This window comes from Nycticebus coucang, chromosome 5 (genome assembly GCF_027406575.1).
Source record: "Nycticebus coucang isolate mNycCou1 chromosome 5, mNycCou1.pri, whole genome shotgun sequence".
In the NCBI taxonomy this organism is placed as follows: domain Eukaryota; kingdom Metazoa; phylum Chordata; class Mammalia; order Primates; family Lorisidae; genus Nycticebus; species Nycticebus coucang.
The window spans coordinates 113,777,182-113,921,360 of NC_069784.1; the positions used below are offsets into that span (position 1 = coordinate 113,777,182).

Here is a 144,179-nt window from a genome sequence, read left to right on the forward strand (position 1 = left end):
CAATCTTCAGGTAAAATTTGTCATAACTTGTCTCATTTTGCAATCATCAGGTAAAATTTCCTGATGCTGATCTTTCAAAAGCTAATAAAAACTAGATGGTCCCGAAGAGAAGGCTGAGATGCAGTAACAAGTCAGAATCACCGCCTATCGTAGATCATTTCCCTATTAAGAAGTCGCCTTTGTTTTGCCCGAAACAACAATGGCCTCTCGTGGAGTCAATGCCCTTTACTTCGCGGACCAATCAGAATGTACAATTCAGGACACCGGGCTCTCACTTCCGCCTGGTTTTCTTGGGTGTCTCTAACTTCTTTCTCCGAGTCACGAGCACACGCTTCAGACTCGGAACTGCTTCCGCTGCCCGGGCGGCGAGGCCCGGCGGTGGTGGGCGGGATGACCGCGGCACGGACGCTGCGGGTGCCGGGCCGCCACGGCTACGCCGTGGAGTTCTCTCCGTACCTCATGGGCCGCCTAGCCTGCGCCGCCTCGCAGCACTACGGCATCGCGGGTGAGGCCGGGCGACGCCGCGCCGCGCTGCCGGGGCGGGGGCGGGGACCCGCTGAGCTCCAGCTTCTCACGCTCGTGGGAAAGCACTTCCGAGAGGAGACGGTGCCACGAGTCAACGCCAGGGGGAAGCAGAGGCACCGGCCACCTGCGCTGTCCTTTGCCTAGCGTGGGGAGTTGGCCTGGAGATGCTGTCATTGTCATTTCCAGTTACAGCGTGGGAGTAGCTTGTGGATGTAGCCTAGTAGCCCATGTCCTTGTTCCCGAGACCGCACGGTCTCCACCGTAGCCTGCCTCTTAGCTACCCCCAGGTACACGCCCCGGTGCGGATAACGGGGGGAGCCTCTGTGGCCGGTCTGACGGGCCCAACAGCACTTGGAGGACTGTCTGCAGGGTCACTCCATGTCTTGCTAACTGGCCCATGTGTGTCCCACAGTCTGCATTTGAGCTCTGAGCGAAAACATCTAGGCCGAGCCTCCTAAGAAGGATGTGGCTGAGAGACGGACGCTTGGAGATTCTCCCCAGTACGGTCGCGAAGTGTGTCAAGTTCTGTCCTCACGTTTTGTTGTCTCTTGGAAAATACACATTCACAAGCACTTGTTAGAGGCTCAAGTTAATTGTCTCTGGTGGTGGACTGGGTGGAAAGGCATGCGTCCATTCTAGATTTTGCTTTTTTGAATTTTATATCCTAGCTATTTACACACTGAATCAATATGCAAGTCACTGCATAATGTCTGTGCTCTGTTATATTCGGGCCAATAGCAGAAAAAAAAAATAGGATTTCTAAACTCGGAGGGAAATACTTGGCTTTCTTGTATTTTCATCATTGGCACTTAGCGCTTGCACGTTCCTATTTACGACACTTGAGACTCCTGAGTCGAATGACACTGCGGGTTAAAACAGTCATGTTTGGATAGAAAAGAATTTTCCCCTGGGTCTCTATAAAAATAAATATAACTTTTAAAAAGCATTGGTCCTTTAGTAAAATTCATCTTTGATAAATAACTGATACTAATACTATTTTCAGTACTTCACCACCAGATATGTGGTAAATTCTACCAGGTACTTCCACATTCATACTATGTTTTAAAATGCTGTGTTAGATGTATTCTAGATTTATTGGGGAGGCAAGATGTTTTAGTAGAAGGAGCACTATTCCTGGTGTCTGTAAGCCTCAGGTCTCTCGTCTGTCAATGGGGATGATAACACCCTTGGAAGGTTTGTGTCCCTGTTACCTTGCTTGGCCACAGAGCAGGCCCTTAAATGTGTCTCCCCTCTATTAGGTCTGCATCTGGATTCCAGTCATAGGTGAGATGGTAAGTTGAATATTTAATGATTGAAGCACAATTTGGAAAAAACAAAAAAGAGAACACAATCCTGGTCATTTTGTTTACATGCTCCCAGTGACTTTTGTGGTAGTAAAATCGAGTACTCAGTTCTTGATACCTCTTTGACCTTAGATGTTACCCTGGAAGGTTCAACTGTATGATCTTGATTAATTTTTTCTCTTTAGGCTGTGGAACCCTGCTAATATTGGATCAAAATGAATCTGGGCTTAGACTTTTTAGAAGGTAAAGTGTCTCTGATTATTAATCATATATATTTTCTGTTGGTATTAAAGCCTTAGTAGAATTAGGTTTTGACTCCTTGATCTATAAGTTATTTTAATTTGCAATATAAAAGGATCTTCAGCATTTGCATAATACAGAATTTTTTTTTGCCATTATGATTAGGCTATTTCTAAACCTTACCTCTTAGTGTCCATTCATAAATTATAAAACTTAAACATAAAAAATGCAAACTGGTATACTGTGTGGTATTGCCTCTCTTTGCTTTCTTCTTAATGTAGTAGTTTAGCTTTACTCATGCAGAAGCTTATTATCCATTTTGTGAATTATCCTGTACCTCTTGTCCTTTCCTTCCATTCTTGTCTTGCCTATGGGACTGTTGGACTCATTAACACTTCCATCAGGGTTAGTCAAAGGTGAAAAAAATTTGGACAGAAAATAACTACCTGCTCATAGCTCAGGTAAAAGATGTGTAGGACAAGCTGAAATTATTGATCTAAATTGGGCCCATCTTATAAATCACAAAAAGTCAGTTAGCACCCAGGTATGACAGCATGCCTTTATGTAAATAGTTCTATATTTATCATTGGGACACCTAATTTTAATCCAGGTGGGCAGTTTTCTATCTCTATGACAGAAGCTATTCTCTTAATCTTTCTGAATTTGTTTCTGTATCTGTCAATTACTTGGTCTCCTTATCTCCCATAATAGTGAAGATTATACCAGATAATGTGTCAGAAAAAAACTCTATACCTGTAAAATTGTGATGGTTATTCATTTTTGTTTAGCTGCCTAAGTGTTTTTGTTTTTTGTTTTCTTGGTTTAGTTTTGACTGGAATGACGGTTTGTTCGATGTGACCTGGAGTGAGAATAATGAACATGTCCTTGTCACCTGTAGTGGTGATGGCTCACTGCAGCTCTGGGATACTGCCAAAGCCACGGGGCCGCTGCAGGTCTATAAAGAACACACTCAGGAGGTAGGAGGGGGATGTTTCTGGGCTGATCATTTTTCTTTTTTGGAGTTGGTTGAAATCCATATGCAGATGGACACATGGAGAAATGTCTTCAGGGGACAAGTTTAAACTTTAGTGTTCTTTATACATATTAGATGTCACTTATTATTTGATTCTTCAAATATAAAGTACTTCTTGGCCTAAGGAGCTTGGAAAGAAAGGAAAAGGTCAGAATTCTCATTAGACAGAAAAAACGCCTCCAGTAGTGTATCGTGGCATTATTTCTTCCAGAGAGGCCCACCACTTTCTTTATGCTGTGAGAATATGCCTGCCATGCTAGTGCCTTAAGATAGAAGAGGTGGACTTTTCTCAGAGACTACACAAGATTGCCCTTAGGGTTTCTGGAAGATTCATGAGGGTTTTCAAAATATATTGGAGCAAGGGCATCACATACTCAGTGTGAGGCAGAGTTTACTAAAGGAATTTTATATCTAAATCTGGTTTGTATGTCCAGATTTTGTGTGTATGTGTAGTGTAGAAAATAGTTTGGGTTTCATTTGTACTAAAATACATATATATTTTTTAATGAACATGATGGTAAAGACTTTTGCTTTTGGTGTTTTACCTTAAATGTTTTAATATTTTCCTCTCCTTACTTTTAAATTTGTATCTATTGGGCCAGGTGAGGTGGCTCACGCCTGTAATCCTAGCACTCTGGGAGGCTGAGGAGAGTGGATTGCTTGAGCTCACGAGACTAACCTGAGCAAAAGTGAGACCCGTCTCTACTAAAAATAGAAAACAACTGAGGCAAAAGTATTGCTTGAGCCTGAGTTGGAGGTTGCTGTGAGCTATGATGCTACAGCACTCTAGCCAGGGCCACAGCTTGAGACTCGGTCTCAAAAAAAAAAAAAAAAAAAATCTGTATCCACCACAGCGTCTGGCCCATAGGAGGCCCTCAATGAGTGTTTATTAGCTGTAAGATTAGTCTTTATAACTAATAAAGATTAGTTATGTGAGGGGTCCAGACATTTTATAGCTATAGCTATTAACGTTTCTAAGATTGTTACTGAAATAATGAAAAATTTTAGTTTTCATTTTATTGTGACAGCCATCTGAATAAATGTAGTTGTAAATTACTATGTTTTCAGATAATCACTGAACGCTAAGACAATTTTGGTAAAGGAACCACTTAATTTTAAGTTATTAAATACACAAATGTCCAGAATTCCAACATTTTTAGGGTACTTCTATGATTTTTGGTGTCTTCTTACACTACCTGTACCACAATTAACTTAATGTTTTTTTTTTTCCTTTCTTTGTTTAAAAATAATTTTCTTAGAAGTTTTTTTACCCCCCCTTGAATCTTTGGTGGCTTTTATTGCTTATTTTTATAAATTCTAGGACAGTAACCAACATCATAATATATCTAGTTAAGTTGGATATATTGATTTAATATTTTTCTTTAAATCAACTTTAAATTGTTACTTCATTTATCCCCAAACAGTAATATTCATGAAACAATGAGATTGATGGCTGGTTTAGAATGTACATTTTATATTATTTTTAATGTATGTTAAATACATAATGAATAAAATAAATGTATGAATCAGTTAAAATCATCTCTTGTACAACCAGTGGTGTGTGTACTACTCTCTGAGAAATATTCTTCTGGAGTTTCTCTGATGGATGGTCACTTAGTGTTCATCTCAGTGAAAGTGAATTTCCTATCTCACAAGATATAACTTACCTGAGTTTTAGATCTCTAATGGTTAGAAATTGCTCTTCTTAAGCCCAAGTCTTACCTTCTGTAGCAACCAGCTATTACTGTAATGCTTTTCTCTGAAGTGGTGAGAACCCTTCTTTTCTTGGAGAACTCTTGAAAGTAGCCATCATGTCCTATTTAGTCGTCCTTTTGAGAGTGTGCACCTGTCATTTCTTCACCCTGTTTTCAGATTACACCGTCTCTCCATCTTTCACTCTCATGGAAACCCTCTTTCGACACTCTCCTGGTTTTCAGTGTCTCCTATAATGTAGTATACCTAATGCATTCCAGAAATGTGATGATCAGTTCGGAACTTTATAAGATTTTGCCACCATAATCTTGAGCCTCTAGTTCCAATAAAATTAGCTATAATGTCTTTACACTGTCTTTAGCCATGTTGTGTTAGGTTGCTTTGAGTCCTCTAGTGAAACACTTAGATCTTTGTTTTTTGAATTGCTGTAGAATCAGGTTTATGTCATTCTGTAATTCTGTGACTAGTTTTTTGAAGTGAAGACACACTGTGATTTTTTTTTTTATATATTTTTTTTGTAGAGACAGAGTTTCACTTTATTGCCCTCGGTAGAGTGCCGTGGCGTCACACAGCTCACAGCAACCTCCAACTCCTGGGCTTAGGCGATTCTCCTGCCTCAGCCTCCCGAGTAGCTGGGACCACAGGCGCCCGCCACAACGCCCGGCTAGTGATTTTTTTTTTAATGTTTTTTGTTTACTTGTTTGTTTGCAGACTATTATTCTAGGTTGTCCTTTCTCATTTTATTTTGAATTGCAGTTTTTGGTAAGCATTTTAATCAATCAGGATGCCTGGGATGTTAGTGTAATAGAAAATCCAACTAAAAGTAGCATGAATGATCAGTTTATTATTTCACATATTCCGTTTGGTTACATGAAATAACAAATGAAGATAGCCTTTTTTAGGTATTTGTTCACCCCCACTTTTGGGCACCAATTTCTTTGTCTGTTCTGGCTACTATAACAAAGTATCATAGACTTGGTGGCTTATAAAAAACAGAAATTTACTTTTCATATTTCTAGAGGCTAAAAGTCTAAGATTAGTGTGCCAGGATGTTTGGTTTAGGTGAGGGCCCTTTTTCAGGTCAAAGACTACTGGTTTCTTATTGTATCTCCACATGGTAGAAAGAGAGCAAGAAAGCTTTAGGAAGTCCCTGTTACAAGGGCACTAATCCCTTTTATGGTGGCTCCCTCTTCATGACCTAATTAGCCAGAGGCCTTCCCTCCTAATACCACAATATTGGGAGTTAGGATTTCAGCATGTGAATCTGAGGAGTCACTTTAGTCTGTATGTACCAAATACTCAGAAATACTTGAAAAGATTTAAGGTCAAATGAGTTTTGAGGAGCTAGTAAATATTTGTTGAATAAATTAATAAGTAAATGAACATGGCCAGTTCCTATCTTTTTCTAATGTGTTCAGGGAAATTATGTCAGGAAATAGAATAGCAAATAATGGGCTGTTTCTCCCATAAAAAAGAGTATATAATTAGGGTGAACAGCATGGCTTCAGTCACCTTGGATTTGAATCCAGCTTTGTAACTTACATTTGTTGTAAGACCGTGGATAAGTCATTTATTTTTCCTAAACCTTAGTTTTTCATTTGCAAACTGAGTCTGTGTCATAGGGTTGTTGTAAGGGTTTGGATCAGAATCAGCACTAAATGAATTTGAGCTACTGGATGGCGCCTGTGGCTCAACGGAGTAAGGCGCCGGTCCCATATGCTGGAGGTGGAGGGTTCAAACCCAGCTCCGGCCAAAAACTGCAAAAAAAATAAAAAGAAAATAAATAATAAATAAATATGAGCTATTTTGTTATTTGATCTTTGTATAATAGGGTTAGGAAAACATAAAACAAGTTAGAACTCTCTAGTTAACCCTTTTACCATGCAGAGAAATGTGATAAATATGTGAGAAATGTCCAACAGTCAATTTTCAGATCGTTAGGTGAATTAGAAATCCAACATTTAGATATATTTTAGGCCTTGAGAAATGAAGGCCTTGGTGAAATGAAAAGACATAAAAACATGGACATTGTCTCTGTGCCTGGCAGCTAAACTTAGCATCAAAGCACGAATCTTCTTTATGTTGTTTAACTGGTGTCTGCAGAGGTCATTATGTCTTCCAAGCCCCATAGAAATGCCATTGGCTTAGCTTACAGTTGAATAGGAATGGAAGAATATAAACATTTTTAAAAGTTCAGTGAGAAGGATAAAAAGAGAGGGTGAGTTGACAATTTTGTCTCTCTACTTTGTGATTATAGCACTCTAGCACTAACGGTGAGTTACAGTGACTTCAAAGATGACACAAATCAATTTAATGTTTTAATTTATAATTATCAGTTTGCTCATCACAATTTGTAAAAATAGTTAAAATAGCAAGGCTTATTAATGTCTGCCATGACTTTTCACTCTTTATATTTTTAAAAACATTGACTTTTGCTGGGCATGGTGGCTCATGCCTGTAATCCGAGCACTTTGGGAGACTGGGGTGGGAGAATCACTTGAGATCAGGAGTTTTGAGACCATCCTAAGTAAGAACCAGACCCATCTCTATGAAAAAAATAGAAAAATTAGCTGGGCATGGTGGCACATGCTTGTAGTCCCAGCTACTTGGGAGGCTGAGGCAGGATTGATCACCTGAACCCAGGAATTTGAAGTTGCAGTGAGCTGTGATGATGACACTGCATTCTAGTACCCTGAGCAGTAGAGTGAGACCCTGTCTTAAAAAAATAAAATAATAAAAAAAGGTCATTGACTGTTTTGGGGCTTTGTTTAGTATTTTAAAGTTGAAACTTACATTGAAAGAGCTAGACCTGTCTCTACAGGTAGCACAAACTGTGTGCCAGGCATGTGCTGGTCCTTGAACATGCAGATATAAATAAGACCCATGGTCTGTTCTCTGGTTCTAGTTCTGGACATTTAAACAAATCATTTGATACAGTGTGAGAAATGTTAAAAAGAGGCGTCTAGCAGGAACAGAGAGAAAATTAGGGGCTGTCGCAGAAGAGGTGTTATTTGAGTTGCATCTTTGGCAGTTAGTAGTTTGCTAGGCAGCCCAAAGGGGAAAGGATATTTCTGATAGAGAAGAACGTCGGCAAGGCCATGATGGTGAAAGAGCATGACATGTTCAGACACCACAAGCCCTTTGGTGGGTCTGGAGCATGGAGTGTGTGTAGTGGAATTGTAGAAGATGGGGTAGGGGAGATGGGTAAGGGTCAGATCTTGATGGCTTTGAATGCCTGGCTAGGGGAGATTGAACTTTAAGTTTTTAAAATTCAGGAGAAAGATGGATTCCGTAGATTTTGAGGTACACACTGTGGCCAGAAAACAGGACATACTTGGATGGATAAGTATTACTCAGTTTCCACTTAATTCACTTTTCAGGTATTAGCTTTTAGGTAGAACTAGACTTATAAATACGACTTTTGAAATTTTGGTATTTAAAATTTTTTAAATGTATGCAAATGCTTGTTTTAACTCAGGGTTTGTTAAACTTTATAATACTTTAGAATCACCCAAGAAGCTTTTAAGACTCTTCATGCCCAGGTCATGCTGTCTGGGGGTTATAGCCAGGCATCAGTATTATTTAAATAGGGAGTATTATTTAAAGATTCCCAGATGATTGCAGTGCGCAACAATATTTGGAACCAACTGTCTTTCCTTAAGCATTCAGTTCTAATAACCTTGTCAATGTGTGCTTCGTAATATTCTGGGTATTTTAAGGGAGTGATTTGATTTACCTTGCAAAGTCATTCACAGTCCATTTATCTATCCCTTAAAGATTTCAAAAATTTTTGAAAGAAGGGAAAATGATAGTTTTAAATAGATGGAAATTGTAATAGAATGTGTTTTGATAGAGAAGGACTTTGACACACAGCTATTGCTGCTCCCTCTGTAGCCTAATACACTTAGTGTAGATGTCAACACTGCCTATCTCCAAAGCAAGTTAGTAAGCAAATTGTACATAGGAGCTAGAACTTCATATCACCTATTTTAGAATCTATTAGGAAACAAGTAGGAGAATTATGCAATCTTATTTGATAATTTTAAATTGTATAAAACTAGAAATTATTTTTAGTTTTGGTGCAAGCTAATATGAAATGGAATTACTGGCAGACCTGTTTAAACATGTAAAATTTACATTTTTACATAGATGAATACAAGTGTATGTGTGTATATTTAAATGTCTTTCACTAAAAACAGAAAAAAATTAGCCAGGCATGGTGGCCCATGCCTGTAGCATCAGCTACTCCGGAGGCTGATGCAGGAGGATCACTTAAGCCAGGAGTTTGAGGTTGCTGTGACCTGTGATCACACCACTGTACTCTATAGCCAGGGTGACAAAGCAGCAAGACTCTGTCTCCAAAAAGAAAAAACCAGAAAAACCAAAAAACAAACCAAACAAATTTGAACAGTGAAACAGTACTGCATGGTATATTTTTATTTCCTACATGGAATTGTGATAATTAGAAAAACATTGGAGATTATCAGACCCACCAACTCATTATTCTGAAAATTGATAAAGGTAAAGAATCAAGGCATTTATCCTGGTCTTTCCTGTATGCATTTTATTATGGAGTAATGAAACAGTTGATAAGAAAAATTCTTTATAATAGAATTATAGCTCATAAATGCAGAAGGAATAACAGAATTAGAAAATCACCATTTAGTACCCCTTAATGAAATAATGACTCTTGACGAGGATCATCTGCGGATGCTAAAACCATTAATTTAAAATTGAAACTTTCTCTTAATAATCTTAGGATCACTAAAAGTGGGTCAACCAAAAATTATATGCCTCCTAATGCAATAGGAAGTTAAAAAATTGAATTGAATCAGATTAAGCCTCCAGATCTAACTTCCAATTTAAAGGAAATAGGAAGGGTAGAGGAAAAAGTTAAATACCACCATGAGAAAACAATTAGCCTAATGAAGAATGTAGGCCATTCTACAGGGCCAATAACTTAGTTTCTTTAGTAAGTAAATGTTTTGGGAAGGGGGGTGGGAAAAAGGTGGGGGCAGGAGGATGGTCCAAGATTAGAAGAGATTTAAGAGCCATAGCGGCTAAATGTAATATGTGGATCTTATTTGGATACTTCTTCCAATTGTAAGAAGACATTTTTGTGACAGGAAATATGAATATGGACTGAATAGTAGATACTATTAAGTAGCTGTTGTTTATCATATTGGGGCTGAAAATAGCCTTGTGCTTATGTAAAAAACACTAACCTTCCATATCTGATGTATTTATGAGTGATATGGACTGATGTTAAAATACTCCAGCAGTGAGTTATTCAGTCAGTATCGGGACAGGTGAAACAAGATGGGCAAATGTTGATAATTACAGAAGATGTGTTATGGTGCCTGGAGGGTTATTATACTATTCTCTCTACTTTTATGCATGTTTTAAATTTTCTTTAATGAAAAACATTTTGAAAATTTAAGTTTCATCTTAAAAGAAATATGTAGCCCTTTCTAATCGCTCAGTAATTAAAAGTCACTGTCCCTTTCTTTTGTATTGATACAGATAAGTAGAATTCTGAACATAGTTTTTATTTCACAATTTTTAATTAAATAGACTAACTTAAAAAGGGCAATACTTTACTGTAGATTAAGAGTGAGCTCTTTGGGAATTGGTTTTAGTAATAAAAATCTATCCTCTCAAACTGTGGTTATGATGATGAGGTTTGAATTTCATAAAGCAGCACAAAACATTGTTCAGTCGGTTTTTTTTCTTTTTCCTTTTCCCCAATTAATTTTCTTCACTACTGCCAAGAGTTATTTCATACGATAAAGCCTTTAGAGGATTCTGCTTGTAAAGCATAAAGTCAGGTATTGCATCTCTCTCTTACTTTTTAAAAATTTTTTCAGTTGACCATTTGCCCTGTCCACTGCTTGAATGGGAATGGAGGGGGAAATAGGGAATAGGGAAGGAATGGAGGGGCAGAAATAGGGAATAGGGAAGGAATGGAGGGGGAAATAGGGAATAGGGAAGGAATGGAGGGGGAAATAGGGAATAGGGAAGGAATGGAGGGGCAGACTAATACAAGACATGCTTTTCATTCAGATTTGTTTCTCTGTCCCTTCACACATTCCAAAAACTTTTACTAACTCTACTGTGTTCAAGGCACTCTACTGACCTCACTGGAAAGATGAACACATCAGCCATGTCCTTGCCCTTCTGGAGTCCCTGCCTTCTCTAGGGAGAGAGGCTTAGGCTGCTGGTTATCTAATTAATAATGTGGTAAGTGCAGTGAATGTACAGAGTGCTATGAGAGCTGAAGTCTTGTCTGGGGAAGGAACAGGGAGGCAATCCTTGAGTCAAGGAAGAGTCAGAATGAACCATCAGGTAGAGAGGCCAGGGAAGTAGTGTGAGAGGCAAAGGGAAGAGCACACTGGAATGGGAAGGAGTGGGCAGGTGGGCCTGGAGCAGTGAGCATTTTGGCCATTGTGCTTAAGATCAGTGGAAAGACATTGCAGATTTTTAAGAAATCTGTGAAATATTTCATACACATAAAATATACACAGATATAAAAATGATGTATTAAACACTTACACATTCACCATCTAGCTTAATAAATGAAATATTACCTGGTACCATTGGATTCCTCTGTTTGTGCCTTTCCAGGTCTAGCCTTCCTTTTCCTCCTTTTTTCTTCCTCCCTTCTTCCTGGGAGTAATCACTATCCTGAATTTTCTGTTCATGGATTTTTTGCTTTTATTTCTGTTTTTACTACTACATAGGTGTGCATCCCTAAATCATGAGGAGTTTGTTTTTTTCTTTTTTTTTTTTTTATTGTTGGGGATTCATTGAGGGTACAATAAGCCAGGTTACACTGATTGCAATTGTTAGGTAAAGTCCCTCTTGCAATCATGTCTTGCCCCCATAAAGTGTGACACACACCAAGGCCCCACCCCACTCCCTCCGTCCCTCTTTCTGTTTCCCCCCCCATAACCATAATTGTCATTAATTGTCCTCATGTCAAAATTGAGTACATAGGATTCATGCTTCTCCATTCTTGTGATGCTTTACTAAGAATAATGTCTTCCACGTCCATCCAGGTTAATACGAAGGATGTAAAGTCTCCATTTTTTTTAATGGCTGAATAGTATTCCATGGTATACATATACCACAGCTTGTTAATCCATTCCTGGGTTGGTGGGCACTTAGGCTGTTTCAACATTTTGGCAATTGTAAATTGAGCTGCAATAAACAGTCTAGTACAAGTGTCCTTATGATAAAAGGATTTCTTTCCTTCTGGGTAGAAGCCCAGTAATGGGATTGCAGGATCAAATGGGAGGTCTAGCTTGAGTGCTTTGAGGTTTCTCCATACTTCCTTCCAGAAAGGTTGTACTAGTTTGCAGTCCCACCAGCAGTGTGAAAGTGTTCCCTTCTCTCCACATCCACGCCAGCATCTGCAGTTTTGAGATTTTGTGATGTGGGCCATTCTCACTGGGGTTAGATGATATCTCAGGGTTGTTTTGATTTGCATTTCTCTAATATATAGAGATGATGAACATTTTTTCATGTGTTTGTTAGCCATTCGTCTGTCGTCCTTAGGGAAAGTTCTATTCATGTCTCTTGCCCATTGATATATGGGATTGTTGGCTTTTTTCATGTGGATGAATTTGAGTTCTCTATAGATCCTAGTTCTCAAGCTTTTGTCTGATTGAAAATATGCAAATATCCTTTCCCATTGTGTAGGTTGTCTCTTTGCTTTGGTTATTGTCTCCTTAGCTGTACAGAAGCTTTTCAGTTTAATGAAGTCCCATTTGTTTATTTCTGTTGTTGTTGCAATTGCCATGGCAGTCTTCTTCATGAAGTCTTTCCCCAGGCCAATATCTTCCAGTGTTTTTCCTATGCTTTCTTTGAGGATTTTTATTGTTTCATGCCTTAAATGTAAGTCCTTTATCCATCTTGAATCAATTTTTGTGAGCGGGGAAAGGTGTGGGTCCAGTTTCAGTCTTTTACATGTAGACATCCAGTTCTCCCAACACCATTTATTGAATAGGGAGTCTTTTCCCCAAGGTATGTTCTTGTTTGGTTTATCAAAGATTAGGTGGTTGTAAGATGTTAGTTTCATTTCTTGGTTTTCAATTCGGTTCCAAGTGTCTGTGTCTCTGTTTTTGTGCCAGTACCATGCTGTCTTGAGCACTATGGCTTTGTAGTACAGACTAAAATCTGGTATGCTGATGCCCCCAGCTTTATTTTTGTTACAGAGAACTGCCTTAGCTATACGGGGTTTTTTCCGGTTCCATACAAAATGCAGAATCATTTTTTCCAAATCTTGAAAGTACAATGTTGGTATTTTGATAGGAATGGCATTGAATAGGTAGATTGCTTTGGGAAGTATAGACATTTTAACAATGTTGATTCTTCCCATCCATGAGCATGGTATGCTCTTCCATTTGTTAATATCCTCTGCTATTTCCTTTCTGAGGATTTCATAGTTTTCTTTATAGAATCATGAAGAGTTTTGCATGGTTTTGACCTTGGGGTGATATGAATCAACATGGGTGAATCACACATAATGTTTAGTGAAGATGGTTAAATTGTAGGAGCCACACAGCATGAAACCATTGAGAAAGACTGCAGAGGAATGACATTTCATGTGTGTCTTATAAAGATTATTTTTTATGGAGTGTGGATAATGGATTGGAGGTGAACAAGAATGAATGGGGAGATCAGTTAAAAAGATGTTATAATCTAAGAGCAGCTTATGGCTGATGGTTGTAACTTCTTGAGAGAAAGTACATGCAGACTCTTAGCCATGGCCCTCTAGGATCTTATCTCCCCGACTCTTTGACCTTGCTGTTCCTCAGATATGGCCAGATTGTTCCCTCTTTCAGGGTCTTTCCCTGTTCCCTCTGATGTGTACTCTTCCTCTCAGACCTGCAGAGTTCGCTTTTCTACTGCACTCAGGTCTCTGCTCAGAGAGGTCTGTCCTGACCATTCTACTGAGAAGTGATCCCTTCCATTGTCATTGTTTTCTCATCCCATTTCTCTGCCTCGTTTTTCTTTGTATTGTTTTATCACAACCTGGAATTACACCTCTGTTACTTTGTTAATAGCCGTCTTCCCCTGCTAAAATACACAATCTGTGGGAGCTGGTCTTGTCTGACGTTGTAACCCCCTGCCCCCCAAAGCCTTGTATATAGTAGTATTTGTTGACTAGGTGAGGGAATTGACTTGAGGTTGGGATAATGAAATCCAGTCTTCTCTTTTCAGTTGTCTCCCAAACGTCTTTGGCTGTGAGCTTTCTTCAGAGCTTGAGGTTAATGTCCAAGTCCTGTTCATACTAGACGTTTCCACTTGACTGTCTTACTATCACCGCAGACTCAGTATGTATACAATTATGCATCATCTTCCTTCCTCCAGTCTTCCACTTTGTTAATGCCACCATTACTGACAGTCCTCAGCCACAGTGGTCACTGGGGTGCTGTATGTCCCCATTTATGTCTTTGGAGAAGTTTCTGGTCACTGTTTCACCTCTGCTTTCTGTCTATTGACATTTTAGCTGACCCTCAAAGCCAGGGCCAAAGCTTGAATTTTTCTCTTTTTCTCTTCTGGACATCAAGCTGAATCTTTCATCCCAGCACCCCTTAGTATTTATATCTATCTATATATATTTTTTTAATTTAACGCTTCACCCCATGTGGGTGAGACTCCTCTCTGGCAGCACTCATCGTTGCGGGGATCCCAATGGGAAAATGCTGAACCCACTTGTCATTCTCAGCCACAAAACCAGCAGCCTGCAGTCAGCCACCGGCACGAGCAGCGCTACTCTATGTCTATAGTTGTTATCTATTTATTTTTTTTGTAGAGACAGAGTCTCACTTTACCACCTTCGGTAGAGCGCCGTGACGCACAGGACTCACAGAAACCTACAGCTCTTGGGCTTTCGCAATTCTCCTGCCTCAGCCTCCCGAGCAGCTGGGACTATAGGCGCCCGCCACAACGCCCGGCTATTTTTTGGTTGCAGTTCAGCCGGGGCTGGATTTGAACCCATCACCCTCAGTATATGGGGCCGGCGCCCTACTCACTGAGCCACAGGCACCGCCCTATAGTTGTTATTTTTCAAAAACACAATCTTCTGGCTTGTTCTTTTCCCATGTCCTAATATTTTAAATACAGTAAAATTGAGGTGCCTTTATTTCCTTCTTCATCATTCCATTTTTTAGCCTCACAACATACATGCTTTTGTCCTTAGCTTTGTCCTAGAGACTTAACACTTGCCACTTTCTTGTACAACTGAGAAGACAGCTGGCAGCAATATTTTCTCATCTAGTTTTCTTACCTCCTATCTTTTGTTTTCAGTAGGGCTGGATTCTCTTTAAGCCCAGGGAGGCTCCTGCTGTTTTATTAACAGAAGGTGAGAAGCCGTGAGGTTTCACCTTCTGCAGCACTCTGTGTTTGGAGGCTGTGGAGTTTGAGCCGATGGTGTTAGTCTTTAGCTAGTAGTTCTCCTTACCTACTTAGCAATGATGCAGATTGTGAAGATAAATTTGGTTATTTTAGTATTTCGAGTGCCTATCATATTGTGATGAGCATAGATGTACAAGATGAGGGTTCTGCAAAATCTAGCAGGTATGGCAGTTATTTAACATTAATTTTAGTAAAATATGGTAAATGCTGAGTTATAAGTAGTTCTGAGCTGCTGTTAGAGTACACAGAAGGCAGCATATGATTCATGGCGGGGCCTGTCAGAGGAGGCTTATTTTATAAGGATGTAACAGGGCCACATCTTGAGGGTAAGTGGAAATTCACAAGTGGCCAGGGGCTTTAAGTTCTTAGATATAGATAATTCATGAAAACAAATGGAATCAGTCTGAGCCCAAATGTAGCTCCAATGAAGGGTGATACCAGCAAGGTCAGGGCTTTATATCCTTGTTATCCCAGCTCAAGTAACTGAGAAGTTTTGATTCAACAGTGACCTGAAGCAGCATGCTGTACAGACAGCCTAGCACAGTGAGTAAGAGTGGGCCATGAGATGCACCTGCCCAGGTTCAGGTTACGGCTCTGCAACTTACTAGCTTTGGGAATGTGGATAAATTGCTTAACCTCTCTGGTCCTTGGCATAGTATCGCCTGTAAAATGCACAAAGTGCTTATGACAAAATCTGGCACTCAGAGCATTCAGTTGTTTCCTATTGTTATATTTGACTCTTTATGAACATCCTAGAGCAGGTGTTTGCAAATTACAACTTGTGGGCCAGGGCCAAATCTGGTCTGCTGTTTGATTTTGTAAATAAAGTTTTATTAGAACACCTCCATGCTTATTCATTTAAGTATTGACAGTGACTACTTTTGTATGCTAAAAGGGCTGAGTTTGGTAGATGTGACACTAAGAGAATGACCCAGAGTCTAAAATATTTACTATGGCCTTTTGTAGGAGAAACTCTTTTTTTTTTGAGACCGAGTCTCACTATGTTGTCCTCCGTAGAGTGCTGTGGCATCACAGCTCACAGCAACCTTTAACTCTTGGGCTTAAGTGATTCTCTTGCCTCAGCCTCCCAAGTTGCTAGGACTACAGGCGCCTGCCACGACACCTGGCTATTTTTTTGTTGTAGTTGTCATTGTTGTTTAGCAGGCCTGGGTTGGGTTTGAACCTGCCTGCGTTGGTGTATGTGGCTGGCGCCCTAACCACTGAGCTACGGGCGCCAAGCCTGCAGGAGAAATTTAAAGGATGAAGTTAGAGTCTTTAGCTTTCAAGATCTTCAGTGGTTGCTTCCAAATCTTTTTCCATCTATAACTAACATGGCCACGGCAACTCTTTGGTGTTGGCTACCCCTTCTCTGTAGGTCTTTGCTGCTTTCTGTTGCTGGATTGTGGTTCCTTTAGTGTTCCAACTGCTGTTCTCTCGTTTGAATGAACATGGGCAGCCCCAGGGCCAGGACTGGATGTGTGTGTGTGTATGAGGCACTTGCTTTAGGTACACAACTTAAGGGGGCCTCTCAAAGCTCAGTGATCAAGATAAATAATCTTGTTAATACATTATTATTTATTTTTTTTTTTTTTTGTAGAGACAGAGTCTCACTGTACCGCCCTCGGGTAGAGTGCCGTGGCGTCACACGGCTCACAGCAACCTCTTAACTCTTGGGCTTACGCGATTCTCTTGCCTCAGCCTCCCGAGCAGCTGGGACTACAGGCGCCCGCCACAACGCCCGGCTATTTTTTGGTTGCAGTTTGGCCGGGGCTGGGTTGGAACCCACCACCCTTGGCATATGGGGCTGGCGCCCTACTCACTGAGCCACAGGCGCCGCCCAATACATTATTTTTTAAAATAAAAATTAAAGCATAAAATCCAAGATGAACAAAATATTTTATTTTGTTTTCTTTCTATTTTGGGGAGCTTAAAAATAGGTATGAGTGACAAAAAATTACATGTATATGCTATATATACATATAGTATGTGTGTATACACACACGGGTGCCAACCACATGTGGAAAAAACTGTATTAAAATTGTAATACTCAATATATACTGATCACAAAAGATGAATACAAGTCACGTTGGACACCTCTTTATTTGCAGAAGTCAAACATGACTTGAGTATTACATATTTAGTACAGTTTTTTCCTTTCTTAAAATGTGTGTACATTTTTTTGTCTCTCTCTCATACATAGCACAGTGTTTTTTTAAGCCTATAGCACTGTAGTGTTTTGATGCAAGTTTACCTTGAGTAATGATTTTCAGTCAAACTAATTAACATATCCATCACCATAGTTACTGTTTTTTATGTATAAGATTTGAACATTGAATATCTACTCTCAGCACATTTCAAGCATATGATGCATTATTATTAATTATAGTTACTGTGCTGTATATTGCATTGCTGGAATGTATTAATCTTATAATTGAAAGTTTGTATCCTTTGACCAACATCTTCTCCCAGCCCCTGGCAACCATGATTCTACTCTGTGTTTCTCCTAGTTAAACTTATTTAGATTCCTGGGCAGCACCTGTGGCTCAGTGAGCAGGGCACCGGCCCCATATACTGAGGGTGGTGGGTTCAAACCCAGCCCCGGCCAAACTGCAACAAAAAAATAGCCGGGCATTGTGGCGGGCGCCTGTAGTCCCGGCTACTCGGGAGACTGAGGCAGGAGAATCGCCTAAGCCCAGGAGTTGGAGGTTGCTGTGAGCTGTGTGACGCCACGGCACTCTACCGAGGGCCATAAAGTGAAACTCTGTCTACAAAAAAGAAAAAAAACTTATTTAGATTCCACTTATAAGTGACAAAACATCAAAATTTAAATAAAGACAAGACCACTATTACTGATTCTTTTTTTTTTGTGGTTTTTGGCCAGGGCTGGGTTTGAACCTGCCACCTCCGGCATATGGGACCAGCACCCTATTCCTTTGAGCCACAGGCGCCAACCTGCTGATTCTTGTTCCCTCAGGTTCCACCAAGGCTCAGCATAGTACAGGGCAGCAGAGAACATGCATTAGTTACAGTAAACCTCGGACACTCATGCTTCCTACATATATGTAGGGGTTCGAGTTCCAAGATTCAGAATAACTTGCTAGCTGATTACATTTAATGGTATACACTAAGGAACATGTCAGGGTTACTCTCAGAAGGCATAATTATGCACGTATTTTGTTGAAGTTAGCTTACAGTAGTATGTGTATAATCTGTTATATAAAATGACAATGAAAAATATTTCCATAAAGTTTCAAATGGTTCACTTGAAATGGTTCACTGAGAGCAATGAAGCATAAATTAGATTAGCAGCATTGGATAACTAAGGCTGTTTACCGAGAGATCTGAAAGGATCACTTGGTTCCTGTAAGCTTTTTCTAAGAAAGGCCAGATAGGAATATTAATTGAATTTTAATGCTTTGTGATAAACACTGGCCCAGCAAGCCTTTTTAGATGACTAACTTTCTAATCTGCTTTGACATTTCTTCATGGTGCTGCAAACAGTGATTTGTTGGTAGTTTTAAGAATATGTATAATTTGTTTTAGTGAAGAAGGTTTGGAAATATTCTGTAGAATTCTTTTAAACTAGAATGGAATAAGTAAGGAATAAGTCTGGAGGAATGGACAAGATCACTTCTCCATTTCTCAGATACCTTGTTGAGATGAGTTGGACTTTATTTGATGTTTTGATGCAGTAAATTACTATAGTTGTTCCAACTGGCTATCACTGTTATAAAGAGATAAAATATAATATTGAACCTGATAACTCTTTTGCTTTCTAAACACTTTAAAATATTTTTAGGTGTATAGTGTTGATTGGAGCCAAACCAGAGGTGAACAGCTTGTGGTGTCTGGCTCATGGGATCAGACTGTCAAATTGGTATGTCAGCATTACTGTACTCAAAAACAAAACAGATGCTTCATTCTCTAAAGCAGGGGTCCTTAAACTGCGGCCCACTGGCCACATGAGGCGGTCTGATTGTATTTGTTCCCGTTTTGTTTTTTTACTTCAAAATAACGTATGTGCAGTGTGCATAGGAAATTTGTTCATAGTTTTTTTTTAAACTATAGTCTGGCCCTCCAACGGTCTGTGGGACAGTAAATTGGCCCCCTGTTTAAAAAGTTTGAGGACGCCTGCTCTAGAGTTTCCACTCAATTTTGTTTTCTTTTTTAAAATATACTTCTGTAGCTTTACAATCAAACAGTTAATTTTCTTTTTGAAAAATATATTAAAACATTTATAGGATTTAAAAATTTCTAATCTGGCAATGAACTAATAATTAGCTAAGCATTGATTATTTGGGCTCTTTAAATACCATCTTGCTCTATATAAAAACAGATCTTAAGAAATCCTTGATATGTTTGTACATTATGTATTATACATATTTGACATATTTATTGGTGTATATGTAGTGTATATAAAAGCATATATTTAAATATACCTATTTTAAGTAATTGATCTATTCATTTATTTGTAGTGGGATCCAACTGTTGGAAAGTCTCTGTGCACCTTTACAGGCCATGAAAGTGTTATTTATAGCACAATCTGGTCTCCCCACATCCCTGGTTGTTTTGCTTCAGCCTCAGGTAAATAATTCTGTAGTATTTATCAAAAGCCTTACTTGTAGTGAGTGAATGGTGGCCTTGTTTTCCCCATTAGGTGGCACTATGTACTCTGTCTTCAGAGAGAAAATGGGAGTATGTTAGTTACCATTTTTTTGTGCTCTTAAGACTATTTCATTCTTTATCAACCTCTTGGCAAGAATTAGCTGGGCCCAGATTACTTTTCAATGACTCCCTAACAGTGGAGAGTGCTCTGTAGCGAGCTAAAAAATAACTTCTAGGCTCAAATATCTATGTGTAGAGGTATAGAGAGCTAAAAAAATAACTTCTACGTTCCTGGCAAGTACAAATTCATAGACCATAATGTCATAACTGAGATATGAAATATTTTTGAAACAGAAGGTCTTGCGTTTTGCTTTAGAATATTGTGGGCTTGTCAGTGATCTGGTTGAGTTTAGAGCTGAGAAGTGGCCTTGTGAATTAAAACTGTATCATTGGCTCATAATTGGAAGCCACTGCAGTAAATAAGAGCACCCAAGGAAGATTAAATATAAAAAGCTTTAGGATAGGCCGGGCGCTGTGTCTCACGCCTGGAATCCTAGCACTCTGGGCCGAGGCGGGTGGATAGCTTGAGCTCACGGGTTCGAGACCAGCCTGATGAAAAAGCGAGACCCCGTCTCTACTAAAAATAGAAAAACTGAGGCAAGAGGATTGCTTAAGCCCAAGAATGGGAGGTTGCTGTGAGCTATGACGGCGCAGCACTGTATCCAGGGCGACAGCTTGAGACTCTTGTCTCTAAAAAAAAAAAGAAAGCCTTAGAATAGAACACTAGTTGGCAAACTCAGATCAGAATGACTGTTTTTTATAAAGTTTTATTGGAACACAACAACCACATCCATTCATTTACTTACTGTCTATGGGTACTTTCCCACCATAGTGGGAAGTTGTGACAGAGATAGAATGGCCCTTTACTGAAAATGTGCTGACTTCTTGTATAGAGCCTTGAGGGGAGATGAAGAAAAAGAAGGTCTTTTGCATGGCTGGGGAGGAGAGAAGACAATAGCTCAAGAAGGTTGTGTGCTTCTAGTATTGTCTCCTCATCTAATTATCCAGCATCCAAAGATAGGCAATGGGTAGGATAATTGTTCCTTTCTTGCTAATAAACTGTATTAATGCCCTGAGTTTCTGAGTGGTTGAATTACATTTAGTGGCTTCCATAGGAAATTTAACATCACAGAAATCCTTTCCATTAATTTCCTTTCTTTTCATGTTTTAATTCTTTTAGTGGTTGTTCTTTTGTTTGGCTTTTATTTTTGTTTTTTTTTATTTTTGAGACAGAGTCTCACTGTGTTGCTCTAGGTAGGGTGTAGTGGCATCTTCAGAGCTCACTGCACCCTCAAATTCCTGGGCTCAAGCTATCTTCTTGTCTCATCCTTCCGAGTAGCTGGGACTACAGGTGCACATTGCCGTACCCAGATAATTTTTTCTATTTTTTGTAGAGCTGGAGTCTTCCTCTTGTTCAAGCTGGTGTGGAACTCCTGACCTAAAGTGATCCTCCTGCCTTGGCCTCCCAAAGTGCTAGGATTACAGGCATGCACCACCACACCCAGCAGCTATCCTGTGTTTTAATTCTAAAAATTAAAAATGACCAAATCTCCCTGAATTCTGTATTATTTGGTTGAAAACACTCAGAAATTGGACAGCACCTGTGACTCAGTGAGTAGGGCACCGGCCCCAAATACTGAGGGTGGCGGGTTCAAACCCAGCCCTGGCCAAACTGCAACAAAAAAAATAGCCAGGTGTTGTGGCGGGTGCCTGTAGTCCCAGCTACTTGGGAGGCTGAAGCAAGAGAATCCCCTAAGCCCAGGAGTTGGAGGTTGCTGTGAACTGTGTGATGCCATGGTACTCTTCCAAGGGCAATAGAGTGAGACTGTCTCTCCAAAAACAAAAAACAAAACACTCAGAAATGGAAATCTTCAGGTAACTTGTATATACACAGATATATCCATTGGATCTTACATCTTTTTGACACCTTAATAGTGAATAATAATATCTATGTGTAGAGGCATTGTTAATTTAAGAAAAAAATGTAGTGTTTATGTTCTCTAAGAAAAATTTATAGCATTTTCTATAATGAAGAATAGTATACTCTTGTGAGTTTATAAAATCATTACTATTGGTTTGGCATAGTGGCTCAGCCCTGTAATCCCAGCACTTTGGGAGGCTGAGGAAAGAGGACTGCTTGAGGCCTGTAGTTCAGAACCAGCCTTTACAATATAGCAAGAGAGTCCATTTCTACAAAAATAAAAATATTAGCTGGGTGTAGTAGTGCACAGCTGTAATCTCAGAGACTGAGGAAGGAAGATTGCTTGAGCCTAGGAGTTGAAAGTGGTAGTTGTGATTGCACCACTGCATTCCAGCCTAGGGCTAAGAGTGAGTGTACCTGTCTCTAAAATAAATAAATAAGATAAATACTATTATTTTTTAAATTTCTAAGTTGTCTAAGCTTTTTCTGTCTATAGTCGCACTTAAATCTTTTTCAGTATATCAAGTAATGAGGTATATTGAAATGAGATGAGACCAGTAAAATATTTTTCCTTGTTAGATTTCCTTTTCCAGGCCTGAATTTCTTCTTTGATCTTTATCTTTCTGTGACACAGCTAACCATGAAACCAAGTATATATTAAGTATAGGCAGCAATATTAATACATTTAATGTGAATTAACTCTTTAATGTATGTGTATATATATATATATAGACTTGAGTTAATCATCCTTTATGTTTTTAATTTTGTATAAATGCTGATGAGTTTCATGTTTATAGTAATCATAAGATGACTAGAGTTTGGTTTAATGGTTATGAATTTACCATTTTGCAATTTTACCATTGGTGAAAGGCCCTAACACAGAAAGGATTAGCCCAAAATTTTTGTAAGAGTGTGAATTAGGGTGACATTAGTGTTCTTTTCTTAGGGGAGGGATGCCCTTTGGCCTTATGTGCTACAGTTTCAAAGGAGTCATTTTAAACTCTGGATTGAATTAGTAGTTTAGATCTACCTCAGAAATGAACTGAAACACACTTCTCTTCCAGTGAAACAGGGGAGACCTCTCTGTAGGGAGTATTTATAGTAAATTTGAATATAGCGTATTTGGAAAAGTATTAATCTTAGTAATTAAAATTGCTTGAACAACTGATAGGTTTTTAAAAATCCTTTACCCTACTATTGTATACAGTCTTCTTAACCTACGTTATTGTTCAAGGTTCTAAAAGGTTCTAAAATGGCCTTCATTTGTTTGTTTATTTGTTTATTTACTTATTAAAGCAAAATCTTACTCTGTTGCCCTGGAGTGCTATGAGCTTACTGTAACCTCAAACTCCTGGACTCTAGGCACCCACCACAACACCTGGCTAGTTTTTTCTATTTTTAGTAGAGACGAGGTCTCACTCTTGCTCAGGCTGGTCTCGAACTCCTGAGCTCAAGCAATCCACCTGCCTTAGCCACCCAGAGTGCTAGGATGACAGGTGTGGGCCACTGCTTCTGGCCCCTTCATTTGTTTTTAATCATTGTGTTCTTTTTATGCCTGTGCCCAAATATAGATCTGATAGTGACACAACCATGAACTAATACAGCTGCATTTGTTTAGACATCAGTCAGAATTGTGTGTAATTAGCACTTCATTTGGGCTGAGTCACACACACATCTTCCTTTTACATTGGTCTTTGTATAGCATTGCGCGTGTGTGTGTGTGTGTGTGTGTGTGTGTGTGTATACTCTGGATATTGCATGTAGAATATTCAGTGTATGAGTCAATAGCAGACAGAAATTATTTATAGAGCATTAATAGTATAATTGCAGTACTTTTTAAGCTATGTGTACAATGTAAATGGGTTGTACTGTATACAAAACAGTCTTTTATCAGCCCAAGGACTATTTACTTTCATGGAAAAGAAGACCATCTGTTTAATTACAGTACCCTCGTGTGTTTGTTAGAAATTAATGTAAATTGTGGTGATATAAGTCAGAACTTCTTTGGTTAAAAGTGAAAAAAATTCTGCCCCAGCCTGCCTTAAGGAAGAAGATAATTTATTTAAGCTCCCATGGATGAAAAGTCCAGACTTAGATTTGGTTTTATAGGCGTGCCCGGATGCAGCGCTCTGTCTTTTGTTGTGCTCGTTTCAGTATCAGGTACTGCATGATGGAAAGATGGCAGGAGCTCCAACCCCCACATTCTGTCCGGTTTCTGTCTAGTAGGAAAAATAAAAAGATTCCTATTCAGACATCCTGGAAGTTTCCTTTTCTGTCATTGGTTCTGATGGATCCATTTGGATATTTCTGAACTAATAGCTGTGCCTGAGATGGGGGACCTAATGTGTCGCTTAGCCCTGGTTTATCCCCTGCTATTGGGGATGGACAATGGGAGAGGCTGGTGCCAGAACTACATATGCTGAGAATGGAGAGAATGAATCCAGGTTATGTGGAAATAGGTGGATAAATTCTGAGGAGCCAATATTCACTAAATTGGCTGCACATCTAAGGTTTAATGTAAATGAGAGGGGATTTGATGAAAATCAGATACTGTTCTATAAGCTATAAAATATGTTCCTGAAAAGTACGTTTGAAAACTTCTGGGAAATGGGTACAGTAAAGCCAATTTCTGCCAGCTTTTATGATTGTGCCAACTCACTGGAAGGTTGAATTGTCACACTTTTGCCATTTTTCTGAAAGAATCTTTTCTGATGATTTACACATATTAGCCTCCCTACTGAATTTTAAAAGATTTAAGGTTTCTTTTCCACTCTGCTTATGTGCTTCTGAAATATTGGAAGATGTTGTGGTCTAGTAAAAAGTTAGGACAGGCTGTGAAGCCCAAATTGCGCCTTAGCTGTTTTAGGGGGAACGAGACGATTTGTGCGTACGGTGGCAAGCCAGTGAAGTGCTCAGCATGTTTTCCTTGCTTTACTTGTTTTCATGCATTTCCTATAGCACATGTTCATTCTTTTACATAGCCGGATGCCTTACATGAGCAAACGCTAAAATATTTTGTGATCGTTACTATATAAGATATGAGAGTAACCATCTCGTTAGAATTTTTAAAATGTGTCTAAGATTCATTTTGGTTGTTGAAAGAGACCTTGCCAGTAAGTCAGATATTTATTGAATGTCCACCATTTGCTGGGCACTGAGGAAGCGACAGGGTTCCTGCCCTCCCAGGGCAGGTAGTCAGGTGGGGATGGGACGCGGTAGTGACACAGCACTGGGTGCACTGAGGAAGCGACAGGGTTCCTGCCCTCCCAGAGCAGGTAGTCAGGTGGGGATGGGACGCGGTAGTGACACAGCACTGGGTGCACTGAGGAAGCGACAGGGTTCCTGCCCTCCCAGAGCAGGTAGTCAGGTGGGGATGGGACGCGGTAGTGACACAGACTGTAAAGTTCTTTGAGGTAGAGATGAGGCAGCACACTAGTAGAAACGTGGGTCCTGGAGTCAAGACTACCTGGGACCACGTTCCTCTTTGCCTGCTGTTAGGAGACTTCCGTTGCGCTGTTTATCCTGTCTCCTCTTTCCTTGTTTCTAAACTAAGGGTGACAGTAGCAGCCACAGCATGGAGTTCTGAAGAGGACTGAGTTAGAGCACACAAAAGGCTTAGTTAGAGCAGTGCTCAGCACAGAGTAAGAGCTCTGTAAATGTTAGCTCTTGTTAACTAACCTGTGTGCCCAGAACTTAGTGGGAACATATATTAAATGGATTTCTGAGCTTGTCAGGGTTGGCTGGACAGGGATACTTCTCTGAGATAATTGTGTCTACGCTGCTAGCTTATCAACAAGTAAGAGTTGGGGGATGAGAAGTAGGGAGCGAGGTATGGGATGTGGAGAGAGCAGAGCATATTTGAGGAATGGCCTTTGCAGTGCATATGTGCTACAAGAATGAACAGCCTGTACTTACCTGAGAACTAAGACCCAGAGCAAGTGGAGCAGAGTTCCAAAGTAACTTGCTCTGGGTAGAATCTGGAATGCCTGTTATGTTGTGACATACTAGCCCAGGGAGTCTAAAGCCTGGCTAATCATCAGACTGATTGGGGGAGCACTGAGACAGAATTCTGGGCTCCATCTTAGTCCTACTGAATCAAAATACTTCTGGGAGGTATATTTTTAAATCTCAGCTAAATTTAGTGATCAGCCCAATTTGGGAAGCACAGTACTAGTCTGTGGAATAGTTCTATTTGAAATAACAGATTAATAGCTTATTTCTGTTGTGGTAGTGGGAATTTCACATTTGTTTTGAAAACTACACATGCAGCTCTTTTTTAAAGAAGTCTGTAGGATGTTTTAGTGGTGAATTCATAGAGAAAGGGGTTCTTTTAGTTGGGGAACTCCTTAGTTTTTTCTCTGTTTTGTTAGTGCTTGCTTTACTTTCTTGCTTACAGCCAAGTACTTGCTATAAAACAGTTATCGTTCCATAAAAATAACTCAACTGCAAAGTTTGTGGTATGAAATGCAAAGTTGTAAAATACTTGTTTTTTATGGTGTAAGTTTATGTTGTAGGCAATCAAAATGTATTTTTATGTCTAATTGTGTCACACAATTGTATCATTCAACTGTTTGTAACAATTTTAACATGATATTTGATAATACAGCTTTTAGGTTACCCCCCAAATTTAGTCGCCTTCAAGTTTGTATAGTATTATAAATCGGGAATCAAATTTGTTGTCATTAGCTAAACTAAGACAGGCCAAAAAGGAGGGAGCTTTCTGAGCCCTGGGTCTGTAGTTATCTTCCATAGCAGAGTGCTCACAGGACATTGCATTTTACCTAGTTCATAATAGTTGTATTAGTACAGAACTCGTGTTTCTAAATTATGTGAGAAAGAAGGGAAGAATATTTGAGCTCTGTATATGAAGAGGATTAATATGAAGTAAACTTTCTTTGAATCATGAAAACTAAATTATTGCTGTTACAGACTGTATATAATTGCATAAGTCATAGCTGTGCCTAAATGTGTGGGGTCTAGTTGTTAAACGAACCTCATTCTCCTGCAAGAAAAAGTCATATGACATCTGAAAGGCATCTGGCATGTCAGTTGAATTATGTGGGCCCCAAATTACCCTTTTGCTATTCAGTTCTCTTTATAGTTTTAGGCTGTATGTTTACACTCATTCTCCTTGCCCAACTTCCTCTTACCTGCTGCAGTTTGAAACTAGGCATAGTAATGGCCAGCACTTTCTATTCCAAATTGTTCATTTAAACTTACTGGTTCTGCTGCCAGTGACAGGTCTGCAACTGATAAAGAGAAGCTGTTAATTCAGGTGGGTCTATGGCACCGTCACAGGGACGTGACAAATGTCTGGCTGACAGTGAAAGCCAGTTGTCTGGGAAATTTGATTTAAAAAACAACAACATAAATTCAGATGTTCTCAGGGCTGTAGAGTTGAGTGAGTCATTGCACCATTTGTACTAAAAGCAAAGTAACAAGGACAAAATGCCAGATGTATCCAGCAGGAGAATGTCAAGGATTTGGGGTTCTTGGCTCCTGCATAGCAGTCTTTATGTTTTTGTGCCCCTTAAGTTAACTGCAAGGCAGAACCATCTAAGCCATGGTTTAAAAAAAAAAAAACAAGAAAAACCGTTGTGCCAGAGGAACAGAAAATAACCATCTATTCAACCTTTGATGTTGTCGTTGTGTTGTTTAGTATTTTATTGACATATGATACACATAAGAACAGTATATAGTCTTAAGTGTACAATTTGATGAATTTTCACAATGAACACATATGTGTAACCACCGCTCAGATTAAGAAGTAAATTGTTACCAGATTGTTACATCCTTCTTGTCACTCCTCAACTTACCCCACTTTCCCATCCCCTGTACCCAGGGTGACCATTGTTTTTACCTTCTAACACCATAGATTAATGTTGCCTATTTTTATACCTTGTGTATGGTTTCTTTTCTAAACATTACGTTTTGTGAAACTCATTCATATTATTGCTAAAATAACAATTACTTCTTGATCTCTTAGTCTACATTAGTTGTAGTGTTTTATGTTTTATTTATTTATTTATTCTGAGACAAAGTCTCACTGTGTTGCCCTGGGTAGAGTGCTGTGGCGTTATACCTCACAGCAACCTCAAACTCAGGCTTGAGTGGTCCTTGCCTCAGCCTCCTGAGTAGCTGGGACTACCAGAGTGCATCATTATGCCTGGTTAGTTTTTCTACTTTTAGTAGTGATGAGGTCTCACTGTTGGTCAGGCTGGTCTCAAACTCCTGGGCTCAAGCATTCCACCCACCTTGGCCTCTCAGAGTGCTAGGATTACAGGTGTGAGCCACCACGGGCCTGCATTTTGGTATTTTAAGTCAGTTTACACACTTACATAATTATTAGGGTGAACACAAGCTCATTGAACTTCACACAATGCTCTAGTCATGACTATAGTTTCAGACCTACTAGTAAATATAAAGTTTTGAAAGGTAGTATGTATCATTTAGGCATTTCATATGTTTTAATGGAAGCCTTGTGCTAAGTCAAATGTTTTTCTTTGGGTCCAGGCTTTTTTTATGGGACTATAGCTCTGGGAGAATAGCATTCAAACCCTCTGTGATGGTAAGTGATCTCCTTTACCTGCAGGTGATAGAAATGGATCTTAGGTCTTTGTGAAAGTTAATGAAATGTGTACCCTGGAAAGAGAAAGGGTACAGGAATGGGCCCAGGGTACGTTCTCTCTCATCTGGACTTTGCCTTATTGACTTGACTTTGCAGGCTGGCTTTCAGAGTCATATGAGACACATGGTCACCAGTAGCTCCTGATTTTTATAACTTATAAATTCTACTATGAGAGAGGACTGATCATTTTTTCATTTATAGTTCAGAAAAATCCCAAGTACCCACCTTTTACCTGTCAGCTTTAGTCAGAGCAGGGAAGGAGGTGTGGTGGCTGGCCTTGCTTGGACATGCCTCTTGTTGGTCAACGGTGTTGAGCCACAGGTCTTTTTAGAATCATTTGGTGAGAAGGTGATGTATTGTTCCTGGAAGAAGGGTGTTGTTGCCGTGTAGTGGAAATACTAGACATCCACATCTCTCTGTTCTATACAGTGGAGGCTGGGAACTCATGAAAGATTGTTTCATTGAAGCTATTTAGAATTCTGGAAACAAATTCTGCTGACCAGTGGCTAGAACACAGTCAGTAATTATAATTAGGGTCCTGGAAGATATTCGAAGCTCTAACCTGTATCAATTCTGAATAATTTTCATTTGGTACTTTTAATCTTATCATTGTTTTTATCCCTACCCATCCTTAGCCAGATCCAAAAATGTTATTTTTGTTGATCAAAGTGATTTTCAACCTTTAAAAAAATAGGACAATGTTTTTAAATTAAAAAAGAAAACAATCCATGCCCAAAGCAATAGTTCATATTTATGGTTCTGTAAAAAAGTAGTAAAAATATTAGCAAAACCCAAACTAAAGGGCCACATACCAAATTCATGCTTGTGGTGGTCTCTGACCAGAAAGGTGGGAAATAGATTGGAAATACAATAGAGATTTCAACTTTATCTGTAGTGTTTTGTTCCTTTTATTTCTAAAATAAGTAGGGCAGAAATGATTGTCTGCATGCATGTGTGAGTGTATGTGTGTGTGTTTAAGAGAAAATTTATAGAAAAATAACAGAAATTAAAAGAATAATTCCTTAAGAATCAGCCAACATTGGTCGTGTGGCATTTGTCCTCCAGCACGATTAGGAGGCAGCAGCATAGTGTAGCTGTAAAGTACACTCAGTGGGGACCCAGACCACTAGGGGTCGGGCTTCATCACTTACTACGCTGGGCAAGTTATTTCATCCCCATATGCTTGAGTTTCCTCACTTGCAAAGGACTGCAAAAATTACTTTTTATATCATCAAAATTCCTCCTTTATAATGTGGTTGTGGTGTGCGTTTTAATTAATACATGTAAATGCTTAGAATAGCATCTGGCACATTGGACTCAGTAAATATTAGCTATTGTTCCTGTTAGTAGTAGTAGGGACAGGAATAACTTCTTATCATGGGTATTTTTTTCTCATTTTAGTTTTTAAACATTTTTAAAGGGCTCGTTTCTCATCTGGCACCATACAAAGCCTCACTACCTTATTTCATTTCAACCTTATAAGATGGTTTTTTATTATAGGTAAGGAAACTGAGGCTCAGTAACTTGATTTAATCTTTACAGCTACAGAATTATTGAGCTGGTTTAGAAAGAAGCTTTGGAAATACAAAGTCCCTATTTTTTTTTTTGAGACGGAGTCTCACTTATATTGCCCTTGGTAGAGTGCTGTGGCATCCCAGCTCACAGCAACCTCAAACTCTTGGGCTCAAGCGATTCTCCTGCCTCAGTCTCCCAAGTAGGTGAGACTACAGATGCCCACCACAACCCCCAGCTATTTTTTTTGTTGTTGCAGCTGTTTAGCTGGCCCGGGCCGGGTTCGAACCCGCCACCCTTAGTGTATGTGGCTGGCGCTGCAACCACCGTGCTACGGTTGCTGAGCCCGAAGTCCCTATTCTTAAACTTTACATTTTATTACTGCAACACATTTAGTTCTTATTTTTCTTAAGCAACTTTCAAAGAAGTTAGGAGAAAATGTTAGCTAAATTTAGCTCAGTGACCTGTGATTTAGAATTGCGAATATAGGAAAGTTTATGTAGGTTAGTGTCTTAATCCATTTTTGTGTTACTGTAAAGCAATACTCTGGAGGCTGGTTAGTTATAAAGAAAATAGGTTTATTTAGTTCACAATTCTGCAAGCTATATCAGAAGCATGGTGCTGGCATTTGCTTCTGGTGAGGGCTTCAGGCTTGGGTTAGTGTCTTGGCAGGTGCAGACCACATAATGAGAGTAAGCGAGAGAGATGCCAGGCTCTTTTTAACAACCAGCTCTCACTATCATGAGGACAGTACCAAGCTGTTGAGGGATCTGCCCTCATGACCCAAACACCTCCCATCAGGGCTGACCTCCAACTTCAAGGATCAGTATCAGCATAACATTTGGAAGGTCAAACATTCAAACTATATTTTAGTTAGCATTTTAAGATACTCTATGTATCTAAATAGTGTCTACTTTGTGCTAGAGACTATGCCTAGCACATATATTTTTTAATAATAAATAAAAAAAACTTTATTTATTATATTGAATTCTTAGACAGCCCTGCATGGTAGGCATTATATTCTTTTTTAGAAATGAAACCTCAACCCCAGAGAGATTACACATCCAGTGCAGGGTTAAACAATAACAAAATTGGATTCAGGACTCTGCCTGCCATCACACAAAGAGAGCACATACTTTTCATCTCAGGCAACTAGCTTTCTCTTACCATCAGTTATTTGTATTTTCCTTTTTTTTTTTACTTAAAAAATTATTACAGGTACATAATACTTGTATATCTTTTTTTTGTTTTTTAAGGGACAGACTCTCACTTCATTGCCCTTGGTAGAGAGCCGTGGCATCACAGCTCACAGCAACTTCCAACTCCTGGGCTTAGGTGATTCTTTTGCCTCAGCCTCCTGGGTAGCTGGGACTACAGGTGCCCGCCAGAACACCCAGCTATTTTTTTTTAATTTTATTTTTTTAATTAAGTCTTTTGTACATAGATCATAAATACATTTAGGCCCTTTTCATGTGTTGATTATTTGTACACATTGGAGTGCTTAAATTATACTAATCAGCATAGCTGTCATCTCATTTATCCATTTATAGTATTAGGACATTTGTGTTCTACACATGATAGAACCAACTTGTGCTTGCAATGTGCTCCATAGTCGTGGTCCCCCTACTGTCCCCTACTATCCATCCCACCCCCTCCCCATTCCTCCTCCTCCCCTTCCCTCCTTCATCATAGCCTAAAGTTGTGTTTCATTTTTCATATGCAAGTGTGAGTTGTTATAAATTGGTTTCACAGTAGTGCTGAATACATTGGATACTTTTTTTCCCCATTCCTGAGATACTTTACTAAGAATAACATTTTCTAGCTCCATCCATGTAAACATAAAAGAGGTAAAGTCTCCATTTTTTTTTTTACTGCTGCATAATATTCCATGGTATACATATACCACAATTTATTAATCCATTCATGGGTCGGTGGGCACTTGGGCTTCTTCCATGACTTGGCAATTATGAATTGAGCTGCAGTGAACAGTCTGGTGCAAATATCTTTATTGCCAAATGATTTTTTGGTCCTTTGGGTATGCACTTAGTAGAGGAATTGCAGGATCGAATGGCAGGTCTACATTTAGATCCCTGAGTGTTCTCCAAACTTCCTTCCAGAAGGAACGTACTAGCTTGCATTCCCACCAGCAGTGTAGAAGTGTTCCCTTTTCTCTACATCCACACCAACATCTGTTGTTTTGAGATTTTGTGATGTGGGCTACTCTTACTGGAGTTAGATGGTATCGCAGGGTAGTTTTGGTTTGCATTTCTCTGATGATTAAAGATGATGAGCATTTTTTCATGTGTCTGTAGATCATGCGCCTGTCTTCTTCAGAGAAGCTGAAATGGGATCACTTGTTTTTTGCTTAGTAATAAGTTTGAGTTCTCTGTGGATTCTGGTTATTAGACCTTCGTCCATAGCATAACTTGCAAAAATCCTCTCCCATTCTGGGGGCTGTCTATTTGCTTTACTTAGTGTGTTCTTGGCAGTGCAGAAGCTTTTTAATTTGATCAGATCCCAGTAATGTATTTTTGATGATGCTTCAATTGCCCAGGGTGTCTTCCTCATGAAGTATTCTCCCAGGCCAATTTTCTCAAGTGTTTCCTCTGCACTCTCTGTAAGAATATTTATAGTTTCATGTTTTAAGTTTAAGTCCTTTAACCAGTGAGAGGCAATTTTTGTTAGAGGAGAAAGGTGTGGATCCAGTTTCAGTCTTCTACAACTTGCCAACCAATTCATCTAGCACCATTTATTGAATAGGGAATCTTTCTCCCAGTTTATATTTTTAATAGGCTTATCGAAAATCAAATGATGATAAGTGTCTGGGTTCACCACTTGGTCATCAGTTCTGTTCCATACATCTACCTCTCTGTTTTTGTGCCAGTACCATGCTGTTTGGATCACTATCGCTCTTCTTTTTTTTTTTATTGTTAAATCATGGCTGTGTACAATCAAGGGGTACAATGTGCTGGTTTCATATACAATCTTAAATATTCTCATCAAACTGTTCAACATAGCCTTCATGGCATTTTAGTTATTGTATGTACACATTTGTATTCTGCCTTTAGTAAGTTTCGCCTGTACCCATTCTAAGATGCATCATAGGTGTGGCCCCACCCATCACCCTCCCTCCACGCCAACCTCCTCCCTCCCTTCCCCTTCCTTGGCCCTTTCCTCATAGTCTTGTGCTATAGTTGGGTTATAGCCTTCATGTGAAAGCTCTAATTTAGCTTAATAGTAGGGCTAAGTACATTGGATACTTTTTCTTCCATTCCTGAGATACTTTGCTAAGAAGAATATGTTCCAGCTCCATCCATGTAAACATGAAAGAGGTAAAGTCTCCATCTTTCTTTAAGGCTGCATAATATTCCATGGTATACGTGTACCACAATTTGCTAGTCCATTTGTGTGTCAATGGGCACTTGGGCTTCTTCCATGACTTAGCAATTATGAATTGGGCTGCAATAAACATTCTGGTACAGATGTCTTTGTTATATTGTGATTTTTGGTCTTCTGGGTATAAACCTAGTAAAGGAATTATAGGATCGAATGGCAGGTCTATTTTTAGGTCTCTAAGTATTCTCCAAACATCCTACCGGAAGGGACATACTAGTGTGCATTCCCACCAGCAGTGTAGAAGTGTGCCCTTTTCTCTACATCCATGCCAACATCTCTGGTTTTGGGATTTTGTTATGTGGGCTACGCTTACTGGGGTTAGGTGATATCTCAAAGTAGTTTTGATTTGCATTTCCCTGATGATTAAGGATGATGAGCTTTTTTTCAAGTGTTTGTAGATCGTGTGTCTGTCTTCTTTAGAGAAGTTTCTCTTCACATTCCTTGCCCACCCTGAGATGGGATCACGTGTTCTTTTCTTGCTAATAGGTTTGAGTTCTCTGTGGATTCTGGTTATTAGACCTTTATTAGAGGTATAACCTGCAAATATTTTCTCCCATTCTGAGGGCTGCCTGCTTGCTTTACTTACTATGTTCTTGGCTGTGCAGAAGCTTTTTATTTGATCAGGTCCCAGTAGTGTATTTTTGATACTGATTCAGTTGCCTGGGGAGTCCTCCTCATAAAATATTCACCCAGGCCGATTCCTTCAAGAGTTTTCCCTGCACTTTCTTCAAGTATTTTTATAGTTTCATGTCTTAAGTTTAAATCTTCTATCCAGTGAGAGTCTATCTTAGTTAACAGTGAAAGGTGTAGGTCCAGTTTCAATCTTCTACAGGTTGCCAGCCGGTTCACCCAGCACCATTTGTTAAATAGGGAATCTTCCCCACTGAATGTTTTTAATTGGCTTGTCAAAGATCAAATAACGGTAAGTAGCTGGATTCATCTCTTGGTTCTCTATTCTGCTCCAGACATCTACTTCTCTGTTTTTGTGCCAATACCATGCTGTTTTGATCACCATCGTTTTACAGTACAGTCTCAGGTCTGATAGCGTGATTCCTCCTGCTATGTTTTTATGGCTGAGTAATGTTTTGGCTATTTGAGGTTTTTTCTGATTCCATATAAAACGAAGTATTATTTTTTCAAGATCTTTAAAATATGACAATGGAGCTTTTTCTTTTCTTTCTTTTTTTTTTTTTTTTATTGTTGGGGATTCATTGAGGGTACAATAAGCCAGTTACACTGATTGCAATTGTTAGGTAAAGTCCCTCTTTTTTTTTTTTTTTATTGTTGGGGATTCATTGAGGGTACAATAAGCCAGTTACACTGACTGCAATTGTTAGGTAAAGTCCCTCTTGCAATCATGTCTTGCCCCCATGAAGTGTGACACACACTAAGGCCCCACCCCCCTCCCTCCATCCCTCTTTCTGCTCCCCCCCCATAACCTTAATTGTCATTAATTGTCCTCATATCAAGATTGAGTATATAGGATTCATGCTTCTCCATTCTTGTGATGCTTTACTAAGAATAATGTCTTCCACTTCCATCCAGGTTAATACGAAGGATGTAAAGTCTCCATTTTTTATTTATTTTTTTATATATATATATTTTTTATTGTTGGGGATTCATTGAGGGTACAATAAGCCAGGTTACACTCATTGCAATTGTTAGGTAAAGTCCCTCTTGCAATCATGTCTTGCCCCCATGAAGTGTGACACGCACTAAGGCCCCATCCCCCTCCCTCCATCCCTCTTTCTGCTTCCCCCCCTATAACCTTAATTGTCATTAATTGTCCTCATATCAAGATTGAGTACATAGGATTCATGCTTCTCCATTCTTGTGATGCTTTACTAAGAATAATGTCTTCCACTTCCATCCAGGTTAATACGAAGGATGTAAAGTCTCCATTTTTTTTAATGGCTGAACAGTATTCCATGGTATACATATACCAGAGCTTGTTAATCCATTCCTGGGTTGGTGGGCATTTAGGCTGTTTCCACATTTTGGCGATTGTAAATTGAGCTGCAATAAACAGTCTAGTACGAGTGTCCTTATGATAAAAGGATTTTTTTCCTTCTGGGTAGATGCCCAGTAATGGGATTGCAGGATCAAATGGGAGGTCTAGCTTGAGTGCTTTGAGGTTTCTCCATACTTCCTTCCAGAAAGGTTGTACTAGTTTGCAGTCCCACCAGCAGTGTAAAAGTGTTCCCTTCTCTCCACATCCACGCCAGCATCTGCAGTTTTGAGATTTTGTGATGTGGGCCATTCTCCCTGGGGTTAGATGATATCTCAGAGTTGTTTTGATTTGCATTTCTCTAATACATAGAGATGATGAACATTTTTTCATGTATTTGTTAGCCATTCGTCTGTCATCTTTAGAGAAAGTTCTATTCATGTCTCTTGCCTATTGATATATGGGATTCTTGGCCTTTTTCATGTGGATTAATTTGAGTTCTCTATAGATCCTAGTTATCAAGCTTTTGTCTGATTGAAAATATGCAGATATCCTTTCCCATTGTGTAGGTTGTCTCTTTGCTTTGGTTATTGTCTCCTTAGCTGTACAGAAGCTTTTCAGTTTAATGAAGTCCCATTTGTTTATTTTTGTTGTTGTTGCAATTGCCATAGCAGTCTTCTTCATGAAGTCTTCCCCCAGGCCAATATCTTCCAGTGTTTTTCCTATGCTTTCTTGGAGGATTTTTATTGTTTCATGCCTTAAATGTAAGTCCTTTATCCATCTTGAATCAATTTTTGTGAGTGGGGAAAGGTGTGGGTCCAGTTTCAGTCTTTTACATGTAGACATCCAGTTCTCCCAACACCATTTATTGAATAGGGAGTCTTTTCCCCAAGGTATGTTCTTGTTTGGTTTATTGAAGATTAGGTGGTTGTAAGATGTTAGTTTCATTTCTTGGTTTTCAATTCGATTCCAAGTGACTATGTCTCTGTTTTTGTGCCAGTACCATGCTGTCTTGAGCACTATGGCTTTGTAGTACAGACTAAAATCTGGTATGCTGATGCACCCAGCTTTATTTTTATTACTAAGACCTGCCTTAACTATGTGGGTTTTTTTTCAGTTCCATACAAAACGCAGAATCATTTTTTCCAAATATTGAAAGTATGATGTTGGTATTTTGATAGGAATGGCATTGAATAGGTAGATTGCTTTGGGAAGTATAGACATTTTAACAATGTTGATTCTTCCCATCCATGAGCATGGTATGTTCTTCCATTTGGTAATATCCTCTGCTATTTCCTTTCTGAGGATTTCATAGTTTTCTTGATAGAGGTCTTTCACTCCTTTGTTAGGTATATTCCTAGGTATTTCATTTTCTTTGAAACTATGGTGAAGGGAGTTGTGTCCTTATTTAGCTTCTCATCTTGACTGTTATTGGTGTATACAAAGGCTACTGACTTGTGGACATTGATTTTATATCCTGAAACATTCCTGTATTTTTTGATGACTTCTAGGAGTCTTGCGGTTGAGTCTTTGGGGTTCTCTAAGTATAAGATCATGTCGTCAGCAAAGAGGGAGAGTTTGACCTCCTCTGCTCCCATTTGGATTCCCTTTATTTCCTTGTCTTGCCTAATTGTATTGGCTAGAACTTCCAGCACTATGTTGAATAGTAAAGGTGACAGAGGACAACCTTGTCTGGTTCCAGTTCTAAGAGGAAAAGCTTTCAGTTTTACTCCATTCAGTAAAATATTGGCTGTGGGTTTGTCATAGATAGCTTCAATCAGTTTTAGAAATGTGCCACCTATGCCTATACTCTTCAGTGTTCTAATTAGAAAAGGATGCTGGATTTTATCAAATGCTTTTTCTGCATCTATTGAGAGGATCGTGTAATCTTTATTTTTGCCTCTGTTAATATGGTGGATAACGTTTATAGACTTGTGTATGTTAAACCAGCCTTGCATCCCTGGGATGAAGCCTACTTGATCATGATGAATGACTTTTTTGATGATAAGCTGTAATCTATTGGCTAGGATTTTGTTGAGAATTTTTGCATCTATATTCATGAGTGAGATTGGTCTGAAATTCTCCTTTTTGTTTGGGTCTTTTCCTGGTTTTGGTATCAGGGTGATGTTTGCTTCATAGAATGTGTTGGGGAAGATTCCTTCTTCCTCAATTTTTTGGAATAATTTCTGCAGTACAGGAATAAGCTCTTCCTTGAAGGTTTGATAGAATTCTGGTGTGAAGCCATCTGGACCAGGGCATTTTTTGGTTGGAAGATTTTTTTATTGTTTCTTTGATCTCAGTGCTTGAAATTGGTCTGTTCAGGAGCTCTATTTCTTCCTGGCTGAGTCTAGGGAGAGGGTGTGATTCCAAATATTGATCCATTTCCTTTAAATTGTCAAATTTCTGGGCGTAGAGTTTCTGGTAGTATTCAGAGATGAACTCTTGTATCTCTGTGGGATCAGTTGTTATTTCCCCTTTATCATTTCTGATTGAGGTTACTAGAGATTTTACTTTTCTATTCCTCGTTAGTCTGGCCAATGGTTTATCTATTTTATTTATTTTTTCAAAAAACCAAGTCCTTGTTTCATTAGTTTTCTGAATGATTCTTTTGTTTTCAATTTCATTGATCTCTGATTTGATTTTGGATATTTCTTTTCTTCTACTGAGTTTAGGCTTAGATTGTTCTTCTTTTTCCAATTCCATAAGATCTCTTGTGAGATTGTTGATGCGCTCTCTTTCTGTTTTTCGAATGTAGGCATCTAAAGCGATGAATTTTCCTCTCAAAACTGCTTTTGCAGTATCCCACACGTTTTGGTAGCTTGTGTCTTCATTGTTGTTATGCTGAAGGAAGTTAATGATTTCCTGTTTTATTTCTTTCTGCACCCATCTGTTATTCAACAGAAGATTGTTTAATTTCCATGCCTTTGGGTGGGGTCGAGCATTTTTGTTAGAGTTGAGTTCCACCTTTAGTGCCTTATGGTCTGAGAAGATACAAGGTAAAATTTCAGTTCTTTTGATTCTGTTGATATTTGTTTTGTGTCCCAGGATATGATCAATTTTGGAGAATGTTTCATGGGGTGATGAGAAGAATGTATATTCTTTGTCTTTGGAGTGGAGTATTCTGTATGCGGCTATCAAGCACAGTTGTTCTAGGGTCTCATTTAAATCTCTTATATCTTTGTTTAATTTCTGTTTAGAGGATCTGTCCAGCTCTGTAAGAGGAGTGTTAAAGTCCCCTGTTATGATGGTATTATCAGATATCATATTGCTCAGACTGAGTAAGGTCTGTTTCAAGAATCTGGGAGCATTTAAATTGGGTGCATAAATATTTAGAATTGAAATGTCTTCTTGTTGTATTTTTCCCTTGACCAATATAAAGTGATCATCTTTGTCTTTTTTGACTTTAGTTGCTTTAAATCCACATGTATCTGAAAATAAGATTGCAACTCCTCTTTTCTTCTGAATGCCATTTGCCTGAAAAATTGTCTTCCAACCCTTGACTCGGAGCTCTAATTTGTCTTTTGAAGCCAGGTGTGTTTCTTGCAGACAGGAAATGGATGGCTTGTGTTTTTTAATCCAGTCAGCCAATCTATGTCTCTTCAGTGGGGAATTCAAGCCATTAATATTTATTGAGATAATTGATGAGTGTGGTAGTATTCTATTCGTCTTATTTTGTGAGAGTCCATTGCTTAGTTTTATCTTTTGCATCAGTGTGGAGGTTAGATTCTGTCCTTTAATTTCTGAGTTTTTACTTTGCTGCTGATCCATTGTGGTGGTCAGTGTGCAGAACAGGTTGAAGTATTTCCTGTAGAGATGGTCTTGTTGTGGCGAATTTCCTCAATGTTTGTATATCTGTAAATGATTTGATTTCTCCGTCAATTTTTAAGCTTAGCTTAGCAGGGTACAGAATTCTGGGCTGGAAATTGTTCTGTTTAAGTAGATTAAAGGTGGATGACCATTGTCTTTTTGCTTGGAAAGTTTCATTAGAGAAGTCTGCAGTCACTCTGATGGATTTGCCCCTGTAGGTCAACTGGTGCTTACTCCTGGCAACTTGCAGAATCTTTTCTTTTTCTTGACTTTGGACAGGTTCATCACAATGTGTCTTGGAGAAGCTCGGTTAGAGTTGAGGCGACCTGGGGTCCGATATCCCTCTGTAAGCAGTGTGTCAGAATCTTTGGTGATATTTGGGAAATTTTCTTTTATAATATTCTCTAGTATGGCTTCCATTCCTCTGGGGCATTCTTCTTCCCTTTGTGGAATTCCTATAACTCGTATGTTGGAACGCTTCATAAAGTCCCATAATTCTGACAGTGAACGTTCTGCTCTCTCTTCTTTTCTGCCTCTTTTACTATCTGAGTTATCTCATGAACTTTGTCTTCTACCTCTGAAATTCTTTCTTCTGCATGGTCTAACCTGTTGCTGATACTTTCCATTGCATCTTTAAGTTCCCTAATTGAGTGTTTCAGTTCCTTCAGCTCTGCTATATCCTTTTTATATTCTTCATATCGTTCATCTCTGATTTGATTCTGTTTTTGGATTTCCTTTTGGTTATTTTCCACTTTATTAGCAGTTTCCTTCATTGTTTCCATCATTTCTTTCATTGTTTTCAACATGTGTATTCTAAATTCCCTTTCTGTCATTCCTAATATTTCTTTATAGGTGGAATCCTCTGCAGTAGCTACCTCATGGTCCCTTGGCGGGGTTGTTCTGGACTGGTTTTTCATGTTGCCTGGAGTTTTCTGCTGATTCTTCCTCATGAGTGATTTCTTTTATATGTTTCCTTGCCCTAATTTTCCTTTCACTTCCTCTTGCTCTTTAAGTTCTCGTGCATGTGGACTAAGGTTTACAGGACCAGAAGGGTGAGAAGGTTGAAGAGCAAAAAAGGGATGAAAGAAAGGAGGACCGAGTGATAAGAAAAAAAAAATTAAAATAGAGAAAGGAGAGGGGGTGGGTAAAAGGAATATTGACAAAAAGAAGAGAGGCACAGAAAGAGGGAGACAGAGCAATATAGGTGTACAGTAGGGTACTTTGACACAACCTTAAAAAAACCCCACCTTCTGGGCTTGCCCAGTTGGGTGGTTCCCTTGAGGTCAGCAGCTCTTTGCTAACCTGATCAGACACAGTACCCTACCTCCACCAAGTAGAGAGGAAAGACAAAAATGGTATAAATCAAACCAAAACAAGCAAACAGAAAACTTTACGGGATAAAATTGGGTGAAAAACCAAACAATAGCGGTAGAAACACTAGCAAAAATGAAGTTCTAGTTATTGAAAAAGGCAGTAATGGGAAATTATAATTAAACTAGAAAAATTGAGAAAGAAAAAGGATCTGTATGGAAACGGTTGAAATTAAAAAACAAAACAACATCAACAACATCAAAATAAAAAAAACAACCAAACCAAAAAAAACGCAACCAAAAACAAAGCAGTATGTATATGTTATTGAATATTGTCTGGGCAACACGTGGTCTTCTGGGGTATGAGATGTTAATCACAGTTCTGATACGACTGGAGGCTCCTGATTTCTCAAACCCCAGCAGGTAGACACCCTAAATCTCTCTTCAGGCCACTTAAAAGGCACTTTGAACTTGTAAACTTGCTGAGCAGAAGCTTTCCCAGGAAAGTGCTTGTCGCTGGAATCACTGCTGAAGTGGCTATCCACTTACTCAGTGTGCCCAAACCGGTCTCACTCTGCCCCTGAGGGTTAGGGCTGCAAGGCGGCTCAGACCCCACCCTTAGGCTACTCGGTCACTGGGTTACCAGCTCCCACCCAGTTCTAGCTCTGTGACCCTGAGGGCGGAGCTTGCCAGGGCAGATGGCTCACAATGGCTCCCTGTGACCCATAGCCAAACACTATTAGCTCCGTCTGGCTCAGTGCCTCAGAGTGGGGCCCTAGACAACGGCCAAAGTTCTCCGCACTCCCGCTCAGGCTCTCCCCAAGGCAGTTCAACTGAGTGCCAAGTCCAAAGACACCAAAACAGTTCACAGGTAAGGCCTTTCCGGTTTGCAGTCTCACTGCTACTGAACTTACAGTTGCGGGCAGGTTTAAATGGATTGAACACACGCGACCACTTGCTGTTTTTCCACTGTTTTAGTCCTCCTCTTGGGGTCCAGAAGTCTCTCACTGACTCGTTGTATCCTCACAGTGGTGATAATAGGCAGATCCCACCAGCCAAAGATGCCTGGAGTCCTATCTCCCCAGACTCATGGTGCCCAGATGCAAGGAAGCTGTTACTTGGCTGCCATCTTGCTCCGCTTCCTGTTTAGCTTCTTTTTTGAGGATCTATCCAGCACTGCTAAAGGGGTGTTAAAATCTCCAACTACTGTGGAACTGGAAGAAATCAAGTTGCTCATGTCCGTTAGAGTTTCTCTTATAAATTGAGGTGCGTTCTGTTTGGGTGCATAAATATTAATAATTGAAATCTCATCATATTGAGTATTGCCTTTAAGAAATATGAAGTGTCCATCCTTATCCTTCCTTATTTTGGTTGGTTTAAAGCCTATTGCGTCTGCGAATAGGATTGCAACGCCTGCTTTTTTCTGCTTTCCATTTGCCTGGAGTATAGATGACCATCCCTTCACCTTGAGTCTATATTTGTCTTCTATTGTAAGATGAGATTCTTGTATGCAGCAGATATCTGGCTTGAGTTTTTGTATCCAGTCAGCCAACCTCTTTGACCAATCCAGTCAGTCAACTGCCTCTTTAAAGGACAGTTTGAACCATTTACATCAATTGAGAATATTGATAAGCCTTTCGAGAGTCCGGTGGACATTTTTAGTACTTTTGCGACTGTGGAAGTTGGAATTTTATGAAAATTTTCTGGTTGTGTTTACTTTTGTGGTGCAGGATTACGCTGGTCTTTATGGAGGATAGGTCTGAGAATATCCTGGAGAGCTGGTTTAGTTGTGGCAAATTTCTTCAACATGTGAATGTCGTTGAAGTATTTAATTTTCTGTCATAAGTGAAACTCAGTTTAGCTGGGTACAGGATCCTGGGTTGAAAGTTATTTTGTTTTAGGAGATTAAAAGTTGATGAGCATCCTGTTCTAGCTTTAAAGGTTTCAGCAGAGAGATCTGCAGTTATTCTAGTATTCTTCCCCTTGTAGGTGATTGTTTTGTTTTGTCTGGCTGCTTTCAGAATTTTCTCTCTCATTTTTCTTTTTTTTTGTAGAGACAGAGTCTCACTTTACTGCCATCGGTAGAGTGCCGTGGCGTCACATGGCTCACAGCAACGTCCAGCTCTTGGGCTTATGTGATTCTCTTGCCTCAGCCTCCCGAGCAGACTACAGGCGCCCGCCAAAACACCCGGCTATTTTGTTGTTGTTGTTGTTGTTGCAGTTTGGCCGGGGCTGGGTTTGAACCCACCACCCTCGGCACATGGGGCCTGCGACCTACTCACTGACCTACAGGTGCCGCCCAGAATTTTCTCTTTCATATTAACTTTAGTGAAGTTTATTATGATGTGTCTGGGGGATGTCTTATTTGCGTTGAGTTGTGCTGGAGTTCTGAAACTGTTTGCTATCTGAATTTCAGGATCTCTTGGTATGTCTGGAAAGTTCACTTTCATAATCTCATGGAGAAGAGACTCTGTGCCTTGTGAAGCCACTTCGTCACTTTCGGGGATCCCTATAAGACCAATATTGGTTTTCTTCGAATTATCCCAGAGCTCTCTGAGAGAGTGATCTGTTTTTGCCCTCCATTTCTCTTGCTCTGTGAGAGTTTGGGAGCGTTCGAAAGCTTTGTATTCAATGCCAGAAATTGTTCTTCTGCTTGCTCTATTGTGTTACTGAGGGATTCTACTGTGTTTCTGAGATCTTTGAGGGCTGCAACTTCTTGTCTCAACGTGTCACAATCTTTGGTCATTTGGTCTTTGAATTCGTTGAATTCTTGAGATATCTTTTGGGTTACTGCTTGGAATTCTAATTCGATCTTATTTGCTATCCAGATTCTGAATTCGATTTCTGACATCTCAACTATTTGTTTGTGCATGGGATCTTGTGCTGTGTCTGCCCCATTGATCCTTGGGGGAGTTGATCTACTCTGATTATTCATATTGCCAGAGTTTTTCTGTTGATTTCGCCTCATGATTGTTTTTCACCATGCCTCTGGCCGTTCTCAGAGTTGGGTAGGTTTCTCTCCAAGATTAGACCCCAGCCGGATGACTCTATTGTTTCTGGATCTTTGTAGGGAGTGACCCTGGGGCTTCCCTAACCTGGGAGTTCTGGTTGTGGAAGCAGCTCTGGAGTGTGACACACCTGAGTCCAGCAACAGGGCAGGAGGTGGTGCACACGGTTCTGAGAGTGCCTGGTGCCCAGTGCCTTTAGCACAGAGAGCCCAAAGCTCCAGCAGTCTCTGGCCAGGAGAAGGGCTCTGTTCAGAGACAGGGAGGGCTCTGGAGGGCACGCTGCTACCAGAGTCCCTGGCCAGACAAGCGGGCGGTATGGAGGCAGGGAGCGTACAGGAGGGAGGACGCAGGGTTCGTGGCTCCCGCAGTTCCTGGTCAGGGCATGCGGAGGCCCGGCTGGTGCAGGTTGCAGGTCGGGTTTTGTGGTGCAGCTCTTATGGTGGTCCTGGCAGAGCCATGCCCATGAATTTGAGGTTGCTATGAGCTGTGACTCCACAGCACTCTACGCAGGGCAACAGCCGGAGGCTCCAGTGTGCCAAAACCGGTCTCAGTCTGCCTCTGAGGGGTAAGGCTGTAAGGCAGCTCAGTCCCTGCCTTTAGGCTGCTTAGTCACTAGGTTACTAGCTACTGCCCGATCTTTGCTGGGCAACCCTGAGGGCGGAGCTTGCCAGGGCAGTTCTCTCACAATGGCTCCCTGCCACCCACAGCTGAACAGTATTAGTTCCGTCTGGCTCAGCGGCTCAGTCTGAGGCCCTAGACAATGCCCAAAGTTCTCCGCACTCCTGCTCAGGCTCTCCCCAAGGTAGTTCAACTGAGTGCCAAGTCCAAAATCACCGGAACAGTTTACAGGTAAGGCCTTTCCGGTTTGCAGTCTCACTGCTGCTTGTACTTACAGCTGCCAGTGGGATTAGGTCAATCGAACACACGCAACCACTTGCCACTTTTCCACTGTTTTTGTCCTCCTCTTGGGGTCCAGAAGTCCCTTGCTGACTCCCTCTATCCTCAAAGGGATGATTATAGGCAGATCCCACCAGCCAGAGATGCCTGGAGTCTTATTTCCCCAGACTCACCGTGCCGTGTTGCAGGGAAGCTGTTACTCGGCCGCCATCTTGGGTTAAGATCTTGACCACTATCGATTTATAATAAAGTCTGAAGTCTGGAAGCGTGATTCCTCCTGATTTGTTTTTATTTCTGAGTAATGTCTTGGCTATTCGAGGTTTTTTCTGTTTCCATATAAAATGAAGTACTATTTTTTCCAGTTCTTTAAAATGTGGGAAAGGTGCTTTAATAGGGATCGCGTTAAATCTGTAAATTGCTTTAGGTAGTAAAGACATTTTGACAATGTTGATTCCTCCCAGGCATGAGCATGGTATATTTTTCCATTTGTTAACATCTTCAGCTGTTTGTTTTGTCAGAGTTTCATAGTTCTCTTTATAGAGATCTTTCACGTCCTTAGTTAGATACACTCCCAGATATTTCATCTTCTTTGGCACTATTGTAAAGGGAATAGAATCTTTGATTGCTTTTTCCCCTTGGCTATTGTTGGTGTATATAAAGGCTTCAGATTTATGAGTGTTAATTTTGTATCCTGAGATGTTACTATATTCCTTGATCAGTTCTAGGAGTTTTGTAGTTGATTCCCTGGGGTTTTCCAGATGTTAGATTTAAGTCTTTAATCCATTTTGATATGATTGTTTTGTATATGACTAGACATAAGAGTCTATTTTCATTCTTCTGCATATGGATAGTCAATTTTCCCAGCACCATTTAATAGAATGGACTGTCCTTTCCCCACTGTATGTTTTTGGCACCTTTGTCAAAGGTAAGTTTAGTATAGATACATGGATTTATTGCCGGGTTCTCCATTCTGTTCCATTAGCCTGTGTGTCTGTTTTTATGCCAGTACCATGCTGTTTTGGTTACTACAGTATGTAGTGTACTTTTGGTGTGCATGTATATATTCTAGATTGTATTTGTGTCATCCGTTGTTTCCTCATAGTATAGAAAAATTGGAGGCAAACAGCATATAAATTATTTATTTAATCAGGGGTGACTTTGTGCAGGTAAGTAACACAGACCATTTTTGTAATAATGCCAAATATAATCCTTAAAAATTTTTAGCTTGTTTTTTTGCAAGGAGACGCATCTGCCTTCTAGCTGGCCCATTGAAATGTAGTATACCTAAAAACTAACAGTAAAAAATTCTCCATTTTGGCTTAGAGTTTAAAACTACTACCACAGTGTTTCTTTTCTTTTTTTTGAGACAGTTTTACTATGTTGCCCTTGGTAGAGTGCAGTGGCATCACAGCTCACAGCAACCTCAGACTCCTGGGCTTAAGTGATTCTCTTGCCTCAGCCTCCCAAGTAGCTAGGACTACAGGCGCCTGCCACAAGCCTGGCTATTTTTTTTTTTTTTTATTGTAGTTGTCATTGTTTGGCAGGTCCAGGCTGGGTTCTAACCCGCCAGCTCCTGTATATGTGGTTGGTGCCCTAGCCACTGAGCTATAGGCACCGAGCACACATTGTTTCTTTCTTATAGAATATCCTGGTGCAGGGCGCTAACTTTGTTACCTAGACGTGAGGATTTTAAGGTCCTTTTCCTGCCCCAAAGAAAAATGCACTGGGTGTGTGTTTAATCATTATTGCCCTTACCTTAGTGTGAGATTCAAATTTTCCTCTTTAAGTAGATACAAAAGCATTGTCATGGTGCAGCATTACTTTTTGTATTCCTTCACTTTTAGTTCTTGTAGATTATTATGATTTTAAAAACATATAAAATGGTAATGAGCTTTCAAGTGATGTGATGAAAACGATCAAGTTTTCATTTTTACCAGGTGATCAGACTCTGAGAATTTGGGATGTGAAGGCAACAGGAGTCAGAATTGTGATTCCAGCCCACCAGGCAGAGATTTTGAGCTGTGACTGGTGTAAATACAATGAGGTATGGTATATGGCTTTACTCTGAGCTGTCTCCTTCCTAAATTTTAAGGTGTTCTAGATTTTATTATCTTTGTTTATTTGGACTTTGGTGGTGTTCCTGGACCATTAAGTTAAATTCAGTCCCTTTCATTTCTAATTAATAATTGTAACTGACCTACATGAGCGTTAATTGGATTTAAGTGGTCATAAAATAGGCAGAAATTCTCAAAGTTCAAAAGTGCGACTTTACTTGTTTGTTTTGGGAAATTGCTTTACAATTTATGTAATTTTTAAAAATTTATTACTTTATTTTTTCTTTTTTTGAGACAGAGTCTCACTGTGTCGCCCTCAGTACAGTGCCGGGAGGTCACAGTTCACAGCAACCTCAAACTCTTGGGCTCAAGTGATTCTCTTGCTTCAGCCTCCCAAGTAGTTGGGACTACAGGCACCCACCACAATGCCTGGCCATTTTTTTGTTGCAGTTGTCATTGTTGGTTAGCTGGTCTGGGCTGGGCTCGAACTCGCCAGCCTTGGTGCATGTGGCCAGCGCTATAACCACTGTGCTACAGGAGCCTAGCCTTTTTCTTTATTACTCTTAACCCTGCCACTTTGTATCATTTTTTGCTTTCATTTCTTTTTCACTTTGCTAATCAGTCTACTGAACTATTTGTAACTTGATCTTTAATTTGACAGGCCATTGGTTTTTTAAAATTTTCTGTTTCATCCTCTTTTTAAGCCTGACTAAATTCATGCTTCTATAAGAAAGCAGTGTACATGTGTAATTTCTTTAAAGCTTCAGTTAACTACATGTGCATACGAATTAGAGGTAAAAATGGATTAAATATGTGTTAATATACTATAGTCAAGCTTCACACAATGTTTTAGTCAGTTATGGGCCAAATATATAAGGGAGTCTTACAAGATTATAATGGAGCTGAAAAAAATCCTATTACCTCTGAAGATCTTCCAGTGGGACAAAATATGAAGATGGAGGATGGCGATATTGGTGATTCTGACCTGTGTAAGCCTAGGCTAATGTGTGTATTTGTGTCTCAATTTTTTTTTTTGCTGGGGCTGGGTCACCACGTCTGTTATATGGGGTCTGTGCCGTACTCCTTTGAGCCACAGGCACTGCCCTGTGTCTCAGTTTTAAAAAAAAAATTTAAAAAGTAAAAAAAAAAATATATATATATTACAAATAGAATAAAGATATAAAGAAAGATATTCTGTACAACTGTACAATGTGTCTGTATTTTAAGCTAAGTGTTACTTACAAGATTTAAAAGTTAAAAGAATTAAAAAGTTAATAAAGAAGAAAATTCACACCAAGGATAATTTATTGTTGTACAAAGAAAAAAATTTTCATAAATTTAGTGTACCCTAAGTGTACAATTTTTATAAAGTCTGCTGTTGGGTATAATAATGTCATAGGCCTTCACATTCATGCACCCCTCACTTACTCACCCAAAGTAATTTTCAGTCCTATAAGCTCCATTCACATATATGTGCCCTATGTAAATAATACCACTTTAAAAAAAAATTTTTTTTTTTTTTGTTGACACAGAATCTCACTGTGTCACCCTCTGTAGCATGCTGTGGCATCACAGCTCACAGCAACTTCAAACTCTTAGACTTAAGTGATTCTCTTGCCTCAGCCCAAGTCCCAAGTAGTTGGGCTACAGGTGCCCACCACAACGCCTGGCTATTTCTTTGTTGCAGTTGTCATTTGTTGTTTAGCAGGCCCGGCTGGGCTCAAACCCGCCAGCCTCGGTGCATGTGACTGGCGCGCTAATCACTGAGCTATGGGTGTCAAGCCCCACTTTTTAAATCTTTATACTGTATTTTTTTCAAGAACTTTTCTATCATTTTAGATGCACTACTACTTATTAACATTGTGTTACAGTGCCTACAGTACTTAGTATAGCAACAGGCTGTGCAGCTTTATAGCCTAGGGGCAGTAGGCTGTACCATGTAGCCTAGATATAGATAGAGTAGGCTGTAGGTTTGTGTCAGGATACTCTGTGATAGCTGCACAGCAGTGAAATCGCCTAAAGCCAGATTTTTCAGAAAATGTCCCCATTGTTAAGTGATGGTGACTGTTTATGTGCCTGAAGTGGCCTGTTAACTGGGACAAATAGGTAAAAATATGTGCCTTCCTCAGTTTTAGATTAATTAATGAAAGTTAGGAGAACATTATATTGGCAGAATTCTTTAAATAAAAAAATGTAGGCTTGGCTCCTGTGGCTTAAGTGGCTAAGGCGCCAGCCACATACACCTGAGCTGGCGGGTTCCAATGCAGCCTGCCGCCGCCAAAGAACAATGATGACTGCAACCAAAAAATAGCCGGGGGTTTGGGCGGGCACCTATAGTCCCAGCTACTTGGGAGGCGGAGGCAGGAGAATCACTTGAGCCCAGGAGTTGGAAGTTGCTGTGAGCTGTGATGTCATAGCGCTCTACCCAGGGCGACAGCTTGAGGCTCATCATAAAATAAAATAAAATAAAATAAAAATTGAGAAATGTAATACATATTCTTGATCTAAATATAAATTCAATGTTGATGACTACAATTTTAAATGAATTTTTGATATGGGAAAATTAAATTGCGGCCTATATGTTTTGCATTTGGGAATTCTAAAAAGAGATGCTGATATACACTTCAGAGTAGTTTAAAAATTATCGAATCATTGAAACTTTTCTACAGAGGAGCTTATACTAGAGTCCAACATATTCAGACAATGAATTGCTGCTGTGGTTGGTGTGGGGTGGACTGAGAGTGGACCTATCACTCAGAAGCTCTGCTTTCACTTAGAGCTCTAGATAGCAGACTCATCACTATTTACATAAATTCTCAGATATGATTAAATATTACATTAAGGCTTGATCCAAGAAAGTTGGGACCAATGATTGATTTGGATTTAGAAAAACTTAAAAATTTAATTTATACCCTTTGCTTTTTCGAATATTCCTAAAAGGCCGCTTGCCTTTTAATGCTTGGTTAAAACTCAGAGCATATTAAAAACCTTTTCAAGAGAAAGCTGGGCTCATTTGTCAGATAAAATTTTTAGTCTCTTATTACCACTACTGAAGGTCGATTGAAAAATCCACAGTGCTCTTTGGAACTATGGCTTTTTCTGTTGTGTGTAGTGTTCCATCATGTACATAAAGCACATTAAGTTCCTTTTCTCTTAAATCATATTTATTTGTGCTATTTAATGTCTATTTTGATTTCTGTCTATACTTATAAAACTTTTCAAGAATGACTCTGGGTTCATATTAAATAATTATCAGAAAATAGATATTATAGTAGGAAAGTCTGCATGCTACTTAATTGCAAAGATGTCACGGTTTACTTTTCTCTGAATTGTTTTTAGAATTTGCTGGTGACAGGGGCAGTTGACTGTAGTTTGAGAGGCTGGGACTTAAGGAATGTGCGACAACCAGTGTTTGAACTTCTTGGTCACACCTATGCTATTAGGAGGGTGAAAGTAAGTTTTCTTGTTTTCTTTTTGTATGTAGAATAAAAATTTACATATAATCATTGAAGCATATATAAAAGAGTATTTTGGTATTTAGAGATTAGAGATACTCTTTTTTATATGTGTTTTTGTTATCCAATTAAAGATAATGAATATTGAAAGCTAAAATTAGGTAAAATATTTGAATAGTTATTGAATGAATTGGGACAATGTAGACATTCAGTGCTTAAGATTATTATTGTTATTATCTATTTGTTTGTTTTTGAGACAAACAAATAGATTTGTTTGTTTTGTCTATTTGTTTTGTTTGTTGCCCTTGGTAGAGGGCTGTGGCATCATAGCTCAGAGCAACCCCAAACTCTTGGGCTCAAGCGATCCTCTTTCCTCAGTTTTTCATTTTTTTTTTGAGTATAATCAGCGTTTCACTTATGCTCAGGCTGGTCTTGAACTCCTGAGCTCAAGCCATTCACTTGCCTTGGCCTCTCAGAGTTCTAGGATTATAGGTATGAGCCACCACACCTGCCCTTAAGTTTAAAAAATATATATTTTTCTCATTCTTTCAACCCCAATCTACTGTTTCTTATAGTGTTTTTTTTTTTAACTATGGTAATTCAATTTTAGTATTACATCCATAATAACTTCCATTTAGTGAGAGTCTCTTTACTTTGTTGAAACTGGTATAAAGAGATGGTTAATTCTTTCTTCTTCCTAACGTGATAGTGTAGGTAAAAGTTCACAAATGTTTGGGATATAGAAAATTTTCTACTCTGTAAACAGCAGGCAGGTTCTGCTAAATTACTATGGAAAACATCTTATTAAGTGCATTTCCCGATTTCATTCTTTGGTTGTTACATTGAGAGTAAAAAAGTACCTATTGATCTTTTTTAAATAAGTAATTACATAGAAATAGATTATTTCTATTTTTTTTTTTTTTTTTGTAGAGACAGAGTCTCACTTTATGGCCCTCGGTAGAGTGCCGTGGCCTCACACAGCTCACAGCAACCTCCAACTCCTGGGCTTAAGCGATTCTCTTGCCTCAGCCTCCCGAGTAGCTGGGACTACAGGCGCCCGCCACAACGCCCGGCTATTTTTTGGTTGTGGTTTGGCTGGGGGCTGGGTTTGAACCCGCCACCCTCAGTATATGGGGCCGGCGCCTTACCGACTGAGCCACAGGCGCCGCCCGATTATTTCTATTTTTAAAATTCTAAATTTTCAGTTAAATTAATATTTTAAACTTTATTGGCTGCAATGTAACATATAAGACACAATGCCCTATTTTATTTTATTTTATTTTATTTTAAGAGACAGAGTCTTGGTTTGTTGCCCTCGGTAGAGTGCCGTGGCATCACATCTTACAGCAACCTCCAGTTTTTGGGCTTAGGTGATTCTCTTGCCTCAGCCTCCCAAGTAGCCGGGACTACAGGTGCCTGCCACAACGTCTGGCTATTTTTTTTGTTGCAGTTTGGCTGGGGCCAGGTTTGAACCTGCCACCCTCGTTATATGGGGCTGGCGCCCTACTTACTGAGCTACAGGTGCCGCCCTATTTTATTTTTTAATAGTGATCTTATGTGAACAGGTTTTAGTATTTGAAAAAAGTTCTCCATGTATATTTCAGGGTGGTTCTGAGCTCAAGGTATTATAATGAAAGTACTTTGCAGAACTAAGTGCTATTCAGTTGTAGTTGTATATGTGTATATAACTATTGAATTGCTGGTATGACGAACACTGAAGAAATACTACAAAGCGCAGCCCATTAAACTGTGTTTGTTACTTATCTAGAAGATACTGTCTTAAATTTGCAGTTTTTATCCTTGATATCATTTTTCATTAGCTTTAATATACAAATAACATAAAAATTATTGTATAGGTATTTTTATTTAATATTTAAATGTTTATTTTGGTACTTGTGATTATAGAAATTATGATATGTACTTATAAAATTAGTAAATCGTGTAATTATGTATTTGTACTATCACCTACTTAAATTCCTTATACATGTATTTTTAAGACTCATTTTTGGATAGCCAATATGGAATTATACTTAATCTTTCTAGAATAGCAACAATTTGGAAATATTTTATGCAAAATAAGCTCTAAAAAGTTTGAGAGATGACTTTCTTTGAAAAATGTAAAAATAAATATTTTTCCTGTAAATGGATATTTAAATGCTAAATTTTTGCCTCAAATTAAAGCATATAAGGTTTGGGAAAGCATAATTTTAAGCATCAGCTTTGGCTAAACTTAAATATATTGTGATATTCATGAATGACCAAGGAAGTAGTTTGCTATAATTACAGCTAACCTCAAAAAGGGTTTTCTCTCTCTCTTTTTTTTTTTTTTTTTCTTTTTATAGTTTTCACCATTTCATGCTTCTGTGCTGGCCTCTTGCTCCTATGATTTTACTGTAAGGTACAGTGGTTTTTAATATGTTTCATTGTAAAATGCCAAGTAGCATTTGCCTCGTTATAATTTTTTATAAAAGATAATGTGTTTTTCTTGCTAATATGAAAATAATCTCAGGTGGGCACATTTAAATATTTACCACTGGGATTAACATTATATTTTATATTTTTCAGCAAGTAATGTTTTCATGATCTAGCTAATATCTGAGTAACTTCTTTCTATTCTGGCTGTTCTATTTAAAAGCCTTTTTTCCCTAAAGGTTGTTCTTTACAGTAACCTTCTTCTATTCTATAGATTGCATAACCAATATCTTTTAAATTTAGATTTAGAAATTAGGAAATTTTTATTTCTTCAGGTTTAATTGTATGACTCTTAAGGTTGAGATTGTTTAGGTGGGAAAACAGCATATGTATGTTTGCAAGAAGAGTGAGACCTCATCTCTAAAAACTTAGCCAGGTGTTGTGGTGGGCACCTGTAGTCCCAGCTACTCAGGGGGCTGAGGCAAAAGGATAGCTTGAGCCCAAAGTTTGAAGTTGCTATAATCTATGACACCATATATTCCCAGCATCTATGAATGTGTCTGTACACATGCGTGTGTATCTAGGTATGAGAGTGTATATTCCACACCACGTAGAGTTCATTCTCCCTTTCCTAATTTGTAACTCCTGACTTACATTATCCTTTATATGTAGAGGGTGCCAAAAAAAATGTTTACACATTTTAGGAAGGCAGGAAACTATTAAAATAGTGATACTCAATATATGCTGATAAAAGGTGAATACAAGTCATGTCGAACACCTCTTGTAATTGTAGAAATCAAATATGACTTGAGTATTACAAATTTAATAAAGTTTTTTCCTTAAAATGTATTTACTTATGTGCTAAACCCTAGAATGTTTAGAAAATAATTTGACAATTTCAAAGCCATGCCTTTGAAAGACTCTTACTAATTAGAGCTCATCATTTGTTTAGGTTGGGTTTTTTTGTCTTTAGTCCAAATAATTCTTCTCTTCTCTGCCCTTCTGTTAGAGTGTGGTTATGTAATTTATTTGAAAGATGGTTTGATTTCTGTTTGTATTCAATTTTAGGATTTTCCTTCCATCTTTGTTGAGTTTTTCTAATTTTCTGAGTAGACAAAACATTAACATGGTTCCAGAAGTCGAGATGTATATATATACAGAATGGAATATATCTTTATATATATATATATATTCTGTACCACACCTATGGGTAACAAGTCTTGGTCAAACACATATTTTATTTCCTCTTTTTCTACACAAAGAATAGAGTACTCTGGATACTGTTTAAAATTTTGCTTAAAATATACCCTGGAAATCAGGTACTCTATACCTGAGAGATCATTCTCATTCCGTGTAACACTCCCTGATAATCTGTAGATTATTTAGCTACTTCCTGTGTATGAGCATTTGATTTCTGATGTTGTGTAAATAAACAGTGCCACAATGGATAATATCTTGTGTGTATATATGTTCACATTACTAGAGAATTAATGTCAGGATATCTTCTTGAAATTGGGATTCCTGGGTTAAAAGGTAAACACATGCAGTTTTGTTAGATATTACCCAGTCCCCATCCATAAAGAATATACCAGTGTCTGCACCAGCAGCAGTATTAAAGAGTTCTTTCTCTGCCATCTAAAAATTATTGTTTTAGGGTTTTCCAGGTTCATGATCACATTATCTGTAAATAAAGATAGTTGTACATCTTTATTCTGATGCCTCTAATTGATTACTCTATAAAACTGCCTTGGCAAATACTTCTAATACAGTGTTAAATAGTTTATAGAGAATGTCTGATTTCTTTTATTAGTGAAAGTGCCTCTAGTGTTCTCTGATAAAAATATGATTCTGGCTGTAAGACAAAATATATATGTTTGTTTGTCATGCTAAGAAAGTATGTGTCAATTTCTATTTTCTTGAGCTTTTTTTTTCCCCTTAATTCAGGAATGGGTTTTAAGTTTTGTTGAAGGTCTTTTCCCATCATTTTTGGAGACATTCATGTTTTTTCTTCCTAGAGCTGTTGTTATGATGTGTTATATTAATGGGTGGAGCCAACCTGGCTTTGCTGGACTAAATCCCACATGCTCTTTGTGTTTCATTTTCTTAATGTGGTGTTGGATTCTGTTTGCTAATATTTTATTTAAAGCTTTTGTGTCACTATTCAAAGGTGTTATTTGTCTGTAGTTTTCTTTCTTTTTATTATGGCTTATGCATCTTAATTCTTAATTAAGAAATTTTCCTTCACTTTCAGGCTCTGGAACAATTTGTACAGCATTGAGGCTATTTGGTCTTTGAAGCCTTTTGAATTGCCTCGTGAAACTATCTAGACATAGTACTTTTTGTAGAGTACTTTCTGATAACTTATTTTCTTTTTTTTTTTTTTTTAGAGACAGAGTCTCACTGTACCGCCCTCGGGTAGAGTGCCGTGGCGTCACACGGCTCACAGCAACCTCTAACTCCTGGGCTTACGTGATTCTCTTGCCTCAGCCTCCCGAGCAGCTGGGACTACAGGCGCCCACCACAACGCCCGGCTATTTTTTTTTTTGTTGCAGTTTGGCCGGGGCTGGGTTTGAACCCACCACCCTCGGCATATGGGGCCGGCGCCCTACTCACTGAGCCACAGGCGCCGCCCAACTTATTTTCTTTTATGGAAATTAGACTATTTAAGCTTTCTATCTCTACTGGGATCAATTTTGGAAATTATCCCTTGCGTGTAGGTTATTATTTATTTATTTATTTTTTTGAAACAGAGTCTCACTTTGTTTCCCCCAATAGAGTGCTGTAACGTCATAGCTCACGGCAACTTCAAACTCTTGTGCTCAAGTGATCCTTTTGCCTCAGCCTCCCGAGTAACTAGAACTACAGGTGCCCACCACAATGCCTGGCTAGTGTTTAGAGATGAGGTCTTGCTCTTCTTGCTTAGGCTGGTCTTGAACTCCTGAGCTCAAGCAGTTTACCTGCCTTAGCCTTCCAGAGTGCTGCCATGCATGTAGATTTTTAAATTTATTTGTGTAAATTTTCATAAAGTAATGTTTTAAAATTGCTTCTGTTTCGGTTGTTATTTCACTCTTGTTATTTCTGATTTTGTATCTTTGTGAGTTCTTCTTTGATTAAATTATCTAGTGGTATGTTTATTTTATTTTTCTTCAGCAAATTGGATTTTCATTTATTAATTAGAACTGTTTTTTCTGCCTTCTACCTGAATAATTGCTGCTTTTACCTTTATTATTTCCTTTTTTTAGTTTGTTGAGGTTTTTTTTCTAGCTTTAAGAAACGTAATTTTATTTATTTTATTCTTTTATCTGTTAATATAGTGAATTTTCTTCTGGTTGCTGTTTCAACTATAGCCCATTGATTCTGATATATATTATTTTAATTGATTCTGATATATAGTGATATCATTATCATTTTGAAAATTTTTGTAATTTTTGTTTGTATTTCCTCTTTCTTCTAAGAGTTATGCACATGTAATAGAAAGTTACCTAGTTTCCAGATGAAAATATCTCTTGATTTAAAACAAATTTTTTTTTTGAGGGCAGCGCCTGTGGCTCAGTGAGTAGGGTGCCAGCCCCATATGCCGAGGGTGGCGGGTTCAAACCTGGCCCTGGCCAAACTGCAACAAAAAAATAGCCGGGCGTTGTGGTGGGCGCCTGTAGTCCCAGCTACTCGGGAGGCTGAGGCAGGAGAATCGCGTAAGCCCAAGAGTTAGAGGTTGCTGTGAGCCGTGTGACGTCATGGTACTCTACCTGAGGGCGGTACAGTGAGACTCTGTCTCTACAAAAAAAAAAAAAATTTTTTTTTGAGACAGAGTTTCACTATGTTGCCCTTCATAGGGTGCTGTGGCATCACAGCTCACAGCAACCTCCAACACTTGGGCTTAAGTGATTCTCTTGCCTCAGCTTCCCAAGTAGCTGGGACTATAGGTGCCCACCACAATGCCCAGCTATTTTTTGTTGCAGTTGTCATTGTTGTTTAGCTGGCCTGGGCCGGGTTTGAACCCACCACACTCGGTGTATGTGGCTGGTGCCGTAACCACTGTGCTATGGGCGCTGAGCCAATGATTTTTAAAGATGTTTTAATAATTTCTAGTTTCATTGCCCTGTGATTGGACAATACTGTTTTAGTCATTCAATTTTATGGAACACATTACTTTTTGGAGGTAGTGGAACTTAATAAATGGTTAATTTTTGTGAATGTTTCATATGCAATTGAGAAGAATAAACATTTTCTACTTTTAGGGTATAAAATTCAATGTGTACCCATAACCTTACTAGTTATGTTGTTTAGATCTTCTGTATCCTTTGTTATTTATTTATTTTTATTCTCAGTCTGTTGTTCAGGCATGTGCAATAAATGAAGGCCTCCCTTCCCTTTATCTCACCTCCCCTCCCCAACACTCCCCTTCCCTTTCCATTTATTTATTTATTTATTTATTTATTTATTTTTTTTTGGTATTTGAAATGGGAAGCCATAACCAACTGAGATGAAGCATTAGTCTTTTTTAACAGTTTTAATTGGGTCTTTCTAACTTTTAGATCCTATTAGTCACAGGACATCTTATATTCATTATAGTGATTTATGTCTGTAAAGGGGGGAGACCTAGTCACTACTGAGAATTTCTTTTTAGAATTGTCATTATGATCTTACTCCTACTGACCAATCACTCCCTGTTTTTCTTTTTTGTAATTAATTTTTTGCCGGGGCTGGGTTTGAAGCCACCACCTCTGGTATATGGGGCCGGCACCCTTCTCCTTTGAGCCAGAGGCACTGCCCACTCCCTGTTTTTTATACGTATTTAAGTAACCCTAAACACCCAGTTAGGAAATGCCTTACTTTATTAGATGTAGATTTGTCTCAGGAATTTTTTTTTTTTTTTTGAGACAGAGTCTTATTATGTTGCCCACAGTAGAGTGCTGTGGCGTCACAGCTCACAGCAACCTCAACTTTTCGGCCCAAGTGATTCTTCTGTCTTAGCCTCCCAAGTAGGTGGGACTACAGGCACCCGCCACAACCCCCGGCTATTTTTTTGTTGCAGTTGTTATTGTTGTTTAGCTGGCCTGGGCTGGATTCCTACTTGCCAGCCTGGGTGCATGTGGCTGGTGCCACAACCACTATGCTGCCGGCGCCAGACCAGGAATATTTTTTAAGTCTGGATGTGAACTGCATTACTTAGAAATCTTGAAGGTACCAAACATGCTCAGAAAATTGTGACAGTACTTGGTTCACGGTCTCACTTTTCTCTCTACTTTTGAGATTTAGGCTTTGCTGAGCCCTTGAACAAGAATAGAGACTGGGAAATAGATGATAGTTCCCCTAGGGAGAAAGATGGCTTAGGTCATGGTTCTAAGACATGCTACAAGATCAGTGGTGTCATATTTGTAAGTACTTGGAAGAATTGAGGTTATAGTTAAATAATAGATCTTGAATATGTAGTTGAAAAAGATATTTGAATAAGTAATTATCCTTTGTAACTTAGAGTATAGGTTTCTTTATATATCTGTAATACGGAAATTAGTAACACTGGTCTTTCAGACACCACAGGTGATTACAAGAATTATATGAGAGAACGTACTTGAAAATATTGATAATTCTTAATTACTCTTCCCAACCTTTGCCTCTCTCCTTAAGCCACCTTCCCAACACTGTTCCCTGCACTTTTTAACAAAAGACCCTACTATTAAAAAAGAAAAAAAATTGTAGGGCCCAAGCCTCAATTTCTCAATTTCCAACCCAAGTGTGCACATTTGATCTAAATCTCAACCACCCCATTCTTCCTTTTATTGGGAACCTGTGGACATGAGCACTCTTGATCTCTTTTACTTGTTTCCTTCAGGACTTTATCCCCTGAAATTATCTCTTCTCCCTTCTGTGCCATCAGTCTCCAGCTCTACCCTCCTTTCTTCTTTTTTTATCCCATATTTTCCTTCTACCCCTCTCTTATATTTCTCTTTCTTAGCCAAGATTTTATTGTTGCCGTAAGCTTCCATTCATAGAGCCATTTTAAGGCCTTCATAGTCCCAGGGTACTCTACTTCCCCATGTCATTGGAACCTAGGAAGAGGGCCATATCATTGGCTAAACAGGATTAATTATATTCAAAAGATTTTTGTGCTTTTGCTTTTGAAGTGATTTGGCAATACATGACTCATTTAATGATTTCCTGGCAATCATTGTGCTTCTTAAGGAACTTGTGTGAAATAAAAAAATCTTACCTAGACATTGTTTCCAAATGGAATGAAATATTTCTGAATACCAGATTTATCAGTTAATAATGTCCATTTATAATTTTAAATGTAGTTAATTTAAAAGATTATTTAAACAGGTAGAGGATTGAAAGCTTATAGGCAGAGGCACGTTTGACTATATGTTTCTTTCTTACTATACCCACAGTTGGCTTCAGCACCTACTTCTTTACTGATAACTTGCTTTTTTTTAAATTAAATCATAGCTATGTACATTAATGCAATCATGGGGTACTGTGCACTGGTTTTATATACAATTTTAAATATTTTCATCACATTGGTTAACATAGCCTTCCTGGCATTTTTTTAGTGATAAATTGCTTTGGCAAAAGCCCTAGCGACCTCTAATACCAAGTCATTTCACTTATCAGTGTGGCACCGCTGCTATAGTTTTACATTGTTGATCAGATCTTCCTTCTGGAAGTTCCTTTTCCAAGGGATTCTATGGTCTTTTTTGTTTTTCTTACTCTCCTCTGACCCTTGTTTCTTAAGCTTCATCATGGAATCTACTTCTCTCCTTAAACTTAGTAGTGTACCTTTGGCTCTTTTTTACATATCCATTCTACTTTTTAAGTTATTTTTTTCTTTTTTATCAGATTCTAGCTTTGAATAAACATATCCATACTAAAAAATAATTCCCAACCCCCTTTTTCCGGGTCTGGCCTCTATCGAGAGTGTTCAGCCTACATGTTCTGCTGTTACCTGGACACGGACACCTGAGTGTCCAAACGGGCCTCTCACACTGAGCTCTTCACCTCTTCCTTTCCTTCCCTCTGCTAGTCTTGCTTGTTTATCTACATTGTCTCAGTTAATGGAAACATTTTTCTTAGTCAAACAAACCTGAAATTCCCTTTGTTCTTGAAAAATGGGTAAACGTTTTCCCAGTTAAGAGCGGAGCAAATAATTTAAACGATATTACTTCACAGGCTGTATATAGAAGCAACCTTGGGTTTTTTGGTCAAAAACAGAATTTTAATTTTAACATATATGGTAGGTACTAGATTATAGTTTCACCTCCATACTAAATATACCTTGAGACTAGTAGTTTAATTGTATTAAAAATTATACAATTATTTAATTGTATTCCAATATAGGTTATCAAAGTCTTTCTTAAACAAGGAAAATAAATAGAAAGGGAAAACAAAATCATTGAAAAACTTTCATTTTGAACATATGCATGATGAGGCTGTATGTTTGTAACTCTCAACACAGGTTGAGATTAAGACTTTCACCGTACTAATGCCTTGTGTGAGTCTAGTCTCTCTTTATTTGTGTGTAGTAACCACTCACTGGAAAGGTCAGAAAAGGTGCGTTTTTAGCAGATTTTTACCTCATGTGATATGAGTTAAATTTATCCTCTGAAGAATTTTAAATCTGATGGGATTGATGATATTTGTAGTGCCAAAAAAATAATTTTAACAAGAAGAAAAAGATTTAAGCTAGAAGACTAGCAGTAACCTATTTAATCTTTGGCACTAATAATTATACAGATATGACCTCTATGGATAGCTAATCTTTCTGACACAAATTCTTCAAATATACATTTTTATTAAGTTGCTTATTGTTAGATCTTGTTTAGTTTTTTGAAACCTTCAATGTTTAATTTTAAAATAGTTCCTATATAATAGTAGGTGTTATATTGAAACTGACAATATGGTGGCTATCTTAGTATTATAAAATGCAAGCTTCATATTTTTGTTTTTCTGTTGCTGTATATCATACCTAATAGAAGTTAAGCTTGCTCATTGTTTCACTGAATAACTAATAAAGATCTTAAAAGTAATATATAACATAACATTTTTAATTAATTAGTATGGTTTAGGTTAAGTAGAAACTTTAACCTTTTTATGAAAAATATCAGAACTCCTTTCAGATATTAGGCAATGTACTCTATAAAAATGTACATTGGTTCTTTTTAAACTTCACTCAAGGTAACACTAAATTTAAAATGTTTCATAGTAAATTATTTCTATTCTTCCATGAATGTTATCATCATAGATTTTAGATCATAGACTTTAGCATAATATCTGTCTCCTGATGAATTTTTCCTTAAGTTACCTCTTTTTCCTGCCAAGCCATGTTTCTGTGCCAACCATGGGTAAGCATTATTTGAATTCTGAATGCTTGATTTTGGTTTCATACCAAGTAGATCATTTCTTAAACAGTCTTAATCAGCAGGTAGACATGTGTAACAATAAAAGTAAAAGCTGCTGTAGTTATTTAGATATATGTAACAATAAAAGTAAAAGCTGCTGTTGTTATGTTTTTTCATGAAGAAGAGCAGCACTTTATCTCTTCCATATTATAGCAAAGTCTTCTCAGATATTTGAAGATTCAACTTTCATAAAATCATAAGCCTAAAATGATCAGGTTAGCCTCAGAATAACACTTCCATTTCATAATGCTTTCATAAGTATTACTACCTTTAAAACATTTTTTTCTCAGTGGTTTGGGTAATAATAAACGAAACTGAGCACTTAATTTTTTTTGATTTATGGATTATTTTGGCAAGAAATATTTTAAGTAAATTTTAATTTCTTGTTATCAAACTGTATTTTATTTATGCACAGTTTGCATAATATGAGTCTCTCTCTGCCTGTACCGGCAACATTAATGTTTCTAACTCAGCCATTAAGCTGCTTTTCAGCTGAAAAATTATAAAGCTGTATTCTGATTTAAATTCAAGCATATTTATATTAAATAGAATGTCTGTTATCTGCCAGCCATTGTAATAGTTTGGAATATCTTGCTAAGGAAATGGATAAAAGTTTAAGTTTAGACCTCCAGATGTGTCCAACCTGCCAGGCCCATGGGCCACATGCTAATTACGTGAGTCTTGTTTTGCTCATCTGTGGTGCCGGATATTGAGAAAAGTATGCACAGGCCTTTATTTTGCTTACCTGCTTTCCTTAGTGTTTGTGGATTTACTGTATGGCCCAAGGCAACTTTTACTCTTCCAAATTGCAGCAGAGAAGAAAAAAGGTTGGCCACCTCTGGAAGTAGAAAGACACTTAGGGGAACCTTAGGCTTGTTTTGTTGGTGTAGTGGGAGACACAGGCACATGTATAGACGTGGAATAATGGAAGATGGGTGTTCAGTGGAGTAATTATGAGTCGGCACGTTTCTGGGGAATGTAGAAGTTAGGACCACAGGCCATGGAGACAGACCATCTTCTACTAGGTATATAAACCTGGGCAAGTTATTTTAAAACATTATGGCTCAATTTCCTTATCTGTAACATGAAGATAACAATAGAACCTACCCCACAGGATTGCTGTGATGATTAGATGAGTTAATACACACAAGTGCTGACACATGGTGAATGTCTGCTACTTTTCTCATTATTAATGCCAGAATGGATGGCGACAGAAGTCTGTCTCATTGGGCTTGAGGCCAGTTTCAGCTCCAGGGTAAGGTAATAGTTTTAATTTTGTAGAGCAAAAACAACCAGCCTTAACGTGGTCTTTTGTTGTCCACTGCTCCCTGGAGGTAAAAGAGAAGTACAAAGTGGGGATAGGCTATGTGGAATCAGCTTTGTCCCTCCACATCCATTGCTCTTTGGAGACCTTTAGGACAGTTCTGTGGGATAGACACCTTATTATGTGGCAGCATGAGCATGGGGACGATGAAGTGGAAAGCCAACACCTCTATTTACTATCGATAAAATATGGGAAATGATACTGTATCTACCTTGCTGGGATGTTCAGAGGATTAAATGAGGTTGCATCTATAAATACTATTGACACAATAAGTGCTCAAAAAAATAGCAGATGTTTTTAAATGAGAATACTATGATAATAATAATAACAGTGTTTCCTATTTTAATATGTGAATACCTTAGGGAGAATTAAGATATTAATCATTCATACCTTACCTCCCATTACATTAGTGAGATAATTATATTGCTTACAGTCACAGAGGAGATTGGCGAATAGGGATTTTATTGCACTGTGAAGGTGAGGCAGGAGAAATGAACCTAGTGACTGACTGTGGAGCAGCAGGAACCAAAAGGACGGTTACACTGAACAGAATTGTACAGTACGTGTGGGACATTTGATTCAAATCCATAACCAGATGAGCACTTTTATTTCATTTCAACCTATTAAAATATTTTCCCCTAAATTATTATATATTATTTGTATATTTGTTTTAAAATTATTTCATATGGAGGCAGCATGATAATAACAGAAAAAACTTTAAATCCTATATTGCCATTACTAGCTATATTATATAGTATATAATTTAGTTATATTCCATCTCTTATAAAGTGACTTAACCTTCCTGAGCCTTTGTTTCCTCATTCAAGTATTATTATGAGATATAAATATCAATATATGCAAGGCTGTTTTCATAGTGCCTGGCTTGTATCTGGCACTCAACGAATTCTAGTTTATTTCCCTTTTTCATTCCTATGTATATTCTTCAAACTTTAATACCATGTTATGAATATGTGTTCTTGTATTTCTGATCAAAATTGTTAAAAAAAAGAAAAATCACAAAGACAGTTGTTAAGTCATGATGTCTGCAATTTATTTTTATTTTTATTTATTTATATTTTTTGAGACAGAGTCTCATTATGTCACCCTCAGTAGAGTGCTGTCACAGCTCACAGCAACCTCAAACTCTTGGTCTTAAGCGATTCTCTTGCTTCAGCCTCCCAAGTAGCTGAGACCACAGGCACCTGCCACAACACCTGGCTATTTTTTGTTGCAGTTGTGATTGTGGTTTAGCTGGCTCGGGCTAGGTTCGAGCCCCCCCAGCTTTGGTGTATGTGGCTGGCACCATAACCACCGTGCTATAGGCACCGAGCCTGCAATTTATTTTTAAACAGTTATGTTATATATGTTATGTGTAGAGAAATGTTACCTATATTATGTGTAGAGAAAGATAAAAGAAACATGGCACAATTTTAACATTTGGTAACCATGGGTCTTCATTATATTTTTCTTTGAATCTTTCTATGGGTTAGTAATTTTTTTTTTTTTTTTTTTTATTGTTGGGGATTCATTGAGGGTACAATAAGCCAGGTTACACTGGTTGCAATTGTTAGGTAAAGTCCCTCTTGCAATCATGTCTTGCCCCCATAAAGTGTAACACACACCAAGGCCCCACCCACCTCCCTCCTTCCCTCTTTCTGTTCCCCCCCCCATAACCATAATTGTAATTTTTAAAACAAAAACATTTGAGGAAAAAGTAAATTGTATTTACTCATGCAAAATAAGATGCTGAAAAGCCTTTTGATAAATGTGATTATCAATGAAATTTATCTAATTGTCGGGTAGGATAAATAGCTCTGTTATATTGTGTAAGTAGGAAAATGAGCTTTAATTTGGATTGTAGTAAACTTAGAATCTTAACAAAGCAGCAGATACAGAAATACCTTTTATCTGTATCACATTTACTCTCATGAGATTTGCCTTTATACACGTATAGTAAGTGTCTTAACTTTGGTATGGTTGATGGGCTTTTTTGATCCTTATGTTTATTAGCACAGAGATTTCCACAGGCAGATACTTCTCTTTCTTTTTCCCCATAAAAAAAAGGTCAGGCAAAGTAAATAGATAGTATAGCTGAATATGTACTCTGTCTCACGAACCTTTCCTTTCAACTTTACCTAGTCCCCCTTACCCACAAAAAAGGTCAGTCAAAGCAAACAGATGAGAAAGTGGCTGAATGTGAGCTGCCAAGCAGCGTCCAATGGTCATTTTACTTCATCTTCTAAGATAATTGTGTTTAATTCCTCTTCATTTGTTCATCAAACCACAAGAAATCATGTGGCTAATGATATGATATTAATTGTTCACATTTGCAGGAGCTATGGTTGAATTCTTAGGATGATCTAAGGTTTGTTTATATTCATTGCCTTCTGATATGCCAAATATAAATGTCCTGGTAGCCCTTTCACAGTTTTGGCTTTGTGGCAAAGGTTCACCAGACCTTACCACTGACATTGGAAAGCATCTCAGTGTAGCTGTCTTTGGTGTCCTTTTTAAGAATGGGAACATTTGCATTCTCAGATTTATGTAATTCTTGGAAGGAAATTTTAGTACTGAATGTATGTGTATTTTGTGTTAATAAAGCACATTGCCTGATTATAAGGTAGGACTGGTTTATATTATTGTTATGTCCCTAGCACTTTGGATGTGGATATGCTAAGTAAATGTTTACAAATGTTAAGTTAATTTAAATTATGTGAAAAATTATGGTATCTTTTGGTCAGTCTGACTATAAAAGCTTGCAAATAATTGTATTTTTTTTTTTTTTTATTGTTGGGGATTCATTGAGGGTACAATAAGCCAGGTTACACTGATTGTAATTGTTAGGTAAAGTCCCTCTTGCAATCATGTCTTGCCCCCATAAAGTGTGACACATTGTATTTTAATATGGTTTTCACTGTAATTTTTTTGAAGCAGTCATTAATGTAACTGAATGTAAGGAGGAAAGCCCTGTTTAGATGAGAAATAATTTTCCAAGGAGAAAGCTTGCTATTCTGTTGTCTCATTCAGTTCTGACTAGATTGAGACTGTTAACTATTTAACAAATTGGAACTATCATATTGGTATCCTGAAGTGACAGGGGGGTTGTGGTGTCTTATTCTTGTAATCCCAGTGAGGTGGGATACTTGAGGCCAGGAGTTCGAGACCAGCCTAGGCAACACAGTGAGGCCTGTCTCTACAATCAATCAATAAATAAATAGTGACATACGGACATTTTAATTTTTTTCTACAAGCAATTGTAATGTGCAGTCTACTGGTAAATCTGTGTTCTCATAACCTAAGAATTATGAATGAAGCAACAACTCCCAAGTTTGTTGATATATTGTTTTTTTAATATGTCCCCAAAGAGTTTTTCCATTTGACTTGTTTAAATTAGAAGATCCTTGTGTTAATTATTGTAATACTGAAAAGATCTTTTCATGAAGTGAAATGTGCAAGCTAAACGCCAGGTAAAAGGTGAAAATAATTTACTAGAAAATAAAACAACATACATTAATTAGAAAGGAACTTGTAAGACTTTTGATTTTAAATAGCTTGATTTATAACTGAAACCATTTTCTGAATTATTTATTCCTCACATTTTTCTGTAGGAATCAAACCACATCCATGTCTAATTCATAACCTAATGCAAGCACATGAATAAATAGATGGATCTAAAAGGATTGAGGAATGTTAAGCCTTAGCTTAACGCAGTAAAGTCAGTGCTTTGAACTTTGAATTGTGCTGATTAGTTCCAACAGAAAATTTATGGATTTTGTCAATTTGCGTTATAATTTTTTTTTAAATTTCTATTGTGCAGTTGCAGTTAAACAACTGAGTAGATTTTGTTGCATTTATTTATTCTTTTTAATGTAGATATTGCTTTGCTTAATTTTCCATGGTAAGAAGTCAAAAGATATTATCTGAAAATGAAAAAAACAGTGAATTCTGTGAATATATTATTGAGAAATATAGCGTAAAATATGAGAAGAAACAACTAAAAGAATTTAGAGTGATTGCCTCTGAGGTGAAAGATTGACAGGGTGCAGCAGGAAGCCACTGTCTTTCTGTTATTAACTTTGTAGAATTAGTTGACTCTAACCTGTGCAATTAAGAAAACGATAATCAAGCAGAAAACCTCAGTCTTTCCCATTCTTAGTTGTTTGCACACATGGTAAGCCTGTTTATTTAGATCAGCTAGGTACTGCCAGGCAGCTGGTGGTAGTTTACTCTGCTCCCAAAGAGCTCAGGGATAAATAATTCACCTTTGAGATCTGTTCTGAAACTCTAGAGTGTGGCAGCGCTTAATTTTCTAATACTGAACTCATAGAGATTGGACTTAATGGAGTTTACCATACAGAGAATTAAAAACATTAATTATTAATCTGTTTTCATCTTAAATAAAATGCAGCAGAGTCTCTTATCTTTCTCCAGGGTATACATTTAGGGTGTGTGTGTGTGTGCTTGTATGCATGTGCACATGTGTGTAAAACAGAAACCATCCTACAGACTTAAATGGAAAAGGGAGGAAACATCTCTCAGAATATGGGATCCCTCAGAACCAAGCAGGAGTGCAGCAGGGAAGGTGCTGAACTACTTTATTCTAAGTGCCTATTTTATCGGTGGTCTTCTTGCTGCAAACTGATTTTTTTTCCCTCTTTTTGTTCAGTCACCTGAAAAGAAACAATTAGGCTGTGCATTGTGGCTTATGCCTGTAATACAACATTCGACAGAGCTGGGGGGAATCCCTGGAGCTCAGGAATTTAAAACCAATCAGCCTGAGCAAGAGTGAGACCCTGTCTCTACTAAAATAGAAAAAAAATAGCTGAGTGTGGTGGTGGGCATCTGTAGTCCCAGCTACTGGGGCGTTTGAGGCAGGAGGATCCATTGAACCCAGGAGTTAGAAGTTGCTGTGTGGTAGACTGAGGCCATGACCCTCTAGTCTGGGGGACAGAGTAAGACTCTGTCTCAAAAAAAAAAGAAAGAAAAAAAAAGAAAAATAATTATTTGGGCAGCTCCATCTCTGTATTTCTCTGTCCATCTTCATTATTGTCTGTCTCCTCCCCCACCCACTCATCATCACTCGCTTGGTAGTCCTCTGCTGAGGGAAGAGATGTTAAGTAAAGGTCACTGTAGACATTCCAGAACCTGATAACCTGAGTGGGTTTATTCATAAATGCTTAGCTGCAGAGATAAAGACATTGAGTATTTCATGGCGATATAACTAATAAATGACCAAAACACAGGAAGAAAGCTACTATAAGCTTAACGATTTCCAACATTTAGGTGTGGAGTGACATTCTAATGCAACCTCACCCGATTGCATTATTGGTTTGTACTTCTGTGAAATGAGCCTTTGCTCTGTGTAGCCATGTCTGGGTGCTAACAGGTTACACTTCAGATGTGTATAGACTGTTCTTATCTCTGAGATATAGATACTGTTTCATGAATTCTTGCACTTTTATTTCTTTTTAAGTCAAATATTTATTTGAAACTATATTGCAAAACTTATTTCATGATTCTTCAATTTGTACCAGTAAACAATAAACAAATCCTGTAGGAGTTTTTCTATTTTTCCTTTGTCTCCTTCTATTGAGATGTGGCATCTTCCTGCTTCCCTGTGGGTTTGTACTGTAAATATTCTCAGAGCAAGCCTTCGGTCAGCCTAATGGTTTTCTTTAATTTGTCAAAGTACTCTAGTATTTATGGTATTGGTTCCTGGACTTAATGTTTGTTGTGGTGAAGTGGAGTCTGCCTCTCTATAATACTGATCTAATTAAAGTTTTAATTGAAATGCAATTATTTCATTTTGGTAAGAAAGCTTAAGTCTAGAATTTTATCATTTCTAACCTTGAAAGTTTGTGAATGTGATGTGGTTTCTAGATATTGGTGATTGACTATTCTAAAAATCACCTTTGAAAATTATTCAGTGATTTTTAGAAATTAATCATATATTCTTCATTTACCAGGCAGTTTGTTTTTCTATTTTAAAACTTTTATTACAAGCTTCAAAAGCAAGAACATCTAAACAACTTTACACAGCTTGGTGCCTGTAGCTCAGCAGCTAGGGCGCCAGTCACATACACTGGAGCTGGCGAGTTCGAACCCAGCCTGGGCCTGCCAAACAGCAATGACACTACAAACAAAAAATGACCAGGTGTTGTGGCCGGTGTCTGTAGTCCCAGCTACTTGGGAGGCTGAGGCAAGAGAATCGCTTAAGCCCAGAAGTTTGAGGTTGTTGTAAGCTGTGACGCCATGGCATTCTACTGAGGGCGACATAGCAAGACTCTGTCTCAAACAAACAAACAAAAGCTACACAACTTTCCAATTCAATCTTGCAAATAAATGAATGTTAGCACTCAATATTTGTGAGCTGATGAATGAAAGTTTAGCTTTTTAAGAAATTGTTTTGCGGGCGGCGCCTGTGGCTCAGTCGGTAAGGCGCCGGCCCCATATACCGAGGGTGGCGGGTTCAAACCCAGCCCCGGCCAAACTGCAACCAAAAAATAGCCAGGCATTGTGGCGGGCGCCTGTAGTCCCAGCTACTCTGGAGGCTGAGGCAAGAGAATCGCTTAAGCCCAGGAGTTGGAGGTTGCTGTGAGCTGTGTGAGGCCATGGCACTCTACCGAGGGCCATAAAGTGAGACTCTGACTCTACCAAAAAAAAAAAAAAAAGAAATTGTTTTGCTAACCAACAACTTCTATATTTTAATCCTCTTCAAAAGCAATACAGATAATAAAATAATAAGCCCATGATTCCATGCGTTGTACTTAGGGGAGATTCACTGCAAAAGTATGGGAATCAGTGTGTTACACAAAGGGCTAATCAATCTATTGAGTGATATGTAAATTAGAAAGAGACAGCAAAGTAGATGAGAGGATGCATTAAGTGCATATGAAAAATACTAGAAGAAAGTAAAGAGAATTTCTAAACCCCTTGCCATGGTAGTTCATTGCATACTGGGTTGTAATTTCCTTAGGATCTTGGTTTTGAATGTAAGTTGGCTGACTAATGGATACCTGGTGTAGGCTTTGGCTTAATGGAATTTTTTATGTAGTTTGAGGAGTTTGGGGGAAGCCTGATTTAGTCCAGGCCCATTTGAACTTTCAGGATGTTAATCAAAACTGCCTGAAGAATTCCACATCCTTCCCTGCCACCCCCCATACGGAATTCTCTGACATGGCCTAGGTCTAGAGAAAAAGTGAATGGCCTTTTTTTTTTTAGTACAAGAAGTACTGGATGTGATGTCAGGAGAGTGCTTTCCTTTGGGGCTGCCATGGATTGCCTAACTCTCATCTCTGAAATGAAAATAATTATTTCCATTGTATATTTATTTGTTCATTCATTCATGAATGTCTTTGAGTGTCCATGTGTCGGACACTTTCATTCAAGTAAGAGATACAAAGAAGTATAAGACAGCGTTGAGCTTAGGGCCTGTTAAAGAAAGAGAGATCTATCAATAAATAAATGCATAGAAGTGTTCTAAGTACTATGAAAGCAGCCGCCAGAGACATAGGAATCATTTTTTATTTCTTCTGTTCCTCTTATCACCAAGTCCTAGTAATTATTCTGCTTAAATACATCTCCATTCCATCACACTTTCTTCATCATCACTATTACCACCTTAAGTCCAAGCTGCTGTCATCTCTTTTTGGACCACTGATCTCCCCCACATCCACTGTTGAGCCCTTGAGTCTTTTCTTCTCACGGTGATCAGAGACGTCTCTCAGGCAAAGCTGACCATAATCACCAAGATGGTAAATGTGGGGGAAGCTGGCCCCTCTGTACTACCTTCACAATTTTTTCTGTGAATTTAAAACTTCTAAAAGAAAAAGGTATATTTATTTCAAAAATATAAATAAGTCAAACTAACCATATAAATTTAAATTACTGCTTAAAACCTATCAGTGCTTTGTGCTTTTTTTAACACATAAGAGAAGATTCTACATTCTTCAAATGGCCCACAAGACCTATGTGACCTGGCTCTGCTAACCTCCTGGAACATTATTCCCTCCTGCCCCACCCTCATGGGCCTTCTCAGTCACACTGTCAGGTTCCTTGCTGACAAGAGCAGGCTGCTCTTCTGCTGTCTACTTGGGTAATTCCCCAGCCTTCAGATTGCAGCTCAATGTCCCTTCCTTGGGATGTCCTCTTACATAATCCTGCATTGGCTTTGAGGGCACTAGTCAATTGTAATTTCATTTGTGTTTTGGTGGTTTTTAACAGCTTGTCCATTGATCCCTCTAAACTATGAGCAGAAGGAGTGCCAAGCCCTGTCTCTCTCATTTATTGGCTCATAAATTGTTGGATGAATAATGAAATGAAGAGAAAAGAAATGTTGTGACAGTTTTGCTCATTGCTGTAGAGCTGGGGTCCCCAGTCTCCAAGCCGCATACTGGTACCAGGCCACACAGAGGTGAGCAGTGGGCAAGTGAGGGAAGCTTCATATGTATTGACAGTCGCTTCCCATTGCTCCTGTCACCACCTGAGTTTTGCCTCCTGTCACATAAGCAGTGGCATTAGATTCTCATAGGAGCATGAATCCTACTGTGAACTGTGTGTGAGAGATCCAAGTTGGGCCTTGCCAGCCCCCTGCCCCATCTATGGAAAAATTGTCTACCATGAAGCTGGTCCTTGGTGCCAAAAAGGTTGGGGACCACTGCTCTGTAGACTGCTCCACCCAAGCAGGGCAAATGGAGGAGATTATAATGGTGTAATTTGCTTAAAATTATAAAAACAACTAAAATTAATGTACATGTAAAGCATTGGGAAAAAGCCAAAGCATTATCTCTTTCTTATAATTAGGAAAAACTTATAGGGAATTAATGACTAACTTGTAAATTGAGAACAAGGAAAGGGAAAAAAAAGGACTTTTTTTTTTTTTTTTTTTGCAGTTTCTGGCCGGGGCTGGGTTTGAACCTGCCACCTCCGGCATATGGGGTCGGCACCCCACCCCTTTGAGTCACAGGCGCCGCCCGAAAGAAAGGACTTTTAAAATATTTTAAACCTGCTGAATTCATCTGTTGGCTAAATTTCAAAAGTATTAGTATAGATATTTCAAATTTCATTGCATTAAAGTAGAAAGTCATTTCAACTTAATTTTGACATAGTTTTGGTGTTTTATTTAATGTAGTAGTGCACATTTGTTTGTTACAGAATTGTGGAGTCAGAAGGCAAAAAGTAACTGGAGCAAGATATATTATGATGTACAATTTATATGAAAAATGTTCCTGCAGTTCTTTAATATTTGTAATCATTGGAGGCCTGTCCAGTATATTTACTTCCCATGAGGGAGCTTAAATAGTCAGTGATTTCATCAGCAAAGAGACAAAAAGGCACCAAGTAGTATATATGCTGTGTCAGAACAAACATTTCATTTGGAAATAATGTGCCTTACTCTATCATTTAATGATCTATTATAGTAAAGCCTTACTTCTCCTAGTAAAAAGCTCATTTTATTTGTGTGATAGGTGAAGACCCTCGGATAGATAGCACTTATGGGACCCTTGAATCTAGAAGAAATTTGCATGGAGAGACCTTGCCCATTCCCTTAATTGCACATGTGAAAAAACTATGCTCCTGTCAGCTCCTCCTTAAAACTTACCCCTTCCTGGTGGGACTTAATAGAGTTACACAGAAAAATTCTGGAAGGGTGTGTACTCATCAGACTGTTAATGGTGGTTGCCATTAGAGAGTAGAAATGGAGAAAGAATATATATTTATTTTATTAAAAAGCCATTAGAAATTTAAAAATAAATTATAGTTTATCAACATACTGCTTGCTTTTGGTGTTCTCAGCTTATTTAACTTACACAATTTAGTGCATTTAAATATATTTTGATAATATATTTTAATAAAAATTATTTTTATTTATTTATTTATGTATTGCATTTTTTGGCCAAGGCCAGGTTTGAACCCACCACCTCCAGTATATGGGGCCAGCGCCCTACTCCTTGAGCTACAAGTGCCACCCAATAAAAATTATTTTTAGATTATGCCTATTAATATTGACTTTTTTCCCCTCTGATCCCTAATCCCCTTGAGGTTAAGAAATTTGAAACTTAGATTCTCTCTGTTTAACAAAATCTGTCTTCATTATTCCATTTTCTCCTCTGGGTTCTAGTCTGAGTTTCTACCTTAGTGTTTATCACTTATAAAGTTTTTGTGGTGGTTGTCATTTGTTTTTATGGTTTGTCTAGGATTTTTAATTGTTTAAAAATGTTGGTGTAAGTACCTAGTCAGCTATTCTGTTGGAAGTAAACCTCTCATAATTTTTGTACCATAATGTATATATTTTACTTTGCATATTAGCATAATTTTTATCAGAGCCATGAAATGGTATAATAGCCAGAAGTGCTCTTACGCCATTCACTAGATTAACTTTCCCTGCACCAGAGAATCATTAGAGTTTTAACATGCATTTTTTTTTGATGAATTAAAAAAAAATGCCCATAAATACTTGATAGTTTTTCCCGGTTTAAAATTGTGATCTTTGTTACTGTGTGTGTAGAACTTCTTTATAAGACCTTGACTACCCATTTAGCTGTGTATTAGAGAAAATTCAAATGGACTTTTTGAATAAAATCTGAGTCTTCCTATGTGACTTCCCTTTCCTGCTGAAGTTGAATGGCTTCACACGTGTCTTTGTTAGGGATTTTTTTCTTTTTTGCAAGAAGGGTCTACCTATGTTGCCTAGGCTGAACTCAAACTCCTGGGCTCAAGCATCCTCCTGCCTCGGCCTCCAGAGCAGCTGAGACTATAGGCACACGCCGTTAGGCCTGGCTTGAGCATCTTGATTTTTTCAGGCTCACCTGTCTTCTTCTCAGTGCACCTTTGTGTCTTTAAGTGAACAACAATAATAACAACAGAAACTGTATTCCAGGAACTTGTCAGAAGGGTATAAGTGATTTTTTTGTGTGTGTGTTTGTTATTCTTAAAAAATCCTGAAAGAAATCAATTTTGTGGTTTACCTAAAAAATATTTAGCCTATCCATTCTACTGAGATAAAATTTAAATTTCAAATGAAGACACAGAGTTAAATACCTAAATTATATCACATTGACCTTCCCATAGAAAAACCCTACAAAGCTGGCCTTTAGGGCGATGCCCTAGGTAGTAGCCAGTGAAATATTTCTGTGTTCACGTAAGAGGCATTCAGAGTGTTCTTTATCATATAAGCATAATAGGACTTCTTGTCTGTGAACTCCCAGGGGAGAGTTTCCTTCTGAGTTTTCCAGGAGCAGTTTGGTGTGGACACCCACAGTCTGGTGTCTCCCTTTTTCCTTTGGCTGCTAGACAGGCTTAGTGTCTTGAGGGCCTTCCCTGTCAAGCACATGCTACCTCATGGGATGGATTTTTACTTACCAGTTTCATTGCAGCTTCCAACTTACTTTTCTACCCTTTATTATCCATTAACTCATTTTTTTGGCATATTAAATGCATAATTTTAAAATCATTTTGAATATTTTTTGGAATATAGTGGGTATTTGCAAAATCATTTGATTATTGTTTCAGATAATGCAGATCAGTGAATAACCATGTTTTAGAAATGAAATTACACAATTTTATGGGTTTTTAACTTACATAAATATTATCAAGATCCAGAAAATTAGGTTTTGGGACAATTCACTGTCTCTAAACCCGAAGGAACAAATAGGCAAGGACAGTGGAGACCAGTACTGTATTAGGGTTTCTGGGAAGGTTGTTCCCTCATTTGTTTGAACAGACAAGTTTTCAGAAGTAAAATCATTCTTCCTAAATATGTTGTAGATAGCAGTAACCTGATAAATGAGCTCTTTATTCATTGTCTCTCTAGTACCCACACAGTGGGTTATCCATAGCAACAATCCTTTTCAAAACTTATTAGGACCGACTCTGTATTTATTGGGGAAATAAAACCACCAGGTTAAACAAATAAACTGTTGGATCTGTGTATTTACTCTCTTTCAAAGGGATCTGTTAAGCCTTCAGTGTAGCATGTTGTATAGATCATTAGAGAAGCTTAATTAGAGTATGAGTTTATGATTATGAATGTGCCATTTATATGGTATGTTTAGAGTCAAATAAAAAGATGATGAGCAAATAAAACTTTAGAAATAAAGAACTATTTTGTGTATTGAAGATAGGGCACAGTAGAAATCAAAGCTATATTCCGGTAAATATGACCACTCCCAGTCTATAGAGGGTAAATAGAATACTGGCTCAGTAAAATACATTTCTGATTTGCTTAGCTCTAGAAATTACATTGATGTGGAATCTATAAGAAAAGCTGTGCCTCAAAAAAAAATAGTTTCAGAATTACAGAGATTTTCATAAGAGAACAGGTTTTTCAAAGAATTTGAATTGCTCTTGAAATGTAAATGAAACCTAAGATCTTTTCATGTCATTTGTTGAGAAATTAAGTAGTATTTAAAAATCATAAAATGTTAGAGTTCATCTAACCAAGATTCTTATTTGACAGTCATTAATGCTTTTAGAAATTGCTACAAAATCAGTATCTCTCATCTCAAATGTCCTTGTGCATTACTAAAAAAATTCTTTTGAACTAAAACTTTTTAAGCTTCCATCCTACAAAGTATGCTAATGAGAATACAGTAATTTTTTACAAGGGTAGATTGATGAATAATTCTGTTTTGTTTTTTGATATAATAGGATGAAGTATATTCTTTCCTTATTAGATTTTTTATGTAAATCTATAGTGGGGCTCTGCATTTATGAATTGATTAAGCTGGTTTTGATAAAAGTTTTGCTAAGTCAAATACCAATTTTTTCTCGCTGTAAGTTTTTTTTTTTTTTTTGTAGTTTTAACCCTTAACTTATTTCCTTTTGTTTATCTTCACAGATTCTGGAACTTTTCAAAGCCCAACTCTCTTCTTGAAACAGTGGAGCATCACACAGAGTTTACTTGTGGTTTGGATTTAAGTCTTCAGAGCCCTACTCAGGTAATGAGTGTGACCTCACATTGTTTTATGTAACCCATACAGTTCACAGGTAACTCTGTCTGGCATCTGTTGCTTTTATGAGTAAAGTTGTTGCCTTTAGGCAGAACTAAATACATTTACTTAATTAAAGTGATCACCTTTGCTGTATAAACTTGAGTATTTGAGCATTGAACTACTTGGGAATAAGAAGAAAACTTGGCTCACCTCACTCCACTTGAAAGACTGATTTCTCTTAGAGGAAAAGGAGCCTTTTCAAGAGGTATTGTATATTAACATGTTGAGGGCTTCAGCTAGGCCTCTTCTGATAGAAGGAGTGACAAGAGAAAGACTGGGGTAGGGCAAGCTTGTTTGCAGAGGTTGGCAGAAATCAGAAGCATGTGGTCCTTGACTCAGCTGTCACACTAAGCAGTTGAGACCAGAGGTACGTCATTTCCCACTCAGGACTGTCACCCTTGTCTCTATGCCCCATGTTGAATGGGAGGCTTCAGATGGAGAACAAATTAAAGGAGAATGTCTACTGTTTAATAATTAATGAACATTATGTTTTCCCTTTATTGTTCTCTTGAGGATGTAAGAGGAAGTAAATATTTTGGACTTCATATATTCTTCAGGGTATTTTTTAAGCTATTTCATCAGGTTAGAAACATAACAGTCCATCGAGTGATAAAGCACTTTATAACACAGATCATGACAGAACCAGCGTATCAATAAAACACAAATAATATGGGAAAATTCTAGAATATGACTATGGAATATTACTTATATGGTAAATTTTAGACGTTAAAAAGAAAATTCCACTGTACCGTGAACTTAAATAAATATACAGATTTTATTTTAAGAATTTAAGACATAATTCTGAGTTTTAAATATTCTCATTAACATTATAATAATTTATTTTTAAATGACTTAATGACATGTAAGAAGAGAGGTAATTGAAACAGTAATGTGTGAAATGGCATTATCTTTTGTGTAAATATAATATGCTTCAAATGAACTAGTTCCTTTTCTGAGAAATACATTTATTATGGATGATTTTTAATAAAAATAATTGTACCTATTTTCTTAGTTTAAAAAAGTTGCACTTAAAGTGCAAAACTGAATATTAACTATTCAGTCTTATAAATTTTCATTACCTGTACTCTGTGAGACCCAGACTAGACTTGTGGCTCTTCCATTTCCTTGGTTATGGCAGTTCCTCACCCAAGTCTGAAGAATACCAAATATTTTCTAAATCTTTCGAATATAAGCGCACCTTATTAAAAGGAACTTTGCTATCAGAGGACATACTAATCATGCTTCCCCTTAAATAATAAGAGATTTTATTGCAAGGCCATATAACTTATTTGTAGCCTAGCGACTTATCACCTGTCTCTTCCAGCTAAATAACCAAATTCCATTTGTACTATGGAAATAGTTGCTGTTGAGAGCAAATAAGATTGGAGAAGCAGGGGTCTAAATAAGCAACAGGTTTAATGGCACGAAGTAGAGTTCAGCTGTGCTAGAACTCTCCTGAGTTAATTCATAGTGGGGCAAAATTTTGGAACTAGGGAACCTTAGAATATTTGGCTAGATATTAGATATGTATAGATCATGTCTATAGTACCAGCACTTTGGAAGGTGGAAGCAGGAGAATTACTTGAAGCCAGGAGTTCAAGACCAGCCTCAAGTAAAAAATGAGACTTCATATCTACAAAAAAATAAAAAATAAAAAAGTTAGCTGAGTGTGGTGGCTTGCACTTATAGTCCCAGCTACTCAGGAGGTTAAGGCAGGAAGATACCTTGAGCCTAAGAGTTTGAAGCTATAGTGAGATATGATCATACCACTGTATTGCAGCCTGGGCAACAGATGACCTCAATTCTTAAAAGAAAGAAAGAAGAGTACTCCCTGTCATCCATTTATCCTTTCCACAAATTCTTTCATATGCCTAGACCTTGTGCTAGGTACTGGTGATTCAGTGGGGAACAAAAATAAACATGGCCCCTGTCTTCATAAAGCACTTAGTCCAGCATTACGTTAGATCATCTCACAAATGGCATGTAAGTGGACAGCTGTGACAAGCTTTGTGAGGAAGTGCATTGTGCCCCAAGAGATCATTCTCAGGATAGGTATTGGACCTACTGAAGAGCTCTGTGAGGAAGTGAGGCTTCCTGAAACCTGATGAGTGAGCTGGTGTTACCGCGTGAAGCGAGAGAAGGAAGATCATGAGCAGGCAAAGGTGACAGTGTTTGAGGACCCTGTGACAGAGAAGAGCATGGTCAGTGCTTGAAAAGGAAAGAATTTATTACTTCCTTACTTACAGTTACTCAACATTAGAATTGTTAAAATACAGTAGGACCTCCATAGTTGACCCCCTCCCTGCATTGACTACCTACCTAAGTTGACGTCATGTTTATATAGACTGGACTATATGTACTTATAGTACATATACTTATCAGCACAGTAGGCCTACTTCCTTACGGCTTTTTTTTTTTGTTGTTGTTGTTGTTGTGCTAGAACCTTTTAAATATAATTATACATATCTGCCAAATCCAGGAAGAAAAGGTTTATGCATATATAACTTTTCCAGTTAACATTTGCAAGCATAAACAACAATGATCTCACTTTAATAATTCATCAAGGTCAGAGCAATTGACCAATGTCTCTTTACTGCTAGGCTTACCAACAGTAAATTACAGATGAATTAGTGTCCTTTTGTTTCTCTTCTCTCACTTTTCATGTCCAGAGATATTTTTGTCTAAAGTTTCAGTGCAGTTCCCCTCCAGCCACAGGTAATCATTTTAGATCAGTACTCAGTTGCTCTGAGTTTTACTTATAATTATAACCTATTTAATGACAGAAGAACCCCTGCAGAGATGGAGTTCAAGGTTGTATACCCTAGTTCCTTATGTCGACCACCTCAGTTTGTTATAGTCCTTTGGACAGTCAACTTATAGAGGTTCTACTGTATATTTATTTACTTGTTCTATTTTTTCAAATTGAGTATTGAGATTATTAAGTAAATTTTATATTTATCCCTATATTAATCTGCTTTGGCTAAGCATACCACAGAATTGGTGGCTTAATGACAGAAACTTATTTTCTCACACTTTTGGAAGCTAGAAATCTCAGATCAAGGTCCAACTGGGTTGGTTTCTGGTGAGGGCTCTCTTTGTGGCTTGTAGATGATGGCCTTCTCACCATGTCATAACATGGCAAGTAGAGAGACCTCTAGTGTCTCTTATAAGGACACTCCTCCTATTGGATATGACCTTATTTAATCATAACCATCTCCTTTAGGCCCTGTCGCCAAATACACTCACATTTGGGATTCAACCTAAGAATGTTTAGGGAGACATGATTCATTCCATAGCACTCCCCATCTTTCAATGTTATTTTTTCTCTATGTAATTTTTGCTGTGTGTCACTTAATAAAATATTGAAGAATTTTTATTTAATGTATCTTTTATTATTTACTATATTTTTAATGCTTTTTTTTTAAGAGACAGGGTCTCACTGTGTCACCCTGGTTGGCTAGAGTACAGTGGTACAGTCATAGCTCACTATAACTTTGAACTCCTGGGCTCAAGCAATCCTCCTACCTCAGGCTTCCAAAGTGCCAGGATTATGGGCATGAGCCACCATGCCTGGCCTCAGTGCTCTTTTGACATTCATTGATTCACTCTTTTATTCTTTCAGGTTTATTGAGCATCTACTACAACTGGGTTGGGCAGATAGTTATGGTGTAATGTAATAAATTCTACAGTAGAGGGAAGCAAAGGATGCTTTGGGAAATACTCATTTAACAAATATTTGTCAAGTTCATACTAAGTGTTGAGCATTATTTTAGACACTTAAAGAAAAAACAGTGAGCAAAGCAGACTAGATTCTAGCTTTCATAAGATGATTTCATGTACAGGTATTAGTAAGTGCTATGCAGAACTGGGGCACGTTGTCAGAGAATGATGGAAAGAGGGTACTTTTGCTTGAATGGTCTATCAAAGGCTCTCTGAGAAAGTGAAATTTGAACTGAAAACTGACTAATGAAGTGGATCCAGTATCCAAAAATCTAAGGGAAGAATGTTTTTCACAGAGGTAATAGTACATGTCAGGCCCTTGAGATGATATAAGTTTGGTATGATTAAGGGACAAATCAGTGGGGCTGATTGTCAGTGAAGCCAGAGAATGGGGAGAGAGTGATAGAAACTTGGTCAGGGACAGGTTGTGAAGGGCCTTGTAGATCATACTATGTTTGATTTTCACTGTAATTGTAAAATGAATTATGCAATTAATTAATTGAAAATTTGATTTTTCTCTTTAAAATTTTATTTTGGTAGCTGTGGAAGAGCAGACTATATAAGAGTGGACACTAAGAGGCCAGTTTGGAGTCTCTTGAAATAATCTAGGCAAAGGAAGATAGCAACTTAAAGTAGAGTCCTAGAGATGGAGCCATAGAAAGATTCAGAATATATTAGGTTGAACTATCTGAAATTGCTGGAAATTTCATATAGTTCAACCTAAAATTCTGAAGATCACAATAGTAGAATTTACTGATGGATTGGAAATGGGCTATGAAAAAAGCAAGAGTCAAGTTTTGCTTCTAGTATTTGGACCCAGGAGACAAGGTGGGCAATGGTTTAATTTATTGAGGTAGGGGTAGAGGAGGTTTGGGACAATCAAGAGTTATGTTTGCAGAATCTCCTGTTAAACATGTAAATGGAGATGTCTGTTAGGCAGTTAGATACAGGCTTGTCCACGTTAGGGGATAGTTTATATGCAAAAGTAAAGTATGTAAGTAATAGAAAAAGGGAAGTGAAGGAAAAATTGGAAGTATGGTTGACCCTTAAACAATGCGGAGATAGAGGTGCTAGCCCCCAAACACAGTTGAAAAGCCACACATAACCTTTGATCTCTAAAAGCTTAACTACTAATAGCCTACTGTTGACCAGTAGCCTTACCAGTAACAGTCAATTAACACATATTTAATATATGTATTATATACTCTATTTTTGTAATAAAATAAGCTACAGAAAACAAAGTGTCAAGAAAATCAGGAGGCAGAGAAAATGTATTTACTGTTCATTAACTACAAGAGGGGAGGGTCATCATGAAGGTCTTCATCCTTGTCATGAGTATTCTGAGTCCGAATAGGCTGAGAAGGAAAGGAAGAGGAGGGGTTGGTTATGTTCCAGGTGGCGAAGAGAAGGGGAGGCAGGAGAAGCAAACACACTTGGCTTAACGTGTGTTGAAAAAATTCACACGTAAGTGGACATGAATAGCTCAAACCCATGTCAGTCGTATACTGTTGTAAAGTTCTTATTACGAATATTATATTCAGGGTAGATTGTGATAAATTCAATATGTATATTATAAACTCTGTGGTAACCTTTAAGAAGTTTTAGAAAAAGAGATACAATGAATAAACCAGTAGTGGAGATAAAATAGAATTATAAAAAGTAATTAATTACCTCAACTTATAAAGGCCACATATGAAGAAACCCCAGCCTATATCACATTCAATGGGAAAAGACTGAAAGCTTTTCCTCTAAGATTAGGAACAAGACAAAGATGGATGCCTTTGCTACTTCTATTCAACATAGTATTAGAAATTTTTAAGCAATTTGGCAAGAAAGAGAAATAAGGAATAGAAATTGGAAAGGAAGAAGTAAAATTACCTCTGTTCACAGATGACATGTTCTTTTATGTAGAAATCCTTTAAACCTAGGGTCACTTGGGTAGTTTTAGTCATCTGGTGGCTTAACCTTCTAGATGGGCTTAATTTTAACCTTAACCTTCCAGATGGGCTAGAAGGTCTTAGATGGCCTCTTCACATGCCTGGTGGGTAGGGCTGGTTGTCTTCCATGCTGTGTGTCTCGAAATTAGCTCAGGCCTCTTCACTTAGCAGTTATATGTTTCCAAAAGGGCAAGAGTGAAAGCTTCAAGGCATCCTGAAGACAAGATTTGGAATTCACACATTTCTTCTTTTGCAAAGCAAGTGACAAGGCCAGCCCAGATTCAAAGAGTGGGAAATATACTCTACCTCTTTCTGGGAGGACCTATGATGACTTTGTGGTTGTTTAAACTCTATCACACTAACTTTTGGTCCATTTGGTAGTTTAAGTTATTTTTAACATATAGTAATTATTCTTGATTCTGACAACATGCATCAGTAACTGACTATCAGTTAATCTAATTTTATCTTTTGTTCATATTTCATTCTCTTTGAAAGTATCTTTCTCTTGCCTTAGTATCTTTCCATCTGCTTTTAGAAACCTATTGTCTGTTATGATCTTAGTAGCTATAGGACATTGCTGATGTTAACTTCAGTGCTCTGTGTTTTGATATATTCTCTGTCATGAAAGAGACTTACCTGAGTTCTTATATGTATAATTCTTTTTCTTTTTAGTTTCTCCCTTCTTAGAGATCTGAAAAATGAGGTCCAAAGGCATTCTTATATTATACCACTTTTCTTTTTGACAGATCGTAAGATCTTATCTTTAAAGGTTAAAACTTGACAAACACATGGCTGGGGTCATTCTTTAAGGATAATTGCTGGGACATTCTCCACGCCCTCTCTTGTTAACCAGGCTGAAGTTACTTTCACTTGAGAAAATTTTTTCTTTGATTTTTTTTTTCCCTCTCTGATAATGAATCATATAGTTCTAGCATTTTCTCTCTTCTTTCTTATCCTTATTATTTCTAAATTGGATGCTCCTTTTCTATTTTTACATTTGTGATTCTAGACCTGTAGTATGATTTATATCATTGGAATTTCTGTATCAGTTTATCTTCAGAATTCTTGACTTTATGTTCTTAGTAACAATTCTGCTCTTTTGAATGTTCAATGATCTTTAGTATTTATAAGCCTGGTACAGGTTTCATATCTTTACACATTCCTTTTAGAGCATAATTATTTCTCTCTTTAATATTTTTCTAAGTTGACATTATCCATTTATTCCAAGATGTTACCGCTATATTTTTAATAAAGTTTAACTGTTTTTTCATGATGGAATTTGAAGAAATTTTGTTAGAAGAAAGAGGAAAGATTACCCATAGTCCCCTAGAATCTTTGTTATACCATATTATTATGTTTCTTTCCAGTCCTTTTCTTAAAAAAAAATTATTGAAGCATAATATCCATATTGAAAGATGCACATATCTTAAATGCTCAGTAATAAGAAATACTTACAATAGGTAATAAGCTCTATAAGTAATAAAGAAGCAACAACACCTGTATAACGGCCTTCCCGGTTCAGATGCAGATTATTGCTGGCATTCTAGAAGCTTCCTCCAAAATCTTATTGCCTCCTTCCTTCCTAATGGTAACAACTCTTCCATTCTCTTTATGTGTGCATTTTTTTTCAAAGTTATGGTTATACTATATACAGAGGGTGCCAAAAATATATAAATACACATGTTAAAGAAAAAAATTGTATTGAAATTGCAATACTCAAGTCACATTTGACTTCTGCAATTATAAGAGGTACAAGATACAATATACAAGATAACAAACATTATCAATATATATTGTATATTATAATTTTAATACAGTTTCTTAAAATATATATACTTTTTTGGCATTCTCTGTACTTTTAAATTCTCAATATGAGTTTGGAAAATTGGATTTTAGAAGAGGGCTAGCATTATTGGTAGCTGGGATATCTGTGTCCTGTTCACCTTTTATCTTAGGTGATATTTTCTGCATCTATCACAGACCAGTTTTGGAGCTGAAAATAACATGTGCCGGAAGCATTCAGTGTCCTCAGGCATTAGTCTCTGCTGTTTTCTCTTTGATGCTTTCATAATTATGTAATTTTTTAGCTTACAATGATATAAGAAGGGCTTCTTTTTTTCCCCTGCCATAAAACACTTCCCAGGCCCAACTCTGTAGGGTCTCAGTGCCCTCTGCAGCATGGGGGGTGTTCAGCTGTGTCTGCTGCCTTCTGCACTTGGCAGCCAGCCCTTGCAGAGGGAGCTTCCAGATCATTGACACCTCTGCCTCTGCTGCCTCTGCTGCCTCTGGGTTCCCATTTCTGAGTCATCTGCTTTCTGATTCATTTTCCTTTCTCTACTGAAAACTGAGCAAACATACTGACTTGTCATACTGCAAATTACCTTTTTAAAAGAACTTCATTTGGGCTGTTGGTATTAACTCAACTTACCTTTGAAGTCTTTTTGATTTTTTTTTAGCCCATTCTTGACAGTATCTTTTCTCAAACTTTTTTAAGCGTCAGGATCTAGACATTTGACTTTATGTCCTACTTTACGTTAAAAAAGGGAGCTCCTTGGAATGAGCGTCTTCTTCCGTCTCTATCACTTCCAAGTATCTCTGTCTTTCCCCCTCCCTCCAATGGATTCCTAATTTTCTCACTGGCTCTCATCCCGGTCTTTGCTTTCTCAGTTATCTCCTGGTTTTAGATCTTCAGTCAGTCTCTCCATTTTCAAAGCTCTCTGGGACTTACCATGGCTTGACCCTGCTACTCTGTCTAGCTACCAGGAAGTTCTATTTCTCTTCTGTTATTAAACATCTAGAATTAGTAGATTTACCTGTTGCTTTTAGTTTCTCAAAATCTATACTCTCTTTTTAATCCCTTGGATGGGTCTTTCTTTTACCATTTAATTGAAGTTAAGCCCAACATGGTCACCAGTAAACTCCTGAAAACCAAATTAGCCTTTTCTCAAACTAAACTTCTTAATTTTGAGATTTTAAAAAGTCTTCTGTCCTATTTTCTAAATGCTACCATACTGACCTCTTCTTCCTTACCTCCTTGCTAAATGTCTTCGTTTGCTTTGCCAGCAGTTTCTTCCTTATCATTCTTCCAGAAGCAGATGTTTTCCAGTATTCAATCTCAGCCCTTCTTCTTCTATGCAGCTTCCCCCGAGGCTGCCATTTAATTCTGTTCTATGCTAATGATGCTTGACCCATTTATCCAATTGACTTTTACTGTGTGATCTGAGTGGATGTTTTGCTTTTCCTCTAGTATTCCTAACCCGGCTGTTCAATTGCCTCATGGGACCAGACTAGTGACCTGGGAAATTATACTAGTTTTCTTATCTCTCTGCACCCTCTAAATTCAGCTGGGCATCAAGTTTATGAAATCTTTCCACCTTCACTGCCCATAGATAAGCACTTATTTGTACTCTGCCATGGATTACTATAGTAATCTCATAACTGGTCCCTAACCTTTTTCCATCATCCCATTCATTCTCCATCCTGGTTCCAGGGAGAGGTTTCTATAATGCAAATGTGATTTTGTTAGTCCTTGACCTGATATATATCCATGGTCCTATTCAAGGCAAGAGCAAGATGAGAATTACCGCTGTCACCACTGTTCATCAACACGGTTCTAAAAATTACAGCAAAATATTAGTAGGAGAAGACAAATGGGAATATAAGTATTTTTAGAAGTAGAAAATTTTATCATTGTACCTCATATGACTATCAAATTGAATAATCCAAGTATATCAATTTTAAATCTATTAAAAATAATGAGAGTTCGGCTTGGCACCTGTGGCTCAAGCGGCTAAGGTGCCAGCCACAAACACCTGAGCTGGTGGGTTCGAATCCAGCCTGGGCCCGCCAAACAACAATGATGGCTGCAACCAAAAAATAGCCAGGCGTTGTGGCCGGTGCCTGTAGTCCCAGCTACTTGGGAGGCGGAGGCAGGAGACTCGCTTGAACCCAGGAGTTGGAGGTTGCTGTGAGCTGTGATGCCACGGCACTCTACCCAGGGGGACAGCTTGAGGCTCTGTCTCAAAAAAAAATAAATAAATAAAAATAACAACAGTTCAATAAGAAGGTCAGTTAAAATAAATATACAAACTAAATACCTTATAGATACCAGGAATCATCAGTTAGAATAAAATGGGAAAAATTACTTTTACATGCATGGCATGAACTCCTGTGTGTGTGTAGGGTACATGGAGGAAAGGTGTACAGGATACTAGATGAATAAAATTATATAATTTTATTAAGAGATCTTTTAAAAATGACTGAAATAAGTGAACAGACGTAGCATGTTCCTGCAACAGAATACATTTTTCTTCTTATTTCTCCCATGTTTTTAGGTATCTGTCATCTCATACATGAACCACTTTATTTGCCTCTTAACTGGTCTTTGTTTTGGGAATTCACATTCACTCACTCCTGTGATACTTTTAAGTCACTCTGAGCATACTAGTTATACACTAGTTTTAATTTGCAAATTGACACAGTTATATTTTCATTTTTATCTTGTCATCTTTGCTCAGAAACCTTCAAGAGGAAGCCCATTCCCTTCAGGCTGGAGTCTGAACTTTGAATTGTACTTTCAAGATTCAGAATAATCTCCTTCTTTTTTAATTTTAGTTCTTACCGTCTTATGTAATCCTTGATTGCAGGCCAATTACATTTTATTATTTCTCCATGGTTTTGCGGCCTATACCTCCACCACCCCGGCCTATACAAAGTATTTCCGCCTTTCAAAGTCCCGGACAAGTTCATCTCTTGTCCTCTCTCCTTTTCTCCTCTTCCTCTTTTTATCTTCTTTGCTTCAGTAAATATATATATTTTTTTTTTGGTAGAGACAAAGTTTCACTTTATGGCCCTCGGTAGAGTGCCGTGGCATCACACAGCTCACAGCAACCTCCAACTCCTGGGCTTAAGCAATTCTCTTGCCTCAGCCTCCCGAGTAGCTGGGACTACAAGAGCCCGCCACAACACCCGTCTATTTTTTTTGTTGCAGTTTGGCCGGGGCCAGGTTTGAACCCGCCACCCTCGGCATATGGGGCCGGCGCCTTACCTACTAAGCCACAGGTGCCGCCCTGCTTCAGTAAATATTTTGAATGCAGGACATGCATAGTGGATAAATATAAATTACCTGATATATCTGTGTAAAATAAATATTAAATAAATGAATGAAAAGGATTTTTTTTAGTGTGTTGGTCAGCTTTCTTTACTTTTGCATAAACTCCATAATGATTAACATAATAAATTATATTCTTTCTGCTAGTCACTTCCTAATGGAAGCTGGTTTAGTAAGTAAAACATGTTCCTCTATTTAGCCGAAATTTAATATATTGCAACATAATGGGTAGGCTGCTTTTTTAGAATTTGAAGTTGACTGTTAGTGATTTTTTTCATTCTGTCTGCATCTTTCTGCCCTCTTCTCTTGTTCATTTTTGCTACAGAGGCCATATGTCATACAGATAATTACAGTGGACTGAACAAGTTTCCCAAGGGCAAAAGCAATTGTCCACGAAATTGAGAGGAAGAAATATAATGATAAATAGGAAATGGAAAACTTGCCAATACAGTAAATCTCTTAGTGGTTCAGTTGGAATTCTTGGTTATTATTAACAATCAAATTATTTGAGATAAGTTAACCTTATCAGCGGCATGTGTAAATATTTTAATAAAGTGGAGTGATTGATAAAATTAAAGAATATAAATTCATTTTCTAAATTTTACATGTATTTAAAGTGTGATATTTTCATGAGAACGTTTCTTTCTCTGAAGTCTGCATGTATAGGACAATTATTATTGAGGATGTTGTATAATGTATCTTATTTAGTCCACTAATGATGTATTTTTATTATAAACTCCTTGCTGAATACACATTTCTTTACTATCTGGAGGTCTGTGTGTACCCAGTCTAGTATTTTGCACATAGGAAATGCTGAAATAGTGGGTTAATGCAGTTGCTCTCTGGCATTCTGTGTTGGCATAATGTAGGTGCTGTAGCTGTATTTGTTAATGTATAGGCTATATTGATAATAAATTTCTGTTCAGTTTTCAAGAAAGGTTATGTTTTAAAGAAATTGACATATTATACAAATAGTAAGTCATTCATATTTCTGATTAATGTGCTTATTCTCTTAAATTAGAAGTATATTTTGCTATATTAAAGTGGAAATGGAATAATTAAAAATAGAACTTATGTGGAATCTTTCCCTATCATTTAGTTATTTTTTACTATGCTAAAAAATAGCAGCTTTTAAAAATAATGATGAAGAAGAGCCATTCACTTTTCCAATTTTTTATTAGGTAAAGAAATACAACATTTTGACAAACCATTTTTTTCTGTAATGTTGATAATTTTAATTCTGAGTTTTGATGAAAAGATTTGCATTTTGTTCCCAGGGGAGAGGAAATTCAGAAGGGAATAGGGATGAATTATACCATGGTGAGGGTTTGCAAGTTAAGGAATAAATTTTCCACTTGTATATCCTTGGGCAGAAGCAGTAGGGCCTGGAGGCTCCTACCCTTCAGTGTCCACCTGGCACACTCATGCTGTAAGGGAGGAAGGGGCAAAAAAGATACACTTTGGCAGCCAGCAGTCCAGAAACAGTAGATGGGACTCAGAGAAAAGGCTCCTCTGGAAAGATTAAGGGTTTCATTAGAGGAGTTGTAATGCAATTTAGTTGCCTTAAAACTAGAACTTTTAGTTCTTCATTTATTCTTAACGCATCCCACTGCCTAGAGCATTTTCCTGTGTTCCATCATGCCTTTGTCCTGCAAACAGCAACAAACATTCTCTGGCAGACTCCTCCTTTAAGCCTCAGTTTAGATAATACTTCTTCCTGAAAGCATCCACTTTCCTCAAATTTGGTTATGGTGGCCTCCTGCCTACTTCTCCAGGACCTCATATGCCTCTGTCATGCATATTACTCTGCATTATAGGTGTCTCTTTAAGAACCCATCTCTCCACAGAGACCAGAACTATTGTGTTTATTGTCATAGCCTCTGCATACTTTTAACACAGAAGAGGTTCTTAATAAATCTTTGTTGAATCCTTGGCTGAATATATGCATATACGAATTAAATTTTAGATAGCTTTGTAATGCTGAAAAATATTTGGCTAACAGTTCCTAGGATATAAAGGAAAGCTCCTTGTGAGCCTTCACTCAGTAATATTCATGACAGTCAGTAATTAAATATATCCCCCAAATCCCATAAAACTTAGTGCTTTTACTGAAACCTCTGACCTCACACATTATTAGGTGCTTTTTATCATGTAAGAGGCTCTCAGCAAAATCTGTGGAAAACCATAGCTCATGCAGGGATTCATTTATTCAACAAATGTCTATCAAAGGTTTACTGTATACAACATTCAAAGAATACATATTTACAGATTTGACCTAGATATAGGCCCTGACTCTTAAAAGAAATTCTGTTGAGGTTTAGTTTACATTCATATGTGAATTTTGTTAGAAAACAAACGATAAAACCCAGCATGCTTTTATTTTCTCTCTAGCTGTCATAAAGCATCGAGCCGAAGTTACTGTGCAAGTATCGTGCTATGCCCGGCTCTGACGTCTGAAAGCTTTTGCTCCGTTTGTTCCCTTTAGAACAGGTTTTGTTTTGGGGGCAGTTTTTAAAAATCTTTATTTGGACCTGTGGATTAATCTGTAAACTACCTCAGCCCATTAAGAACTCAACAGAATGTAAATCTCAAGTAAATAAAAATATTGTTACTAGACATAGCTTAAATGGTTAATATCATTTTCCTGCGTCTTTCAGTAGAAATGCTGGACACTGGCTGCTGCGTAGTAGAATAGGACCAGGAAGCTGCATATACTTTGGGTTAGGAATGCTTTGGGGAGGGCTCCGTTTTTTTTTTTGTTTAAAGATAGTTCAGTCATGTTTCCTTTTCCTTAGTCCTCCCATGTCTCTCTTCCTGCCACATATTAACCTACCAGATTTGAAACTTCGATTTTAAATAAGAATGTGAACATATGGCAACAAGGTGTTTTCTGTTATATTAGTGGCATCTTAATCTCTCATTCTTTCTCGTCAGGAAAGTAAGAGAATTCTTCTTCAAGAAGAGTATTTTAACCCTGCCAAATTTTGAATTACTTTTAGTCAACAACAAAACATTTCTGCACATAAAGTACTTCCAAAGAACTCCTTAGTTCACAAGACAAAAACCCGGTTAAGAAAATTGCTATGTATTAAGCCCTGTCTCAGAGGTTCTGTCTTCTCACTGCATATTAAAACGTTCTCTAGGTAATTATAATGCACAGCTGGAGAATACTCCGGATTAGTGTTTTGGGGGTTGGGAACTGAGAATCTGAAGAAAAGTATAGATTCTCTCTCCTTTCCCCCCAAATGCATATGTACATAAAATTGTATTTATGGATTTTCTGAAGCCTATCTGTAGACCTTGGTTTAAAGACCCCAGGGTGTGATTAGTGATGGATATTTTGAAAACTAAGGCTATACGGATGTGGACTACCCAGGTGATTCTAATGCACAGTAAAGCTTGAGAGCCATTGCCTTGGAGCTTTTGGCCTACTGAAGGGTTGAGATTTTCTTTAAAAACCAGCCATATAAAGAAAGATATTATATTTTTTGTAAAACCATTTCTTTGGCATCTAATGATTTTTGTAATGGAGCATGTTGTGTATTTCTCTTACATAATAAGTACTAGGCAAGGCTTTTATATCTCTCCTGATGACCTGGTAATTAATCATGATATCTGCATATCATATTGTTTGTTTCTAATTTTGTGTCCAATTGTAGAATTTTGTGTCCAGTGTTCTCAGCCTCTTTGGTTATTTTGTTTTGTTTTGTTATTTGTTTGTTTTTTTAATATGGAGTCTCTGTTTCCTGGGCTAGGGTGCAGTGGCATTATGATAGCTCACAGATTGCAGCCTTAAGTTCCTGGTACAAGAATCCTTCTGCTTCAGCTTCCCAAGTATCTGGGACTACAGGGACATGCCACCACACTTGGCCAGTTTTTTCATTTTTTGGGGTCTCATTGTTGCTGAGGCTGGTCTTGAACTCCTGGGCTTAATCAATCCTTTCATCTTGGCCTTCAACCTCTTTTTTTTGTATAATTATCTATTCCCTTTCCCCCATTTCATAATGTTTGTTCTTTTAATGAAATGGTTTTTCTGTTACTCGCCATGTACGAAATCAGGGGTTGTGTTTCATTATAATAATATCTACCCAATTGAAGGATATAAACTCATATTCTGTGTATGGCTTGTTAAAGGATAATTTTCATAATGGTAATCATTACTCTCATGTAAACATATTATGAACATGTATTGAGGATTTTATTTGACTCCTTTATGTAACCCATGTAAGATTTTACAAATAACTTAAAGGAACAAAAACCACACACATACAGGCAATCACTGAATGCTGAAATGAAATTATTAGTAGATGCAAAACTGGTTACTGTCCACAGAGCAATAACATGTAAGTTTTGGAATCACCTACTGAGGGAAAGTCATCATCTCCACAGGACAACATTTGCTTGAACAGTTGTTGACAGCCAAGAAATTAATCAAAACTGGAGGTTCCCTGGTGTAAATTTCAGCCTTTGTAGCCATGAAAGGGTAGAGAATAGAGTATCTTTAGTCAAAATATGTCTCTCACTGCTTAATCCTTCATGTTGCTGCCTACATTTTTTCTTTTCTTCTTTTTATTGTGGAAAATTGCCTCATAGACAATCTCAATCAATTGGAAACAGTCCCTGAAGTATATCTTATGAAGAAAAAATAGACCTTTTATCAAAAATATCCCTGTGTTTTTCCTGCTTTAAAAAATATTTACTAGTGGATGATCTACTGTGCTCTAAATTATTAGGATTTCCTGCTAATTTTGAATCTTTGTATTCTAAATATGTTTCTTACTTCATTTTTCTTTTATAGGTGGCTGACTGTTCTTGGGATGAAACGATAAAGATTTATGATCCTGCTTGTCTTACTATTCCTGCTTGAAATACACTGTTCTTGTCAGAAACAGGTTGTTGGCTGGAGAACTACTTCACAGCAAATCACTAAACTATTGAAAACAGACATTATACCTTGATTTCAAAAATTTGAATTTACCTTGGATCATTTATCAGATAGCTGATAAAAACTTTGGCTCTTTAAGCCTCATATATAAGCCATATTTCTTAAAATCCTAAGGAATAATTAATGTTATATATAACTCGTATCTATTAAAATGTAATCTCTATTGTAAAATGTATTAAACTATCAGAGGTCTGTCAATTATATTGATAGTAATATAACTAATTTTTAATTTATTTCATTTTGATGTAAAATATAACACTGCTATTCATAAAAATCAAAATAAACTCCATCTCTTAACCATTTATCATTTATGCATCTCCAGCAAGATTGCTTTTTTCCACTGCATTATATATATGAAAACAATATTATGGAGATATGTCTGTGGTTCAGTAACAGGTATCAGATATATTTCTTTTTTTTTCTTTTTTTTTTTTTTTAATTAAATCATAGCTGTGTACATGAATGCGATCATGGGGCACCATACACTGGTTTCATAGACCATTCGACATATTTTCATCACACTGGTTAAAATAGCCTTCCTGGCATTTTCGTAGTTATTGTGATAAGACATTTATATTCTACATTTACTAAGTTTCAAATGTACCCTTGTAAGATGCACTGCAGGTGTAATCCCAACAATCACCCTTCCTCCCTCCCTCCTCCCTTTTCCCCTTTCCCCTATTCTTGGGTTATAACTGGGTTATAGCTTTCATATGAAAGCCATAAATTAGTTTCATAGTACGGCTGAGTACATTGGATACTTTTTCCTCCATTCTTGAGATACTTTACTAAGAAGAATATGTTCCAGCTCCATCCATGTAAACATGAAAGAGGTAAAGTCTCCATCTTTCTTTAAGGCTGCATAATATTCCGTGGTGTACATATACCACAATTTATTAATCCACTCGTGGATCAGTGGGCACTGGGCTTTTTCCATGACTTAGCAATTATGAATTGGGCTGCAATAAACATTCAGGTACAAATATCTTTGTTATAATGTGATTTTTGGTCTTCTGGGTATATACCTAGTGGAAGAATTATAGGATTGAATAGCAGATCTATTTTTAGACTCTAAGTGTTCTCCAAACATCTTTCTAAAAGGAATGTATTAATTTGCATTCCCACCAGCAGTGTAGAAGTGTGCCCTTTTCTCCACATCCACTCCAACTTCTCTGGTCTTGGGATTTTGTGCAGATATATTTCTAATGTAGATTTAATGCATTCATTCCTTTAGTGGTTATTTATTGAGCATCTGCTATGTGCCTGACATATAGACTAGATGAGATTATCTCAATAACTGGTGCCATGCTTTAAGAACATGTAATGCTACGAGTTAAGAGCTCACAATTTTTTACATCTATTCAAATCATGGATACTCTACCCATTACTATATTCTCTCTTCCTTCTCTCCTATCAAAAAATTTTAAAACTGTCCATTGAGCAGTCTTTGGTCCTACTGTAGATTCTAGTTCTTGCCCTTGAAACTAGCTATTAACTAATGCTATAAATTTTCTTAGCTACCTCCTTAAGTCTCCTTGAAAAATCTCTAGGTGCTGGTGAACTAAAAAAAAAAGAAGAAGAAAAAGATGTGCTGAATGCAGTGGGTCACGTAGCAGAAGGATTGCTTGAGGTCAGAAGTTTTGAGACCAGCCTGGGCAACATACTGAGACCCCATCACTACAAAAAAAAAAAAAAAACATTACCTGGGTGTGGTGGCTCACACCTGTAGTCCTAGGTATTTGGGAGGCTGAGGTAAGCAGATCACTTGAGCTCAGGAGTTTGAGGCTGCAGTGAGCTATGATGGCACCACTGCAACAGAGGGGGACTCTGTCACAAAAAATTAGGTTAAAGGGGGAAAACTAATAACTTTGCATAAAATTTATATTTTATATAATATTAAGTGGCAAAAATCATAAAGTTTTTGAGAATGTTTAAAGAACATTCGCTGCGAAAATAAACTGAAATATATGTATATTGTCTTATATATTTCTTTGTTACTAGTTTCAGAAAAAAAATGAAGACCGCTTAAGACACAAAACAAGAGGGCATAATGAAAAGGTAAAACGGAAGACATAAAGTAGAGCCAGGAATGGGACTTGAAAGTAAATACCTCAAAATCCTACAAAATGTCTGTCTACGGAGTGGGCCTGAAGAGTTTTTTTTGCAGTTTTTGGCCAGGGCTGGGTTTGAACCCGCCACCTCCGGCATATAGGGCTGGCATCCTACTCCTTTGAGCCACAGGCCCTGCCTGAAGATTTTTTTTTTTTTTTTTTTTGAGATAAGAGTCTCACTATGTCACCCTCAGTGAAATGCTGTTGTGTCACAGCTCACAGCAACCTCAAAATCCTGGGCTTAAGCAATTCTCTTGTCTCAGCCTCCCAAGTAGCTAGAACTACAGGCGCCTGCCGCAACGCCCAGCTTTTTTTTTTGTTGTTGTAGTTGTCATTGTTGTTTGCCAGGCCCAGGCAGGTTTGAATCTGCCAGCCCCGGTGTATGTGGCTGGCGCCCTAGCTGCTGAGCTACAGGTACCGACTGAAGGGCTGAAAATTAGCTACTAAGATTTCTAGCCTCATAAATGGGAAAGCTGGTCAGTTACATGATTCAGTGCCTATAGTCTGTTCCAGTGCCAGACTTGGCCCTAGAACCAGACCTGGCATATAGAAAGTGCTCAATAAATATTTGTTAAATGAATGAATGATCTCAGGGAAAGTACAACTCATTTTGGTTCTTAGATCAGCAATACTAATTGTTTTTGAGAGGCACCCTAAAGAGGACACTGCTTAACGTAAGTGCATTATAATGAACAAGGTGCTCAGATAGTTTTAGAGTTGTCATAATGATTAGTTTCATAGAGCTTTTTGTTGTTACTTTCCTCCTATAATCTAATGGCATCACACCAAGATACAAGTCAATAAAAGTGGGTCCACAGTGGGTGTTCTCTGTATCAACAGAAGTTACGATACACCTTTAAAAACCAGGCCACACTTAACAATGAAATGAAATTATTTATTTTCTCTTTAGAATGTAGGAGATTTTATTAACAAAATAATCCACCATGTGTCTTTCAAAACAAAAACTGTGATTTAAGAACTAATATCTCTCCTGATTTATTTTTTCCCCCCATTTCAGGGATGTTTAGAACATTGACTTTGTAATATATAACTCAGGTTTTTGGAATCTGTCTGTGTGAGAATCATCAAGTTGGTTTCTTGGAGCTAGAATTGGAAAACTAATAAGGAGCAAAGCTGGATTCTCTCCTGAAAGAGAATGTGTGCGATGTTTTAGTTCTTGGTAGCTCATAAGCTAAACAGCTTCTGGACTTTGAAGGACATCCAGTTATTCTTTCCAGGCTGGGAAATCAGCATTTGTCCCCTGGCTGCTGAGCTCTTAGCTTTCATCCTGTCTGCCTCCCTAAGCACCTACACTGCAGTGACAACAGCACTAAAGAGTGGGTGAAGGAAGAGGGGACGCAAAATTGCTGATCTGGGATGGAGGCACCATGTGAGTGTCATGGTGTCATAACTCACAGCAACCTCAAACTCTTGGGCTCAAGCAATCCCCTTGCCTCAGCCTCCAAAGTAGCTGGGACTACAGGTGCCCACCATAGTGCTCAGCTAGTTTTTTCTAATTTTAGTAGAGCTGGGTTCTTGCTCTAGCTCAGGATGATCTTGAACTGAGCTCAGGTGATCTACCTGCCTTGACTTCCCAGTCAAGGCCACCATGCCTGGCTAGAAATGTTTATATATATTATCCCTTTTAATCTTTATAACATCTCTGAAAGTGACCCTCCCTGTTTTCCAGAAAAAGAACGTAAGATCCTCAGGAGTCATGACAACCATGAAGGAATGAAACTGGAAATGAAATCTGAAGTGACTGAATCCAAACCCATGGTCTTGCTACACAGCCGCTTTTTCTTAGGAATAACAGAAAGTGGCCCACTGAGAAATAGTAAAGACGTGGATCTCCAGTTATTAGATCCTGATCATTCCTGAGAAAATTACAAAACTGAGTTTCTGAGTCTAAAGAACTAGGAAGCTGACCCTGAGTCTGGGGTGACCAGGCCCAGGGAGAGCCAGGCTGAGAGCCAGCTGTCCCTTCTGCCTTTGGCTGGCACTTCTTAACTGTGTACTTAGCAATAATTTGCCTCTTCCAAAATTGAACTCTCATTAAATTTCTTAACAGGCCTCTCCTTGGATGTGCTAAACCAGTTAAAGCATTTTTACTTTCATATATATATATATATATATACTGAATACTCCCATTTCTGTACCTCCTGTCTTCCCCACCTGGGTTTCCCACAAGTCTTGGCACTGATTTTGTTCCAGGAAGCAGAGGTCACTAGGGAGTATCTTGAAGGCTGATTATCACAATATGCATTTTGAAGTAGAAAAGTATAGATATATGTGCATGATACCCTATTTTATGTTTTAAAGGGGGGGAGTTTATGTATAAATATATACACAAAAAAGACAAAGTTGTTTCTACAGCAAACAATAGCGAGTTCTGTGTAGTATGATTGGAGATGGTGAACATTAAAGGGCGGCACCCGTGGCTCAAAGGGGTAGGGCGCCAGCCCCGTATGCCGGAGGTGGTGGGTTCAAACCCATCCCTGGCCAAAAACTGCAAAAAAAAAAAAAAAAAAAAAAATAGCTTGTTCACTTATATACAATGTTTATTTTCCTTTCATTTACTACAATCACATGTTAAGCCCATAAAACAGTGGTTACAGTGCTGGTCACATGTACTGAGGGTGGCGGGTTCCCGGCCAGGCCAGCTAAACAACAATGACAATTGCAACAAAAAATAGCCGGGTGTTGTGGTAGATGCCTGTAGTCGGAGCTGCTTGGGAGGCTGAGGCAAGAGAATCGCTTAAGCCCCAGAGTTTGAAGTTGCTGTGAGCTGTGACACTACAGTACTCTACTGAGGATGACATAGTGAGACTCTGTCTCAAAAAGAAATAAATAAAAATAATGAAGTAAGTAAAAATTTCAAAAAGACTGTATTTCCTTCTCAGGAAGCCTCTGTTGTCCCCCCGACTTGTTTTACTTGCCCTCTTGGGCACTCCTGTTTTCCTGCCAGAAAACCCTGCAATTGCATTGGCCTTAGCTTCATTGTGTTTCCTCACTTCCACCTGTGAATCCGCTGCGGCTTTAGGGCCTGTGACGGACTATCTAGCACAAAATACTAAGTCTATATGTTTGTGGAATTAATTAACTAAAGGACTTATTTAATGCCAGAGATAATAACCTTGAATACCTTGGTACCTTAGGTCAAATAGCTATTTGATGTTCAGATCTGCATTCTTGTTCAATTAACCTTGCTAAACATAATATTCTTATTTTCCCCCAGTTTTCTGTAGTAACTGATTTTGTGGGAGATGGGGTTAAGCCCTAATAGAAAATAATTATTTACAATTAAGTGAAAATGTGCTGTTTTATGTCACCATGGGTTTCAAATATTAAGCTAAATTATCTTTCCTAAATGAGAAGGTAAGATAGCTGAATCAGCCCCAAATCTTTTACCTAATGTTAGTATCACAAATGGAAGCAATTATAATTTCGGGCAGAAATGAATCATTCCAAAAGTAGGTTTTGCAGCCACTTCACTTAAGATGGCTTGAAGCAGCCATCTTCTAATTGGAATGGTCCCTAGAAGCAGAAATCTATAATTTGCTGATGTCTTTAAAAAGTTAAATTTTCAAAGTTTTTAATCTGAATATATTTGGGGTATACAGGTACACCACAAACACGCACAATTTAAACTGCTGCTCAGACCTCACTATTTCTTAAGGAAATACATCAACTCTTGAAAAAGTAGCCCCTTAAACAGTTCCTAGGGTGTAAACCACAACTTTTAGCAACAAAAAACGAGCTCCCCAGGGAACCGGAAGCACGTGTTTTCAGAGTATTGCTTTCCAGCATCATTCCTGGAAAGTTGGCACAGTGGGCCAATCACCAACATTTTCTTCAGTGCCCACCCATAAGGAGCAGGGAGGTGGCCCTACTAGGCGCTCACACCTAAGCTGGTGACTGGTTCCGACCCACCTCTTTCCCACAAAGTGAGCACTCACAACGTAAAAAGCTGGCCCAAACGAAGTGCTGCAGTGGTACCGTCGATCCCTGCTGTGTTTTTTCTGCTACCGTAATAATAATCACAATCTCAGCACCCGAGATGAAGTGTGTTCAGCACAGAGGTGGAAGTAAGAGGTAAAACCTCAAACGCCAGAGAAGTGGATCCCGCGTGTAAAGGCGATGTGGGGCGGCGCTGAAAGGTAGGAGGCTGCGATGCCGGCGCCTGAACGCAGAGAAGGAAATTCGGGCGTCTGTCCTCCCAGCCAAACCCTGGCCACCGCAGTGAATTTCAAGTAGCGCGAAAACACCTTCGGTGAGCGAATCCCTTTGCTACTGCTGATTAAACTATGGGGCTGGGTGTTATTAATACTTCCCAGAGAACTGAATTCTCATCAGAGAGTCACTGAAGTCTTGTGCATGAAAAAAAAAGTATCTTCTTTTTGTCTTAGCCACAGGGAAGCACACAATTCACAAGTCCCATGGCATGAAGGCATACCCTGGCAAGGGAAGAGGGTACGCCCCGGGTTGTCCTGCTCCCCAGGCAGCCCACGACTGTCCCACGGACTGATGAGGTTCCCGAGATCCACAGAGCGCTACACGGAGCCTCCAGGCTGGGCGAAGGCCCTGAGTTCCTGCTCCGCCGAGCCCTCCCCGTCGCCCCCCTACTCCGGGCTCAGCCTGGCGCTCCCCTCCCGCCGCTCAGAAAGCTTCACCCCTGCGCTCCTCCGGAACTGGTAGTGGCTACTTGCACCAGTGACTTCGTTTCTGGTTCTTTTGCTTTACGTCTCGGCTTCCCTTGGAAAGTGTGTTTCCCCTGCTTCCAGGCTCCGCCGCCCGCGAGGCCTCCTTGCCCCTTGAAATCTCTCTTTGAGCCGCACGCGTAATCCCCGGACCCTACCTGGAGGGCTCGCGGACAGAGGTGCGCTTTGCCCGTAGTCAGAGGGGCAGCTTCTGGGGCCCTGGGTTCCTTCAATGCCGGATCCCAACCATCAGGGGCCCCGCCGCCGCCGGCACCGACGGTTTTCGCCCCCCTAGCGGGCAGCTGGACCAAGGCCCACTGCTTCTCCGGGAGGCACTGTGGGTGGAAAGGAAAAGCCGCGGCCGCGAGGGGGAAACAGGGCTGGGGGCGCCGCCACTTGTTGAGACCAGTAAAGAGTGCTGGATGCTGGAGCGCTGTTGTGTCTAAAATCTTTAGTTGTGCCCGGACCCCCCTCACCCAAGGTCCTCGGCCGAGAGGAAGGAACAAGTAATAGCTGCTGCTGTGTGGTGGGCGACGGGGGTCGCGCCCCGAGAGCCCTCCCGGGTGGGCGCTGCGTGCCCGAGGGACGCGGGCCGGTTCCCCCTGCCGCGCCGCGGGGCTTCCCTCCGCACCGCACGTTCCCGGACGGTGAAACCGCGCGGGACACCACCCGTCACCGCTCCTCGACTACTTATAAATCGCTGTCGCTAGGATTCCCGCCACTCCTCTCACACCGCCCCCCCCGCCACTTTTCGGAGTCCCCCGCCCTCGTCATTGCCACCCGCGAGCTGCGGGGCAGTCGGACGCGGAGTCGCTGAAGCGCGAGGACGCCTGGCTGGAGCTGCCCCCTGCAGCCCAGCCGGCGTCCCCTGCCCTTCGCCGAGGCGCTGGGCCGGCGCCCCCGCCGCCCTCGCAGCGTTCCTCCCGCTCGCCTCCCGCAGGGCGCGGAGCTCAGCCAGCACCTGGTGCTACGCGGCCGGCGCGATGCGGCAGCTGTGCCGGGGCCGCGTGCTGGGCATCTCGGTGGCCATCGCGCACGGGGTCTTCTCCGGCTCCCTCAACATCCTACTCAAGTTCCTCATCAGCCGCTACCAGTTCTCCTTCCTGACCCTGGTGCAGTGCCTGACCAGCTCCACCGCGGCGCTGAGCCTGGAGCTGCTGCGGCGCCTCGGGCTTGTCGCCGTGCCCCCCTTCGGCCTGAGCCTGGCGCGCTCCTTCGCGGGGGTCGCAGTGCTCTCGACGCTGCAGTCCAGCCTCACGCTCTGGTCCCTGCGCGGCCTCAGCCTGCCCATGTACGTGGTCTTCAAGCGCTGCCTGCCCCTGGTCACCATGCTCATCGGAGTCCTGGTGCTCAAGAACGGCGCGCCCTCGCCAGGGGTGCTCGCGGCCGTGCTCATCACCACCTGCGGCGCCGCACTGGCAGGTGAGCGGCCCCGCGCCGACCCCCAGCCCAGCCCAACCCCACCCCACCGGGCAGAGAGCGCGAGGATCACTCAGTGCAGCGCCCTCGCCTTCAGATGGGGAGACTGAGGCAGAGAGAGGCGGAGAGCTTTAAGAGTGGTCGCTCAGCTCGCGAAAGGGACTTCGGAGACACGGCAGAGGCTTCCTCATTGCTCCAGCCTCCTCCCCGAGACTCCCCCATCCTCTGCAGTGTCCTGGCTTCCGACCCCCGCCCCTGCTCCACCTCTTATCGGCCCGCCAGCCGCCCCAACCTCCGTCTTGCCCCCTCACCCCTTCCTCTGGGAGAGGTGGGAGGGCCGCCAGAGCCTGGCAGCTGGAGTCCTCCAACCCTGTGAGCCGGAAGGAGGGGGACCGTGAACTTCCTTGGGTCACCAGGGGCTGGAATGGTGGTGGGGGATGGGGGACGAAGCTCGGGCTCCGGGGGCTATTCCGGGGTCTCTGGCGCCACCCCGGGGGGCGCAGGCGCCAGGCAGACGGACTGGCCTGGGAGCCAGGTACGGGTGGGGCGGAGCAGACTGAAGGAGAAGAGCGCCTGGGCAGCGGGAAACCTTCTTTGGGGCCCTGCCTGAGCCGCTCCGGGTTAGAGGGCCCCAGCTGGGGCTCCCTTTCTCTAACGTAGCTCCAAGGTGCAGAGACAAGGTAGAGGTACCATCAGCTTGGGTGACCTCGGTGCCAACTCGGAGAAACCATAGCACCTATCCCGAGGGCATCTGCGCTCTCCGGAGCTTTTGTGGGTGAAGAAAGATGGGGTGACACGGGGACATAGCAGAAAGGCGCCTTTCCCTATGCATGACACGGGGCATTGACTGGGCTTCGCCGTCTCATTTTACATGGGTAGTCACTCAGGAATTCGGTGGGCAGAGCTGGGCGCAAACCCCCTCTACTTTCCAACTCGACGCTTCGCCCGGGTGAATGCCCACCCGCGCCAACCTTCTCTCTCTTTCCTTCCCGCCCTGGCTCGGCTGTCCTGTTGGTGCGCTGCAGGAGCCGGCGACCTGACCGGCGACCCCATTGGCTACGTGACCGGCGTGCTGGCGGTGCTGGTGCACGCCGCCTACCTGGTGCTCATCCAGAAGGCGAGCGCCGACACCGAGCACGGGCCGCTCACCGCGCAGTACGTCATCGCGGTCTCCGCCACCCCATTGCTGGTCATCTGCTCCTTCGCCAGCACTGACTCCATCCAGGCCTGGACCTTCCCGGGCTGGAAAGATCCAGCCATGGTCTGCATCTTCGTGGCCTGCATCCTGATCGGCTGCGCCATGAACTTCACCACGCTGCACTGCACCTACATCAACTCGGCCGTGACCACCAGCTTCGTGGGCGTGGTGAAGAGCATTGCCACCATCACGGTGGGCATGGTGGCCTTCAGCGACGTGGAGCCCACCTCTCTGTTCGTTGCCGGCGTCGTGGTGAACACTCTGGGCTCCATCATTTACTGTGTGGCCAAATTCATGGAAACCAGAAAGCAAAGTAACTACGAGGACCTGGAGTCACAGCCCGGGGGAGAGGAGGCGCTGCCAAGTGGAGACCAGATGCCATTTGTTATGGAGGAGCTGCCGAGGGAGGGAGGAAATGGCGGGTCAGGTGGCGGCGAGGCAGCAGGTGGCTCCACTCCGCTGCAGAGCGGGCAGGCGGCTCGGGGCAGTCCCGGAGGAGCCCTGCTGGTGGCTAGGAGCTGTGAAGAAGGAAGCAGGAGGTCATTAAGGGAAGCTTACCTGGAGGTGTGGAGGTTAGTTAGGGGAACCAAGTACCTGAAGAAGGATTATTTAATAGAGAATGAAGAGTTACCCAGTCCTTGAAAAGGAAATGCATGTATGTACATATGTACATACGCTTATTTTGTATGTTAGAAGTAACATGTTTTAATGAGAGGCCTTCCAGTTTTATTCTTTGAGGAGTGGGAAAGGGAAGCGCAGAAAGAATCTGAAAGGTACCAATAAGATAGAGCAACAAAATTAGCACCCGTGTGAAGCATTTAGCGTGACTAACTGAGGCATCCTAGAGACAAAAGAAAGTGAGGAGGCTTCATCATTCAGGCAGAGGTTTCAGCTTCAGACTTCTGGCACATGTATTTTTTTGTCATTATAACCACAACCAAATATCTGCATGTACCAAGAGTTCCTAAACCACCCTCTCCAAAGATGGAGTGACAATGATGGCACTTAAGTTCAAAGATACAGGGGTACATTTCTGATAGAAGTACAGTTTTTATCAACAGTTGGTAAAGAGTGCATTGTTGAAATGACAGACATAAATATACTGAATTGATGTTTACTGTTTATAGTTGTCTGAAATGTATAGTCGAATTTTTGTTTTTTAAAATAAGTGCTCTAATAGTTTATTATATATTGGTAGAAAATGTTAAAGCTATTTTGAAAATATGAGTTCTTAGCTTTAATTATGAAATCTAAAGTTTGCTTTTCATAATTATAAAACATATTCTAAAAGTTGTTTGGTTCATTGCTTGGTAATGTTTATTATTGAATGCCATGACACAGCTCAAAGGAGTAGGGCACCAGCCCCATATGCCGGAGGTGGCGGGTTCAAACCCAGCCCCGTTCAAAAACTGCAGAAAAAAACAAACAAACCAGTTTTACTATGTCCAATATTCTTTTAAGCAAGTGTTATGGCTGAAATATAATTCAGGATTAACTAAAGCCCAGTCAGAAGAGGACTCTCCTGTGAAACAATCCTTTGGAAATCACACTGCATATCCCAAACCATGTTACCAAACCATGTTACAGAAAGAGGAACTGCTATATTCACATTATGATATTTTTCTATCTCAAATTTGTCAAAATAAACAGTCTATTAAAAGATACATTGTTACAAATTTATTTTAGACACACTTATGTTCTATGGTTGCTATGTATTAATACAGCAGAACCACCATAGTTGGTCACCTCCCTACATTGACCACCTCCTTAAGTTGACCTAATTTTCATAGACTGGACATGTACCACATGGTGCGTATCAGTACAGTAGGCCTAGTTCCTTATGTTGACCACCTCCATATGTTGACCAGTTTGTTGGAATCCCTTGGTGGTCAACTTACAGAGGTTCTACAGTAGTTTGCTTTTACCTTCAACGTATGATGTATAATATCTAGTATGTAGAGGCCAGATCATTGAGAATTTCCTAAATTAAGAAGACAATTTGATTTGAAACAAAAACATATATTCTGGCTTGGCACCCGTAGCTCAGTGAGTAGGGTGCCGGCCACATACACCAAAGCTGGCGGGTTGGAGCCGAGCCCAGGCCTGCTAAACAATGATGACTGCAACCAAGAAATAGCTGGGCATTGTGGCAGGTGCCTATAGTCCCAGCGTGGGAGGCTGAGGCAAGAGAATCGCCTAAAACCCAAGAGTTGGAGGTTGCTGTGAGCTGTGACGCCATAGCACTCTAGCGAGGGTGACATAATGAGACCTGTCTCAAAAACAAAACAAAACAAAACACATGTTCTAGTGGAGGAAGCTGTTACAAAGAAAGAAAAAAATACCGCATTACACTGAGGTATGGTACAAAAGCCGTCACGCCAGATTTCAGTTAACATGGCGTTTGAGAAGTATTAATAATAAACAGCAGATTCCACCAAAAGGGAAGCCCTCTGTCACCTCCTGGCAGAAGAGTTACTTTGAGAGTGAGGATATGTTTGCCAGCATATTTCTGAGGTTCTTAGATGGTAGCATCTTATATTTTTCTTTCCTTTCCAAAAAGCAAAAGCAATAATGAAGTTTCAGCTCCATCCGTTTAGCTCCACTAGTGGGTGAGCAAGTGTAATTGTGGTTTGTCCCACTTTGCTGGTTTCACTGGCAATTGACTGCTTGCATAGGTAGCTCCACAAGCCGTTTAAAATGTAGGAGCCCTTATATGCTGCAGTTGGAAATGGTTCACCAGGGTTATAATGACTTCTTTAAAGAAGGGTTATAATGACTTCTTTAAAGTGTCTTCTTTAACACACCAGAGGACAATGTCCTGTTGCAACTCTGTGAAGCTGACAATTAATGAAAAGCAGAAAAGATTGAATGAAGTATGTAAGTTTTTTGTTAGTATCACTGCCAGATAAATGGATAGGATGATTGTTTTTTCATTGGGAAAAAAAAAAATCCAACTAAGCGCCTGTAGCTCCGAGAGTAGGGCACAGGCCACCATACACTGAAGCTGGTGGGGTCCAGCCCTGCCGGGCCTGCTACACAACAATGACAACTGCAACCAAAAAATATCCTGGCATTGTGGCAGGTGTCTGTAGTCCCAGCTACTCAGAAGGCTGAGGCAAGAGAATTGCTTAAGCCTAAGAGTTAGAGGTTGCTGTGAGCTGTGATGCTATGGCACTCCAGCAACATAGTGAGACTCTGTCTCAAAAAAAAAAAAGAAAGAAAATCCCCCTTTGGTTAAAAACGTCGGTTTGCTTTTATAGCAAAAAGATTCATTCTTTCCTATCAAAAAACTTAGACTTTGTGAGTTCTTCAGATAAACAGAACCCATGAGAGAGAGCTCTTCATTGCTTGTGGGGTTGCTGGAGGTCAAACCCGTGAGGTGGGTGCCCCCTTCGGATGGTGATCCCCAAGAATTTCTCACTTCTTTGATAGTGCATGTTCAGCCTCCAGACGTTCATCAAAACTGCCATTTGTTTCTGCCAGTTTGCAGCCCCGGTGGCTTCAGTTCCTGGGAAGGAGGTCTTAGCTGTAGGTATCTGGATTCTCAGGGGTGGCCGTTTGCCCTCCAGCCTCTGTTCCCTGATGAATCCAAGAAAAGTCATTGATTTTCCGTTTGTTCATCTTTTTTTCTTGTAAGTATGGAGGTAACAGCTTCCACACTCTTTACATGTTGGAGTTGAAACCAAAAGTTCTAGGTGAAGACTTTTGAAATGTCTGCTCAATTTCTGTCAAAATAGAAGTTGTGAAGGGAAACTAGACTTTCCTAGGGAAGATGCCAAGGGAAACGAAAGTGTCCACAGCTGCTGGCCCTTCTGGTAACCCCTGCTCTCCCACACTCCCTCACTCAGCTGTGGTGATATGTGCACATGGACGTGGGTAACAGGCAAATCCAAGTGTAATGTGAGCAAGAGTGACTGCGTATTAGGACTAGGGTGCTGTGGCAGTTGGAGGTGGTGTCAGTTCCTCCTTCAGCTTGGGGTGCTTCCCTTCTACATGACATAAGTCTCTTCCTCTTTTGGATTTTTTCTTACTATGTTCTAACTACCTGCTATGACACCTGTAATTTTTTTTAATTAATTGGTTTTAGAGACAGAGTTTTGCTATGTTGCTAAGCTGGATTCAACAAACTCAAGTTATCCTCCTGCCTCAGCCTCCCCAGTAGCTGGGATCATAGGCACAGGCCACCTTGCCCAGCTAACCTCTGTAAATTTCATGTTAACCCCCTAGTGATGGCCGCTGGCCTGATCACTCTGTTGCCTTGGTCTCTAGATACCACATTAGCTCCACCAGGCTGGACTTCATGACAGTACCTACTGAAACTGCACCATCTTCCTGGCCGCACCCTCCCCCTTACGTTCATAACAAGTATTTCTAATTCTGGATATAGTTTCACCCTGTCTGCTTTGTCCTGCCATTCTGTGGCATTCTCTTCATGGCAGGGGTCAGAAGAAAGCCTGTGAGAGGAACAGACTATAACAGAATAGCAGGACACACCACCAGCAAAATGGAACCCCAAATTTTCTCCTGGGAAACCACCCCCTTCCCACTCTGAGCTCATGTGGTTCAGATGATGTTGACTCTACCCCTCACCCCTAAGGATACGACTCCAGCCCATTCAAGTCAAAGCCTTTCCACCACTTGGCTACCAAGATTAATTCAGTGGTAGTCGTGGGACCTGGTCAGAGCCAAGGAGATACAAGGATACTTTCAGCAAGATTTAAGTTGCATATTTTATTCTCACTGGATTTGAACCTGGGAGGATGGCGTAAGGTGGGGCAGATGTGCTCTTGCCATCTTGCCACCAGGAAAAGATATAATAGGAAGGAAACAAACCAGAGAGGTGGACCAGGCAAAGATGGGGAGGGAGGAAAGGAAGAGGGAGAGAGGGAGACAGATGGACTGAGTCCTGGCAATCCTGCTGGGCCCTGGTATCAGGCTGACTGTCCCCTTGAGTTTGCCCTATCTCTCAGATCATCAGTTATGTAAGTCTTTTGTTGTTATTGTTTGTTGAAACCACTTTGAGTTGGGATTTCTGCCACTTGCAACGCAAAGACTCCCAAGTGACACAAACACAAACACAGGACTCTCATCTGGCAGGGTGCGGTAGAGGACCAAATGAGGGTTGTTGTTTGTTTATTTCCTTTTGGTTTTGATTTTCACAACACAACCTGGTTCCCTGTTGTCTCTTGCCCCCACCTAGGGATTAGATGTGCCTCCCTGTTTTCTTGCCAATTACCATCTAGCATGTATCACCTATCGTCTTAAAAGAACCCTATGGTTTTACCTACTCCCTTTCTCATCAATTTATAAGTCCACTGATTCCTAAGCTCATGCTTCACAAATGCACTGGAGGTTGGAAAATGTTGTGAATTGAATGCTACTATTAATAAGAACCCCCAATGCTTATTATTATTGTGCGTGCTATCTGGCAAGTGCAGTCTTAAATGTTTTACATGTATTAATTCATTTCACTCTCACAACATTCCTGTAGGTTGCCTTTAGTATTATTTCAATCATACAGTGGGTAAACTGAGGCATGAAGAGACTGAGTAATGTGCCCTAGGTCTCCGAGCTAGTAGTGTGTAGACTTGAGATTTGATGTGAACCCAGACAGTCTCACTCCAGTCTCACCCCAGTCCCCGTACGTCTCCCCAATGAGCTGTTCTGCCTCTTGATGAGAAGCATTCAGTCTGACATCACCAAGCTGGCGATGGTGTCAGTGGTGGAGGGCAGTTCCAGGGCTTGTTGGTCGTGCACTTCCACGAAGACCTAAATGCTATCCTTCACTCCTTCCAGCTGTCCTCAGACAGAATGAGGACACGCATTATTTATGAGTATGTGTGTATTCTTGTGTGTGTAGTTTTTTGTTTGTAAGAGCTAAGGAACTGAAAGAGGGATGCGGTACCATGAAAAGCAGAGTAGAGAAAGGCTCAATTGCTATTAGAGCCAGGCATCCCCAAGCTAGCCAATATTTGGGGTCAAGATCTCTAACGTCAATAATATAATTTACGTCTCACCTTATACGCCCTTGGGAAGTACAGACTTCTGCTAGTATTTCTGTAGCATTTCCAAGGTTTGATTGTGCGTCCCTCCTCATCCCCTGCTGCCACCATTGCTTCGCACCACGAGTTATTTCCTGTTCTAGGCTGAAACAAAACAAAACAAAACAAGTCTGGTAGCCTTTACTGAAATAGAATTTGAATACCATAAAATTATTTCATTTAGGTGTACAATTAACAGTCTTTAACATATCTGCAGAGTTGTGCAACCATCACCACTGTCTAATGTTAGAACATTTTCAGTGCCCCCAAAAGAAATCCTACACCTGTTGGAAGTCACTGCGCAGTTTTCTCCAATGCCCGAGGCCCTGGCGATCACCAGTCCACTTCATCTCCCTGGATTTGCCTGCTGGCACTGATCATTGCACACTATCCTGAAACTGCTTTTTCAGACTGCTCTTTCTTGTGCTTCTTTCTTACTCAAGGTTCTGCTCATCCAAAGCTGGCACTGGGGTGCGGTTGACAAGATTTACCCAACAGTTGAGCCATCTAGTATGAGGACATTTCAATGTAGAAAAAGAAAACTTGAAGGTCAACATCAGAAGTCTTGCTCTTGAAGTTTCTGAGGGGTGCTCTCCCTTTGGGGGCCCTGACTACTGCTGGAAGGGCTATACTAGATGGCTCAGATTTAAACTCTAAATTTACTGTAGCTGGGTCCTCTCCAAATCAGAACAGACTTCTTTCTCCTGATTACCCTGACCCTGAACTTTTAAGCACCCCCACCCCAGTTTCCTCTTTTCTCAATATTTTTCAAAGGAACCAGAAATACCATAACTGTGTTCTCTAATACAAAAAAGCCAACATTTTCCAATATAAGTCTTCACCTCCTAGAATGTGAAGAATCATTGTTATTAAAACATCATCCCTTTTCTTTCCCACTGCACGAAGCTCCTAGGGAAAGTTATCCTGGGAAATTTCACAACTAATACAAAGTTGGTTGTCTGCCCACAAATACCCCTTCCACCACCACCATTTTGTTTTTGCACACAGAACTCTAAATTTACGATGGTACAAGCAGCACATGTGCTCAGGGAAGGTGGGCTGTCCCCCAAGTGGATGAATCATTTTCTAAACCCATCATGGTGGACATATATCTCTTTGCCAGGGAGTAGTTTAGGGTGAGCCATGGGTTCTCCCTATGAGATGAATGGGGGAGTATTCTGGGGAGGGGTTCTGGGAAAGTTCTTTTCTATGAAAAGAAGAGAAGGTTCTATTCATCTCTCTTTCCCAGTGATAAAGGGATTGTTGGATCTTTTTATGTTGATTAATTTGTGTTCTTTGTAGATCCTAGTTATCAAGCTGTTGTCTGATTCAAACTATGCAAATATCCTTTCCCATTGTGTAGGTTGTCTATTTGCATTGGTTGTTGTCTCTAGCTGTGCAGAAGCTTTTCAGTTTAAGTCCCATTGGTTTATTTTTGTTGTTGTTGCAATTGCCATGGAAGTCTTCTTCATAAAGTATTTTCCCAGGCCAATATCTTCAAGTGTTTTTCCTATGCTTTCTTTGAGAATTTTTTTTTATCATTTCATGCCTTAAATTTAGGTCTTTTATCCCTGTTGAATCAATTTTTGTGAGTGGAGAAAGGTGCGGGTCCAGTTTCAGTCTTACATGTGGATATCCAGTTCTCCCAGCACCATTTATTGAATTGAGATTCTTTACGCCAGTGTATGTTCTTCTTTGGTTTATCAAAGATTAGGTGACTGTAAAATGTTAGTTTCATCTCTTGGTTTTCCATTCGGTTCCAGATGTTTATGTCTCTATTTTTGTGCCAATACCATGCTGTTTTGATCACTATGGCCTTACAGTGCAGCCTAAAGTCTGGTAGGCTAATGCCCCGGCTTTGTTTTATTACTAAGAACTGCCTTATCTATATGTTTTTTTTCTGGTTCCATACAAAACAAAGAATTATTTTTTCCAAGTCTTGAAAGTATGGAATGGATTAACAAGCTTTGGTATATGTATGCCATGGAATGCTATTCAGCCATTAAAAAAGATAGAGACTTTACATATTTTGTGTTAACCTGGATGGATGTGGAACACATTATTCTTAGTAAAGAATCACAAGAATAGAGAAGCAAGAATTCTATGTACTCAATTCTGATATAAGAACAATTAAGGACCTCGTACACTGTGGGGGGTGGGAGAAGGGGACAGCAAAGAGAGTGAAAAGGGGAAGACATGGGGGGGTCAAGGTGTGGGGGAGGAAAAAGGGAAAAAGGGGGGGTGGTCACCTTTTGGGGGCAGGACACAATTACAAGAGGGACTACTTTACCTAACACATGCAATCAATGTAACCTGGTTTTGTACCCTCAATGAATCCCAAACAATAAATAATAAATAAATAAAAATAAACAGCCAAGTACAAAGATTTATCTTCTATGTAAATGATAAGAAGAGAATAAATTAAGTTATTCTTTCCCCCTCAAAAAAAGAAAAAAAGAAGAAGAGACTCCTCCCTAAAAGAAACTCTCTATCTGCTGTCTGTGAATGCAGTTAATGAGTCTGTGATGTCTGAAACTGCACTAGTCAGTTTTGCTGCCCTGAAGGAGAATCCCAAGGGTGAAGCCAGAGGGGCAGGGAAAGAGCCCGGCTCCATGGAGCCTTCATTGTGCTGCTGAATGAACAACCCTGCATCTGCCGACTTCCAGACTCCTTATTAAATTAGAGAAATGATTCCTACTTTTAAAGTCATTTTTGATTGGGCATTCTTTTTCTTTCACTTGAAAGTTTCCCTACTGATATCATATGAATTTGATAATTTTGCGTCAAAAAGAAAATATGCCTGAACAGCTACACCAGTTCCATTGCAACACGAGTTTTCATCCTTCCATCCATCGTAGCCATAGTTTATCCAGTGATTCAACAAACATTATTAAGTATATGTTACATACCAATTTCTGCAGTTTGTTTCCGGGGTTTCTTTTTAACATCTCTTTACGGTAAATGTAATTAGTGATTTTATATACCTGAAGGATTACCTCCGCAACGGCTTATCTACTAAAGTTTATCTGAAAGACCAAGCCGGATGATGTTTCCTGTATTCAATGGAGGTTAAAAAAGGAACCAGAAATCCTACCCAAAAAATGGGCAAAAGATATGAATAGAAAGTTTATATCAAAGGAAATCAAATGGCTCTTATACACATGAAAAGATTCCTAACCTCGTTTAAAATAAGAAAAAAGCAAATTAAATACAGTGAAAACTGCCGCGTCACAGCCCACAGGAACTGGGCGCTCTAAAGGATGGCTGATGAAGCCCATGTTACTGTGACCTCTGCAGGAAAAAAATCATTACTAAACATGGCTGGGTGTGGGGCTCACACTTATAGTCCTAGCTACAGCAGAAGCTCAAGTGGGAAGATCCCTGGAGCCCAGGAGTTCAAGGTTACAGCGAGCTATGATCAAGCCACTGCACTCCAGCCTGGGTGACAGAGTGAGACCCTGTCTAAAAAAAAAAAAAAAATTAAAATTTATGATGTAGTGAAACAATAGAATACCTGCAGTCTTTTAAAATGAAAGTTTGGGCTCGGTGCCCATAACTCAGTGGGTAGGGAGCTGGCCACATACACTGGGGCTGGCAGGTTTGACCCTGACCTGGGCCTGCCAAACAACAATGACAACTACAACAAAAAATAGCTGAGTGTTGTGGTGGGTGCCTGTAGTCCCAGCTACTTGGGAGGTTGAGGCAAGAGAATCACTTAAGCCCAAGAGTGTGAGATTACTGTGAGCTGTGACGCCCTGGCACTCTACTGAGGGCGACATAGTGAGACTCTGTCTCAAAAAAGAAAAAAAAAAGATCAAATAAAATGAAAGACTGTTTGGGATGATATTCAAGATATGTTAAGGAAAAGTGTGCATTGTATGTTACCTGCGTCCACAAAAGGGATGGTGTGCTTTTATATGCAAAATATATCCCTGCAAGACTGCACAAGAAATTGGCGATAATGGTTGTCACTGGCAAAGGGCATCTGCTAACTGTAACGCTGGGGTCAGAGAGACACACTGTGTACCCTTTGGTGATTTTTGTATTTTGTGCCCTGTGAATTATCTACTCGAAATCAAAATAATGATTTGAAAAGATGCTTACATTCTGTTATAAGAAGAATAAAGCCTGTTTCTCTCCCAATTTTCTTTTCCGTGGGTCCTTGATAAAATTTTGGTGCTTGTTGGCTGCTGTCAAATGTAAATGACAACCTGGCTGGGCTTGGCAGCTCCTGCCGGTCATTCCTGTGATTTGGGAGACTGAGGTAGGAGGATGACTTCAGTCCAGGAGTTCAAGGTTTCAGTGAGCTATGCTCACAGCCTGTCCTCCAGCCAAGTGACAGAGCAAGACCTTTTTAGCTCTGGAGTGTCCTGTCCTGTGTTTGGGTACCTACCTGGCTGCCCATGGTAGATCACTCTCCTAAGTCTCTGGTTGCAGCCTCGTGACCAATCTCACCAAGGGAGAATGAATGGGACAAACACGGACATCTCCCTAGCACGTGTTTAAAAGAAACTTGCTTTATAAAAATGTTTTGGGAATAGTAGTAATGGTCATACAGCCTTCTGAATGTAATTACTGCCTCGAATTATATGCTTAAAAATGGTTAAAATGGCCAATTTTATGTTACATATATTTTGCTACCATTTGAAATACTAATAATGTGATTTGCCAAAAACCATTGTCTTGTACACTTGAAATGGATGAATTGTATGGTATGTCTTAGATCTTAATAAAGTCCCTTAAAAATAAAAAAGACACCTGCTTATCCTTCCTTTCCAATCCACGACTCAACTGTGGCCCCGGTGGGCCCAGCCATGACATAAGCCCTAGGGGACATCAGGACACAAACAAAAGAAAGCAGGGCCCTGAATAATCCTGCGAGCAAGCCAGGCTTTCTGCCATCCTACAGGCACCAGACCTGCAGGCTATTGAGAGCGAACACACACTTTTGTCTGCTGAGCTTTTGTATTCAGGGTTCTCTTTAGTTCAGCAGTGTAGGCAGTATGTCACAAACCCACTGTCCCCTCCCCCCTCACAGGAGGAGAGACCATGGCTTTGGAAAACAGGAGACAGGAATGGAGGGCTTCTGCCCTTTTGTTCTTCCCTCCCTCATCCTGAGGACCCTCAGCTCTAACAAGGGGCCCCGGGAGGCCCACCCAGGGGCTCACACCTGTAATCCTAGCATTCTGGGAGGCCCAGGCAGGTGGAGTGCTTGAGCTCATGAGTTTGAGACCAGTCTGACAAGGGTGAGACCCCATTTCTAAAAATACCTGGGTGTTGTGGGTGGTGCTTGTAGTCCCAGCTACTCCAGATGCTGAGGCAAGAGAATCACTTGAGCCCAAGAGTTTGAGGTTGCTGTGAGCTGTGATGTCATGGCACTCTACCCAGGGTGACATAGTGAGACTCTGTCTCCCACCCCCAAAAAGGAGGTCCCAGGATTCCACACTCCCAACACCCTCTTACATTGTTTCACTTGTAATTTACTGAGTTGCTGAAGGCACAGTACTGCATATGAGAATTAAGTTACTATTTAATTTTTTCATTGATTTCTTTAAAAGCTTGTAGTTTAGTTGAGTACTGTATACCATATGCTATATGGTAACTCAAATAAGAATTAGTTATGGTTTATGACAACAAAGAGTCAAGTGAACATAGTAAGTATGTTCCAGAAATCCATCGGAGTCACGTCTATCTGTCATTTATTTCTTTTATCTCATCATCCCAAAGAATTCAGAACATGAAAGTGAAAAGATGGAAACCATCACTTTTCTGAAATCGCTGCTTTGTTGCGAACTAATTCATTAGATCTTCAAAGCTTGTAAGAATGTAACAATGAATTAACCTCAGTGATATGTTCTGAAAGTAATCCATAACATGAACTTAATACCACAGAAAGAACAATTACTGTTAGCAAAGAGCATATCTTTGGGTTTAGCCCTTCTCATGATATTATTCCAAATGTGTTCGATCCATTCTGCCTCTGGGTCAACCTTAACTTTGGTGTGATACAAGAGAAAAAATTTGGTTCTAATCATTTGATGCCCCCAAAAAGGGTTGAAAAAATCGTAAAAATCCATTTATCTTGATGTTTTGGGTACTTGAGGCAAAGCACCAAATTTAGGGCTATCTGGGGAGTGAACCAAAGGTGTTGCTTTCAGTTTGGCTGTGGCACCGTGTAGACGCTGAGTGTGTTTGGCTGTGGCGCCGTGTAGACGCTGAGTGTGTGCACCCTCATGCACATGCTGTTGCTCTTGGGGCTGGCTTTCTGTACAATCATGGGGCGACTAGAATGCTAATCTCTTGTCTGATTTAATACACCACCACCAGTTGTAAATCTCTGCAGTGCATCACAGCCTTGTTTTAGGGGGAGTTCATATAGATTGTAACTGAAATACGGAAGTCCTGTCTGTACCTAGAGCGCTTCCACGCTGATTGCCCAACTCTCTGGAGGGCTACTATTCTTTCTCATCAATAATTGCTGTGTCCAGTTACCCTTAAGACAGTTCATAATAAGCAACTCCGTTTAAATGGCTAGTTCCTGTTTTTCCTTAAGGAATAATGCTCAGTTTTCAGATGAATTGGGTAGGCAGATAGGGAAAAGTTTTACATTTTGCAATTCACTTAGTGGCTGTCTTCCAAAATCTGCAATATATTTTATAAACGTTATTACTGACTTGGTAAGCGGCCATTTCTGTAAGCAGTTACAGTCATTGCAATGGTACAAAGGGAAATTCACTTTGCTTAATATCGCCTAAGCCTTCCAGAGCACTGCTGTAGTCACAGGCTGGCACTGCCCTTTTCATTTGCTGAGTGACACTGTAAGCAAATATTGTTCTCTTTAATTCCATGCCCACCAGGAGAGATGATTGCAGAAAGGGAGGCGGAGGCCAGACAGTACACCTCACAAACGTAGGCGTTCCCGCTGTCTTATCTGCTCCAATAATTCTTGGTACCCAACTCTGCACCTGGAACTGGGTTTAGCACTCAATAAGTATTGGTTGACTGACAAAAGAAATCAACGCACAACCTAAGCTTCCTTATTCATTTGGAAACTACAGAGGATTATAAGCTGCTTTTCCGATGGATTGATAGGTATGAATTGCCTGCAGTGCCATTCTTGGACAATGAAACGCTATAAGTTGAATCTACTGGCTAAGAAATGGGCTGGGTAGTGTCTGCATAAAAGGCAGAGGAGCAGGGAGGCTTGGTGCATGTGCTTGGGGGTCTGCTCAGCCAGAAGTGCCCTCACGCTGTACTCATGGCTCCCTGGAGCTCCCTGCAGGCAAGTTTTGGGGTATATGCTCTGACTCACTCCAATAAAAATGTTCATAAAGAGTTTTTTTTTTTTTTTTTTTTGTCTAGGATGCTTGTCTTGAAAAATAATATGGAACATTTTTAACAATTCAGACAGGGAAGGTAGAAATAGGTCAGACAAAAAATGAAGGGTGAAGTTGTCCTGGCCTTTCTCTAATCTTTTGAACAGTGTTTGAAATAGCTCTTGGCAGATGAAATTTGTTCTGTATTTTGGAGTTAATATCTGTGCCAGGATTTCTGTCATTCCTCCGGGGGTGGTGATCGATATAACTAATAAATAGCAAATGACTAGACTTGCCCCCGGGAGGCCAGCAGTCTTCCCACCACAGAAGATACACCAGGAAACCAGTGAGGCACGTCCCGGTTTGGAGAAACGTGGGTCTTAACAGAGCAGTTAGCGACTAAGTTAGTGCTGAGTTATCTTAGCAGAGCTAAATGATGTCTAAGGAGGATAAAACCGATAGCAAGAAAGTAAGCCAAGTGAGTGAGGGAAGTAGAAGCCACACAAGAGGGTGGGTGCGTAGAAAAGCAAGGAGCTCTTTTTTTTTGCAGTTTTTGGCCAGGGCTGGGTTTGAACCTGCCACCTCCAGCTTATGGGGTTGGGGCCCTACTCCTTTGAGCCACAGGCGCCGCCCCCAAGGAGCCTTTTTTTAAGGACAACTGAAAGGTTTTCTGGCAGTGAGTGTGAGCCAGGGATGCTGATGATGGTCTAAGATGTTTTTAGGGGCACCAGAGCTACGGGACACACAGCACCAACACAATCTAAGCTACGCTCAAGAGAACCCCTGATTAAAAAACAATGATAAAGAAAAAAATGTAGTCACTGACTCAAATGCCAAAGAGAAAGGTGCATATTGTCAGAGGTCTTCCTTGAGAATCCAGTAGAAGTTCTGGGTCCAGAGGGATTTTTAAATTTAATGGTGCCATAGGAAAAGTTGAGGAAATCTTCTCCTTTAGGAGACTGCTGACTAATTTCTGCCATAGGAACAAAATCCAACTGTCACCCAAGTCCTGTTTCATAGCAAAAAGCTGTCTGAAGAGGTGGAAGCCAGAAGCATACGCCTTACAGCGGCTGCCCGTTAGTGCTCGGGGTGGCCTCGAGTTTCCTCTTTGAAAATTGAGATGATTGAAGAACTTCAGGAATAGTGTTCTGTTTTAAATGATATGTACACCTTAGGTTTTTTTTTTTTTTTAGAGCTTACTATGTGAAAATCTAACAAGAAGATAAATTATTTGCTTTACAGAAGTTCCCTAAACACAGCTCCTTTAAGGAGCAAGCTACTATATCTGAAGCGCCTAGCAGGCTTCCTCGAGCCTGTCCAGAAGGGTCTATTCAACACCTGTTATAGTGCTGGCCTTCTGTGTTGTATTTTTATTTAAGTTTGTGTATTTGTTTACCCATTAGATGGAACTGCTATGGAGCTTCTGTTTGTTCATCCTTGTATTCTGATTTCCAGCACTTAGTGGGTATTTAGTAGATGCTTACTCAAAGCATGAATTCCTTCTGGTGCCCTGGAAACAGATTTTGACTTATTGAAACTATTTTTCTAAACTAAATTTCCAAAACATATTCATCATAAATATGAACAAGCACTTGCAATTAGTGGATTCACAGGCCTTTCAAGGACAGGCCTTGAAAACAGGCAACTCACTGAACATCCTTCCTAAATTTCCTGCTATTGGATTGTCATCAAAATATTAAAACCAAATTATGGCACAGACATCTAGTTTCTTCTCCTCTTTTTATTAAGTTAACTATTAATCACTTAGTGGCAAATTAGGTTGTCCTCAAACCTGGGAAGACATTGTTATGTAAGCTGGAAAGCTAGGGCCAAAAAAACTTTTTCTGGCTTTGTTTTGTCTTCAGAATCAGTAATGGAAAAAGATCCTTGGGGAGACCAGCAAGGCTGGAGGAGCAGGAAGAGTCTGGTGAAGGAAGGCGAGCCAAGGTGGCATTGGAGAAACGAGAGGCCTATCAATGCAGCTACTTCTTTGTGGCTGAGGATGTGTTCAGATGCTTGCCAGAGAATGGTGTTAGTTCCAGATGAACAGTAAAAGCTCTTATTTTTATTGACTTAACTTTGAGGATTCTCCCAAAGCTGAATAGACTCCATTTAAATCTCCACATCTTTTAATTAACCAATATCTCTAAGCAGGCTAGAGTTTCTCTTGATTGAACACTCTTAATACTCAACGTAAAAGTGCAAGGTACTAGATAATTATTTAAATGAGAAGCAAAATACTTGGTTGAACAGACATCTTAATTAGCCAACCAGATATATTCATAGTTTGCATTTGAAATACTTAATAATACTACCATTCAGGATTTATAAAGACTGTCTTCCCTGAGAAGGTTCATGAAATCCTTGCGTTGTTCACTTACATGTTTCCTGGAATACCTTTCTTATTTCCTTCTATTTATGTCACTCCCCTGGATTGCTTAAGAGGGGTGTTGCACTTTGCTAGGAGAATAATTTGTATTGTCAAATACATAAAAATGATATTTTCTCAAGATTGCACACATTGGTAGAGCTGAGAACAGGAACGCAATCTAAAATGTTTTGTAAGGTGGCACTGATGCTGTTTGTGACGATTTAGTTAGCTGCTCATGGCCAAACTGTCTTGCCTTTTAAATGGTGTATCAAATTGGTTATGAGCCTCATCTGAATCTACGGTTAGAATTATGAAAGGAAAGGTATTGACCTCTCTGATCAACTCTATTGGATGGTTAATTGGTCTATTGTCTGCAATAGTGGTTAAAGTTTGGAAAACTTCAAAATCAATTGGCATACTCTTCAATTTATAAAATGTTAATATGGTCCATTACACCATTTTTTCCTTGACTTACCATCCAATTAGCAAATATTTATTAGCACTATCTTGTGTCTGGCACTTTGGACATACAGAGAATGATAAGGCTTAGTCTCTACCCTCAAGGAGCTACCATTCTCCTTGAGAAGATAAGACACTTACATGACAATGATCTAAGAATACAAAATATGATATGAACCAATACCAAAAGCAAAACCAAACCAAACAATAACAACTATACATTTTTTTAATGCATAGTTTTAATTTGCAAACTCTACATGTTTGCTCCAAGACAGAGAATGAAGTTAGCAACTACCAAAACTGGCCTAACTTTCACTCAGTCTTGGTAAATCTTTGAGCTTGAAAGATGGGAGGAACATGATTTGGGAATGAAAATTATCTGTCTACAGTGAAGACAAGCCTAGATCGTGAGCTAAATCTTTCAGACAGATAGCAAGTGGAAGAACAACTAATTTCCCAGAGATTATGTAAAATGACTAGATTTGTCAAAATAACTATGAAAAGGGAAACTGTTATTCTAGCAGCTCCCAGTCATGCTAGAATAATTGGATACAAACATCATAACTAAATGTTAATCATATTAAGGAGACCCTTTTTCATGTGCCATAAGAAGCATTATTTTTCTTTACATCTATAAGGACAGAAGGAAAGCTTTCTCTCTGTCCTCTAACAGTTTACTGAAAATGAACTTACAGTAGGCAGATTAATGGGACAAAAAGAAAGACAAAATTTATGAAAGCGCATATGGTTAGAAAGAATAAGACTCAAAGAGGGGCCAGCTGGTTGAGGCTTCTTCATAGGACAGAGTTGTTTGAACATGGGAGGAGGCATTGTTTTGTAAATGATTCTCTTTGGAAGCTGGATGAGATGAACAAGTTCTAGAAAGATGGGGACAGAACTGAGCAGGAACAAAGGTGGTCTTATTGTGCAGAAAAAAATCCCCCTAGGTAATCTCTGGCACTGCCCTCAGAAAAGTAGATGTCAGAGAATGGTGACAACTCCCAGTCTCTTCTCTTCTGTGGTGGTTAATATTTCCTGGTTCTTTGATGGGGTTCCTAGGGAAGGGTCTTAAGACAATTGCATTTCTTTTGGAAAGACATTTTCTTAGATAAGGAAATTTCCAGAGAGCGTCCCACCCGGTGTTCTGGAAAGAGTTTTGGATGGACAGGGAGGTGGGGGGATATCAGAGAGAGGCTGCTTCTTTAGTCTGACTTGTCAGAGTGCCATATTTGGGGGTATCATTTTCTGAGCTCCAATAGTTCATATCTTTATCCCACAATGGCTGATATGTTTTTGATTTGGGAGGATGAAAATTATGCAAAGTTTAATGTTCACTTTGGGACTCTCTAGATTTTGCCATCAGAGTCATTGTCACGGAGGGCTCTTCTGCTCTCCCCAGCACTGTCCAGTGAATGAGGTTGTGGAAGCAGAGTCCTCAAAAGAGGCCACTTGGTTCCCTGCTTCCTTCCTCCCACACCAAGAGGAGCCTCCCCAAGCTGTTTTAAATCTTGCTGCTCTAGACACAAAATGACCTAGAATAAGAAAAGAGTCTCAAACATTGTTCATGATCAAGGAAGATTAGAAGCTGAAGGTGGCTTTGTACGAAACACTGTTAACAACACCTGAAAATCAAGAATGAGGCCCAACTGTTCTTGTGGCCAACCATATGACCGACTCCTGATACAGGGAGGTATAGGGGACCACTATTACTTGCAAATGCAGAGTTTTCCATTGCCATAGAAAAGGCTATGTAGGGCGGTGCCTGTGGCTCAGTCGGTAAGGCACCGGCCCCATATGCCGAGGGTGGCGGGTTCAAACCCTGCCCCGGCTGAACTGCAACCAAAAAATAGCTGGGCGTTGTGGCGGGCGCCTGTAGTCCCAGCTACTCGGGAGGCTGAAGCAAGAGAAGCGCTTAAGCCTAGGAGTTGGAGGTTGCTGTGAGCTGTGTGAGGCCACGGCATTCTACCCAGGGCCATAAAGTGAGACTCTGTCTCTACCAAAAAAAAGAAAAAAGAAAAGGCTATGTAGAGAAAGTTATGGGAGGGGAAGGAGGCTGACTCAGAGAACTTAAACAAGAATATTTCAAGTAACAAGCCACCAATAGTTTAAAAAATTCACAAGTCTCCATTAAATTGAATTTCAAACACATTTCTTTTGTGATCTGCTAATGAGGACAGTTTGACATTCTCCCAGGTGAAATAATTTAAGTAGAAACCATGTGACATTATAATCAATTTAGCAGCTCTCTACCTACTTCAAGTTTGTCAAAGTGTTTTACATTTAAAGCTATAATTAGCTAGCCCTTCTAAATGCACTGTGAGGTAGAGAGTTGAATTACCAAGCAAGCTTTATAACTGTAGGAACAAAGAACAAATAATTTTCAACCATTTGGTTGAAAACACTGGTGTGTTCATCTTGTGAAAATTCTTCAATACTTAGGACGTGTTCACTGTGGGAAATGTATGTTATGTATCAATGAAAAGTAAAAAAATGTAAATATATATATTAAGAAACCTGATGGAAAGAGAAAGAAAAAGAGGTTCCCTTACCAGCCAAGCTCTTCTGAAACTGCCTAGGGACTGCATTTATGTTTAGCATAATGGGCCTTCAATATGCTGAGCTAGACATTTAAGGTGCTAAAACCAACTCAATTCCTCCCATACCTAAATTAGAGTTTGAAAGTAATAGAATTCTGTGCTCAGGTGTGTAGATGAAAGTTAGAAGGGCAAGAAGGTAAACAGATGGATTTTCACGTGGTTTGTTTCCCAAATGGTTCACTTCCTCAGAAGAACACGTGGGGTTTGACTGCCCGGTGCACAGAGAGAGAGCAAGCAAGTCCCTCCTGTGACCTCCCGGCCCTCGAGGGGTGAAATTACTAGAGAAGGGTAGTCGTCTCACTCTCAGGACATCAGTGCTGTATCTCAGACAGATCTGGAACCAAATTTCAGCTCTGCTATTTAACGACAGTGGGCCTTGGGCAAGTCAGTGAACGCTTCTGATTCGGTAGTTCAAAGGGAGACAAGATAAAAATGTCCATGTGGTCGAACTGCTGGGATGATAAAAGGGAAAATTACATAAAGCTCCTGACATGCAGTAAACTTGGTCTGCGTATTGGATCCTGGAGCACACACACTGTTCCTTTTTTACTTTTCCTGAGAATTGGCTTAGATTAGTGCCAGAATTCTAACTGGGCAGGACAGAGATGCGGATGGCAAGTCCGTAAAGGGCAGCGCAGATCTTCAGGCTCTCTCTCCCTTTCTTTCTCTTCCTGTCTCTCCACCTCTCTTGACCTGAGTCTCCTGTTTTCTGTCCCTTCCACTTTTGTGAAGCCATCTCAGTCACTCCACCAACACTGCGCTACCAAGAGCCTTCAGGATGTCACGCTCATGAAAGCCAAGTCTTTCTTTAGCTGAATCATAATTACTTTTCTGTGGCCTCCGGTCTTACAGATCACTATTTCTTAAGCACATTTTTCTTCTTGGCTTTTCCATGGCTCTCCTGGTTTTTATTCTGCCCGTCTGCTTACTCCCTCTCAGCTTCCTTCTCAGGGGCCCTTACGTACAAGTGGGCATCACATCTGTCCTTGATCATCTCATCCCCCCATGATGGTCCTGCCCCCTGGATGGCCCCAAATGTGTCTTTCTACCCTGCCTTGTCTGCTGAGTGTAGGTCTCAATATCCAGCTTCCCATGGGATATGCTCATCGATGAAGCTCATCTCATCTAACCACGCCTGTCATGGCGTCACTCTACGTCTTCTTTCTCTCTGAAGCCCCTGCTTCCGAGCCCGGAGCTGTACGAACGTCCATGCTGTCGCCTTCGCTCTCATTTTCCACACCCAGCCTGTCATATGCTCTGTACGCCCCTTTCTTATAAATGTCACTTGAATCATGTGTGTGTCTTTGCCCTCACACTCACTGCACCAGCCCTGCCTTTCGCCCTGGTTGGTTTCCCCGAATCCAGTCATTTTGAATGAGATGACAGTTTATGTGTAACACTGATGCTGTTAATGCAAATCAGATGATTCCCTCCTTAAATATCTTAGTCACCGCTTCCCATCTACTTGGGAATGAAGTCCAGACTTTTCGGATAACCTCCAAGAGTGCAGCTGGGAGCTCCAGGAATGTCTTCGCTTTCTTAAACAACTCCTGTCCATCTTTCAAAACCCTGTCAGCTGTCACCTCCTTTGGGAAGGCTGTCCTCACCCTCTGCGTACCCACCTCTCGTGAAATTATGATCTGGGTAGGTGCTCGGCCTCCAACTTCCAGCTGCTATCCATAGACTTTCCACTCTGTGTGTCACTTTTTATCTACTGGTTTGTCTTTCTCATTGGAAGCAGAAATGTCTTCTGTCTTCCCCAGGCAGAAACTCGATGCCCACAGTCCCCCCATAAGCAGAAGCTGAGTGAGCTGGTGGAAGCGAGTTTGCGGGGGAGGAGGGAGGCGTGAGTGCGTGTGAACTGGGTGGTTGATCAACTCCTCCGCAGTCTAGAACTAGCTCAAAAGTCATTTAAATAAAAAATCAGAAGTTCATTTTTTTTTCTGATCCACCCACATCCTAATTTCACTGTTACCTGGAAGACTAAAAACCATATAACTTTCTGTTGCTTGCATGACCGTGTCAAAAGATCTGCAACATGTCACATATGAGCAGTGTCTCTTGAGGGGCTGCCACCCACAGAAGCAGGTTCCTGCCAACCTTTGCTTCTTCCTCCTTGATACTTCTGAAAACACTTTACATATTCCCAGAAGCTTTTTCATCTTGGAACAATTCTCTGATGAAAACATCCCTTTTCATCTTGCTCCAACCTCCCTCTTCCCCCAAAAACCTCCCAGATAGAATGGAGTTGATGACTTTTTAAAAATTGTAATAAGGGGCCTAGAGGAGTGGCATAGAGTGAGGTTTGAACATTACACTTAAAAGAAGAAAACACAATTTGTCTGAACTTTCCTTTGGAAATGCATCAAAGTAAAATACGTAAAATTCAAACAAATGTAAATTGTAAAGCATTAAACATTAGAATGGACCTGATGCCAAACAGGGATCCAATCATCCTACAGAAACAAGCAATTTTTATTCCTTTCAAATAAAGTAAATGCTAGTTATAATAGGTTTTTGACCTCATCTGTTTTCCCTTAGAAATACTAATACAGTACAGAGAAGGTAAAAATACAAAGGCAAGTGATTAAGCTTAATCTGGTCTTTATTAATACGTCTCCTCATTGTTATTCTACATCAAAGTTAGGATCCACTTAATTTATAAGGAAAATAAATATTTATTGCATGACCGTGTGAAGAGGGAAAATCACTAAATTAAACAACAGTTACAGGGCAGGGGAAATGTGCAAAGCGGAGGAAATTCTGTACCTCCTGTGGAAATCAGCTTCTGTAAGAAGTTGCCTTACAATTATAAAAATTCCTTTTGCCCAGGTGAGAGAAAGACTGTTACAGTCCCTTCCTCCGTTTTTGGTTGGTGTTTTACTAATAAACAGGACTAAAAGGATGATTAATTATTTAAGCAAACTCTATTTCAGTGTTGATCACCAAAGGCCTCGTGTTTTCCTGCCAAGTTCAGATCTCTTCAAATTCTCTCTCTCTCTTTTTATCAGAAAACACAGTTATTAATAACTCAGCTACTGTGACCAGGCCCCTAGCTACCTGCCACTGTTGCCACTGTTATTGAGATAAGTTCAAAGGAAACTAATAACGTAGAGGGGAAAATCGAAAGTGGCAATTGTAGGAGAGTCTCTTAGGGATATACATTTTCGCTGTCAGTTCCTACCCCACATTTATTCAAGTCCCACCCTTTGAAAGAGAGCTACCCTGCCTCTTTTTTTTTTTTTAATCACAGCTGTGTACATTAATGCAATCATGGGGCATCATGCACTGGTTTTATATACAATTTGAAATATTTTCATCAAACTGGTTAACATAGCCTTCCTGGCATTTTCTTAGTTATTGTGTTAAGACATTGATATTCTACATTTACTAAGTTTCACACATACCCTTGTAAGATGCCCCCTCCACCCATCTCCTCCCTTTCCCCATATTTTTAGGTTATAACTGGGTTATAGCTTTCATATGAAAGCTATGAATTAGTTTCATAGTAGGGCGAGTACATTGGATACTTTTTCTTCTCTACCCTGCCTCTTTTTCTTACTTCTCTGCCCTTTCTTTTCCTCCCACCCTCCTTCCCTTCTTCCCTCCTCTTCCCTCCTCTTCCCTCCTCTTCCCTCCCTCCCTCTCTTTCTCTCTTTCTCTATTGCCCAGGTTGGAGTACAGTAGTATAATTATAGATCCCTATAACCTCAAACTCTTGGGCCCAAGTGGTCTTCCCACCTCGGCCTCCTGAGTAGGTTGGACTATAGGTGTGAGCCGTCATGCCCAGCTAACTTTTACATTGTTTTTTTAGAGATGAGGGCTGGCTGTATTGCCCAGGCTGATCTCAAACTCCTGGTAACGTGATCCTCCTGTGTTAGCCTCCCCAGGTGCTGGGATTACAGGCATGAGCCATGGCACCTGCTCTTTGGTCATACTTGGATTCTGTAACCCTCGGCAACTACATTTATATCTACACTTACTTACGGGCTTTTCTCATGTTGTTCCTTGGGTAATTTACATATTCTCTAGGAGGGTTTCTGAAACTGCGAGGTAATAGAACCAACTGTCTGTTTCATTGGGGTATTATATTTACCCAGAGATTTTGTACTATTGGTTTTGTAGTCTGGGCAAGGCCCTTTCATGGGGGGTCAGGTCAGCCATTGGAGTGGAAACTGCAGCACCTGATGTTTATGGAAAACCAAGTGAAAATGTCCCAGGAGGCCTAACGAATTATTCTGTGGATATCAACAAATTGATTCTAAAGTTTATACAGCTCTGACATTTCATTTTGACTCTTTTTTTTTTATTATTATGAAGGTACATCCTTATTCTTTCAAGCACATGTTTAGGCTTCTGATTATCTTTCAAAAAATTTTTAGAGGAATTTTTGTGAAACCACAGATAAATAAAAAAATTCCTGTTATTTGTGAACATGAGTTCCATCATGGGACCAATGTAGCGTAGACAGCTCAAAACATCAATAAAGTGTTTGGAAAGGATGTGGCTAATGAATGCATAGCACGTCAGTGGTTTAAGAAGTTCCATTCTGGTGATTTGAATCTTGAAAATGAGCCACATGGATGACCTGAGACCAAGGTGGATAATGATGAGCTGAAAGCTGTAGTGGAAGTGAATCCATCTCAACCTACGCATGAATTAACAGCAAGGTTTGATTTTACTATTCCAACAATATTAGACCATTGAAACAAACTGGCAAGATAAAAAAGCTAGATAGATGGGTTCTATGTGAATGAAGTGAGTGTCAGAAGAGAATGCATTTTGAAGCTTGCCCTTCTTTGCTGTCACAACATAGATGCAAACCATTTCTACACAGTATTGTTAGGTGTGACAACAAATGGATTCTTTTTGACAATTGTCAGCATTTGGCACAATGGTTGGATAAAGATGAAGAGCTAAAACACAGTCTCAAACAGAATATTCATAAAAAATAAAATCTAGTGGTGTCTGTTTGGTGGTCCAGCACAGGTATCGTCCAGTTTAGCATCACAAAACCTGGTCCATCAATTACAGCGATGTCTCCTGCAGCCACGTGGAGGACATGCTGAGGATACTTGTGATTAAGCAGTGGAGCTGGTCAAGAGACACGCCAATCCTCTTGCAAGAGAACGCTCAACCACATGTTGTAGGTAGTCAAACTACAGAGGCAGGACTTGGAATTCTGTCACCCACCATATTCACCAGAACTTACACCAACTGACTACCGCTTCTTTCAGGCTTTCAACCATTTCTTGCAAGGAAAAATATTCAATTCTCAACAAGCTGCAGTAATAGCTTCTTAGGATTTCATCAACACTTGCTCTCCAGGCTTCTTTGCTGCTAGCACAAACAGGCTACCCCTAAGATTGCAAAACTGTTGATAGTTTAGGCACACATTTTGATTAATTGTACTGCTTCTTGTTTGAGATATAATAAACTAACTTTTGATTCGAAGTTGGACATTTCATGTTTAATAGAACAGGCTGGGTCTGCCTTTGAGGCTGGATTAGAAGGCAGGGGCTAAAGATCCTGGAATTAGACTGAGCTGAGTTGGCCATGACACGGTCAGGGACCAAGGTCTAGTGTCAAACTGTTTGCTTGTTTCATTCTTTGTGTACATTTCTTTTGTTTTCTGTAATTATTTAGTGAGGTCCTTTTGAAAGTTGGAGTCTTTTTCAGAGCTCCCGTTGCTCAGCACTGCTGCAGGCTACCTCTAGACCCCTCTAAACCAGGAGTGGATATTTTTTCTTAAAGGAGTAGATAGTAAATATTTTAGGTTTTGCAGCCATATGGCCTCTGTTACCACTTCTAAACTCTGCTACTGTAGTGGGGAGACAGCCACAGATAACAAATGAATGTGCTGCGTTCTAATAAAACTTTATTTATAAAAAGGGGAAGCAAGCAGGCTTTGGTCCACTGACTTCAAAGTGCTATAGACAATTAAGGGGTATAGTCCATCCCTGGGGCCTAGGGTAAATAGAGGCAGAAGTGACCAAAGTGAGAGAAGCCTAAGGCTCAGGTGACACAAGAGAGAAACTGAGCTCCCCTTATTTGCCTAAGCCTGGAGTGCTTAGTTTTAATTTATTATGAAATACACCTCTCTCACCCCATCTTAACAGCAGAGTTTGTTTATTCCTATTTATTTTTTCTGTTGTGTCCTCAGCACTTACAACAGTTGCCTGACATAGACGAGGTACTCTAAAATATTTGTTGAATGGATATTTGAGTAAGCAAAAAAATTCTCTTGTATAGCAGTGTTGTGTAAGAACATTTAGTATCTTGTGACTCTGTGCATGTAAAACTAAAGAACAAACAAGCGGATGAAAATACCAACTTGATGCCGTGAAGCCAGAAGAGAGAAAACAGGCATCCAAGAGAAGCAATGAGCTACATCCTTTCCACTCGGAGGTGACTGCAGGTGGGTGCTGTGTTTTCTCATCTCAAGTCTGTAATTGACCCTGCAGAACTCACACTCAGTGTTTGGTGACCAGAAACTTGAAGGTGGACTCAGATCCTAACAGTTGGGCAAAAAAGAGAAAGGAAACTATTAAATATTCATGAGGCTTCTCGCAGAATTAGCCACTGCACTCATGTGGAAGCCAGCCCTTCCTGCACATTTAGTATTTCTGCTAATCATGCCTTTTGTGGAGTGTAAGGTCGCATTGCACCATGTTTAAAGTATTATGTAGACTAAGTGTCTACGCCTACTGCAAAGCAAAGGCAAGTTCCTTGCCCTTGTCAAGTTTGTTCTGTAAGATGAGGACCTTCCTGAGCACAGGGGAGGAACATCTCAGCGTAAGCAGAGGAGAGAGGGCTTCAGGAGAGGACAGACAGGAGTGCAGAAGAAGAGCCTTGTTGGGGCTCAGAACATCACGCCCAAAATGTGCGATTTGGCGTTGGAGGAAACTATAGAAGCAAGAAGGTCACTCTAGTGTTCTCCTGCCTTTCTCCCCTGGAGTATGGTCACAGGGAGTTCTCTGACCTACCTAGCCTGAATGTAGGCCATGCTACCCTCATTCCAGAAGGGTTCTACCGTGTAACTGGAGGCCGTGAAGAATGAGAACACACAGGCTTTGCTAAATTCCTCCCAGGTTATTACTCTGAGATCATGACTCCTTTTAATCCAATCATACTTCTACATAAATGTCTATTCTTCACTGAACCCAAGAATAAAAATACATGGAAAACTTGGGTTAATTGAGTTTATTATGCTTTTCTCTTATTAGTCTGTCTTTTGTTATAAGGGTTAGCTGTGACTACTGTGATGGTGAGGGAAAGATACTATCTTTTCTCTCCAGGCTTCACTGGTCAGCCACCCTGGCTCTCTGCGTGTGTGTGTGTGTGTGTGTGTGTGTGTGTGTGTGTGTGTGTGAGAGAGAGAGAGAGAGAGAGAGAGAAAATATTGCCTCTCCAGGGGCCTTCTAAAATAAAACCTTTTGAGGTTGGATATGGAGTCTCCCACATATAATCTCAGCACTTTGGGTTGCCACAGCCAAAGATTACTTGGGCTTAGGAGTTCAAGCCTGGGCAACACAGCAAGATCGTGTTTCTAAAACAAACAAACAAACAAAACAACAACTTAGCTGGGTGAGGCTGTGTGTGCCTATAGTCCTAGCTACTCAGGAGGCTGAGGTGGGTGGACTGAAACTGGCAGTAAACTGTGATCATACATTGAACTCCAGCCTGGACAACAGAGTGGAGACTCTGTCTCTTAAAAAACAAATCAAACCTTTTGGTAATCATAATCTATTAAGTCTTTCAGTGACTATTCTCTCACTATGAATTGGATTGTCAGACACTTTCTGTGGCATCAGAATAAAGAGCAACCCTTTTTTTTATTGTGACTATAGGCAGGCACTTTGCCAAGTACTCTGAATATCCTCTAATTTGATTCTTCCTTGCAACTCTTCACAATGCTATTATTGCCCCCATTTTATTAAGGGGAACACTGAGGCCCAGAGAAGCTAAATAGTCTATAAGATCACTCAGGAATAACTGGAAGGGACAGGAGTGTATAGTAAGTGAGGCGAACTCTCTGATGTGTGTGATGGTAAGTGCACGGATGGTAAGTGCACGGCCCAGCATGAGTGTCTCGAGTTCTGCACCCTCAGCGCCTCACCTGCCTCACTTAGGTCCTGGTAATTATACCTATGCCTCCTGACTCAAGAGCTTGTTTTCCTAACCATGGCACTGTAGCTGAGAGCAGAACCTTCTGCTGTGGAGGGAAGAGGTGTGTATTGGGATGGGGAAGAGCAGTGGTCTTCATGCTTTTTTGCTTGTGAATCATCAAAGAGAATTTTTGAAAGCTGTGTTTCTTCGGCGTATTTAAAACTTGTTATCAGATATTAAACTGATAAGAACAGATACTACACTTGATCTTAGCCAAAAGGCCGAGAAGCGATTAAAACTTGTTATCAAAAACTTTCAACTTAAATCGACACTTTTGGTAACTCCCACTTTTGCTTTATTTAAAATGAAATTGATAGATTGTTTTTAGTGTATGCAATGGAGCCTAAATAGCATAGTGATAAGAAAGACATGGGCTCGTATGCCTTTGCTTCCTTAAACTTTTTAAAATCAGGCTCGGTGCCTGTAGCTCAAGCAGCTAAGGCGCCAGCCACATACACCAGAGCTGGCGGGTTCAAATCCAGCCTGGACCCGCCAAACAACAATGACAACTACAACCAAAAAATAGCCAGAGTTTGTGGCGGGTGCCTATAGTCCCACCTACCTGGGAGGCTGAGGCAAGAGACTGGCTTAAGCCCAAGAGTTTGAGGTGGCTGTGAGCTGTGATGCCACAACACTTGCGACAGAGTGAGACTCTTCTCTCAAAAACAAACAAACAAAGTTTTAAATGATTTATCAGCTCTTCTTTGAAAAGAATTGGCAGCCACTTGACTTGGGAAATACTTTATTACCCAGTCATTGGAGTTATTCAGGAACTCAAAGCCAATGCCCTGATTTCAAATTGATTTTATCTTGGGTGCCCTGGGGTTTCAGGCCCCAAGACAAGGCACTGTGGTAAGTCATCATAGGTGAGATGAGTGCCTTCCTGTTTCCAGTGGGGAAAGGGTACCTGCAAAAGGGGAGTTGGGAACCAAGAACCAGCAGGACACCTGGATCCTAGGCTCTTTCTCATGGAAAACATTCTCTTAGGGGTGCTGAGGATCTGGGAATTGATTCCCTTAATGCTATTTGTGCCCATTGGAGGACTGCCAGGGTAGGCCACGGTGGGCATTAATCAAAAGAGAGGATAAGAACTCTTCGGAAGGACAGGGTGGGTAAGGACCAGAGTAGGTAGAGGGAGGGTGGGGGAGGAGGAGTCAGCACCAGTTAAGCAGAAAAGGAAGGGAGAAAGAAAGAGATCAAAAGAGTTAATTCAGTTTTGACTGTGACTGGCCCTGCTGCATTATAAACCGGGCATCACAAACTCACCTTCACTAGCACAAGATTTAGAACTCAAGGTTTTTTTGTCTCATATGCATGCAAATAATCCCAAAGCAGGAAAAGAATAATATGTTTTTTTGTGAGACAGTGTGTGTAATAGGGGCTGATTTCTTTTTTTTTTTTTTATTAAATCATAGCTGAGTACATTAATGCAATTATGGGGTACAATGTGCTGGTTTTATATACCATTTGAAATACTTTCATCAAACTGGTTAACATAGCCTTCACTGCATTGCGTTAAGACATTTATATTCTATACTTAGTAAATTTAACATGTACCCTTGTAAAATGCACCGCAGTTGTGTTCCCACCAATTACCCTTCCTCACCCATCCTCCCCGTCCCTCTCTTCCCTGTCCCTCTTCCCCATATTCTTAGGTTATAACTGGGTTATAGCTCTCATATGAAAGCTATAAATTGGTTTCATAGTAGGGCTGAGTATATTGGATACTTTTTCTTCGATTCTTGAGATACTTTACTAAGAAGAATATGTTCCAGCTCCATCCATGTGAACATGAAAGAGGTAAAGTTTCCATCTTTTTTAAGGCTGCGTAATATTCCATGGTGTACATATACCACAATTTATTAATTCATTTGTGGGTCAATGGGCACTTGGGCTTCTTCCATGACTTAGCAATTGTGAATCGGGCTGCAATAAACATTCTGGTACAAATATCTTTGTTATAAAGTGATTTTTGGTCTTCTGGATCTATACCTAGTAGAGGAATTGAAGGATCAAATGGCAGGTCTATTAGAACAAGTGATCCCATCTCAGGGTGGTCAAGGGACTTGAACAGAAACTTCTCTGAAGAAGACAGGTGCAAGGTCTACAGACACATGAAAAAATGCTCAGCATCCTTAATCATCAGAGAAATGCAAATCAAAACTACTTTGAGATATCACCTAACCCCAGTAAGATTAGCCCATATCACAAAATCCCTAAACCAGTGATGTTGGCGTGGATATGGAGAAAAGGGAACACTTCTACACTGCTGGTGGGAATGCAAACTAATAACGTTCCTTTTGGAAAGATGTTTGGAGATCACTTAGGGGCTGATTTTATTCACGGGTTGTAGCAGCCCGTATAGCCTATGGCTAGGAGGAGTGAGAATTATAAGAAACACCTGTAGCAGGGTAATGGAACACCTTGGTGAAAAGGGCATGGGGAGGGATTTAGCTTTCCTAATAGCATAAGAGCTGGAGAGAGGGGAAAGCATTAGTGAATTGACAGTCTCTACACCTGTGGTGTTAAGGGTCACAAGATCAGCTCTATATTAGGCTGGAGGAGAAGGCAGTCGGGGGTGTGCATGTTCTATCACGGGTCTGCTTACTCTGACTCTGTTGCTTCTGCTGCCTGCTGAAGCTTACTAAGCTTTGCTAAAGACTGCTAAGATTTATTCTCCTTAGTAGTACTTCATCCTCAAAGACTATCTCTCTCTCCTTCCTGCTTAAAAGTAAATAGCCCTCAGGTAGCTAAGAACAATTGTTCCTGAGTTAGATTAGCAGCACAGTGGTCAGCATCCGGAACGTGGCTAGATAAGCCAAGGGCCAGGGACCTGGCCATTCAGGGCCTGACCAGTGGCAACCAGAAATGGCGTATCTGGCACGATAGAGAATAAGCCACTGAGATTTAGTAGATGTGGGCTGAAGGGAGAATGAGCTAAGAACAAAACAAAAGAAAAAGAGAAGAGACATAGAAATACATAGAGGGAAAAGAAATATCTTAAAAAAGCCAAGAGGGAAAAGAAATATCTTTAAAAAAAAGCCAAGAACAGGCCTTTCTCATTTGGTTTTTCTTCTTTTTTTTCCTGCCCTTTGTCTTTCCAAGTTATAACTAATTCTGTGGAGGGGCTTAGAACAACATTTCGGGAGGGGGGGAAGCTGATAAAAGTTTTTAGAAATAAAAGGGAAAGAGAAAGGATAGCACTCGTAGATAAGAACCTTTAGTAAACAAAAGCCTTCCTCAAAACAGCAAAGAGAAAAGTTTGGGACTAGGTTGCAAAGGTTTATCAATTTAGGGCAGGCATCCTCAAACTTTTTAAACGGGGCCAATTCACTATCCCTCAGACCGTTGGAGGGCCGGACTATAGTTTAAAAAGAAAAAGCTATGAACAAATTCCTATGCACACTGCACATATCTTATTTTGAAGTAAAAAACAAAACAGGAACAAATACAATTCACACCACTTCATGTGGCCCGTGGGCCACAGTTTGAGGACGCCTGCTTTAGGGGAAGGAAACTTTAGTTGCCTTCCCTTATACCAACATCCACTTTCGGTGGGAAGTCGCTTTGGAAGGATCGTTGTCCCCTGTCCCTTTAAGGCAATAAATTCTATTTGAAAGGGAAAGTTTTTAAGAGGTAAAAGGCTGATAGAAAAACCTAGAAGAGAAAAATGGCAAATGAAATAGTTATTAGATTGAACAGTCTTTACAGTTGAAGCCAATAAATGCTATATAGGCATAGCAACTCAGATTAAGCAGCTAGATCAGCTGAGAAATCCCCCAGGTAACACCAAATGCCATAAAGGTAGGAAGCTAGACCATACAAGAAAAAACTGCTAAAAGAGAAAAATATACAGAATACTAATGAAAAGAATGGTTTCTCTTGGCTCAGTACCTGTAGCTCAAGTGGCTAGGGTACATGCACCAGAGCTGGCGGGTTCAAATCCAGCCTGGGCCTGCTGAACAATGACAACTACAACCAAAAAATGGCGGAGCGCTGTGGCGGACACCTGTGGTCCCAGCTACTTGGGAGGCTGAGGCAAGAGAATCAGTTCAGCCCAGGAGTTGGAGGTTGCTGTGAACTATGACACCAAGGCTCTCTACCTAGGGTGACAGCTTGAGGCTGTCTCAAATTATTCTCTTTAAGTGATCCAGGGAAACAGAGTATGTAAACATCCACGTTTATGCCCCAGGACAAAGGACTGCCGCTTTCAATTCAATAAGAATGAAAGAAGTTAAAACATAGTTTCTTGAACATCTTTATTTCAAACTATTCTTTAAACCAGTTATTGGAAAAACAATATAACTCAATTCTCTGCCATGGAATGCCTGTAAGTGTGGTGGACCTGTGATGCCTCAAAGTTTGAGGAAACTAAACCAGAACCTAGATAAGCAGGGGCCAGAGATCCGGCCAGTCCTGGGCCCTGGTAAGTGGTGACCACAAAGAGACCCCGGTAAGTGGTGTCAGGAGTGGGCTAGTGAATGCCACTGACAAAGGGTTCAGTCAGTCTAGAAAGCAATTAAGATTAGAATGAGAGGTTTAAAAAACAGGCCAAGATTAGAAAACAGAAAGGGTACAGTTTGGAACGAGCAGAGAGAAATTGGGAAAAACTAGGCAGGTTGATACCGTGACCCTGGCTTCTATCACTAACGCTGTTTTAACCGCATGTGTTCCTTCCTCTTCCCAAATTAAGTTAAAATGACCGTAGAGCTGGACTATACGGAGGCTTTCCCAGCCAGAGTGTGCTATCTCTTAGCACCTTCGGAAGTGCTCTGGGGTCTTTTTGTGTGTAACGGGCAAGAACATTTCAAGTGCCATTCAGGAACAGGCCCTTTCTCTGGTCAGTCTAGTCAGCTGCACACTGACAGGTCAGTACTGATTCAGGGAAACACTTGCTGTCAGGGTTGCATTGTTACAATATAATTTAAAGTCACCCCTAGTAAGTTTAGGCTCTTTAGTTAGGACATCAATAAAAGTGACTTTTAGAAACCATCCTTGAATGAGAAGGTGGAAGCAGAACAATTTTTTAAATCTTTGCTTCAATTCAAAGTTCACGAGACTCTTCTCCCTTATTTTGAACACATAACGTTAAAAACATTTGAAAACCGGTTTTACATTTTTTACATAGCTTTTAACTGGAATTGAGAAACTTGCCAGCCTATTTGCAGAAATTCTGGTTTAGGACTCTTGAGTGTATGTATTTCATCACTAATACATAGCTTCATGAAAACAAAATGTTGCACAATTATAAAATAACCTCACGTATATTTCAATTTAAACTTGAAGTCAAAAAAAATTCCTCTGAAACAGCTTTCCCTTATTAAATGCTGTAACGTGCTTCCCAGCTGATGTCAACCAGATCATACTCTGAAATGATTGAGTTGTTAATTCATAAGAAAGTGGATGGGAGAAGGTTTCTACTGGTTGTGACTTTCATTATTTCATTTCTTCCCCAAAATACAACTCATTAGCAAATGCCACCTAAATGGTACTACTTCCTTTGTGACTTCACAGCTGTCACAGGCCCGAAGTGCTCTTCTGTGTATTTTTGGAAAGCTAGTCATCTGGTTTAGCTAAACAAATGGGGGCTGTTGAAGCTGTTAATACAGTGCAGTGCCATAGTTATTTATTTTTGCGTCTTCAAGTTACATTTAAATGAAAGGTTGGGGCTAATCGGGTCTAGGAATAGTATCAGAAGCAGCCCGAGAGAGTTTCTGCTGGTAATTAAGTGAATGCTCTCTGGGGCTTCAGTGGGCCACATACCAAAGGGCACCCTGGCTTTCCTTGTGGCTGTTCATGCTTATCTCCAGCAGCTCAGGGGTTGTGGGTAGTGGGCTGTGGGCTGGGATGGCAAGCAGCAAAGTTAATTAAGGCCTGGTGCAAAGGCTGCAGAGCTCAGGGAGGAGAATGAAGAGCCAGGGCAGGACTGTCCTGCCAGGAAGGGGCCCCTGCACTCCCCAATTTCTGCAACTGCCCTTTTGCAATTCTCATTTATCTTTGAATAAATGTCTTTTAAGTGAAGTTTGAATGTGACAATGGAGCAGGGGCTGGCAGGTCCCTGCTCACCCTCCTCCTGCTCTGGGGCCCTGCACATGCTCCCTGGCCTTGGTCAGTGTGGCCCCCCTTTGGGGGATCTGCACTCCCCCTAATTCCCCAGTATCTCTATGCCCACAGGAGTGTGGGATTAAATAGCAAATGAAAATCACCAGGAAGGAGAAAGAGAAAACATGGGGCAGGGGGATTGGGAGAAGGGAAGGAAGAGAAAAGCTGTTCTTCAATTTTGTAACAAGCCCCATTTTTATTTTGCGCTGGGCCCTGAAAATTAGGTAGCTGGCTACAAACCTGGGCACTGATACCCCACCAAAGCCTACTGCTCAAAAAGCCTGAAGTAAAGCAGCCTCACCAATACCTAGAACACTCACAATAACCTCCAGGTGGTTGACATTGCTGGGGCCCAGAAATCGATACCCCAAAATATGGTATGTTGGCATACTGAACTGAAGAAGCCTCAAGGTCTCTGTGACCCTCTCCTCCACAAGTTCCTGTATGTGCCTAAGATCCAGGCCCACCAAAGAGAACAATTGGTTTTTATTTCCCTCCCTGTAAGACCAAGAATGTAACCATACCCAGACGATAGTAGAACCTCCATAGTTGACCACCTCCCTATGTTGACCTGATTTCATAGACCAGACATGCACCGCATGTTCGTATCAGTCTAGGAGGCCCAGTTGCTCATGTCGACCACCTGTGTGCTGACCAGTTCCTTACAGTCCCATGGGTGCTCAACTTAGAGGTTCTACCACTGTTTACAAATTATCTCCGCTCCTACATCCATTTATTCTCCTTAGAAATCCTTTATTGCCCCTCAACAGAATTCTTCTCCCCCCTCCCATAACCTGCTTTGTCAGGGTGGTGTATAAGCTTCTGAATCCCACTCAGGGGTGGGCAATGTGAACCAAAAATACAATCCTAACTTCCCCCACAACTGAACAGATCCCTCTTGGCCAAGGGGACCCCAGAGAAAAGCCTTAAAACTGAGTTCCAGCCATGCTGTGATGGGAAGTACAAAGCACAGTTGCACACGAGGGCTTTCTCTTCATAAATATTCATGATCCCTCCTCAGCTTGTTAAATATGTATATGTAGCTACTTTGCTCAGTATAAAATCCTGTTGCATTTTGTTACTCCCTGGAAACACGTGTTCCTGGCTTGTGGCTATAGTAGTGTTTCCTAGGCTGTCAGAATGGCCGTTGCAGGTCGAGACCCCTTTGTATTAAAATAAACCTTTTCTTTAACAGCAATCATTCCGTGAAGTAAAGCTCTCCCTTTTTATTAATACAAACTTTTTTGAATAATTAACAGCAGTCACTCTGTGATTCTCCATGTACATATTTTAAATAAATGTGCATGTCCTTTCTCCAATCAGCCTTTTGTGAGCTGAATTTTTAGCAAACTTCCCAAGGGCCAGGTGCCTGTGGCCCCTGCAACAAGCACCGGTGGATTCAAAGTTTCTATGGCCAGAGTAAGGCACGAAGAGGAAATCATAGGCATTTTAGCCAGAAGCAATAAGCTGAGAGAGGACAAGAATTACGGGAATGTAGGGGTGGAAGATGAAGACTCAGATTTTCAGAGAAGTTAAATAATGTAGAGTTTAGATTGAAGCCAGGAGGTTGTGGTTCAAGTCCATTTCATCAATTACACTGTGACCCTGGCCTAGACAATCAATTACTCTGAGCCACCAACTCCTAATCTGTGGAAATTACTTCTCTATCAGTCAAGTTTGCTTTTCCCCATCTTTAAAATTATTATAAATTGTATAAAATTATTTAAAAAGTGAAAATACTTCAACTTAGTAATATTTCTCTCATTTGGTTATAATGCCTTTTTTATCCTCTGTTGATGTCAGTCATGTCTTAGCTCTTAGCCATATCTGTGGTAGTTCCATGAAAATCTTTTTTCTATTTGAGACAGGGGTCTCACTATGTTGCCCAGGCTGGTCTTGAACTCCTGAGCTGAAGAGATCCTCCCTGCGTCAGCCACCCAAATAGCTGGGAACACAGGCATGTGCTTCCCTACCTGGCTGTATGAAAAATCTAAATTTTTAAAACGTGATCTCCCAAGAAGACTGGAAGAAAATACGAGTGAATATACTTATAATCCTAGGGTTGAGAAGACCATCTATGTTGCTAGGATTATTAAATTATAAAAGTAATTATATAGATGTATATATGTATTGTAGGGACCTAGAATAAACTTCACAATATATTTTTAAGTGAAAAATAACAAGTGTAGTTTGGAAAAACAGTACAGCATAGTGGCTTGGAGGAATCAGAATCAGAAGTTAGACTGCTTGTCTTTGAGTCATGCTCAAGACAAGTCCTTGCTCCCCCTTGTCGGTGTCGCAGGGCTGCTGACCAGCAGGGACGAGGACACCAACGGAAGGATCAAGGGCACTTTATTGTAGAAATGATACAGCTCGGAAAAAAGCAAGCTCTCCTCTTCCTTCCTCTTCTCTCTCCTGAAATGGAATCTGTACTGCCAGGGTTTGAGGCAGGAAGGTTCACACGGGATTCGGACAGACCCGTGGGGCGCCCTGCAGGCAGCTTGCGGAGGACAGGTGAGCAAGCCCTTAAGGGTGGAAAGCCTTAAGTAGTGGCCAGAACAACAGTGGCTCTGAATCACGCCTAATGACCATTACTTAAGAAAGCACGGACACCTGCCTGACTAATCATCCTTACTCAAAATAATCTGGCTCCTCATGGCCCTGAGAAAGCCTAATTGTCTCATCTTCCCTACAGAGTCTAAAGCCCTCCTGGAGGGAGGCCTCTGTACTGAGTCTCACCGGCTGAGGAGGGGGCCCCCGGGCTTAGGGAAGGGGCTCCGTTATAGGTTGTCTACTGTAGTACAAGCAGTTAGCGCGTCATCTGTTTCTGGGGAGCAGCTATCTCTACAGGTTGTTTTTCCCATCCCTCCGCCTTTTTAGGCCAGTGGCCATTGTCATCTTACAGGTCTCTCCACACCCCCTGTTCAAAGCTGGGTGACCAGAAGTAAGGTACTCAAGTGAGGGAGGATGAGCACTCTAGGGGTCCAGGGATGGAAGGTGGGGCTGGGATTCAAATCCAGTCTAGATCCAGAGGCTGTATTCTTAACCTTTGAGCTAGTTAAGCACAAACAAATAGCAGCAGCAACAAAAGCCTGAAAGAGAAAGAGACAAACATGGGGCAGAAAGGGGTACGGAGGTGACTGTTTTCAGTACTTTCAGGGTAAGATTTCATCTAATTTGTCTTTGAATTCCCGCACTTAGCTCCTCACCTGGCTCATAATAGACATTCACAAATTAATGATCGAATATGCTCACATGGGTTGGACACTTAGATTTGTTACTTTCTTTTATTTCTTAGATTTGTAATTTAAAAAAAAGAATAAAGAATCTTCTAAAATGAAAAAAGGCACTAACAGAAAGGGTGGAACACAGCACAGAGGGGTGGGCGTCTTTCAGTCCCATCACCTCTTCCCTTTGAGGCTGCTTGGACTATTTATTAATGGTGCCTGGGTCTCTAATTAGCGTCCCAAGCATTTCCTCCTGTTTCCCAGAGGTTGGAGAAATGCCCTGAGGGCTTGTCACCAGAGGCTCTTCCCCCTTCTAATCAACCAGATGGCAGCTGCAGGAAGTGGCCACTAAAAATTGTTTGCAACAATCACCACGTGGTCTTCACCCGAGTGGGGGGTACGAGGAAACAGGCATGGTGGGTCTCTGTGCCTGGGATGTTAGGATTAGTTTTGTCAGCTGGGCTTCATATATTGGGAATAACTACGCAAGGAAAACTGCTATTTGATTATATTATCCATCAGGCCAAATAGAAAACTGCTTTTAAAGTCCTAGATTAAAATTCTTTCAGAAACCTTGATACTTCATCACGTAATATTGTCACAATTTTACTGACATGGTAAGTGGCTCAAGGTGTATATGATGTTTGTGTTTGCATATTTAGTTCATTATTTATGTTTGTGTGGGGTTTTGTATAAAGAGAACATACTCTATGTTCACTAGCAGCAACCTAGAAATCTCATAGTCCTTGATGGAAAAGGGACCAGGGCAATGTATCTAGTACTAGAGATTTTCCTTAACACTACAGACGGAAATGCTGTCACTGCCCTCCCTTTGCAGGGGCAACACACTGTTAGGATGTGTTAATAAAAAGTGTCTAATGAAAACGCCAGTATGTCCTTTGGGAAGTTAGCAAATAGGATACACTGCCAATATGAACCCTGTTCATAGGCCTATTTTTAGAATAGGGACAATGTCCAACCATTCTTAATTGCTGAAAGACATACACCTGCCACTTAATTTCCTCCGTGTCATCTGTGAATTATTCCTAATATTAGACACCAGGAACATTTATTCAGTTATCTGTCCATCCATCTATATAAAACATTATGCGTGATCATTTAAATACAACAGCCTTCATCTGTTGGCACCAATAGTTCTTGGAAAATGTGACGTGATATGGTTTATAGTTATATGGATTATTTTCCTACCAAAACAGTGTTAAGATCGAAAGCTTCCTTCTGTTCAAAATATCAGAAAAATTACAAATAGAATTATAAATATTTAGCAAAAGCAACAGTGTAAGTAAAACCCCACGAACCTCTATAATCTATAATATAGTAAAAATATGTTCCAAAATGTAGATCCTTAGGGATGGCAGGGACTTTGATAATCTTTTATTTCCTAAGTGAGAAAAATCAAATCTCTGAGAGGAAAGGACTTGCTTAACATGACCCACTTAATTCAGAAAAGCTAAGGTGACAACCCTGGTTCAGATACATGTTACCCTATTACTTTCCCCAGAAAAATGCTAGGACGTACTGTCTCCCACATTGCTTAAATAAGAGACTGCAACAAACCATGAAATGTACATAAACCATGAAAAATGTTAACTATCGCTTGGTGTGTAAATTAATAGCTAGCCAAAATAAAGGTGATCAAAATAACTTCTTAAAAAATGGTTTGCTCTGTCAAGGTCTAGCACAACGTGGAGGGAACAACGAAGAAGCCCGTTTCTGTTAATAGCGCTGCTCAGGAACAAGTGAGCCAGTAATTAAATGGACACCCTTCTTTGCCAGATCCACGTCCATCCATTCCTTCTCCCTTCCTTATAGAATTCCAATTTTGTTTGGGTTCCTGTCACTCCTCTGCCCCTGTAGCAGCATCTGTGCCAAGGGAAGCCAATGGAACTGGTCCCCGCTCCAGGGTTGTCCCCACGGGCTCAGGGGTATGCCACTCCCTTGCTTGTGTTGGTTCTGGAAAAGGCACATGATTCAAGTCAGGCAAAGGAGACGGGGTGGGGGGGTGGGAGGGAAGCCTATAGAAGACCCCGAGGCAGCTTCCATGCTGCTCTCTTCTAAGGTTCTTTTGTGAGGATAAGTTTGGCTGCACCACCTCACTACCTACAACCAAACTTCAAGGAAGCCAGCCCATGCTGTTTGTGTTTAAGCCCATTGATGGTTCTCCCTTGTCCCTAACCCGAAGTGGATGCAGAGCTGCAGGTCCCATCTTTCTCTTCTTTTTTGTCTTCTGTGCTGCCATCTTCATCAACCAGTGTTACCTCTGGGCTGGGCTCTAATCACTCTTAAACATTTATGGAGGACCAACTGTATTTCAGATGCTTTTCTGTTATAGTCTCAGGCATCACACCACCCTTTGGGCTGAGTATGAACATCTCCATTTTACAGATAAGGAAAGTGAGGCTCAAGAGTTTTAGTGACGTGCCCAAAGCTAGACACCAGTAAGACATGGAGCTGGCACCCGACCCAATTGTGCTCCTGCTGCTGAATTTTGTGATATTTTAAATGTATTTTTAAATGACACAAGTAATAAATGAATACATTCTTTTTGCAAAAAAAAAAAAAAAAAATTCAGGTTAATGTTCCCATTAATCATCCCTCTTTATTTTCTCTACTTCCCCCGAGGTAACCACTGTCACAGTTCAACATGGATCATTCCAGATATTAGTGTAGACATTTTTTAAAGGTCTTATATTTTATCTATCTACCTATCTTCAATCATCTATCTAGTGAGAGACAGGGCCTTCCTCTATTGCCCAGGCTGGAAGTGCGGTGTTGTCATAGCTCATTTTTATTATTGATTTTTGATCGATTGCTATAGAATATTGTTTACTGTTTAAACTGAGATGGGAATTCATCACATTTGTGTTTGAAAAGTAATGGTCAAAAGAAAAACTATCTTAGATGACTTTGGGGTCAATATTACATTTTCTGATTTTGATTATACTGTGTTTTCCTTAGGAAATATACACTGAAATGTGGGGGTCAAGGGTCATCATTTCTGCAACTTAACTCTCAAATCATTCAGCAGGAAAACAGTAATATGCACACGTGTCCATATGTCCAGAAATGGTGACCAGGTGTGGCTAAGTGTCCATTTTGGATGAAGGCTATCCAGGAGCACTTGGTATTCTTACAACTCTCCTTTACATCTGAAACTGCTTCCAGAAAAGAAGTTAAAAAAGGAAAGAAAGGCAATTGCAGAGCAGCGCGGCAGGAGTTCACCCTCCCCTGAGCCCAGTGCCACCTCTTCCATGCAGGCCACACCCGGTGTGGTGTTTGTCACACCCCACTTTCCTGGTTGCTTCTGTGATTTGGTGGAGATGCATCCGAGGCTCTGGCCGAGCGAAGCCTCTGTATCACGCTTCCCTCCAGAAAGAGGTATCCTGAACTCAGGTTTTGTTCCAACAGCTGTCTTGCCACTTCAAAACAACTTATCTCAAAACACTCAGGGAGGCTAGGCGCCCTTAGCACGGTGGTTACAGCGCCAGCCACATACACGGAGGGTGGCAGGTTCGAACCTGGCCCAGGCCAGCTAACCAATACAACAACAACAACAAAATAGTCAGGCGTTGTGGCAGGTGCCTGTAGTCCCCTCTACTTGGGAGGCTGAAGCAAGAGAATCACTTAAACCCAAGAACTTGAGGTTGCTGTGAGCTGTGATACCACAGCACTGTACCAAGGGTGACATAGTGAGACTCTGTCTCAAAAAAAAAAAAACCCAAAACAAAACACTCAGGGGAAGAAAGGGAGTCAGGGAGGGAAAGGAGCAACCAAGAGCATGGGGGTCCGGGAGGCACCTGCCTGGGCTCAGGTGTCAGGCAGCAGAGCGTCAGGGGCTTATATCCGCATGGTGCACTATTTCCGGTTTCTAAAGTTCCCAAATGGAGCGTCCTTGCAGACAGAGCTTTATTACCCCCTAACACAGCAGTTACTCTCATCACCGTTGTCATCCTACTTCTGTCTGCCCACGCGGACAGAATGAGAGTAGGGGGCTCAGGAGTGCCGAGAGGACAAGGCGAAACTGGGAGTCTGGGGGAGCCAGGTCACAGTCAGCTCCCTCTCTGGTCTGAGGTGTCGGGGCTCTGTCCCTGGGCTCAGTGTTGTCCTCTGTCCCGCACCAGCCTCCAGGACACCGCCTGGGACAGAGTCCCATCGTCTTCACCATCACTGCCATCACTGTTGTCACCATCTCCATTAGCGGGTCATGCACACACATTCAGTGTGCTCCATTTTGTTTAGATTTCCATCTCCTTCCCCTCTTTAGATTCCTCTTCATTGACTTTAAACCAGAACAGTTAGATCCTTTGTTCCCTTTAAGATAGCAACAGTTGTATTTATAGCTGCTTGGGGAAGCTACCAGGTAAATAATCAGTGTGGGCTGGACAATAAATTTAAAACAGCGCTTTCCCACTGTTGATTGATTTTACTACCTTCTGTTTTGCAGCTTTCCTTTCAGTCAGTAGACCTTGTGAACTAGCAGTGAGGAAAATAAGTGGTGTAAGGTTGAATGTCCTCAGCCCAGCACCGTGATCGTTAGTAAACCAGATAGTCATTCCTGCTCCTGGACCTTGCTTCTCCAGCCTCCGTGGGCCTGTAGTAGGAGGCTCAGAAGGAAAAGGGACATATTTTTGAGGGAAGAAGCTGGTGTTGCTGTCAGCACTTGATACAGGCAGTGCACAGAGGCACATAGAGCTTGAATTGAGGAGGGACAACCTTAGGAAGCCATGGCCCTGTATCCCGAGACCTCCAGCAAGAAGCCGGGGCCGTGTACCCTGAGAGCCACCACCAGCATGGTGTGGAGAGGGAAGTGAGACTTCAGGGGTGTCCTTGTAGAAATTAGACTATACACAAAGACAATTTCTCGTCATTGGTGTTCATTCAGGCACAGGACCAGGGGGTTAAAGTAACTTGAAGGGGCATGGAGAATGGAGGAAACTGCCACACCCCTTTCACATAGGGGCAGAGAGAAGGTTCAGACATGGGACCTCTCCCAGGGAGGCACTCAGATGGGTGGGGGTGTGAGGGAAAGTGAGGACCAAGAGAGAAAGAGCTGTACACACGCATTCACACGGAGAGAGAGACTGAGGTTCAGAAATCACCCCACACTCTGGTGGGAGTCAGAGGCCGCCAGGGGCAGGTGCTGCCACCCTGGCTACCTTGCTAGGGCGGATGTCATCCTGGGATCTTGTCCAAAGCACATTTGGTTCCTGACATTAATGAGGGCTGGGAGGGAGGTGAGTGGTCTGAGAGAGGAGAGGGGGAACAAATCTGGTGACACTTCTGTCAAGGGTGCTATGCCCATTTTCTCTGTTTCAGGACTCCTAATCGGAAGGATTAGCCGATGTATGTTTTCCTGGGCCAACCCCTGCCCACCCCCCCCACCCGCAGTCCTTGGCCGACGGACAGAGATGTCATGTACCAGCTCCCGCCACGCGGTGGCAGCAGCACCCCCTTGGCCCGGCGGGAGCTCACTCTTCAGCTGTTGGAGAAAAGCTTTTCTCCCCACTCACATCTTCAGAAACAAGTTGCTCTGTGAGGAGCTGAGGAGCTTCTCAATACTTATTACAAAGAGTTTTCTTAATGTTTCTCCTTTCTTAAATGAATATCTTGGAAAATGTGAGGTTATGCTTGAGCAGGTACCTTTTTCGTCTTTCCCTAACAGCCCGTATTTTAAATCAACTGTCGTTATATCTATGAAACCAGTGGTTTTGCCATAGGACGAGGGGATGGGAGGGAAGGTGACCAGATGTTCTAATTGAGTCAGTCTTGGTTCTGGCGACGAGCAGGTGCTCTGGAAGAAGTCCCAGGCCAGCTCTGCTGTGCCCCTTATCTGAACCGAGCTGATGAGCTGGCCCCGGTCCAGAGGAGGATGACCAGAGCAGAGCGGGATCTGGAAACCAGGAGCAAGAGGGACGTGTGGAAGGGAAGGGGAACATTTGCAGAGGACAGGCTGCCATGAACACTGCAGTTTAATGTTGGAAGGGCTGTCATGGAGAAGAGAGCTTGTTAGAATCAGATGGCTTGAATGCTAGTATGGGAAGGGACTTTAGAAATCCCAACCAGCAAATTCCTCATTTTACAAAAGAGCAAAATAAGGCAGAGAGAAAGACACACAATTAGCTGGTGACAGTTAGAACCAGAGCACAGTCCTTCTGACTATGCCCGGATAGGATCAGCAATCAATTGTAGGCTGTAGGGCTGTTGGGGAGGGGATGGGGGTGGTAACCTCTGCTCCCTGTTGAAGCAGTCACTGGGTGCACAGAGTGAGAGAGCTCTTGAACCGCCCAGACAGACAGCTGGCCACAGCTGAGCCGCTGGGAAACATCTGTGTTTACTTGTAGGCTTCTTTACCTCTGCGTGGTTGCTGTATGTCTCTGTTAATAATTGGCAGGTAATTGTTGGTGATGAAAGTTCTTGTGTAGCAGATGGGGTGGAGTTGGAAAGACAGGCCCTCGGAAAGGTCTGGATTTAGAGAGGGCGGCTTTTGTGGGGGGGCAAATAGGAGGCTAACAAGGTCTGTGGCCCAGAGTTCCCTGGAGTCTGTCTGGGGGGAAATGTAGACAGGAGATGGGGGCATAGGAGGCTTCTGTAGGAAGCAGCCAGGCCCCCAGGGGAAAGAGCGGGCTACAGGAAGATGGGAGAACTTGAGGTTTGAACATGGAGCTCCTTTTGTGAACTTCACGGTGCTCTGCTCTGGCCTCCATCCCTGAAAAATCCTCCTTAAGTTCTATACAATACAAATGTTTGTGCTTTTCCCTTATGTTGATTTTTGTTATCTTTGTTGAGGTGCCTGGGTGAGCTAGGAGTGGCTTCATCACACCTTGTGACTCTGTGATCACTATCTGGATGGCAAAGGAGTGGGTGTAGGCCCTTCCCTGGATACGAAACACCTAAACACCAGAGGCGGCAATTAGCTGGCTAAGGACTGTTTTCTTAAGATGGATAGGAGTGAGGGCAGTACACAAAGGCGGTATGAGATCTCCGCCTCCGTTCAGCCCAAGCATGGTATGGCGATACTAAAAAGATCGATGGTAATTATGCTTCCCAACTGTCTCAGGTGCCGTAGCTATACCAATATGATTTCAGGAACACTGTCAAATGCAATTGCTGTGCATGTCTCTTCAAGTGTGTTACACTGTATAGCCAGTGTATTCCCCTTTTTTGCTCAGAATGAAGCTAAAGAAATTAGTTTAAAAGGTAAGTAGATTAGAGATATAACAACTGTTATTTTGTGCCAAATCTCATACTAAGTGCTTTAAATGAAATTCCTCATTTAATCTTTACAACAACTTTGAGTTAAATTCCATTTTATGGGAAACCTGAGTTGAAGCAAAGAAGTTGCATAACTTGCTCAAATTCAGACAATTATAAGGGACAGGCCTATCTGAATCCAGACAAACACAGATCTGTCTGAATTCAGAGTCTGGAGTACTGCCCAGCACAAGACTTGGCTCTCTAGAATGTAATCACACTCACATCAGAGGGGCTTTGGATCCCCAGCACAGGGTAGGTACTCCATAGATTCTTGCTGGATGGATGAAGGAATGAAAAAATAGCACACGGTGTATACTGATTTGGGAAATAATCCTAAATTGACATGTGAATGCCTAAAGCTTAGGAAACCTTGACCTAGTTTGATGGTTTCAAAGTGCATTCTCAGGAACTGCCCTGGGGTTCAAGGCCGGGAGGAGGTTCCAGGGCCGCGGGTAAGGGTGGACAAGGCCAAAGGCAGGCTCCCAGCCCTGCTCCCAGCTCCTGCCAAAGCGGCCCCTTT

At 40.2% G+C, this 144,179-nt stretch overlaps 2 protein-coding genes and 1 pseudogene across 3 annotated transcripts; 2 read left to right on the forward strand and 1 right to left on the reverse strand.

Moving 5' to 3' along the window:
- The first annotated feature begins 283 nt into the window (after positions 1 to 283).
- Positions 284 to 90,981, forward strand: PEX7 (peroxisomal biogenesis factor 7). 2 transcript variants are annotated; one of them, XM_053592621.1, is made up of 10 exons: positions 284 to 505; positions 2,015 to 2,072; positions 2,896 to 3,046; positions 19,037 to 19,114; positions 19,713 to 19,821; positions 46,267 to 46,373; positions 49,723 to 49,836; positions 52,181 to 52,236; positions 74,809 to 74,908; positions 90,528 to 90,981. In XM_053592621.1, the coding sequence occupies exons 1-10, from the start codon at positions 391 to 393 to the stop codon at positions 90,594 to 90,596; spliced, it is 957 nt and encodes a 318-aa protein (XP_053448596.1). In that variant the 5' UTR covers positions 284 to 390; the 3' UTR covers positions 90,597 to 90,981. The 2 variants fall into 2 exon arrangements, 1 of the variants encoding a protein (XP_053448596.1); XR_008380273.1 differs by lacking the exon at positions 52,181 to 52,236.
- Positions 90,982 to 98,217: 7,236 nt separating this feature from the next.
- On the forward strand, positions 98,218 to 101,744 carry SLC35D3 (solute carrier family 35 member D3). The gene is made up of 2 exons (XM_053591755.1): positions 98,218 to 98,907; positions 99,930 to 101,744. The coding sequence occupies exons 1-2, from the start codon at positions 98,469 to 98,471 to the stop codon at positions 100,742 to 100,744; spliced, it is 1,254 nt and encodes a 417-aa protein (XP_053447730.1). The 5' UTR covers positions 98,218 to 98,468; the 3' UTR covers positions 100,745 to 101,744.
- Positions 101,745 to 127,187: 25,443 nt separating this feature from the next.
- Positions 127,188 to 127,288, reverse strand: LOC128586828 (uncharacterized; annotated as a pseudogene).
- Positions 127,289 to 144,179: the final 16,891 nt, after the last annotated feature.

Bases quoted from the DNA above. Each gene is read 5' to 3' on its own strand.
- PEX7 (XM_053592621.1), top strand. From the start codon at position 391: ATGACCGCGGCACGGACGCTGCGGGTGCCGGGCCGCCACGGCTACGCC. The intron at 19,115-19,712 runs GTATGTCAGCAT...ATTTATTTGTAG, and splicing joins GGGATCAGACTGTCAAATTG to TGGGATCCAACTGTTGGAAA. The intron at 46,374-49,722 runs GTATGGTATATG...AATTGTTTTTAG, and splicing joins ACTGGTGTAAATACAATGAG to AATTTGCTGGTGACAGGGGC.
- SLC35D3 (XM_053591755.1), top strand. From the start codon at position 98,469: ATGCGGCAGCTGTGCCGGGGCCGCGTGCTGGGCATCTCGGTGGCCATC. The intron at 98,908-99,929 runs GTGAGCGGCCCC...GGTGCGCTGCAG, and splicing joins CTGCGGCGCCGCACTGGCAG to GAGCCGGCGACCTGACCGGC.